Source organism: Solanum verrucosum, unplaced genomic scaffold (genome assembly GCF_900185275.1).
Source record: "Solanum verrucosum unplaced genomic scaffold, falcon-dt-bn FXZP01000085.1, whole genome shotgun sequence".
Taxonomy (NCBI): Eukaryota; Viridiplantae; Streptophyta; class Magnoliopsida; order Solanales; family Solanaceae; genus Solanum; species Solanum verrucosum.
The window spans coordinates 3,306,348-3,436,552 of record NW_026019839.1 but is presented as its reverse complement, the minus strand read 5'-3'; the positions used below and the strand labels follow the sequence as shown (position 1 = coordinate 3,436,552).

Sequence of the window (130,205 nt, the reverse complement as noted above, 5' to 3'; positions counted from 1 at the left end):
TCAAGTTCAAACAAGCCCAGAGCAGGTAAAACCAGATTTTACCAATTTTCATGTGCTATACTCTATGGATTTTTGGTGATTCGGGATTTCAGATTGTTTTTTACCGAAATTGTTTATGGACGTCCGGTAAGACCTTACCAATAGAGCTAGTTGGTCTCGAAGGGAATATCGGTCCATTTTCAAGTTCAAACGAGCCTAGAGCAGGTAAAACCAAATTTTACCGATTTTCATGTGCTATAATGCATGGATTTTTGGTGATCCGGGATTAAGGATTTTTTTGGATGAAATTTTTCATGGATGTCTTTTAAAATCTTAGCAATGGAGCTAGTGGTCCCGAGTGGCAAACCGGCCCATTTTCAAGTTTAAACAAGCCTCAGTGCAAGTAAAACCATATTTTATCAATTTTCATGTACAATAATCCATGGAGTTTTGGTGATCCGGGATTTTAGATTGTTTTTGCCAAAAAAATTCATGGACGTTCTTTAAGACGTTAGAAATGGAGCCAGTTGGTCCCGAAGGGTAAACCGGCCCATTTTCAAGTTCAAACGAACCTCATAGCAAGTAAAACCACATTTTACCTATTTTTCGTGTTCTATAGTATACAAATTTTTTGTGATACGAAATTTTGGATTTTTTTGACTGAAATTTTTCATGGACGTTCGTTAAGACCTTAGAAAATGATCCAGTTGGTCCTGAGGGGAAAATTGGCCCATTTTAAAGTTTAAATTAGCCATAGAGCACGTAAAGCTAGATTTTACCAACTTTCATGTACAATAATCCATGGAATTTTGGCGATCCATAATTCAAGAGTTTTTATTTTGTTGAAGTTTTTCATGGACGTCTGTCAAGACCTTAGCAATGGAGCCAGTTGGTCCCGAGGGGAAAACCGACCAATTTTCAAGTTCAAACGAGCCGCAGAGCAGGTTAAATTAGATTTTACCAAGTTTTTTGTGCTATAGTCCATGGATTTTTGGAGATCTGGGATTTCAGATCTTTTTGGCTGAAATTTTTAATGGACGTCTATTAAGACTTTAGCAATGGAGTCAGTTGGTCTCGATGGGCAAACCGCTCCATTTTAAAGTTCAAACGAGCCCTAGAGCAGGTTAAACCAAATTTTACCAATTTTTGTGTGATATAGACCATGGAGTTTTGGTGATCCGAAATTTCAGATTTTTTTTGGCTGAAATTTTTCATAGACGTCATGGAACCAGTAGGTCTCGAGGGGTAAATTGACCCATTTTCAAGTTTAAACGAGCCTCAGAGCACGTAAAACAAGATTTTCTAATTTTCATGTATAATAATCCATGAATTTTTGGCGATTCGAGATTCTAGATTTTTTTAGCTGAACTTTTTCATGGACGTCAGTTAAGACCTTAGCAATGGAGCAAGTTGGTCCCGAGGAAACCAACCCATTTTCAAGTATAAACGAGCCCCACAACAGGTAAAACCAGATTTTATCGATTTTCATGTGCTATAGTTTATGAATTTTTGGTTATCCAGAATTCCAGATTTTTTTGGCCAAAATTTTTCATGGACGTCCGTTAATACCCTAACAATGGAGCCAGTTGGTCAAGAATGGTAAATCGGCTTAGTTTCAAGTTCAAACGAGCCCATAGAAGGTTAAACCATATTTTACCGATTTTCATGTGCTATAGTAAATGAATTTTTGGTGATTCGGGATTCCAGATTTTTTTTTGCCGAAATTTTCATGGACGTCTGTTAAGACATTAGCAATGGAGAAAATTGGTCCCGCGAGGCAAACCAGCCTATTTTCAAGTTCAAATGAGCCCAGAGCAGGTAAAACCAAATTTTCCTGATTTTTGTGTGCTATACTCTATGGATTTTTGGTTATCCGAGATTTCGGATTTTTTTAATGAAATTTTCATAGACATTCGTTAAGACCTTAGCAATGGAGCAAGTTAGTCCTTATGGGCAAAACCAGCCCATTTTTTAGTTTAATCAATAGATTTTTGGCGATCCGAGATTCTAGATTTTTTTTAGCTGAAATTTTTCATGGACGTCCGTTAAGACCTTAACTATGGAGCAAGTTGATCCCAAGGAAACCAACCCATTTTCAAGTATAAACGAGCCCTAGAGCAGGTAAAATCAGATTTTACCAATTTTCGTGTGCTATACTCAGTGGATTTTTGGTGATCTGGGATTTTAGATTTTTTTTTTACCCAAATTTTTCATAGACGTCTGTTAAAATCTTAGCAATGGAGCCAGTTGGTCTCGAGGGGCAAATAGGTCCATTTTCAAGTCAAATGAGCCAGAGCAGGTAAAACCAGATTTTATCGATTTTCGTGTACTCTAGTCCATGGATTTTTGGAGATTCAGGATTTCAGATTTTGTATGGCTAAAATTTTCATGGACGTCCGTTAAGACTTTAGCAATAGAGCCAGTTGGTCCCGAGGGGCAAATCGGCCCATTTTCAAGTTCAAACGAGCTTAGAGTAGGTAAAACCAGATTTTATCAATTTTCGTGTGCTATAGTCTATAGATTTTTGGCGATCCGAGATTCCATTTTTTTATCTGACATATTTTATGGACATCTGTTAAGACCTTTGCAATGGAGCAAGTTGGTTCCGAGGAAACCAACCCATTTTAATGTACAAACGAGTCCAGGAGCAAGTAAAACCAGATTTTATCGATATTTGTGTGCAAAAGTCTATGAATTTTTGGTGATTCGAGATTCCAAATTTTTTTGGCTGAAATTTTTCATGAACGTCCGTTAAAATCTTAGATTGGAGCCAGTTGGTTCGGAAGGGGAAACCAACCCATTTTCAAGTTCAAACGAGCCTATAGCAGGTAAAATCAGATTTTATCAATTTTCGTGTGCTATAGTCAATGAATTTTTGGTGATCCGAGATTCCAGATTTTTTTGTCCAAAATTTTTTATGGACGTCCGTTAAGACCTTAACAATGGAGCTAGTTGGTCCCGTGGAGAAATCCAGCCGATTTTACTAATTTTTGTGTGCTATCTCTATGGATTTTTGGTGATCCGAGATTTCAATTTCTTTTATTTAAATTATTCATGGACGTCCGTCAAGTCCTTAGCAATGGAGTAAGTTGGTCCCTAGGGGCAAACCAGCCCATTTTTAAGTTTAAACGAGCCTTAGAGCATGTAAAACCAAATTTTACCGATTTTCGTGTACAATAATCCATGAATTTTGGCGATCCGAGATTCCAGATTTTTTTTAGTAGAAAATTTTCAAGGACGTCCGTTCAGACCTTAACAATGGAGCAAGTTTGTCCCGAGGAAACCAACCCATTTTCAAGTATAAACGAGCCCCAAAATAAATAAAACCAGATTTTACAAATTTTTGTGTAGTAATACTTAATGGATTTTTGGTGATTCGGGATTTGAGATTTTTTTTTACCGATATTTTTCATGGACGTCTATTAAGACCTTAGCAATGGAGCCAACTGGTCTCGAATGGTAAACCGGTCCATTTTTAAAGTCAACGAACCCAGAGCAAGTAAAACCAGATTTTACCAAATTTCGTGTACTATAGTCCATGGTTTTTTGGAGATCCGGGATTTCAGAATTTTTTGGCTGAAATTTTCATGGACGACGTTAAGACCTTAACAATGGAGCCAGTTGGTCCCGAGAGGTAAACCGGCCTATTTTCAAATTTAAACGAGCCTCGCAGCAGGTAAAACAATACTTTACTAATTTTCATGTACAATAATCCATGGATTTTGGCGATCCGGGATTCCAAATTTTTTTTTAGCCAAAATAATTCATGGACGTCCGTTAAGACCTTAGCAATGGAGCAAGTTGGTTACGAGGAAACCAACCCATTTTCATGTATAAACGAACCCAAGAGCAAGTAAAACCCAATTTTCTTGTGCTTTTAGTCTATGAATTTTTGGTGATCTGGGATTCCAGATTTTTTTAGCCAAAATTTTTCATGGACGTCCGTTAAGACCTTAGCAATGGAGCCAGTTGGTCCAGATGAAAAAAACCGGCCCATTTTCAAGTTCAAACGAGCCAACTACCCCATTCCCCAACTACTCCACCCCCCACTGATCTTCTCACCCCCCTCTTATCCCATCCATTCCAATCCCCTATCTCTATCCCCCACCTTATCACCCACTGATCCCCTCCCCCTACCTAACACCCCCCTCATACCCCCATCCCCCACCCATCCAATCCAATCCCTTATACCCTCCACCTATCCAATCCCCCCTTCCACCTATCCACCCCCCTTATCCACCCACCCACCCACCCCACTATCCTCCACTATTCCCCACACATCCAGTCCAATCCCCTATCTCTATCCCCCCCACCCCATCACCCACCAATCCCCTGCCCCCTACCTATCACCATTTCGCCTACCCCATCCATTTCAATCCCCTATCCCCTACCGATCCTCCCTACCCCTTTCCACCTATCTAACCCCTTACCCCACCCACGCCCCATTTCACTTATCCACTCCCTTTCACCCACCCACCCCTTATCCCCCTTACCCCCTACCACAATCAACCCACACCGCCTATCCCCTCAACCCCTACCCCTCATACCACCCCCACCCCATCCCTTTCAAACCCCACAACCCATACCTATCCTCCCTTTACCCCCTACCACTATCCCACCCCACCGCCTATCCACTCGACCCCTACCCCTCCTACTACCTCTACCCTCTCCTATAACACCATACCCCTACCTCTACCTATCCTCCCTTACCTCCTACCACTATCCACCCCAATTGCCTATTCCATCTACTTCTACCCCTCCTACCACCCCACGGCCCTATCCCCCTTAACCGCCTCCCCTTCTTCCCCTTTACCACCCCTCCAACATCATTAACCCCACAACTATCACCTCCTCACCGCCTATCCCCCCACCCCCTATCTATCCCACCTCACCGCTTCACCCCTTATCCCCCCCACCACTATCACCCTCTCACCGCCTATCCTCCCACCTCCTATCTATCCCACCTCATCCCCTATCCCCCCTTACCCCCTACCACTATCCACCCCCACCGCCTACCCTTCATACCATCACCCACACATTACCCCTCCTACCACCCCCACCCGCCTCCCACCTACCCCCTTACAGGCCCCTCTCTTAACCCCACCACTATCCCCCCTCACCGCCTATCGCCCACCCCCTATTACTTACTACCCCCATCTTACCTACCCACCCCTACTACTATCTTACGTCCCACCCCCCATTCCTCCCCACTCCCTACTACCCTTCTCTTACCCCCCCCCCCTTACTACTAACCCCCTTTTACCCACCTACCCCTACTACTACCTACCTCCCACCCCAATTCCTCCTCACCCCCTACAACTACCCTACCCCCAACCCCATTCCTCGCACCCCCTACTACTACCCTACCCCCCTAACCCCATTCCTCCCACCCCCTACTACCCACTCTTACCCACCCACCCCATACTACTACCCCTCTCTCACCCATCCACCCCCATTCCTCCCTACCCCATACTACTAAGCCCCTCTTATCCACTCATTCCACATTCCTCACCATCCCCTACTACTACCCCATTCCTCTTACCCACCCCTACTACTAACCCCATCTACCTCCTCCTACCTTACCTCATAACCCTCTCCTACTCACTACCCCTCTCACCCACCCACCCCCATTCCTCCCTACCCCTTACTACTACCCCCTCTTTCCCACCCATTCCACATTCCTCACCATCCCCTACTACTACCCCCACCTACCTTCTCCTACCTTACCTCATAACCCTCTCCTACTCACTACCCCTCTCTTGCCCACCCACCCTCATTCCTCCCAACCCTATACTACTACCCCCTCTTACCCACCCTACTACTACCCCCACCCACCCCCCTCCTACCTTACCTCATAACCCCCTCCTACTCACTACCCCTCTCTGGCCCACCCACACCCTACTATCCTTACTACTTACTACCCATCTCTTGCCCACCCACCCCCTCTACTACCCCACTACTACTTACTACCCCCCTTCTTACCCACCCACCTCTTCTATTACCTCCTACTACTCATTACCCTCTTCTTACCCACCCACACCTACTACTTATTATCCCCTAATACACACTACTCCTTTCTTACCCACCGACCTCTTAATACTTACTAACCCCCCCACCTCTTACACACCCACCCCTCTACTACCCTCCCCCCACCTCTTACACACCCACCCCTCTTACCCACCGGTCTCTACTACATACTACCCCCTCTTACCCACCCACCCCATACTACTCACTACTCCCCTATTACCCACCCACCCACCCTCTACTACTTCCTACCCATTCCTACCCAACCCCCTACTACCCTCAACTACTTACTACCCCCTCTTGCCCACCCACACCTTCTACTACCCTAATTACTACCCCCATCCTACCCACCCAACACACTTTACTACCCACATATTGCCCATCCACACCCTACTACCCCCTTACTACTTACTACCCCCTTCTTGCCCACCCACCCCCTACTACTTACTACCCCCTTCCTACCCACCCAACACCCTCTACTACCCCCCTTTCTACTTACTACCCCAACCCCCTACTACTACCCCCATCTACCCTACCAACTACCAACCCTTCCCCCCTCATCCCCTACTACCTACTACCCTACTCTAGCCCACCCACCCCTTACTGCCCCACTACTACTTACTACTCCCCTCCTACCCACCCAACACCCTCTACTACCCCCTTCCTACTCACTACCCCCCTGATGCCCACCCAGCCCCTACTACCCCCTTCAACTTACTACCCCAATCGCCTACCTCTAATCCTTCGCATCAGGGCACCGTTCCCCGAGTCCCCTACCCCTAATCCCCCGCATCAGGGCACCGTGCCCCGAGGCCCTACCCCTAAGCCCCCAAGGGCACCGTACCCCGAGGCCCTACCCCTAAGCCCAAGGCACCATACCCCGTGGCCCTACCTTTAACCCGACCTACTCGTCACCTCAGGGTACCGTACCACTATCTCCACTGCCTTAAGTACAGTTCCCCGAGTTCCTACCCCCACCACTCTCTCTCTCTAGCCCCCTCCCCTTCTACTCTCCCCACCTCAGAGCATCATTCCCGAGGCCCTACCACCACCACTCTCTCAATCCCCCCTTTTCTACTCCCCCCACCTCAGGGCATCGTTCCCCGAACCCCTACCCCCACGCCTCCATCTCTGCCTCCATCTCTACCGCACTTCCCCCAATATCCTCCGCCCCCACCTCATGGAACCATTTTCCGAGGCCCTACCCCACCATTCCCTCTCTATCCCCCCCTCCCTTCTACTCCCCCACCTCAGGGCATCGTTCCCCGAGGCCCTACCCCCACCACTCCCTCTACCCTTCCCCCTCTCCCCGAGCCCCTACCCCCATGCCTCCATCTCTACCCCAATATCCTTCACCCCCACTTCTACTCCCCCCACCTCAGGGCATTGTTCCCCGAGGCCTTACCCTCACCACTCCATCTACCCTCCCCCCTTACTCCCACGCCTCCATCTCTACCCCCTTCCCCCCAATATCCTCCACCCCACACCTCAGGGAACCGTTCCCCGAGGCCCTACCCTACCACTCTCTCTCTATCCTCCTCTCTACCTCCCCACTATCCCCCCCGCCTTAGAGTACAACTCCCCGAAGCCCTACACCCACCACTCACTCTCTATCCCCCTCCCCCCTACTCTTACGCCTCCATCTCTGCCTCTATCTCTACCCCATCCCCCCAATATACTCCACCCCCAACTCAGGGAACCGTTTCCCGAGGCCCTACCCCACCACTTTCTCTCTATCCCCCTCTCTACCTCCCCATTATCCCTCATGTCTTAAGGTACAACTCCCCAAGGCCCAACACCCACCACACTCTCTCTACCCCCCCTCCCCCCCACTATACCCCCCACCTCCGGGTATCGTTCTCCTCTCTACCCCAACCACTCCATTTATATCCCCCCACTTCTACTCCCCCCACGTCATGGCATCGTTCCCCGTGGCCCTACCCCCACAACTCTCTCTACCCTCTCCCGTTCCCCGATCCTTTACCATTTTTTGCCTCCATATCTGCCTCCATCTCTGCCTTCCCCTCCCCCAATATCCTACACTCCCCTACTTATGGGACCGTTCCATGAGGCCCTTTCCCATCACTCTCTCTTTATGCCCTTCTCTACCCCCTCCCCACTATCTCCCCCCTTCCACTGCCTCAGGACATCGATCCCCTCCTCCTTACCCCACCACTCCCTCTACCCTCCCCCGCCCCGTTCCTCGAGCCCCTACCATCTCTGCCTCCCCCTCATCCCAATATCCTTCACCCCCCACCTCAGGGAACCGTTCCCCGAGGCCCTACCCCACCACTCCTTCTCTATCCCCCTTCCCATTATCCCTCCCGCCTTAGGGTACAGTTCCCCGAGGCCCTACCATCAACACTCCCTCTCTATCCCCCTCTGTACCCTACCACTGCCTCTACCCTCCCCCACCATCTCAGGGCATCATTCCCAGAGGCCCTACCCCCACCACTCTCTCTACCCTTCTCCCCGTCCGTTCCCCGATCCCCTACCATCTCTGCCTCCCCTCCCCCCAATATCCTCCACCCCCCACCTCAGGGAACCGTTCCCCGAGACTCTACCCCACCACTCCTTCTCTATCCCCCTCTCTACTCCACTTCCCACTATCCCTCCCGCCTTAGGGTACAGTTCCCCGAGGCCCTACCCCAAATACTCCCTCTCTATCCCCCTCTGTACTCCCACCACTGCCTCTACCCTCTCCCACCGCCTAAGGGCATTGTTTCCCGAGGCCTTACCCCCACCACTCCTTCTACCATCCCCCCTCGTTCCCCGAGCCCCTACCATCTCTGCCTCCCCTCCCCCCAATATCCTCCACCCCCCACCTCAGGGAACCGTTCCCCAAGGCCCTACCCCACCACTCTCTCTTTACCCATTTTCCACTATCCCTCCCGCCTTAGGGTACAGTTCCCCGAAGCCCTACCCCCAACACTCCCTCTCTATCCCCCTCTCTACCCCCACCACTGCCTCTACCCTCCCCCTCCCCCCGATTTCCCGAGCCCCTACCATCTCTGCCTCCATCTCTACCTCCCCCTCCCCCCAATATCCTCCACCCCTCCACCTCAGGAAATCGTTCCCCGAGGCCCTACCCCACCACTCCCTCTCTATCCCCCTCTCTACCCCCTTCCCACTATCCCCCTCACCTTAGGGTACAGTTCCCCGAGGCCCTACCCCCAACACTCCTTCTCTATCCCCCTTTCTACCCCCCCCCCAACTATCTCCCCGCCTTGCCCTACCCCACCCCTTCGTCTCTACCCCCCTTACTATCCTCCCCACCTCAAGGCATAGTTCCCCAAGGCCCTACGCCCACCTCCCTATTCCCCCCACCTCAGGGAACCGTTACCTACCCTCTCTCTACCCCTTCCCCACTATCCCCACACCTCAAGGCATTGTTACCGAGGCCCTACCCCACCACTCCCTCTCTATCCCCCTCTCTACCCCCTTCCCACTATCCCCCTCACCTTAGGGTACAGTTCCCCGAGGCCCTACCCCCAACACTCCCTCTCTATCCCCCTCTCTATCCCTTCCCCCCAACTATCTCCCCGCCGTGCCCTACCCCACCCCTTCCTCTCTACCCCCTTTACTATCCCCCCCACCTCAAGGCATAGTTCCCCAAGGCCCTACGCCCACCTCTCTATCCCCCCCACCTCAGGGAATCGTTACCTACCCTCTCTCTACCCCTTCCCCACTATCCCCCCACCTCAGGGCATTGTTACCCGTGGCCCTACCCCAACCATTCCATCTCTATCCCCCCTCCCCCTTCTACTTCCCCCACTTTAGGGCATAGTTCCCCGAGACCCTACCCCTACCACTCCCTCTACCCTCTCCCCGGTTCCTCGAGCCCCTACCATCTCTGCCTCCACTACCTCCATCTCTGCCTCCCCCTCCCCCCAATATCCTTCACCCCACCACTCCCTCTCTATCCCCCTCTCTACCCCCTTCCCACAATCCCTCTCGCCTTAGGGTACAGTTCCCTGAGGCCCTACCCCCAACACTCTCTCTCTATCCCCCTCTCTACCTCCACCATTGCCTCTACCCTCCCCCCCGGTTCCCCAAGCCCCTACCATATTTGCCTCCACCTCTGCCTCCCCCTTCCCCCAATATCCTCCACCCCCCCACCTCAGGGAACTGTTCCCCAAGGCCCTTACCCCCAACACTCTCTCTCTATCCCTCTCTCTACCCTCCCAAACTATCCCCCCGCCTTGCACTACCCCACCCCTTCCTCTCTTCCCCCCTTACTATCCCCCCCATCTCAGGGCATCGTTCCCCAAGGCCCTACCCCCACTTCTCTATCCCCCCCACCTCAGGGAACCGTTACCTACCCCCTCTCTACCCTTCCCCACTATCCCCCCACCTCAGGGCATCGTTCCCCGAGGCCCTACCCCAACCATTCCCTCTCTATCCCCCCCCCCAAGGCCCTACCCCCAACACTCCCTCTCTATCCCTCTTTCTACCTTCCCAAGCTATCCCCCTGTCTTGCCCTACCCCACCCCTTCCTCTCTACCCCCCTTACTATCCCCCCCATCTCAGGGCATCGTTCCCCAAGGCCCTACCCCCACCTCTCTATCCCCCCCACCTCAGGGAACCGTTACCTACCCCCTCTCTACCCTTCCCCACTATCCCCCCCACCTCAGGGCATCGTTCCCCGAGGCCCTACCCCAACCATTCCCTCTCTATCCCCCCCCCCCATTTCTACTCCCCCACCTCAGGGCATCGTTCCCCGAGGCCCTACCTCAACCATTCCCTCTTTATCCCCCCCCCATTTCTACTCTCCCCACCTCAAGGCATCGTTCCCCGAGGCCCTACTCCCACCACTCCCTCTCTATTCCCCCACCTTCGCCCCCATCTCAAGGAACCGTTCCCCGAATCCCTACCCCCACCCCTATCTCCCCCCCACCCGTCTTAGGGTAACCGTTCCCCCAGGCCCTACCCCCACGCCTCTATCCCCCCTTCTACTCCCCCCTCCCCCAATATCCTCCACCGCCCCCCCTTCTCCACCCACTTCTATTCTCTTAAAAATAAATTTATATAAAAATACTTGTAATATACTACACTAGAGTAATAAGAAGCACTGCAAAACATGCAAGAACCATAACTCCAACAACGCAATAAATATCGAAAGCTAAAAAGTACATTAGTAAGGTTTTAATACTACAAGCATTTGACTTGCCTCCATATCCTCGGTGAGCAAAAGATGTGTCATATCCAAGACATGGGCAGAAATGTCAATCTTTAGCCATAGACAACGACATCTTCGTGCAAAGTCGCACCTTGGTTTGAGAACACTACTTGGAAACCATGTTGAGAAGAGCCTACCAACTGTCCCATACATTATTTTTTGGAAACTGAGAGGATGTCTCCCAAAATAAATTTGGTAATGGCAACTCACTGTAAAGTCTTCTTTTTTAGCGTTTTGATATGATTTCAGATATCATCAATGAATTTGAGACACAAGAGATTAAAGAAAAATAGAAGTTCTATGTTCACATATTATTGTGAGAGATTTGAGAGACATCATACATGGTGTCATACTATGAATACTCAAGTCTGTATGACAACTAGACACGATTGAGTGCACTGTACTATACCACATCAAATATCTCTTGTGATGAAAGAATTCATAATGTTAATGAGCTGCGAATCAATGGAGAATGAAATAAGGAGAAATTGACATAGCTCCTACCTGAGGATATATAGTACACAACATCCTTTTTCTCTTTCTCATACATATAAAGAGAGGATTCCCCAAACAACAGGAAATAACAACTAAAACAATTCCCACTACATTTGTTCCATCCATATGAATAAAGAATAAAAATTCTACACTAAAGACTAGAGTCATACTATGAATACTCAAGTCTGTATGACAACTGGACACGATTGAGTGCACTGTACTATGCCACATCAAATATCTCTTGTGATGAAAGAATTCAGAATGTTAATGAGTTGCAGATCAATGGAGAATGGAATAAGGAGAAATTGACATAGCTCCTACCTGAGGATATAGTGGAGCACATCACTGAAACCATACAACCACCAAACACTAAAAAGGACCATAGTGGCTACTGGAAGACTCAAAGGCAGAAGACGGAGACCTATTAGAACATGTGGACTAAAGGACTTCCTGTAAAAATCTTCTTTATGTGAAGATTTTGGAAGTACAAACTACCACCAAATGATGCACTAAAGAGGATGAGATATAACATGGTATCTACATACTGGTGTTGCTCAAATCATAAGGAGGAGACATTCCAACATCTAGTCAACAAATACCACATGATAGGAATGAACTGACCTGCTTGATGGAAAGGTGCAAACCTAAGCTGAAAGTGACTAAATTAGTTTGACTAAAACAATTCCAACTACATTTGTTCCATCCATATGAAAAAAGAACAAAAATTCTACACTAACACCTAACTACTCACTAGGCTTGTATAACTTCTCAACCATCTTCCTGTATTCTGCACAAAGAAAGAAGAAAAAGGCAAAAAGACTCGTTAAGAACAGTCGCACTAAGTCGATATACTCATAATTTCAATTTACAAGAAAGCTTAAGGATTTACCTTCTTGATTGCACCAAAGAGCAGCAACTTGAGTGTTCAGAGGTGAGCTTATGTTTGGCTCTGGTACAACATTACAAGAACAAGATTAGAAAATGGTTAAGATTAAATCGGCAAATGTTGACAAATTGCTTATAGTATTTACCTCCAAGCAAACTCTGAATTGAAATGAGTATAGTCCTCACACATCATAAGCATAAGCAGATGACCACTTATCCTATAATGACATGGTATTCCACAGATAGATCAGATCAGATGTTAAAAAGATGTTAAACCAAACCAACTACAATACGAGACCATTAACACATTCAAGCAGATAGAGAGACTGATCCCAATAGACCCTCAACTTTTTTAGGGATATCCAAGTAGTTTGAACAAGACTCGGACATGATAGTTACCTGAAGAATGTCTAAACATTGGGATGAAAGCAACCGGTCTCAAATTTGACCTTTGGTGGTTTAAAAGGGAAATCAGCAGGAAATGAAAGAGAGAGCTTGTATTATGTTCCTTCAAAAAATGTATCTTTGCTACCAGCTATTGTCCCTTTCCAGCAGAAAATGTTGTCTTCTTCGGGAAATACAGATATTCCTGAGTCACCACTCATCTAAAACATGATGAAAACAACTTTAAAGTTGAAGAAAATTTCTCACAGAAATAGATATGAAAAGTATAGAGATTTCTATGTTTCCTTAATCAGATTTGTGAATAGTATTAAAATCTAAACATTCCCAAAACCTAATAATCCATAAGCATAAAGATATCACATAAAAATATATCCAGATAACTATATAACACCTAAAAACTTAGACATAGCCAACAAATGTGTAGATATAATTTGAAACTCAAATAGAAATGATCTTGCATAAGCACTAAAATCAATTTGAGCACATACACATGAGAAAACACCTAAAATTTCATCATTTTGAGAAATCATCAGAACAATCTTGAAAATCAAATCGAAGATCTACAACCCTAATAAAACCATCTCAAAACCCCAGATCAAGAAACCCAAAATCCAATCCATAAACAGATCAAGAAACCCAAAGCCCATGTTCTCAATAAAAGACTTGAATGATCCAATCCACAAACAGATCAAAAACCCGAGGTTGAACAATCCGAGTTTTATTAGTTCGATTTGGTTTATAAATTTAAAAACCCGACACAAATGATTTGATTTGATATTTGAAAAATACGAACCAACCCGATCATGTACACCCTAATGTAGGTTCATGAATTTATTTATTTATTTAAAGAACTCAGATTGGAAATCAACTACTAAAGTCTGAAGTATTATTAGAACCATCGGTTACAAACTTATCAATTAAGCATGGAATGTGTTAGTTGTAGCATAATAACAACGTGCTAAATGTTAGATTACCATACATAGTTAGTGTTTGGCCATATTTTTAAAAATTTAGATTTGAAAGTGCAACTAAGATAATTAGCTTCAGAGTTTCATACAATAGACTACAACACAAACCAAATAAAAATAAGAGTTAGCTTAATCTTTTTGTAAGTTGTTAAACTTGGCTCTTTCTAGTAAACGAATATTACGAAAATTGGGGTTCAGTAAATAAGACATTATCGTTGAAGTTTTTTTATCGGATATATCATGTTTTTTCAAGAAAAAATAAAATTGGGCAGGTTATAACTGCCTTGAAGTTATATCAATTTCAAGAGTGCATTTAATGAGGAGAAAAAGTAAATAGAATTAGTTGGAGTCATAACGGATGTCCATGAAAAATTTCGGCCATTTTTTTGTCGGAATTCTGGATCACAAAAATTCATAGACTATACACGAAAGTCGGACTAGGGCACCGTGCCCCAAGGCTCTACCCCTTCCCCCCCCCCCCCCCCCCGCCTCAAGGCACCGTGCCCCGAGGCTTTCAAATATATATACACAATAAAGTAATTAGTTTACAACAAAAATAGTCATAAATTTTTATATAAAAAAATAGTCAAAAGTTATAAAAAGTATATATATGTTACACATTCGTTAAATATTTAATTTATATTTATTGATACCTTTTATTTTATACTTGTTTGACAACATTTTACCACACATTAAACTATGTCACACTTTCATTTTAATTTATATTTACTAATACTTTAATTTTATACTTGGTTGACAATATTTTTCTGACGAAGTGTTGGTACTTCAACTAATGCACATCCACATCTAGTGGTGCCCCGTTATTTTCGAATTCTGAATTTGCTTCTAGTGATTAACATTCCAAATCACGAATGTCCTCAATCGAACCCTTGATATTGCATGATTCTAATGAAGTAATGACATTTTATGAACTCTGATGAGTGTTTCAGCTAATTGAAACATGTACTTAATATAAATCTAAATAAAATGACCGAGAGATCCATGAAACTGAATAAAAGTCTCTATTGTCTGAAAATAAAGAAATAAGTTGGTGGCAATCCTAAAACAAACAACATACTTGACGATAAATTTACTACTATCTAATCCATGAAGTTTCCGAACGAGAAGGATCATCAACTGGAAGTTGCAATCTGTTTAACCACGAGTTTAAGAATGAACGCTTGATTCTACATTATGAAATAATATAGTGTAGAGAAAGTATGTTCTTGATAATCTCTGCTTGCATTCTAAGTTTATGTTAAAGATATCCATAGAATCTATCACATGACTGTATTGAGCTAACTGCTCCACTCAACTGTTAAACTTCTAACATTAAGTACCCAACAAGTTACACACAACTGAAGAAAAACACTTCAGGTTATTGAACACCTTGCTGATATCATTCATCAACAAGAAAATAGTCATGGCTCATAACCCTAACATAAATACATAACCGGAACAACTATTACACACCAAAGGTTTCACTGTTGCTTGTGACATATTATGAGAATGTACACCTCAATGGTCTCAAAGGTACCATTATCAAAATCACATACAATGAAAATGGAACATGCAAACTTTGAACTAATAACAATCTCCAAAAGCAAAACCCCAGCTATTCCTGAAAGAAACCACTTCTATATAGTGGCTCGAATTGCCAGCCAACATGACAGAGCTGATTTTCCATACGTCAGGCAGTTGTAGAGGGCCGCTTTTTAGAGTTATTCTTAGGGCGAACCTTCACAAAGGCCTTGTCCAAATCCTTAGCATAAAAAATATTTGAACTTTTATTATGTGACAAATCAGGTTATTCAGCCGAAAGTAATTAACGACAAGGAACTAAAAAATGATATACCTGACCCTGACCAACACCATGGTCCTGGTTTGATGCATATGTGCTCCAAAGCTTCTCTAAGTTGTAGTATGCTCTCACTTTCTCATCAAGGGCATGAATTACTACTTTGCCTATCGCCATTAACAAAAATCAGTAACTGAAAATAGAATACTAAGGAATTCAGCAGAATTTGAGAACTAGCAAGTTTACTTAATTGATGGCTAGTAAAACTACGTCCTGCACTTACACAATCACATGGATCAATGCAAAAGATAGCTGTCTCAATAAACAAAAACTACAAATTGCTGCAAACTTTTACATGTACTGCAGACTACACACACACAAAAGTTGATATCCACTTGATATAACATATAATGGACATCATAAATAAATACAGAGCACTTTACTGCTGAATAACAGCATCAGAGATGTAGAAGTTGATTGTAGGTCACAGTTGATCGTCCATTTAGCAACAAAATTAATACTATGGATAACTCTTACAAACTAGATCTACAAAGAATGAAATCTGTCGATTTATTTACTTATTAAACATCATGATTGTCATAACAGAAGAGTTTAGAAGCTAATTAGTATCATAACACATGAAAATTTGAATTTAATAGAAGTTTAAAACTCATATGATCAGACCAAGAAGCACATCATCCTTGATACACCACACCAATTGAAGCAACTTGGAAAAGTATCTTTTCCAAACAGATAACCCTTTAACAGTGCATCAGTAGCTTGTATGATACAAGTAACAGATTTATGTCTCAGAAATTTCTAGATATAGATTTCACCTGAATGACTCGTTGGAAATAAATAACAACATAATGCACAATGCTTTATCACATTTTGTGAAACCACATCCACAAAAATCTTAAAACCGCATAAATAAGAGTGTTAAAATAAAGCGCTTGTTACCAGAGTCAATTACAATCCAGTTGCCTGCTTCTTGCCCTTCCACGCTAGGTAACAACATTCTCTTTGATCCTTTTTGCTTCTGCTTAACCTGCTCATTGAACGAAAAGGTGAAGTGCAAATAAGCAAATTATTCAAGTAAAATCGTTAAGATATTTATTTCCAGTAGTTAAACACTGAATATGCAATGATATTCTTTTAACCGTTTATCTCCTACTAACTATTCTTCAACTCCAAAAGTTCTTCTAAGTTGTGAACCAAAAAAATGCACCAAACAAATTTCTAGATTCATTTCTCTTGAAATGAGATAACAAGTCAAAGCTGTATGAATGCTTGGCCAAATAGCATGTGCAACAACAAGTTTCAAGGTGTCAACCACAGGTAGATACTTCAAATGTATATTATTTCAACAGCCCGTAGTTGACAAGTTGAAGTTATCATATGCTTCTCGATCATGTACTTTCACAAAGATCCTACCTCTTTCTTGGGTGATTGCCAGCTCATACTTAAGATGACTGTTATAATGATTTTTGAAACTGAAGATGACTGTTAATCCTCCCTCATCTGTCTTGGACACCCATAAACTACAGTGAGATGATTCCTTGTTACAACAAGGGGAATTGTAGGCTCTCCATCTGGAAGTTATAAGGATAACATCCCTCTTTTGGAGAGTTGATAAAGCCATCAAGAAAGTCTCGAGGATGTTCCACCAGTCATTTTTTTGGTTATCTGGAATGAAAGGAATCAGATGCTTTGATGGAATTTCAACTCCTACTCCCTCTCTCAAGACTAAATGTTTAGTTAATTTGTTCAGTTGGAATTTTCTTACACATGTTAATAGAATTGACACGTTTCTAATTGACTTTTTCTGGACTTTGTAAGCTCCATAGTTCAAGCGTAGACTACCGTACTAGTGCTGAAATGTTTTTTTTTCCTTCTGTACTGGAGCTAACTGGTTACACCTTTTTGTATTTTGGCATCTTCCTGATGCCCATGCAATGATAATCTCTTACTTTACCCAAAAAAAAACAATCTCTTTTTTTGCTGGGATGTTGAACGACATTTTCTTAATCCTACAATCTGGCATAAACTTAAATATTATTTATTTATTTTATAAGAGAAATAAACTTCGATATTTCCCCATTTACAGACAAACCCCTCACTAAAAATATGCAGTAAATTGCTAAAAAATGTAAAACCATGTGAAGCTTTATGTCCTTTAAGATTGAAGTAAAGGAAATAATGTGCTGACTGACGTCCTTTCTTTTCCCTTCTCCCTGATGCACAGGCATGTTCTAGCCTTCAGCCTTGCATTGCTGGCACTTAAATGAGACAAGCAAAGCAGCAGAATCGCAAAACAGGGTTATGCCATGGCCCTCAGCTTTGTTGGTCTTTTCCTTTTCAGAGAACATAACTCCTACCCCAGCCTCAGGTGAGCACACCTCATCCAAGCTTTAATTGTAAGATTAATCAAGAAGTCTGTTTTCAGATAGTTCAATGGATATTTTCAGTTCTTCATTTCCTTCTGGCAGATGACAGTAACTTTTTAAAAGTTAGATAAAACAAGGTATTGTAATAAAGATTCCACATATCTCCTCAAAAATACCTATAGAAAATTAGGAACTGAGAATTGTCTATTGCTTGGAACTACATCTGGGACATTTTGTGTAAATAACAACGGTTCCGTTCCCCCCTCCCTCAAGTGCCTGGGTATGCTACTTTTGTAAGCTGCAAGTGTTTCCATTCATTCAATTGCAACACAGTATACTATAATATATGATCCCTCAGTTGCTACTGATGTAGGTTCTTCCATATGATATACACACACCTTGTACCCAAAGGTACTCTATGAAGCTGGAATGAATCATTGGTAGAGCAAGGTCCAAATCTCAGCAAAGGCTGAAAACAAACCTAAGTGATTTCCAGATACTGGATAACAGGAACCTATTGACTAATCCAGGTGCCTATCAAGCTTTCGGTAACATAAGCATACATATTTGTCCTAAAAATGTAAGTATTTGAAGAAATGAGAAACAAAAGTGAAACTGATCGACACATTTCAAGTAGCAACGAGAATAACCGAACCTGCCTTGTAAATTAGGGCTTGAGAAATATTACGGACGTGCCAAGCGGATCGACCAGTAGCAACGACCATGAAATCTGCAAAATCACAGTGTTTAGGAATGGGAAAAACTTTGACGTTATCAGCTTTGACATCTCTGAGGATTGTCTCCACTTCCTCCAGTTTCAGTAACTCTCCGCTGCGGATTCCTTCATCGGCGCCGTCATTGGTGGCGGAGGAAGAAAAAGATAGAGAGCGATTGAGCATTGATAACCCTAGCTTCCATTGTTGAGTTGCAGGAGAAGAAGAGAAGCTTCGAGATTTTAGAACCGACCACATGGGAATTCCTGCCGCAACGCTAAACCTCCAAAACCCTTTAAACAAAACAAAGATCTTTCTTATATAGAAATGACTACAAAATGCAAATGAATATTTTTATTGTTATCTAACCATAAATTTAAATAATACGATATAATACAATTCAAATAATAATTAAAATAAGTATTGTATTTAAATTAATAATATAATACAATATAATATGCAACAACCGTCTAAACAAAGGTGTTATTGTATGAAATTTATTGATACAATATATGATAAATATGTGAATTTTATTTATTAGTTCACATAAAATTTTAATTAAATATCATATCATTGTACCCGTAAAGGAATTAATGTAGTCTTGTAAAATTAAAGCATATTTAAAACCACAAATGTGGTATTTTGAAAAGACGCCTAACATGATGGGTATGTTAAAGTGTCAACAATGAAGAAGGAAAAAGGACCTGTTTTAACCAAAAAATATGGTCGTTAAAAAATAGGCATAAATTGTAGTATTAAATTTTCAACTTTTATCCTTTTTAAATAATAATAATAATTAATTAGTCGGATTCATATTTCTTAATTGACCTTATAAGCGTCAAAAGTTTCAATCCTGAAATACAGCAAACAGGAAAGGAAAATAGCAAGCAAACAACAGTATTTGTATTTGAATTTATGCGAAGGTTACAATCTTTATAAAATCTTTAAGAAAAGATATGTAATCCCCTGATTCTTCTCTTCAATGATGTTCCACCACTGAAGAGCAAGGATTCTCTATGTATTTCTATGTGTCTTCTTCTTTTCTTCCTCCTTTCTTCTGGTCTTATGAAGACCTCTTTATATAGGCTTGAGCTAGGGTTTTAGGGGTATTTTTGTCCAAACATTTTGGTCCTTGGGCTTGAAGAACATGTTGGGCTCGTCTTGTCAACTTAATGGACTGAGCCAAATGTGATTTGGACTTTATTTAAGTCATATATTTTGACTTAAATATTAATTCGACTTTATTAACCAGTAATTTGACTTGGCCAATATATCATGAATTTATGGATTAATCCAAAATTTAATATGGATTTATCAATAAAATTTCACTGTCTACAAATGTCCCCTGCTTCGAGGCTTGTTGCGGTGTCCAACCTTTAAAGACAAGGCTTGATGCATTCGTGAAATATATTATTTTATGGAGTCTTTCAAAACTTTCCATACTTGATTCCAATGGAAATTTTCCACAACTTGAATCCAATGGAATTTTCCATAACTTGATTCCTATAGAAACTTACCATAATTTGGTTCTTAGGAAAATTTACCATAATTTTGTTTTAAATATGGTTTTTCCATAATTTGTAGAAACACAATTTATGTACTTTTGATTTCTATAAATACACATGCTCTTACAATGATTGATTGTCAACTTAAGGCATACCAAACTCAATTTTCGTCACCTTTTTTTTCAGCACAGCACATCTCTAATAAAAAGTTCATAACTTGTTGTAGAAACATCGAAATCATGATCCGTTTGATGTTCCAGAAACTAGACTCAGAGGGCTACAACATATCCGAAATTCAAAATCAAAAAACCTTCTGAATTGGCGGAAATTGATTTTTGAAGTTTGCTATCAAATCTGTCTTCTTTTTTTTATAGCTCTATGCAGTCCTACCAAAACGTCTCTATCTTGCTATAGCAGATTCCGCATGACGAGCGACTTGTTTATATGAAAACTAGACATCAAAGTCTACAACATATCCAAAAATCAAGGTAAAACTCTTCATGAATTGATGAGAATTAATTTTTGAAGTTGGTCTTCAATTCTGTCATTATTGTTTTGCAGATTGTGGAGTCTCACCAAAACGTTTGCATCTTGGTGTAGGAGAGCTCGAATGGGACTTGATTCGATAGAAAATCGACTCTTCAGTCTACAACCTATCCAAAAATCAAAGTCAAAGTTCTTATGAATTCAACAAAATTGATATTTTTAAAGTTAGCGATCCAATTGACTTTGGACAACATCCATGAGTTCACTTCTCTGCATCTTCGCCGAAGAGCCGCATATTGATTGAGAATTTTGTCATCATCTACATGGAGAAAGAACAAGAATCTCTAAAGTCAATACAACCATATTCATCATGACGAGCACGAGAGCATATGCCACATTTTTTTTTCATGCTGATTAGAAGTTTCGTGCAATTGGCACCGTGAGACACATCACTTTTTTTACAGGTTTACGATGGACCGCAAACATTCTCAATACCATACAAAAAAAGAGGGGTAATCCATAATTGACGAGGACTCACTTGATGCATCTTCATTTGTAGTTGTGATTTTTGACGATGAATCATACATGGTGCAATATTTTAGCGATTGTGGCATTGATGATGACAAATCACACTTCGTGATCTTTTTTTGCAATTGCAGCTTTGACTATGAACTACACTTGATGCATTTAATTTTGCAGTTGTTGCTTTAGTAATGAACCTTACTTAGTGCATCTTCTTCTACAGTCGCACATTTGATGATTAACGACGCATGATGCATCTTCCTTTTCAATTGCAACTTTGACGACGAACCACATTTATTGCATCTTCTTTTGCAGTTGTGACTATGATGATGAATCACATATCATGCATCTTCTTTTGTAGTTGTGAATTTGATGATGAACCATACTTAGTGCATCTTCTTTTGCAATTTCAGCTTTAGCGACGAACGACATTAGTACATCTTCTTCTACAGTTGCGACTTTGATGACAGACCACACGTGGTGCATTTTCTTTTAGAGTTGCGGCTTTGATGACAAACCACACATGAAATATATTTTTTTGCAGTTGCGGCTTTAGTGACGAACCACATTTAATTCATCTTCTTCTACAATTGCAACTTTGGAGAGAATAACACTTAGTGTATATCTTCCTCTAAATTGAAGCTTAGCGATGAATCACACTTTGTACCTCTTCCTCGGTAGTTTTGACTTTGGCGAGAAAGAGATTTTGCCGCAGTTTGTCCTAATTCTGGAGAGAAACTACTTGTCACATTATCAACTCATTTAATCAAAACTTCAAAATATGCCCACATGTCAAATATAGAGGATCGCTTATGGCTGCATCGATCCATAAAAATATTTGAAGCAATGATGATTGATGAAGAGGTGATGCGAACTTGATGAAGACATCCAAGACAAGTTGACAAATCACTTCGTGATGTTTAATTTTTTTTTTCTATTTAGACCTTTTGTATGGGATGATATGTCCATTTTTTTCCATCCCTTCCTTATGATGTGTAAAAACTCTTGCAATTTTGAAGCAATAAAATGTATTTACTTTACACTTCAATGCAAAACATGTGAGTTTTTTTTTTCTTCTAATTTTTCTAGGCCACTTATTTCAAGGTTTTCAACCTATTGAATTTTTGGACCATATAGATTTTAACTCATGAGGGTCAAAAGTAACAATTTGAAGATTTAACTCATTTTCATGGAGCTTTTCTGACTTGAAGACTTGACTCGCATTTGAGAAGTATCATGATTTGAAAACTTAGCTCAAATGTGAAGAGCTTCGAAACTTGAGATGTAGCACAAACTTTATGAGCTTCATGACATTTCTTTTTTGACTTGAGATTTTGCTCGAATTTGATGAGCTTTGAAACTTGAAGATTCAACAGAATTTGATGAACTTTATGACTTGCATTTTAGGCTCGTGCATCGAGGAGCATTTTGATTTGAAGATTTTTTTTTGCTCGAATTTGATGTGCTTCATGACATATATATACATATATATATATTTTATTTTATTTTATTTTTTATTTTTTTTTATTATTTTTTTATTATTATTATTTTATTTTTTTTTACTTGTGCATCAATGAGCATTTTGATTTGAATATTTTACTCGAATTTGATGAGCTTTGAAACTTGAAGATTTTGCTCAAATTTGAGAAGCCTCGTGATTTGAATACTTAGCTTGAACTCAACGAGCTTCACGACATGGAGATTAGCTCAAATTTGATAAGTTTTATGCCATGAAGACTTAGCTCAAATTTGATGAGCTAGGAGTATTTTGATTTGAAGACTTAACTCGAATTTGAGGATCTTTAAAGCTTGAAAATTTAGCTTGAATTTGATGAGTTTCATGACATGCATTTTAGGCTCGTGCGTCGATGAGCATTATGATTTGCGGTTTAGGCTCATACATCAAGGAGCATGTTAACTTACATAGACTCTTCAATTTCGATTTCAGATGAAAACTTGTCATCATCCTCAATGTCGATTATATTTTCTTTGTAAGTTTTGAAGTTGGACAACTCCTGATCTCCATTTGAAGTCATACTCAGTTTCATATCATGAGCATGTGTTGCTAGTTCTTCAAACGTTTTAGGCTTTATGCCTTGCAATATGTAACGAAGATCCCAATGCATACCTTGGATGCATATTTCAATCCCAGAAGTTTCACCAAGGCAATCTTTGTAGTTAAGGCTCAAGCTCTTCTAGCGATTTATGAAGTCAATGACTTGTTCATCATTTCTTTGACGGGCGTTTGCAATCTTTATCATGCTCACAACACACCTTGTGCTATAGAAGCGATTGAGGAATTCTTTCTCCATTTGTTTCCAACTATCAATGGAACCAGACTCAAGGTCCGTGTACCAATTGAAAGCATTGCCCTTAAGGGAGCGGATAAATTGTTTGACGAGGTAATCACCGTATGTTCCAGCATTGTTGCAGGTTTCAATGAAGTGTGCTATGTGTTGTTTTGGATTTCCATTGTCGTCGAATTGCTGCAACTTAGGAGGTTAATAGGCAACATGTATTTTTCTGTCATCAATTCTTTGGGAATACAACTTTACATATGTAAGAGAAGACTTGGACGTGGACTCAGATTTATCTTTGATAGCCTCTTTGATGAAATCCTTCAATTTGTCAACATGAATCAGACCTTCGGCAAACACTTGAAACTCCTCGATGATTGTTTCTTGTTTTGTAAAGGACTCTCTTTTCTCCTAAGTTTCATGAAGATTTTCACATAATTGAATGGAATCTCTTTTCTCTATATTCTCCATTATGTTTGTCAACTTGGTAATTTGGACGTCTTGACCTTTGATGTGCTTTGATAGGCCTTCAACTGCTTTCGTCAAATATGCAAGTTGTTCTTCTATGGTAGAAGTTTCGACCACCATCGTGTGCATTATCATTGTAGGTGATGGAGAATAACATTGATTTTCCCAAACATGAGATGCAAACATGTTGTGTGGGGTAGATCCTGTGCTTAAGACATCATTGTCGACTAAAGCGAAGGACTTTTTGGATATAGATAGGTTCAATCGGGCAAGAACCCTCTCGACCATTTCAGCGATGGATTCTTTTGCAACTTTTGCAGGAGACTTCACATGTTTTGGAGACAAACCAAAGACAGTAGCAGATTCGGACGGCACTCGTGAGGCTTGTTATCCCAGCAATTTGGCTTGGTTCCTTGTGATAAGTCCCATGTTTCCCGCAGTAACATCGATGCAAAACTTGGATCCATTAGTTTTTGCAGATGTAGATGCGAATCTAGATGCAAATACAAATGCAGATGCGGATTTCGATGCCGATGCAAATGGAGATTTTGATCCAGATGCGGATACAGATGTAGATCCAGATTTGGATGTAGATGCGGATACGAATGTAGATCCAGATTTGGATGCAAATGTGGATTTCGAGTTGATCTTCTTGAAAGTCATTTCGGTGTTTTTGAACTTTGGTTGTCTTGAAGAGATGAGATGAGAGGTAAAGATTGTCCCACTGGGCGTGCCAATTTGTAAGCGTCTAAAGTTTCAATCCTGAAATACAGCAAGCAGGAAAGGAAAATAGCAAGTAAACAACAGTATTTGTATTTGAATTTATGCGAAGGTTACAATCTTTATAAAATCTTTAAGAAAAGATATGTAATCCCCTGATTCTTCTCTTCAATGATGTTCTTGATTTGATGGAATACTTGCGGCTCAACTTTTGGAGCGAAGACTTCTTTGTACTTGCGGCTCAACACTTGGAGTGAAGACTTCTTTGTATGCGGAAGACTTGCAGATCACCACTGAAGAGCAAGGATTCTCTATGTATTTCTATGTGTCTTCTTCTTTTCTTCCTTCTTTCTTCTGGTCTTATGAAGACCTCTTTATATAGGCTTGAGCTAGGGTTTTAGGGGTATTTTTGTCCAAACATTTTGGTCCTTGGGCTTGAAGAACATGAGTTGGGCTCGTCTTGTCAACTTAATGGACTGACCCAAATGTAATTTGGACTTTATTTAAGTCATATATTTTGACTTAAATATTAATCCGACTTTATTAACCAATAATTTGACTTGGCCAATATATCATAAATTTATGGATTAATCCAAAATTTAATATGAATTTATCAATTAAATTTCACTGTCTACATCTGTATTTAAGTTTTAATAAATATTTTTTTAAAATACCGATAAAGTAAAAATAACAAATACAAGATAAAAAATAAAACTAGAAAATTGAAATGATGAAACTTGATTCAAGAAATCTGTTACTAGATTTCAATATGTTTTGTTGCTTCTTTGGAATATAATTTAATATTTATAGTAAATTTAATGGACTAAAAATTATAGTAATTGTTATATAAATGGGGCCCTCAACATTGGGGACTTAAAGCATTGGCTTTATTTGCTTCGTATTGAAGCCGATCCCCATATCTCAGGTAAGTATAATTTACAAGTTATTGTATAGCACTGAGTTTACTTAATGCGCATCTAAATAGTTTTTGCTTTAATTTTTTGGTAGAGTTCCAAAAAATTTAAAAAATATGCATAATACATTAACAAACATTTTAAACTTGACCTAAGTTAGCAAGTAAATACTAATTTTGAGGAGTTAATATCTCAAAAGGTTACTCAACTTTGAAAATTTATCTAGTAAAGTCATTAAACTTTATTTTGTATAAATAAAATCACTCACCTAAATTTATCACTAAAGTAAATTGACATAACAAAATAAATTATTTTTATGTCATGTTCATGCTTAAAATTACAAATAAATAGCTCAAAATTACTATTTTATTAGAAAATAAAATAATAAAGACGAATGACAATTTTGAAATATTAAATTACAAATTTAACTTTCATATACTTGTTTTCAATTTAACTTTAAATACATTTTTTTTTAAAAAAAATAATTCTCTCCAACTGCCTACTAATATTTCTCTGTAGGAATAAGAAATACTCGAACAAAAAATACTGTATCACAGTTATTTTAAAATTTTCTCTCATTTAGTCCATCAAACGTCTCAAACTTTTGTGCGTATACTAATGGGAATGTGAATCCAAGAAAAAAGAATTAAAATAGTTGTTTTCATCTTATAATGGGTAATTGCCAATTGATTTGGGGTTCTCTCTTAATCCCGATTTCAGAATCCACGATGATAACGAAGAAAAAATAAAAAATTATGAAAGAAAATATTGTTATTTATCTTTATTATTTTATTCTATCATGATATAATAATTTATTTTATCATGTCAATTTTACTTTTTTAATGATAAATTTAGTTCAGTGATTTTATTGATACAAAACAAAGTTTAATGACTTTGTTAGATAAATTCACAAAGTTGAGTGACCTTTTGAGATATTAACTCTAATTTTGAGAGTGAATATATAGACACCTTAACTTGATCTCAATTGACAATTAAACACTCCAACTCGTCATTGTGGACACCTGACACTGGCGTGAGTCATAACACATAAATTTTGGAGGTGTCTAGATGATCATTTAAGTAAATTGGAGTGTTCAATCTACACACACACAAAAAAAATAAAATGAATTGATATGTCGAAATGTGCACTCTCAAAATTGAATTATTTACTCATCAATTGAGGCCAAATTCAAATAATTCATTTGTATTATACCTAAGAAATATGTCACATTTCATATATTTTGTCATGTTTTTTTTTTGTTTCCCACCCGATGACCGGAGCCCACATTGGAGCCCCTACTAAATTCGAATCGCGCATTGCAACGTCCATTTGGGAGTGGGGCCCTCATTGGAGCCCCGACTAAATTCAGATCACGCACTGCAGGGCTCATTCAGGGGTGACGCTCCCAACATGATTTCTTCTTTACCAGGGCTTGAACCTGAAATCTCTGATTAAGGATGAAGCAGTCCCACACTACACCACACCCATGTTGATATATATTTTGTCATGTCATATTTTAATTACAATCACACTTCTATTTGGCTAATTAATTAACATGGGCATTGGATGGAGAAAGATTACTAAACTTATTAGTCTATTATCTAGTACTAGTATGATTTATGATAAGATAGACAAGCACTCCTCATGACCTTACCTACCAATTACAATGACATTGAATTTTAATATGTTGATCATCTTATTAGTTGTTACAATAGCTATTCCACAAGGAGTAAACAATAAAAGGATTATAACTAAACAATTCAATGTCTCTTTCCATCTACTCCAAATTAGCCATATGATAATCATACTTAATATTCACAGAAAACCATATTGACATGGTAGTTTATAATTGCTGATTTATTCCTTAAACATGAAGAACATTAAATGGAATTTATTTCAACTTAAATGAAAACAAAATCAGTACTATATGAATTATGAATATTATCTCATACGTTCTTCCAATAAATTTGTCTTATAATGAGTGATTACATTAATTGATAATTTATTTATTTTTGGTGATATTAAAAACAAAGGGTGAATACTGCACAAACTTGTTCTAGAGGTAATCTCAGACTTGGCTAGTACATTCAGCCGGTTATTTTAAAAAAATTATACCATCCTAATTTTTCGGATATTTTATAACGTATGAGCAATTTTTTTAAAAAAAAAATCATCTCAATCATATCGATTTCTCTTCAATATTAGTATGATTCGGTTAATTTTTTATTTCTTTTTACTTTAAGGTATCACCTCAAAGCAAGTGTGTTCTTGAAGAGCACTTCTTCACCAAGAAGTCAAGAATGTAAAACATTATTGTTGTATTGTTTGATCTTAAACTTAGAAGAGTGTTTAATTTGCATAGATTTTTCCGTACTTTACTATAGTATCTTTTAATTTTAAACCTAATTAATTTAAGACTAACTAAAAAGCAAATGTCCAAAGCCGTCCAATCACCAAAGGCCTATGACCTTGTTTACATTTATATTTGAAAAATACTACAAAATATATTTATATATTAAATTTAACATATTGTTAATGTATACAATATATTTGCATATATGTAAGGTTATTCAGTTTGGTTCGGAATTTTTTTAATTTTTTTTTAAATTAAAAAGACCTTCCCAATTGTTTAGGACAATTATACACTTAAATAAAAGTCTATAATTTTATTTAAAAATGATATAAATCAATATAATACAGTTAAATTCGATCGATTTTTCATATTCTTTTAACACCCCTTGATTAACACATATTATACGTACGCTAAAAAAATTACTATCTTTATATGTGTTGACATTATGTTTATCATAAAGTATAAAGAGATTATCTTATTTTTGGTAAGGTAGACAAGAATTTGTCCTTTCTTGTTATTTGTCAAGTACTATTTCTTTCCTAAATTGGTTAATAATGGTTATCATATTATCATTATTATTCCAAAATAACCGTATAAAGTTAGAGATATAATGATAACTTTCAATAAATATATACATTAGCCTTCATCATTCAATATATTAAGCAACTTTACGTTGGACAACTTCTTCATTGCTATGAATAATTAGGAGAAGTAAAAGAAATATATTGAGAAATTAAATTAAAAATACTAAAACATGGTTAGGAGCAGCGGCGGAGCCAAAATTTTCAATAAAGAGGTTCAAAATCTAAAAAAATAGACATATGAAATAGCCGAAGGGGGTTCCACATCTAATATATACCTAACAAATTATTTTAACCATATATAAATAAAATAAAATATTCCGCTAAAGAGGTACCCCTAACTATAAGGTGGCTCCGCCACTGGTTAGGATTAATAACCATGTTTAGGATTTGTGATATAATCATATTGTACAATTGATACTCTTTATTTTTCTAAAATATATATAGGAGTAATAATCTAATTACAAATTGTATCTATATAACTAAGTTTAGTTATTCAATTATGCAGATGAGACAATACCTCATCATTTAGCATATAACAATCAAGTTAGTTGACAAAATAGATTCATCGCTACTTTAAAAACTCGAGTTTATAATTTAAAATTATTTTTTATTTATGAAAGTAATATTTATTTTTGTCTCTTAAATATAACTTCAAACATCTTTAATCCCTTAAAAAATGAAGCATTTTTGGTTCAACTAATAGAATGAACTTAAAATTAATGATTACTACCAAAAAAAATATACTAATAGAATGAACTTAAAATTAATGATTACTACCAAAAAAAATATACTAAACACGATCGAAAAAATAAATCAAACTTTCAAATCGATTGACTCGGACGGTTTGATCTCAATTTTTATAGATAATTTGAGTCAAAAATCAAAAAATATATATAAAAAAATGATTGAGCTTAATCGTTTATTCGATTAGCTTATTTGAAAAGTTAAGCTGAATGTTTAACCAAAAATCAATCGAGTTTGGTCGATTTCTCAAAATTTTAGATATAAAATTGAACAATCCCAATTGATATTATTAAAAATATCTTGTAGAATGTTCAAACGATGAAGCTCAGTCAAATTTTTCCTTCTTGAATTTTTGGTGCAAAAAAGCCGATCGATTTTATCAAAAAATAATTGGAAAATTGAGGTCAAACTATTAAAGTCTTATCGTATTTTTAGTAATATAATATTTTTGAAATTCATTTAGACCAAATCCATTCCACTTTAACAAATTTAAGGAACTAAAAGTACTCATAATTATACTTAAAGGGACATCTCCCATAGATAAGGGACAAATTTAATTTGGCTAAAGACTCATCCCATAGTCAATAAGGTATTTCATTTCATTCTTGTTGCATGTAATGTTATATTGTTAGAAATATTTTTTTAACCAAAATTATTCTATTTCTGAAGCAAGACAATACAAAAAATTCCACAAATATTTTTTATCATGTACACATACATAATTTCACCAACTCTTCAAGGTAGAAAAAAAGAAGCAAGATAGCTAGACAAATAATTATTGGAGTTGGAAATAACATTTTCATTTATTCCCTAAATATTACTCCACTAGTAGCATAATTTTATAAAGACTGCCATCTTTCTTTTAAGTTCCTTTTTTGCTTATAACAAGAAAAATGATAGCGATATTTTAGTAACCAAAATCAAATGCAGGCATTGGTCATAATTATAAGTTTATATTATAATATTATATATTGACAAGACATGTCAAAGAAGAAAAAGATAATGAAAGACAGTATAACAGGTAACAAGGAGATAGTAAAGTCTACCAAGAGAGAGGAAAAATAACAACAAAACAGTGTAATAGTAATAATAATAAAGAACAATAAACAACATATTATGACAATTATTTGAAAATAACACTAAATAATGATAAATACCAAAAACAAGAGCCACAATATTATAACTGGTACAATGTCAAACACCAACTACTCTAAGCAAGTTAAGCCAACTACACTATCTTCTACGCTAATATGTATGTCCTAGGTCATCTGCAATTATGTCATATATCGCCTCATCACTTTTCCCCAATACTTCTTCGGCCCTATCTTTTTATTCTTTACATTTTATAAGAGAATAGTTTAAAAATAATTAAAAGGATAATATGAAAAGTAACATTTATTTTTTGTCCTTATATATTTTAATTAAGAGTTGTGTTGTACCACAATAATAATTCACTTAATATGAGTAGTGCATTAAATTAAGACTTATTGAATGAAAAACATAAGTTTCCTTCCTCAATTAGAAATTTCAATTTTAAACCCTAAACATGAAAAAATTCACAGTAAAAAACGTTTATGGACATCGAATGTAAAAAATTTTTAAAAAGGAAAGAAAAGCATTAATTCTTTACATTTTTAGGAGAATAGTTAGAAATAACCAAAGGGATAATCTGAAAAGTAACATTTAATTTTTATCCTTAAATATTTTAATTAAGAGGTGTGCTCCACCCCAGTAATAATTCACTTTATATGAATTAGATAGAGTATTAAATTAAGAGCCCGTTTGGACTGGCTTAAAAAAGTACTTTTTAAGTAAAAAATAAAAAGTCAAATTAAAATGACTTTTAAATAAAAAATAAAAAGTAGGGGAATACTTACTTTTGATTTCTGACTTATTTTAAGTTATTTTTGACGTTGTCAAACACTTCTTAACTTGTTTTAAGTTATTTTTGACTTATTTTAAGTTATTTTTTTTATATTTGCCAAATACTTTCAGAAGTAAAAAATTGACTTAAAAGTAGATTTGACCAACTTTTAAGCCAATTCAAACACCCTCTAAAACTTGCAAATGATAAACATAAGTTTTACCATAATGAACGAGACTGCTCCTTCCTCAATCAGAGATTTCATCTTCAAACCCTAAATGTAAAAAATTTCTCAATATGAAACGCTTCTGAACATCGAGTGTAAAACTAAAAAAAGGAAAGAAAAGCATTAAGTTTTACTAGTAGGATGTAAGGAATAGTGATCTAGGACCTAGGGAATTGTACTTGGAATAGTAATTATAATTATAATAAAAACACATCCACAAACTCACGTGTGAATTGTGATGTTAGGTTTTTGATACCTTTTTTCTATGAACATCAAACTCTCCACCAAAACCTCAAAACTTCACAATAAAATAAAAGAATAAATCTATGTTTAGCTGCTAATAGTATGGAATATTATCTAACTGTAATTATCCAAAATTAACAAAAAAAAAAATGAAAAAGGAAAAAGAAGGAAAGGGAACTATCAGATAGCAGAAAGAAAGAGAAAGGAAAAAAGGAAAGCTTGCTGTTGCTGAGAAGGAAAGAAGTAAATTACTATTCAACCCTAAAACCAAAAACCCTCTTCCACTGCTCATTCATCATCACCAACATCAATTCCTTCTGCAAAATTCAGTCTTGTTAACTTTTTTTTATTTGGGAAAAAATGGTTTCTTAGGGTTTACTTTTGTTTTGATCCACAACAACTCATCTGCATTCTTGAAAAAGTAAAAAAAAAATGCTTTTTTGGGTTCACTTGTGTATTATTTCACAACCCATTTTTGCATTTTGCTGATCTGTACAAATTCTTGCAGATCCAGCTTTGGGTTTCCACTCTTTCTTGATCTTTTTCTTGTTTCAAGTTCAGATTTTTCTTCAAATTTCAAGCTTTGTGGTGTTATTGGAGTAGTGGGGTTTGAGTGTTTTGTTCTAATTTTAGTTTTGATGAGTTTGTAAGCTCAAGTGGAGCTGTTAATTGACTTGCTTTTGTTTAATTTGTGATTGGGTTAGGGTTCTTGATATACCTCCTTGTGGAATTTTGCATATTTGTTTGTGTGTGGGGACTTCCTGCTTGATTTGCTTATAGTGATTGGGTATTTGAAGTTGAACTGTTCTTTTGTTGCCAAGATTCTGTATAGAGTTGACTGAGTGGCTAAAAGTTTAGATTTTGGAATTGAAATCATTTTCAGACACAGTGCAAGGTGGCAAGGACTATTTTTTTGCCTTTATGTTCCAGGTGTATGTAAAGGAGGTAGTTTGAAGTAAATTGAATTGCCACTTTGAGATTTTTGTGTTAACTTGAGTTAGTTGAGAGGGTCTAGGTGAAGTGGTTAGAATCTTGCTTAATTGTTCATGGGGGACACAATATGCTGTTTTAGTTTGGGGTTCCTGGGGGAGTTTGACTGATTAGTATTAGGGTGACCTGACGCTGACACCGTTATGCCTCCTTCACCGGCCATGAGATGCTCTCCTGGAAGGGAGCTCAGGGCAGAAAATCACAAGAGAGGGCGCAGTCTTGAAAGTGGGATTCATTTGAGGGACAAGGATGATGATCTTGCCCTGTTTAATGAGGTGCAAACCAGGGAAAGAGATAGTTTCTTGCTTCAATCAAATGATGAAATCGAAGACTTATTTTGTAAGATAATGCATTAATTTATGTGTTACATTTTAGAGCTTTAATTTATTTTGTTGCCAAGCACAGAAACATGCTCTTGCTTTTATTTTCCTGACTATATTGCTTTTGTTGCTCATTGTTGTTGGCAGCTACTAAATTGAGGTATTTTTCGGATTATAAGTTGGGAATATCAATTCCAGCTCGAGGAGAGAGTAGTGACCTTCTTAATGCGGAAGGCGATAAGAATGACTATGACTGGTTGGTTATGTTTATCTTTCAAGCATTTTACTCTTTACTCCCCTATTTTGTCATTTTGTACATATATGTTGAAAATGAACTCAAATGCATAGTTTGCTTAATGGCTACGTGCTTATCCAATCTTTCTATCCATGTTTCTGATTTAGTTAAAAAAACTCCCCTTTGTTTACGATTCTAAAGCTGTGGAGCCAGAAAGAATAGGCTTGTTCGTTGCAAGTCTGCAGTAAGTTTTTAGAAAGAAGAAATGCATTTTATTTTCGTCATAGACATATATTTATTTATTAGCACACATGTTAGGTGGTGTAAGTTCTTCAATATGCCCCTCATGCCTAATATGCTGAGTTATTGATGAAATGTTATCTAATATGCTGAGTTATTGATGAAAGGTTATTGACCCCTCCGGACACTCCTCTTTTTCCTTCTTTGGATGACGAGAGTCATGAGACACGCCCGACAAATCATGAGCAGAGGGGCCGGCCTAGAAGCCAACCCATTTCAATCTCTAGATCATCAACGGTGAGCATTTTAGTCATTCAACTGTTTTCCTTTCCCTTTTTTGGGAACTGTATTGATGATTATAGTTAAATAACGTACCAAATGCAACCTAACCATATCTATGCATGGTGCTTCTGTTTTAATTAATACAATCAATTTATTAAATTTCATATGGATTGAATGGCAGATGGACAAGAGTCACAGAAGTAGTAGAGGTAGTGCCAGTCCGAATCGCCTTAGCCCATCTCCTAGGTCTAGCTATACTGCCGATCAATCAAGAGGAAGACCATCTTCAACACCTCATTCAAGTCCACCGCCTAATTTGCGGCATTCTACTCCGACAAGGAAACCGTCTCCCTCACCTAAGAAATTCTCAACACCTCCTCCAAGGTCGTCTACACCAACTCCTCGGAGGTTGAGCACAGGCTCCAGTGGTACTGCTGCTCCATCGCAAGTGAGGGGCACCTCTCCTGTCAAGACTAATAGAGGGAACTCTGCATCACCAAAGATAAGGGCGTGGCAGTCAAATATTCCAGGATTTTCCTTGGAGGCACCTCCCAATCTTCGTACTTCACTGGGTGATCGCCCTGCTTCCTATGTGAGGGGGTCTTCTCCTGCATCGAGAAGTGGATCAAGGTCTGGAAGACAATCGATGTCTCCGACTGCTTCTCGAAGTGTTAGTTCATCACATAGTCATGATCGCGACCCTTTTAGTTCTCACAGTAAAGGTTCAGTTGCATCGTCTGGTGATGACGACATAGATTCTCTACAATCCATTCCTGTGAGCCGTTCAGATCGTTCAGGTTCAAGAAGTATCAGTGGATTCCAAAATAAGCAAGCTCTTGGCCATCCAAAGAAGCCAGCAAGAGTAGTGTCCTCTAGTTCTGCTCCAAAGAGATCCTTTGACATGGCAATCCGGCAAATGGTATATTACCTTCCTTTACTCTTGCATAGTTACCATAATTTGTGGAACACTAATATAAACCTGGCATTAGTTTTCTATATCGTTTTCTCATATAGATGTCGCTAGGATGGACAGTTGATTGGAAATGGGACCATCATGTTCAAATTGTGCTAAAATGGGGTCTGGGTAAAAACAAGGGGGGCACAGCTGTCATGTATACTTTAGGTTGCATCTTTCAAATGCTTGGGACTGGTTGTCAAAAATCCAAACAGAAAGTTTAAAGAAATACTGATATTTTAGGAAGTATGAACTGTTGTTGGAAGTTACAAGTTTTGGTTTATTGATGCCTAATACTTCTTTGAATATCATTAACATTTTCATTATACTTGAAACATCGATAAGGATCTTCCTTCATATGCCACATTTTACCAAGGAGCTATCCTGGAAACATTCTGAAATTATATAATTTAGAAGACACATGCACACTATTATTTTTCAAATTTGTGATTTTTAATCGGTATTTTCCATATTCATATTCTTCCCCATAGTATTTCATATTTTCTAAATTTACTGAGAGGAGTAATTTACTATTATCAACGAATCACTGATAGCACAGTAGCACTGTGTCTTGGACTATTATTCAACATCCAGGATCTGGGATTACAGGATGTTAGTCTTTTGTGACCTAGTCAATGAAGTGGGTTGAGAAGGAGCAGATTTACGTTAGGCCAAGGGGTGTCACATGTCACTGCTTTGTCCCAAAACTTTATTAAATATATATGCATAATTGGAATCATAATAAAGGGTAAATTAAATAAAGTGACACTGCTTAACGCAAAGAGCAACACAGCTCTTTTGGTCAGGCGTCTCAGTTTTCGGTTAGATGTTGTGACTTCGAAACTCAACACCTTCAAAAGGGATTGTCCAGGGTCGAACACTGTACCTCTTATAAGTCAAGAAAACCGTGAACCAATAAGTCCAAAAAATCATATCATAATTCTTTCGACAAGTTAATGTTAGATTTCTTAAGTAAGGATGTTGTTGCAATCCTAGTTAATTTTTAATTTTTTTTTGCGAATTCATATTGCTAGACAATGTGTGTAACTGCTTTTTATTAATAATAAAAATAAAAATTGCCCAACATGGATAAGTACAAGTAAGGAGGGCTAAGCCTTACCTTTACCAATCTAAATGAGATAACGAACATCTACTAACACGCACTCTTGCTTCTCTAGTTAGCTGTGTTATATTTTCTTCTTCATCTTCTTTCTCGTCAATAAAATTGATTAAGATCGATTTGCGAAATCAAATGAATGATGACTTTTTTTAGTGATCCTTTGATGCCTTGTATAGAAAAAAAGTGTTCAGAAATGAAAATTCATCGAGGAGAGCTATAGTAATACATGTGAATTGTGCTTTATTTATATTATGTTCTTTTTTTAATATAATGTTATACAGTAGTGTTTTATTATAAAATGCGACGCTGCTTATGAAAAATTCTGCCACTGCATGAGGTCTCAGATTCAAATCCCATCAGAGACAATTTTTTTTAGGTAATTTCTTAAGACAGAGAATACCTGTTTTGGTGGTAAGTGTTAGGTATCCGAAGAATTAGACAACCCGGATACCATGGTTATAAAGAAAACATCTTAGACTTTTGTCTGTTCAGATAATTGGTTATTCTTCCATGGAAACTTGGAACGTCCCTTAAACCCTATTACCTGAAATATTTTCCCAATTTTCATTTTGGTATGTTATGATTAGTCCGCAAAGCATAAAAAAATTGATGGCAATACACTGTCCTTTGGATTACAAGTAGGGAAAATTATGTTTTTTCCTTATTTCAAATACTAAGGATCTTTTGATACATGCAATTGCATATTTTTTTTTGGGAAGTACATGCAGTAAGTGAATTTCCTTGAGAATATATTTCTTTTGAATTCCAATAAGTGAATTTCCTTGAGAAGAAAGTTGTCAGGAAACAAACTTATTTTTATTCTTTTAATATGTTGATAGGATGTTGAGAAACAAATTTATTTTATCGTACTCTCGTTTTATTCCCTTTTAGATTAAAATTCTGAAAACCTCATTGTTTAAAGTGAGTTATAAGTTGAAAACGTAGTTAATTGTTTGAAAAATCAGAACAGCTACATACTGAAAACAGGCTAATTTATTAAATTTATTGTATTTGTTCAGTTTAATTATTGTTTATAAATATTAGAACAATTAACTAGTCCGACTAACACTAGTTCCTTAAAGTTACTTATCAATAAACTCTTTTCCCCTTAAAATTCTGCTAAAGATGAAGAACTACTGGTGTGTTACATTTATTATTGGTAAGAAAGATCGATGCGTTGCATTATTTATTTTCTAGGTTCAAATTCAGGTCTAGCATCTTTAGTGTCGGAGAATCATGCATCATCATAAATAAAGGTTATTGCTGTAGTTTATTTGAAGGACTAGTTATATGTCATAGAATAGAAGAGTAACAGTTCAAATAACCGTAATCTTGTTATACAGATCTTGCATGAGCATGTGAGGCATAGACTGTGTTTGGACTAATGTTTCGGCGTCTCTGCATCATTTGGTTGTTCCTTGACGCTTCACTTGTAGTTAAAGGCACGTCTCTTTACATCGAGGCAGTAAATAAGTCACCCCAAACTAAAAATTGAGTTAGGTGGTCTCTGCTATTGGAGTGTTACCCGACCAAACAAAAGCTAGCACACCTCCTAAGAAAGTGAGCAGAATATTAGCCGTTTGCACTTACTTTGTTCTTCCCTGTTGTCATGTTTCCTTCATTAGCATTTTTGCTTCTTTTCGGGAAGTGACCAGGTGAGTGTGGCATGGCTAGCCAGTAACAATCTTCAAACATGCAAACTTAAGATGTTAATCCATTGTATCACCCCGAGTGCAAGTAAAACTCCTTGCATACTAATTAAAGATATCCTATACCAACACTGTTTCCCTAACACCAAAGTGTTGGATTTAATAGAACAAATTATAGCTGGGAACTTGGCGCTTAATTTTTCTGATTAAGGAAATACAAGCGCTCAATTGCAGCTATATAATCACTGCATGGGAATGTGTGGTTTTCTTGTTCAATCTGTTGAGAAAATATGTTTCTGAAGTCAACAATCCTATTGTAGGATCACAGGAAATCTCCCCAGAATATGTTCAGGCCTCTCTTATCAAGTGTCCCTAGTTCAACCTTCTACGCTGGAAAAACAAGCACCACTCATCATTCTATAATTTCCAGAAACTCCTCCATCACAAGTAGCAGTAATGCTAGCTCTGATCAAGCTACAACGGGACTACATGACAATGAAGGAAGTGAACAAAACCAGGAGGATATAGGTAATGATCAAGTAAAGACAACATATGCTGATTTGCAGGATGAAGTTTTTGTCCTTGACAAGGCTGATTCTACAAGTGAAGATCTTGGGAAACAAATCTATGATAGGGCCTCTTGCAGTCAACTTGGTGATCCTGATGGTGACCTGAGGGTTGATTCTCTACTTGTTGGCTCTAAAATTTGCAGTCCACATGATAAAGCTTTGGAAATGGTAGCAGATGTGGAAGTCTTGAACTCGAATGCAAGCATGTCCCACGTGAATGCTCTAGAAGATGCTGTACTGTGTTCTAGATGTGGTCAATGGTACTATTACACTGAATCATTTGATGGGGATCTGAAGCTTTGTCCAGATTGTGTTCATTCAGAAGTACAATTGTGTGCTACTCCCCCGTTAAGTTCGGTAGTTGGTGAGAATTCTCCTGAAACTTTGACTGCAATCCTAGACAGATCAGTTGATGGTTTTGAATCAGCTGGGAATTCACATGATTCCTCAGATGCAACTGGCAATAACAGATTAGGGGAATATCATCATAGATTGAGTCCAGATGAGGGTGAGAAGGCATCTATGAAGTCAAATGTAAATGAAGGTGTGCAAAGCCACCAAGCAATGGCTCAGTCACCTAATGCTGATATCAGCTCCAAGCTTGTTCAGAATGCTGAAAAAAGAGAGGGTGCAGGTATTTCAGTGCTGCTGAATAGATCAAGTAGTGGGAAGGGGAACATTGTTCAGAACAGGACACTTTCTGCCACTAATATAAATTATGATGATTTATCATATGTACGAGATGCAGTGAACAACAGCTTGAGAAGCTCCACTGGATATGGTAGTGCATCTGCTTCATCATCCATTGATTTGGGCTCCACTGGTCATACAGAAACTCGCTTCCAGCGGCAATTAAGTGGAAGGAAACTTGACTTGGAAAATTATCGGAATCAGAATGATAGAAAGCTCCAAAGCTCCAACTCATCCTTGTCTGGAACTTCAAGTCATGCAGTACAAACTTTAAGCATTGTGACAAGTTCCCTTGAAGAGTCCTTCGAAACGTCTGCTTCTGCCGACTTGCAAAAGAATATTGAGGTAGCATATGTTGATCGAGAAAAAGAACTGCTGCATGGAGAAAATACAAAAGTGGACAACTTGCGCGCTGAGGTTGAGAGTGATGATAATTGTAGAATTGCCTCCAAGTCAGTGGATCACACAGGATCTGTGCCATCAGTTGCAAATTTTGAGGAGTCCAGTTCATATATGAATTGTGAAAATTTGGCAAACTCGGACAATTCTATGAATGTGGATCCTTGTGATTTGATTTCTGAAACCCATCCTATTGAGGAAGATGTGTCAAATTCTTCGGTTGATAAAGTAGAGATTGTGGCTTCTTTGAATCAGAGCTCACTACATGCAATATCTGAGATGGAAATTGAGAATGGACATGTCGGTTCTCTTGATTTACAATCTGATGTTTGCTCCTTGCTCTCAGAGAGCAGCATAGATGAATTAAATGAGCAGTTCTTGCATGCAGCGTCTGGTGATGGCAATGAAATATTAGCATCTGTTGACAGAGCTGATTCCATTGATCACAAGGACATCGTTCGTGGTATGTATATTTCTTGTGTTGTAATTATGCATTTTCTTGTAAAGGTTTTCCCTTTTGGAATGTGTATCAACTGGTGAACCAAATGACATAGGAAATCAAGTCTACAATCCCTTTAAAAGTTTAAGGTGTGTCCATCCACTAGTTTGCTCTTTTGTATCTGAAGTTTCATCTCTTGTGACAGAAGAATCAACTGTTACACTGGAGGGGCAAGGAGGTAACAAGCCAAGAAGCTTGACACTAGAAGAAGCTACTGATACAATACTGTTTTGTAGCTCCATTGTACATGACCTTGCATATCGAGCTGCAAACATAGCTATTGAAAAAGAGAATTCAGTTCTGTTGAAAGATTCACGGCCCACAGTGACTTTAGTGGGCAAAGCGAATTCTGACAGAAGGGATCCGCATGGTAGAATCTCAGGTAGACGTAATTCTAAGTCCTCTCAAAAGGCTAGGCAGAAGATGGAGGTGGACACAAAGCCTCCTCAAAGCAACACCAACACGGAAAGTGATGAGAAAACGGACAAATCCACAACTCGCATTGTTGGAGCTCCTATTAAAGGTGACAGCTTGAATCCTCCAAAGCTGGAATCCAAATGCAACTGCACCATAATGTGATTACTCCCAAAGTTGCTCCTGATTAATGCTTGGTCCAATTCTATTTTGGTGATCAGCAGTTCCTTTTTTTGTTTGTTTTGCATTATTTGTAAGAAGAAATATATATGTTTCTAATAACATAATCATTGTAAAGCTTAATTGATTGTTAGGGAGATAATAGCAAAAGGCATTGGAGGTTTGTTCCAATGACCATATTCTTGTTAGTCCATTTGTATGTGATTCTAGTTTTTTTCACTGGAGAGCAAGTGTGAATTCTTTTTCCTTTCTGGTGCTAGAGAAAATTCTAAGTTCACAACCCTTCCATTTTGGGTTCATTATTTTTTTTGCTGCAGATAAAATGGTTATTTAGCTTTAAATTTCATTTATTTATTATTTACTTTTATTATTAGCGATAATTCCAGAGACCTGCCTTTAGGTTTTGCCGAATTACACTGACCTCCCCTCCCTGTGGTTATCCAATGTCGCATTTTTCCCGCCAAAACTCTGGAGAGTCCAGAAGGAATCCATATTATTGTGTATTTCTAAGTTATTATTATCCGTTTATTTAGGATATAAAAGGTAATTCTAACCCCTATAGGTTTTCAAGATATATTTATTTACTTTGTAATTGATTAAACTGTTTCCTTTTTCTTGTATAAGTGGGAGTTCTAATTTGGGTTTAACTTGGAACTGGATTTGTCTATTTAACAAACAATTTTGTGAAAAATATGTTTGTAAGAAATCTTTTTCCTTGCATATACTAAGATTGTTAGTCCCATTAATAATTTCAAGATGTTAGTGATCACGATGGAGATATTAAAGTTCATCCCCATTCGTATTGGCTGCTGTTTGTGAACGTGCTTCTGAAATTCACGAAAAAAAAGCAGAAATAGTCACGAAAGTTGAGGAAAAAAGAAGAAAATTGTATTGTTACAAAAAAGAGGAAATTCAAAATCATTCCAATGCCCCAAATTGTAAATGATCGAATCAATGAGTTGGAAAAAAAAAATGTAAAAGAGGTGAAATTTGTTATCGAAAAAAAAATATACTACACGGATGCTAGTGAAACTCACAATCGTCTCTCCATACCAACAACACAAATCGTTTGAGAAATTTCTAACAGATGAAGAAGAAGAGTATCTATGTATGTGTAGTACTGGCAGCAAAAAGAACTTCCAGAAATTGAGAAGATGGGAGATGAAGAAAAATCTAAGATGAGTGTGTTATGTATTGCATGGGAAGTGGACTAAAATGCGTATCCATAATAAAATCAGAAAGGGCAATAGGATTCAAATCTGGGCTGTTCGAATGGATGACGATGGGTTGATTATTGTTCTTGTGAAGCTCAAGTAACAATAAAAGAAGAAGAAGTTAGCTTCGAAAAAAAGATATATTTTAGTTTTATTTTAGTTTTGCCACTGCGAATTGATTAGCTTTGGATGGAAATCAAATTTTCTTTTCAATCCATTATTGTTGTATTGATTAGCTTGCCACAACTTTAGATGTTTAGGTTATGTGTGATGAATTCAAGTTATATATATATATATATATATATATATATATATGTGTGTGTGTGTGATTATGTTATTTCAAACTTAAATATGTTTGAACATGAATTGTGGTTGGATAGAATATTGGCGAAAGTTGAAGATTTGTAAGTTAAAAATACACTTCCTGCTCAATTTAAATGGGATGACAGGGAACATCCTTCATGTTTATCGCACTCATTGATCTCACAACCTTTTTTAAAACCATTTCATCATCAAACAAATTCAACCTTAATTCTTCACCTCTCCTCGACACGTGAAAGCTAAAATCTGTCTAGTAGATAAGCCCAAAAAAGCAGTGCCACATACAGATGAAGTTGCTTTTTTTTTTTCTCCTTTTTACATTTAGAGAAGTCAATCCTCTCCCGAGGGGTGCTTCTACTTAAGCTTTAGAGAATTCAGTTCTAGAAGAAGACTAAGTAAGGTACGGTATTCTGGTAGGCGAAATCTCAAAGTTTCACTTCTGTTCTTTATGTTAAACAACTCCATCTTGCTTTCAATCTCATAAATGCTTCTTCAGCAACTATTTAAACATCATTAACTTTCTCATTAAAAGCATGTTCTAAGACTTGATCATCTGTCATTGAACCAGGCCATCCCATACAAACATCCGTTGAAAATCCCTTTAGGATCAACAACCCCTTCTACTCTAACTGAGTAACAAGTCTTTTCATTCCTCTCATTATGTCTTCTGTTGGAATAAGCCGCCACACTTTCCTTTGATGAAATAATTGGTATATGCATCGTATACATTGCTCCACTCACATTTTGGATCCCAGAAAGGATTTCAAATTCGAGTTTAATTTTTTCCTCTATCTTCATGCCATCAAACCACTGTACAAATTCCCTTTTATAGCTGTGCATGCCTCGAGCACTCCCCTGCAGCCAATCTCCAAATGTATGCAGCTACACGCTGGCAAACAGGTATCGCTAGACATAGCATTGTATGTTCTTTAGTCACTACTGATTCCAATTCACAACATATAAAATCAGATGTAGCTTTGCTCATACAAAAAGCTTTCTTGATTCCTCTTCTGCGTAATCAAAACTGATGTATTATTGTTCCCACCATGCATTTGATCTGTTCTTTACCCATAATCTCCTATACTGTAAAGGCTGCTGAGAAGAAATTGGAATTGAACTTGATACAGTTTATAGACTTAACATGGCAACTGAAAAGAATGCATCGTCCCAGCAACAACAAGCGAGAGACCAAATGCTGGAAAGTCGTCCTCTCCAAATTACAACTTCTACAATCTCTGGTGAACTAACGATGTTGTCCGTCCACTGTCAACATAGGAAACACCTGCTCTGCACCCAAAACAGGTTGGTGAATCAAGTCTAGAATTTGTTACCCTCTAAATACTGTGCACAACTATTTTGTACACATAACTATTTGTCTCTGTACCTGACTTTTTTACTTGAAACTAAATGTTTCCAATATTTTGTGTAATTTTTACTCTATATATATCCAGTCGGCGAGTTTACAGTGCTTCCTGTATTTTCTACTTCTACCAAGGGAAATCCTCCTTCCATTTATGAGAAAGGTGAGTTACTGAACCTTTGATGTAATCTACAGGACTAATCAATATTCATACATACTCTACTCCTACGTTAGGTTCAACATCAGGTGGTTCTAACGATAAACAAAGTACAGCTAAGACAGTCGATGCTCAACATATGTGTTAGTCTCATGCTCAGTTACTATCTTTCTGTGTTCTTATTCTTGCATTCCTTACCCCTTTTAATATATCCAGCTCACAAAACAACTGTGAATTCTGTTTTGCGAAAAAAATTCAGTATGAAAAATCTCCTTGATTTTGTTGTGGCACTGGTACAGTTAAGATCATTTCACACAGGCTGCCAACTAAGTTATGTGATCTTTATTTAAGAGATGATGAAAAATCTCGACACTTTGGAACATACATTAGAATATACAATAACCTATTTGCATTTACATCACGTGGTGTAAATTGTGATGCAGACTTAGCCCGAAAAAATCGTGGTACCTACACATTCAGAGTTCAGGGTCGAATGTACCATTGGCTAGATAATTTATATCCCAATGGCAAGAAGGCAAAAAACTTGCAGCTGTCAACATAGGACAAATATATAAAGGTTGAAAGCCAAAGATTGGATTTTGCTTCATTTAACCAGAATCTGTTTAGAATGGATGTATTACAACGACTGCTCGATATTCAAAGACTTGGAGAATGAGATACATCTATTTATATCCAAAGCTCTTTTTGTGCATGAAATAAAAATAGAAAAAGTTGGCTTTTTGGCCCGAAAAATTGAATTGCGCAGTAGCTCACGAACACTAACAAGTATAAATATGAGTAAATTTCAAGAGAAAACTTGAAAATATTGAATTTGGGCAAGAGCTCAAAGAAAATGCAAAGGAATTAGGGGTTAAAATCTTCATTTTTGCATCTTCGAGGAAATAAAAACGATGATTCTAATGAATCAGAGATGCACATACCTGAAATTCTTCTGGAATCTGATAATTTTCCTAATGATCGGAGAATTACAGCATCTATAACTTGTTTTCTGATTCGTATAAGTACAAGAAGATCGAGTAATACGTATCTTGATTCAGTTCCTTATCTTTTTGGTGCTTAAAATTCGAAATTTTGTATTACCGCTCCTCTGTTCTGAACTGATCAGTACCATCGCCACAATTGAAGCTTAAATTACAGAACAGAGGAGCGGCAATACAAAATTTCGAATTCTAAGCCCCAAAAAGATCAAGGAACTGAATCAAGATACGTATTACTCGATCTTCTTGTACGTATACAAATCAGAAAACAAGTTATACACAGAAGAATTTCAGGTATCTGCGTCTCCGATTCATTAGAATCATCGTTTTTATTTCCTGGAAGGCGCAAAAATGAAGATTTCAAACCCTAATTCCTTTGCGTATTCTTTGAGCTCTTGCCCAAATCCAATCTTTTCAAGTTTTCTCCTGAAATTTACTCAGATTCAGACTTCTTTGTGTTCTTGAGCTACTGCACCATTCAATTTTCAGGCCAAAAAAGTTTAACCAAAAACCCAAAATTTTCTATTTTTTTCAGGCCATAAAAGTAACAAAAAAAAGAAGCTATTGCAAGTTTAAATATCCGAAGAAATTTTCTGATTAGACATCAAACTACAGTGATTCTTATCCTATTTATAAAAGACGAAATACAGGAGAAGTAGTGGAAGTATGGGGGCAATATTTAGATGAAGTGACTATTTATAAAAAGAAAATGCTTGAAGTTTTTAACACACTCTTAAAAGTTCTTATGAATACAAACATGGTATTTGGTGCAAAAGTAGTCGTCTTTGGAGGAGATTTTAAAACAAACACTTCCCGTTGTTCATAATGGAAAAAAAGAAGATTAACTTTTCCAGTTTTTAACATGCTTATTGCAAAGTTTCCAGAGAAAGCAACTACATTTGTTGGTATTGACGAAACTATTGAGCCTAACGATCAAACTAACTATGAAGATCTATTACACAATTTAAATCCTGATGGTTTGCCTTCTTATAAATTAACTTTAACAAAGAATTGTGTCATCATATTACTACAAAATTTGAATCCATAGGAAGGTTTATGTATACGATACAAGATTAACATGTTGTGATAGTAAAACACATATTATCAGTGCTAAAATAGCAGCAGGTGATTTTAAATAGTAAAACACATATTATCGGTGCTAAAATAGCTGCAGGTGATTTTAAATACACACGTGTATTTATTTCAAGAATACCATTAATATCGTTAGCTCATAAAAGATCACCAGTTTCATTTAAACGAACACAATTTCCAATAAAACTATGTTATGCTATGATTATAAATAAGGCACAAGGTCAAACACTTTATTTTGTTGGAATTTACTTATGAGAAGCTGTTTTTTCAAAGGGCGAACTTTATGTTGCCTTATCAAGAGCTAAATGTTCAAGTTCCGTTAAAGTGCTCATTCGTCCGGCCACACCAGCTAACCATGACGATCGTTGTACACATAATATTGTTTATGACGAAATCATCCAATGATCATTCTTGCAAGTCTTCAGCCATCTCAAAATAAAATATGACGAGGTCGACAATGAAATATTACTTACCTCAAGCTATGGAAAAAATTGGTAATACAAACTTCAATCCCCGTTTGTATCGAAGCTACAATATTGGCTCCAACTCGATCATGTATTCCATGCTACCATGCACATTATCTGATAGCTAACTTCATGGTGAGCAAATTCCAACTTTTTTTTGTCTTCCTTTCTCTACGTATCAGTCCCCTGTTTACAAGACAGGGCAATTGGTTGAAAATTACACCAACATCGTATTTCTACGTTACTGTCTCAGTTTGGGGTTAGTTCACGTAGCCCGTAGAAATTAAGTTTTCCTGAATTTTCTCAAAAATAAAATGACAATCAACCTGAATATGTTTCGTTCTTATATGATATACCAGATTTGAAGCAATATGAAGCGCAACCTATTATCACACCAAAGTTTTGATGAAGGAGAACTTCAATCCAATTTCAGTTAAAAAATGGTGTATCCACATGATTTCACATGTAGAATGTGTCACTGCTCTCTACTTGAATTCTGCATTGGACCGAGATACAACCTTTTGTTTCTTACTTCTCCATGATACCAAGTTTCCACTAACTTGATTCGTTCCAAGGTCCTGCAGAAGTGGAAGAGAACTTGAGTGTGGAAAAGAAGTGAAAATACTAGAATAAATTTTTTTTTATTTTTTTTTTATATATATCTATTGTATGTCATATCAACTAAAAAATGTCATGTGTACGCGCGTAAATAACATGCATGTGTACATGGCATGGGAGGGGTGTTTTTAAGATTAGTTTGTATTATTTAGCGGTATTTTTAAGGCCGTCAGTAGCTTGGAGATGGAACTAATAATTCACGTTTATTAAAAGATTCAAAGCATCGAAATGATTTCATATCTAAAATTTGAGACTATTTATAGGTGATTTTGAGTTGATCGAGATTGAATAGTATAACACTCCGTAACTTCTAAGTAAAAATCTAAACTATTCCGTATGCATATAGGCTCGAACCCGATGATTTCTAATTGTATATATATGTGTTCAGATCAGTTTTTAAGTGTGAGAAGTGTATTCGATGTGAATTAAGGTCATAAGAGACTCTTATAATATGAAAAATTTTGTGGCCTAATAAATGAAAGGTCTTGAAGTTTTCTTTCCAAAACCTTTTATCATTCGTCAATTCATGTTATGTGCTAAAAAATATTCTCATTTTACATGACCCCCTGCGCGAAGAGGACGCCAACTAGGTGACTGTGCGGTAGGACCAGTGCTATTGCCAAGGCTGCGCGAACAACCGCGCGACCTAGGCTCCAGGTGTGCGACCTAGGCTCCAGGTGCGCGATCGCGCATGTTCACTGAAATTCTTTTAGTTTTCTCTTCTTTTCACGTTCTAGAAGGGGTAATTTCGTCCTTTCCTCATCCCATAATGTCAACCCTCGTCTATTAACCTCTCTCTAAAGTAATATTCAATTTGTTTTATAAGTTACGATAATTTTTTCTCCTATTTTTACCCATCACTTCAAAGAACAAGATCTACAAGAATTCTAGAGATTTAAATCATGATTCTTTCTTAAACTTCAAAATTAAGGTATGTAGGACTTCAATGAGGAATTTCTTTCATTCTCATGTCCAAAACTTCTCAATTTTCATGAAGTTAATTCCGTAGTTAGGGTTATCAAACCCACTTTCAAATTCACCATATCTATGATCTGAATTACATTATTTCTTGAACTATTTATTCATGATTATGGAGTCTTGACTATTGTACCTTTTTTTTTGTGCTTAGCAAAGATTTTTCATTGTCATCTTTATTAGTTCTTGACATGATCTTTTGTTCATGATTCTTGAACTTTATATTTCAAAGCATAATTTTAGAGCCTTCATATTATTATGGGGGCTATTTTTGAGAATCTTCAAGCTAAGCATGTTTTAGAAATTTCTAAGAACATGATTTGAAAGATATGCTCTAGAGAGAGATTTCATTATATAATTTTAGGAAGAAAGATTTGAGCTTTATCTTACAGCTTTAAGCTTAGTCTCACACTTTATTCAGGCAGACAAACAATTTATCTATTTTATGAGAATATAAATATACAGAGACTATTTTGAGAGGATTATTTATTATTGAAAGAATGCAAATTTAGAAAATCTAAGTCCCATAACTACGTGAGACTGTGGAATTTGAGTATGACACCTTGTTGGTCAACTCCTTTAGCAGTTAATGGATCCACATTAGATAGATAGGTACTATACCCTGGTAAAGTATAGACCAACCCTCCCAACTGGATTAGATGTTGGACTCCATGTTGCTCACATGATTTATGTCGATTTTGAGAAACTCCACAGTAAAGTCATTATAAATTTTTATGTATTTGTATCATCATCGTGATTGCGTAGACATGACATATTAGCTTTATTTTTAATTCAGGACTACAAAACTAGATTTACCTTCATATTTTGAAAGCGGCTTCACATGTGATATTTATACACTGATTTCAAGATGACTTTCATTATTTGTTTTACTTTATGATTATGCTTAGAGCCCGTTTGGATTGGCTTAGAAAAGTAGCTTTTAAGTCAAATAAAAAGTCAAACTTAAATGACTTCTAAGTAAAAAAAATAAAAAGTAGGGGGAGACCTACTTTTGGGTTTTAACTTATTTTAAGTCATTTTAAACGTATTTTAAATTATTTTTAACCTTGCCAAGCACTTTCTAACTTATCTTAAGTCATTTTTTTTTACTTATTTTAAGTTATTTTTATATTTGTCAAACACTTCCAGAAGTAAAAAATTGACTTAAAAGTAGAGTTGACAAACTTTTAAACCAATCCAAACACTTCCAGAATCCATCAGTTTCGCCGATGCAAAGTGAAAAACTAAGTGAGTGTCAGATGGGGAACTATAAGCTTAAGCTAGATGAACAAATTGGACTCATTTGTTTAGTTTGTTCATATGTCCATTTGGAGATGAAATACATCTTCCCTGATTTTGTAAGTATACGAGTTTTGTTCTGTCAAGCACTTATCTTTTCAAATATTTTTGTAAATACATCTTCCATCCAATTTATTTATGATTCACTCTTAAATTATTGAACTTATGTGTCATCTGCAGGCTCAGAGAACTCACAAGAGTATGAAAGAAATCAACCTTTTTTGAGGAAGTGTCTGATAATGATGATTCATCGTCGGAGGAGACTGATCCTGATGTTGTCATTGAGAAGGCGGAGGAGGAGGAAGAGGAGGAGGAGGAGGAGGAGGAGGAGGAAGAGGAGGAGGAGGAGGAGGAGGAAGAGGAGGAGGAGGAGGAGAGTGATTCTAATGTTGTTATCATTGCGGAGGAGAAGAAGGAGGTGGAGATTGAACCTGATGTTGTTAGCGTTGCGGAGGAGGAGGAGGAGGTGGTTGAGACTAAACCTGATGTTGTTAACGTTGTGGAGGAGGAGACTGTTTTTGATGTTGTTATTGTTGAGGAGGAGAGTGATCTTGATGCTGTTATCGTTACAGAGGAGTAGGATGACGTGGAGAGTGATCCTGATGTTGTTAATGTTGATGATGAGGAGGATGAGGTGGAGACTGAACCTGATGTTGTTAACGTTGCGGAGGATGAGGAGGATGAGGAGAAGGAGAGTGATCTTGATATTGTTATCGTTACAGAGGAGGAGGAGGATGTGGAGAGTGATCCTGATGTTGTTAACGTTGCGGAGGAGGAGGAAGAGGTGGAGAGTGATCCTGATGTTGTTATCATTGCGGAGGAGGAGGAGGTGGTGGAGAGTGATCCCGATGTTGTTAACGTTGCTGAGGAGGAAGAGGAGACTGAACCTGATGTTGTTAACGTTGCAGAGGAGAAGGAGGAAGAGGAGGATGAGGATGAGGAGGAAAAGAGTGATCATGATGTTGTAATCATTGAGGATAAGGCATCTCATATGTTGAATGTGTTGACACCCAATTTTGGCTCTCCACATTTAACTATAATAACTATAATAATAATAACTATAATAATAATAATAATAATAATAATAATAATAATAATAATAATAATAATAATAATAATAATAATAATAATAATAATAATAATAATAATAATATATATGTTATGAATTTTTTATAGGAATACAAAAAGATTTTTAATTATTTATTTGACTTGATAAATTTATTTCATAAATGTTATTTCTTATAAAGATTAAATATATTATATATATCTTACTACTTACTTTCTCATTTTAAAAAAATAAATAAAAATAAATGTTGTTCTTAAGAATTGAATCTATTTTTTGTTCAAATATAATTCCTTTGTCGCAATAGATATTTTTCGTACATTGTTCAAAATTAGAAAGCTTAATTAATTAATGAGTTACTAATTTATCTTAATTTAATTTTAAGAGTGACTAATTTTTATCAAATATGACTATTTAATAAAGAAGTAGTTAAAATTTAAATGATTTTTATTTGAGCAATTTTGGCAATCCAAGTCTCCTTAAACTGGCCAATCCGTGTATGCCATGTAGGCGAGCACATGGATTGTGCTTCTTTAGCTAAAATCTTGACCCTACGATTAAATCTAATGGTCCTAGTTAATTAAGATTTTATCATTATTTAATATATATATATATATATATATATATATATATATATATATATAGAGAGAGAGAGAGAGAGAGAGAGAGAGAGAGAGAGAGATATATATATATATATATATATATATATATATATATAATTATTATTACTATTATTTTAAAAACTCCTTAATTTTTATTAACCGTCCGATCAAACGATCGGACGGCCCAAATTAAATCCCAAATTATTTTCATCTTTTCCCAAAATAAGTACAATTCCCATCAGCCGCATACTTTTCCCAGAACTTTCTCCTTCCCCATACATTTTCTCTTCCCAAAAATCGCCCCTTTCCCATCAAACTCTTTTCCTCTCCTCTCCTATCGATCTCTCACTCCTCTGTCAACGTTTTCGCCTACAGACCACCGAAAAATGACAATTTCCGGTGGTCATCAATATATCTCCCCACGCCGTCCATCAATCATATTCTTCTCATGTCAACTTTACATCTCTTCCATCATCTTTTCTGAATCATGGTAGACCTCAAAAGCCCCTCCACCGCCATTACTCCACCTGAAAAGTGAAGGACACAAAGGACCATTAGATTTTGATTTATCTCACCCTTAATCTTATGGGTATGAGAATGGAAGCCTCTCCAAAATTGCCTATAAAGGACCCCTTGGGTTCTCGAACAACGATGGAGAAAAAACGGATCCAAGAGCAATCCAACAATCATCCAGGAGATTCAAAGAACTATCCAAAAGAGCAAATATTGCAACACACTTCAAGTTTTTTTTAGAGTTCAAAAATTCTCTTCTTTTTCTAGTCCTTCTATTTTTCCTTTTTTTGAATTAGAGTTTGAGAAAGTTCGAAGTTTAAATCTCTTGGCTTTGAAGTTCTAGTTTGCTGCTCTACACAAGGTCAGTATTCGTCGTTATTTTATTTATTTATTTTTCGGTTTCTGAAAATATGTGATCATTTAAATCTTCCTCTTGGTATCTGTCAAGTTAGTTTCTATGTTTACTCGTTGAGTTGCTGGTATGAAGTTTCGTTAGAGTTTGAATTCATTAGTTCTTTTAGGAATCTACTCTCCATAAACTGAGTGTGTGAGAATTAAACTGCCTGATTTTCTTCAAAGTTACTTGATTATAACAGCCTGAGTATTTTCTGTTCCTAAACCTTGATGATTGGCTTCGCTCCGAAGAAGTTGTTGACACAAATAAAAAAAAAGAGATTTTCCCAAGCTGATCTTATTATTGTTTTCCTTAAAAGGGGCTACGGGTAAGGGAAAATCTGATCTTAATATTTTTCCTTAATATAATGTTTGCATATTAAGCTGAATCATTGTACGTCTTCGTCTCTTTTGAATGCGTTATAGCTTGAAAGTCGTATCTCTAGAGTAATCCTTTGGTTAAACTTAATTTCAAGAAAGCATTGATGGAAATGGTTGAACATTGCATTGTTAAATTTTCAGTCATGTTAATTCTTCACTTTCAAACTTAATAAGTACTCCAAACAGAGTCTGAATTAATGGACAAATATGTTTAAGAGTGTATATGCCTGCACTTTTTCTTGAATTATGCACCATCTCTCCATGATAAATCTACTTACGCCATTGTGAGATATTTACTCCAAGAAACCTTAGAAATATTATGTCAATAACAGTGGGCCTTCATGTTTCAGCTTATTCATAACTTATATTTCATCTTATAATTTAATCGAATTGAGTTTATCTTAATTAAGCTCTATCTATTTACTATTTGAAAGGATCAATTTTTTTTTTTTTTACCTACATTCCTCACATGACAAACAAATATTTCTTAAATAAGAAGAAAGGCGGACCTTTTTGTACCAACACATGTTGATTGCTTTCTCGCATGATTTAAGAGGGAAATACATACTTCATTTGAGTATAATATCACATCTTTGTTTGCTGCTCTTTTATGACATATTGTTTATTTTTTTTTATTTTTTTGGAATATAACTTGTATTCATAGGTATCACGTCAAGTTCACATACTTGTTTGATCGATTCTTTGTCTCAATATTAAGTTCCTAATCTCTTTTTTTTTCCCCTTATGTTTCATGTACAATTGGAGGGCTGGAGTTTCTACTTTGAAACTCGTTATTGGCCTAAAATATTAGGCCAACAACAAATTAGGATCATCGCAACGCTTGGAGCCTCGCAAATTAGGAGTCCAATATTTCTTAGTCTTCCTCTTTTCGAGTCTTAATTATATTGTTTGGATATATTGGCCAACCTTTACTTACAAGCTTTGATATATTGTTTGTCTTTTATTTTGAAGCTTGTTTTACGTGAACTAATATTATTTGTTTATGAAATTAGTTGAGACACCTTTAGAACAAATGATACAAAGATATTTTCTTAAAAAATGGGTTAGCATTTTAACTAATTACATTCTTTTAGGCTTCTTAAGTTGAAAAGAAGGGCTTATAGTTTTAAAAGATGTCCAAATGAAGTTCAAAAGCGTGAAATAATATTCATTTAGGTGTTTAAGTAGGAAAAAATAAAACTCATAAGTTGGGATTTCCAAATGAATTTGAAAATTAGTTTTTTTTTAAAAATAATCACCTTTAACGATATATAAGGCTAAAATAATCACCCTTTCAAAATATATATTCTTTTAGGAAAGTTGGCCTATTTTTTTTTTATCACCCCTTTATAAAATATAATGTCTATTCTTACTTTTGAATGAAATATTTCTAAACTCTAATCTCTTAACATGCTATTTCAAATTTTAAATATGCCAACAGGTTGCAAATACAAGGTACATACATATATATATATCATACACATAAAGGTATAAATTTTATATTTTAGATTTATTATTCTCTACACATGACCTATTATTTTGTTATACTCTACTACCACTTTTACCAATGTTACTTATATATTTTTATAGAATTTATAAATCCCTACACTTGAATACACATATCATTTTACTACATCTCACTTTTACAAATGTCAACTTATCTCTACATGTAAATAAAATAATAAACATTCACATATATATATATATTTTTTTAAAACAACTTACATTATATACTATACTTTATATTAAACAAATTTTATATCACAAACTCTATTTACACTCAACTACTATCTTAGATCACAAAATTTTAGTATAATTATTATTTATTTATTTTAATTTTTAGGAAATTCTATTTTATGAATTTTCATACAAATTACACATATTTACACTCAACTACTATCTTATTTTTATTTTGCGTCTTAATAAGATGACAGTTTTTCGCAAATTCAACATCTACATATTTTTAAGATAAGTTTATTATGATACAAATATATTTTTTACATATGAATTTATCATACATTTTAAGTATACTTATTTATTTATTTTACAATATGATTAACATACTACTCTTTTATAAGACATACATATGTCGTACCTTGTAGTGTACTCTTTTCTTAAACTAACTAATTAACTTATCATTTAATTTTTGAAGCAAATAAATAAACAAGTTTTTCTAATCATATTTTTCCTAAATTGAGTTCAAGGACTATCTCCGGATAGGCTCTGAGGGGTGCTTAACACCTTCCCCTCGAGTAACCAAAACCCTTACTCAGAATCTCACTGGTTTCACAAATCAAACAGAGTTTACATTTATTTAAAAAATGGTTTTCCTAATATTTTCCTTTAAATTTAGGTGGTGACTCTAAGACAAAACAAAATGATTCTTTCCAAAAAAACAGAGTGGCAGCCGTATTATGTTGTGAACTGTTTCGGCTTGTTCGAAATAGGGTGAGACAGAATGCAGCAGACGAGGTTGCTTCTTCTAACTCAAACATGTGTAGGACGAGGGACAAATCCAAAGAGTTTACTGATACAACCTTATATTCTAAGTCGGAATTCAAATCTTCAACTAATGCTCTTTGAAAGAATCCGAAGAAGATTCTTGAAGAGTCTGAGTTTATGAAGTTTATTGTTGATTCAATAAAAAATGTCGATGATCGTAATAACGTCACCCCTCCAGAAGAGAAGGAACATGTTTCTGTCAAAGAAACACTTCCTTTAGTATTCCGATTTGAAGACGAGGAACCTCTTCCCCCAGAGAAAGAAGAATGAGAAAAGGAAATTGAAGATCATTTTTCTGAAATGAACATGTGATTTAATTCCATATATACATAACTATATTGAGGTGTATTTATATATGTGTATATTTAAGTCATATATTCATATACATATATAATTTATAATACAAATAGTTCTATATTTTATAGATATATTTGTATATTTATACATATGCATATACTCTTATTTAGTAATTAATTTGTATAAATATTGATGTCAGTATCGTAGTAGAACTCATTTTGGATACAATATTTTATTAAAAAACGATTAGCATGAATCATGGTATTCTGAAAGTTTTATGTTATCATATTTAGTATCCATATATCCATTTATTAATTTTTTTTTTGTATAAATTAAAAATAAAAAAGGAGATATACAAATCTAAGGCTCCATAACAAACTAAACTATAGCCATGGAGCGTAATTAGATAAACTATAATTACGGAGCATTATTTGCTTAAATCTATTTGCCATATATGAAATTTACTCATAGTGTTTAGGTTCTCCACATGACGACACTTATCAATTTAAGAAGGCTCATAATGTGGAAATATATCGAGAAAGCAAAAATTTAGGCAAAATAGAAAGACATGAAAATAACATTATGGTTAATCAAGAACATATCTTGAAAACCTCACGTAGACAGGTTAATTGGCTTCACAATAACAAGCCCATTACGAAAAGGTCCACTAAATTAGGTGATAATTAGGGTCCGCGTCAAGAGTGAATAATATGGGTTCTTTGACTATAAATAAGAGAAAGCCAGAGATAGAGACAAAATAAATAATCTAGAGTTAGCGCGTGAGTTTTTGAACTTTGAAGGAGATATGGACCAAGAAAACAAGAATCAACCCTACTAATTGAGGTATGTTGTTTGTGACAATGTGATGTAATTGCAATTCATTTATGTTAGCTCTAATCATAGAGTGTCTATCTTCATTTATACTATTTTTTCCTATTATACTTTAATTTTTTTTCTTGATTTGAGGGTCTATCGAAAATAACATTCTACCTCTGTACATTCGAGAGTTTATCGGAAATAATAGTCCAAATTCAATGTAATCCCACTAAGTAGGATCTGGAGAGAGAGAGAGAGTAAAGTGTATGCATATTCCTTACCATTGCCTTAGAGGTAGAATGTTTTTTTTAATAGACCATTGGTTTAACATAAACCATCCAAAGTAAAATATGGAGAAATAATGTAAATGAAGACATACATTTTAGGATTAGAGCGATAGCATAAATGAATTGATATTACATCAGATTGTCACAAACAACATACCTCAATTAGTAGGGTTGATTCTTGCCTTCTTGTTCCAACTCTCCTTCAAAGTTCAAAATCCCATGCGCTAACTCCAAATTATTCTTTCATTTCTATCTCTGACTCTATCTTATTTATAGTCAGAGAACCCTTATTATTCGTTTTTGACGTGAGTCCTAGGTTCACCTTTTGTAATGTGCTTGTCATTGCAAGACTCATTAATCTGCCTAAGTGAGCTTTTTCATGATATTTTTAAAATTCCATGTATTATTTTGGGAAATTCGATTTGAAGTCATATTCAATTACCAATATAAAAGTGATTATCTGCATGTTATTCCAAATTCACATTTAAGGTATGTTAAGGCAAAAATGTTTCTTTTATATCGCACGATTTTTGAACAATATAAATTATCGAATAAATCATTTTTATACTATTCCATTTCTAGGAAGACCCTCTTTGAAGGGAATTGGAATGTCAGCTGTTTATTTTTCTTAATTTTAACGTATCATTGTTGTACATGTACTATTGTGAATTACACGGTTGATGGCTAAAAGTTATGTTCCACAGTGTTCTTATTTCTTATGTCCATTAACAAGCTATTGTCCTAAGAGTGAGACTCAAATGATGGAGATTTATTATGTTATACCTCAGGGTATTGTTAAACCGTCCTTTCTCGTGCCAAGTTCTTACGAAAATGGTTTTGAAAATCATATTCATACTAAACCTTGTACTATATTCTTTTGATTGTATACTCATCAAGCATCATATTTCTAAAAAGAGTTACACTATTACCATATTGGAGTCGTTCATAAATCAAGTTAGGCATGTTAGTCCCCTTTCAGTTCCTAAATGATTAAATTGCTAAGTTGAAGTTGGGTTAAGTGTCCAAGTTTGTTCTAAAAGCCTGTGAGTTCTACGAGTCGTTTACATATTATACGGAAGGGATTACGAGATTATGAAAACAAGAGTATCAATGGGCCATGATTAGAAACATGACTATGGTAACATATATGCATTACGAATCCATGACATGACACATTATGCATTCTACTCCCGAGCTATAATCGGGAGGTATGGGGCCTATTGCCTATATTTATACGTATGAGACACAGATGGCCAAAAATTGGCGAATATGATGCCGGTTAGGTACCGGAAGGAACCACCATTTCTAGCATTTGGTTGGATATGTCATGCATTTGCATCTATATATATGTATTCACGACATATGATTACAAGAGCATACCATGCATATTTGATTACTATGAGATCAGATTTTGATCATGGAGGCTATTTGAGTTTCAATTTCAGGTTGAATCTCCACTACCCATTTTATCGCAGTTATATATGATTTCACTTTCTGCCTTACATACCAGTACATTTTCATTCATACTGACGCCCCATTGCCTGGGGATGCTGCATTTCATGCTGTAGGTTCAGATAGAGGTCCTGATTGGCCTTTGCAATAGGGGGTGTTGTCTCAGCTGAGGATTGGTAAGCTCCATTGCCTGAGGATGCTGCATTTCGTGCTGCAAGTTCAGATAGAGCTCTTAATTGGCCTTTGCAATAGGGGGTGTTGTCTCAGCTGAGGATTGGTAAGCTCCATTCTTCCGGGAGCTGTTGGTCATCTTTAGGTTTTGTATATATACTTGAGTTTGGTATATAGTTATTGGTACTTTCAGGACCTCGTCCCACCCATTTGAGTTGTAGTATTCATAGAGACTTGTGGACGTTCTATGTTGGGCCTTCTTAGCTTCCATTTATTGCCTTGTCGGATTATTGTATATATGATTTTAGTTGTGGCCTTGTCGGCTTGCTAGTTCATTATCAATTAAGTTGTCTTTCCGGCCCTTCTATTATGTCATTGATATTTTTGTGACCTCGTCGGTCCACTTATCTTGCTTCAGTATTTGATTGTGAAGGCCTTGTCGGCTCTTGCTATTTTCTTTCCATTATGTTTTAGTGTCTAGCTTGGTCGAATAAGGTACCACGTGCCCGTTGCGTCTCCCCTCATTTAGAAAGTGACAAACTTGGTATCCAACATCATATCAATAATTAAAAGATTCAAGTCTTCACAATTCACATCATCCTTGTTCCTCTGAAGCTAAAGAAGAATTCCGATGTCATAAAATGCACAAAATATTTACCCACTTTAGTCTATGAAGATTTTTGTTTTTGTTGTATGTGAAAGTGATATTAATACACAATTTTTTCGCTTTATATATGAAAGAAAAATCTTATATACATTTGTAGAAAAAAATTAACGTGCTATGTATTCTTTTTCACTTCTCGTTTCTCCTCCTTAGCAAAACCTAACACCACCCACCCCACTCTTTTGCCACGTTTCTTTTTCTTATTCTATATTAGTGTATGTATTTTCGACCAAGTCCTTGTTACTTTGTTTTTACCTATTTATAATAGGCTTTTTAGTATTTTTAGTCTCTTGGAAATATTCATAATTTTTCAAAAATATTAAATGTTTATCGTGTAATAGTTTACGTGTTATGTTAAACTTGTATTATTACTTCAATATTTGATGATAATATCTCTAGATGTAGTCCTAATTTGACATATTTCCTATAAAAAGGAACATTTTGATTAGTAGAAAATAAAAAATATACCGAGTTATATATTACAAGTATCAAAATCAAAATTTATTACTAACTCAAACACCAAACGTGCAATATTAGCCTTTGTAATTAATTTTGAATTATGACATTCTGGGTACAATAGAGTTTCACACTATTGGTCACCCACCTTCGCTATTCTTCAGGTGAGAACTATATAAACTTGTTTTTATGCAGTAACTTACAAATCACACAAGAGATATTAACTGTATTAGGCAAATCCGATGCAAGGAGTGACTGAGAAGATGTTGGCAAGTAAAATCGAACTATGGCCTACCACCCGCTATATTAATTCAGCCACCTTTGTAACGGGTTCTAAGAAAATTTGAACGCCCTTTGTCATCACTCAGTTGAGCTGCACATTTCTTTTTCAAAATTATTTTGTTGTTAATTTACATTCTCTAAGTTATAAGCAAACCTGAAACCTTTTAGATCAGTGGTCTATAATCATCTATCTCATCCTTTTTTTCCAAAACCTAATGTGGGGGTGGGGAGAGGGGGTATGATGATGTCCATAATTAAAGTATTTTTGTCACGACCCAAAAATGGACGTGATGGCACTCGTCTTAACCCACCAAGACAAGTCAGCCTAAAACTTAACCATTACAATAAAATGCGAAATTTTTTTAGTAACAAACTCAAATATACCCCCAAAATCTGGTTGTCACGTGTACAAGCCTCTAAAGTATTACAATTGAATCAAAAGAAAAATACAAATCTCATATGACATTGTTTCTAGAGTAGAACAAGATCATAAACAGGAGTAAGAAGGATCGCTGAGAAGACAAACAACTACCTCACAAATCTCCCAGAAGCCTTGGAAAAGAAGAGAATGACAAGTACTACAAAAATCCAGGCTCGTAACCTACAAAAATTTGTAGAAGCAAGGGGTGAGTACCAAACCACACGGTACTCAGCAAGTAAACCTCTAAACACAAGCTAAGGGGATAGAATACAAGTACTCCTTACACCCCAACCGAACCTTCACAACTACAATCTATATAAAACCAGCCCAATCTAACAGTTCACAATTTACAAGCACATAATTCAACAACAACATTCTAACAATCATATATTCTCAACAACAAGCTCAATATTTATCAATTACCACCTCCACAACTAACCTGCTTAGTACCAGCCCAACATAACAGTTCACAGTTCACAAATCACATAGCTCAACACAACACTCTAACAATTTCATATCCTCAACAACAACAATAGTTTCATATCCTCAACAACAACACTCTAACAATTGCATATCTTCAACAATAAGCCCAATATTCATCAGTCACAAGTTTCATAGAAAGGCACTCACAAGATCAGCAACACACAAGATCAAGTTCACCAATAATAAAGAAGTGCAATGCAATGAAATGCAATGTCAAGTATAGTGATGCATGTCTGACCTAATGATACACACCCGCTGTCTCTCAGTCCGGGACCCATGGGGGACATATCTGTCCATGCATCCATCGCGGCGCGCGATACGACCCTCGATAATAGTAACCATCGCGGCGCGCGATACGTCCCTCGAAATATAGTATCCGTCGCGGCGCGCGACACGTCCCTCGAAATATAGTATCCATCGCGGCGCGCGATACGTCCCTCGAAATGGTACATCCTCTTTATTTTCTTATTCTTTCTCAATGCACATAACACTTGTCACAACCATGTCTCAGAACAATGCAAATGACATGTTCACACAAATAATGAAGAGATGACCATTTTCATAACATTGCACAATTTACAACAACAGAATCAGGATACAACATCAACAATGATTCAACAAGCCTTTCAAACAATTCTCAACACATCACACAAACAATTGATCACATTGCCTTTTATTATCCCTTTCTCGTCATTAGAATTAATCAATGTGGACAAGTCAATCCATCACCAAGCCTCATTACCCTAAACACATATTACAAGGAAATACATGAATTCCATACACTTAACAAGGGTTTAGAAATCCACTTGCCTCAAATAATCGAACAATCACTCCGAAATTTGAGCCTTCCTTTTTTGTTGAGCTTCCAAATCAATGCAATCTATTCAAGTACATATTCACAATAAGATTCTGAAACTAACAACACCCATATTACTATAGGTTTAGCCTAGACCCAAAAGATCACCTAAATCTATAATCAAGTTCCTAAGTTTCAAGCTTAGGGTTAAGTTCCAATTCTTTTCCAATATCATAAATATAATAATATTAATTAAAAAGGAAGCCAACTGGTTATGAACCAGTGGCGGCAACCATGCCAATTCTCTTAATACCTGCACCCAAACTAATAACCTATCCATCCAAAGTATAAATTAAGCATTTTCCAATTTCAATTTATTATTCACTACGGAAAGAATGAATTGAAATTAATGCCAACCTCCAGATCTTGTTCCCCCCAGAACTTCCAACCAATATAATCCTTTCAATTTCTAATGATTAATTAATCATATATCAATTATTGTCATAATTATCCAATATGAGTATTAAAATCTTATGCCTTTACTGAAGGACTACAAAGAGCGAAAAAATATATATATGCCATTCGCAGATTTTGTCAAAATCTGACCCTTTTTCCCCTCAACTCCACGTTACCATAAATTAACAATAACCGACTATTTGTGTATCCATAAAATAATAAGAATTAAGGTTGTGATTATACCTTATATTTGCTTCATTTACGGAGATGCTACGGCTGATTTTGAGTTTGACTCAGAACATCCATCCTCAGTTAAGTTAATTTGTATGGGCCAAGTGGTATAGGGTTTTAACTTAAAATATATTATATATGGACTTGACTCATTAAACATCAACTAATAAAAATTAATTATTTAATAAATATCTGTTAACTAAATAATCGTAGTTAAATAAATAGTTCAAAATTCCCAACCAACTTCACAAACTGATCCAAAGTGACTCAAGGCAACTACCGAGATGGGTAAAATGGTAATTTTGTAAAAATTTCTAAAAATGACTTTCCGGGTCATTACAATTTTTCTTTATCCATCGTCAATTTCTTACTCAAAGTAATTATAAAATTTACACAAATAACAACGATATTCAAAAGTAATAAAGCTATATAACAAAAATATATGAATTAAAACTAAACGGTATAGCTAAACTGGATCCCACAATTTTGAAAAAGTTGTACACTAATTAAATAGAATAAACAAATATTTTCTTATTTTTTCCAAAAATACCCTTGCAGCAAATTTTGACAATTCATGTGACTCAGTTGGAAGAGTTAATGTTCACACTTTAAATCATCCTGATTCGTTGGAATATTCTAATCTATCACAAAATGCACGCACTTTACATAAGTTTTTTCTCTCACACATAAGAGGCTTGTCTAAGTCATGTTTTTCTTATGTTGTTACTCTCTCTCGCTCTCTCTCTTTCTCTCTCTCTCTCTCTCTCTCTATATATATATATATATATATATATTTATGTTTTTATGCATTCAGTTTATTCAAACTCATCACACTCTCGATTACTCCGTTTATACCGTTTCGAGAATTTAAAGCTATCCATTCTTGATTTTCCGGTAGAAAAAGGGCCTTTCCCCATCACTCTGTTTTTTACAGTTTGGAAGAATTCAAAGTTATCCATTCTTGATTTTCAGGCAGAAAAAAGGGCTTTTTTTAATTCAAGTTAGTATTTGTAAATGCAGTTCAGTCTTGTTGTTATTGTGAAGAATTTTTTCAGATACATATATGCTTATGAATTTTGATTTTTAACGAAAATTGTGTATTTTGTCTTAGGTGTGAAAGATGGATTCAGGGGATGGCTTTGTTGCAAAGAGGAGGACTAGACAACAATCTTTAAAATGTATGGTCGAGATAATTGAAAAGAGGACGAGTTGAGTCAAAGTGGAAATTCTACTAATGGAAGGAAAAGAAAAAAAATGGAGACTTCTGGAGGTGACGAAAGAAATGTGGAAAACAATAGGAGGAGGAAGTTCACTCGAGGAACTTCTGAGTCCTTCACAAATCAGACTTTCGTCTAGGAAGTATGTGCTGATAATGATTCGTCAGAGGAGGAGACTGATCCTGATACTGTTATTGTTGAGGAGGAGGAGGACAGTGATCCTGATATTGTTATCGTTGCGGATGAGGTGGAGACTGAACCTGATGTTGTGAACGTTACAGAGGAGGAGGATGTGGAGACTGAACCTGATGTTGTTAACGTTGCAGAGGAGGATGAGTAGTTGGAGGAGGATGAGGATGAGGAGGAGGAGACTGATCCTGATATTGTTATTATTGATGAGGAGGAGGAAGAAGAGGATGAGAGTGATCCTGATGCTGTTATGGAGGAGGAAGATGAGGAGGTGGAGAGTGATCCTGATGTTGTTGATGTTGCGGAGGAGGAGGTGGAGAGTGATCATGATGTTGTTAATGTTGCGGAGGAGGAGGAGGTGGAGACTGAACCTGATGTTGTTAACGTTGCGGAGGATGAGGATGATGAGGTAGATGAGAGTGATCTTGATGTTGTTATCGTTACGGAGGAGGATGAAGAGGAGGTGGAGAGTGATCCTGATGTCGTTAACGTTGCGGAGGAGGATGAGGATGAGAATAAGGAGGAGAGTGATCCTGATGTTGTTATCGTTACAGAAGAAGAGGATGAGGAGGTGGAGACTGAACCTGATGTTGTTAACGTTGCAGAAGATGAGGAGGAGAGTGTTCATGATGTTGTTATCATTGAGGAGAAGGCGGCTCCTATCTTGAATGCAACAGATGAGGTTGTTTCTTCTAAGTCAAACATGTGCAAGACAAGGGACAAATCCAAAGAGTTTACTGATACAACCTTATATTCTAAGTCGGAATTTGAATCTTTAACTAATGCTCTTCGAAAGAATCCGAAGAAGATTCTTGAAGAGGCTGAGTTTCTGAAGTTTATTGTTGATTCAATAAAAAATGTCCATGATCGTAATGAAGTCATTCCTCTAGAAGAGAAGGAACATGTTTTTGTCAAAGAAACATTTCCTTTAGTATTTCTATTTGAAGACGAGGAGCCTCTTCCTCTATAGAAACAAGAATGGGAAAAGGAAATTGAAGATCTTTTTTCTGAAATGAACATGTGTCTCTTGGAATCACATATTGGATTTACGAATCCATCAGTTTCGCCGATGCAGAGTGGACAACTAAGTGAGTGTCAGATGGGGAGCCATAAGCTTAAGCTAGATTAACAAATTGGACTCATCTGTTCAGTTTATTCATATGTCCATTTGGAGATGAAATACATCTTCCCTGATTTTGTAAGTATACGAGTTTGGTTCTGTCAGCACTTATCTTTAAAATATGAAATACATAGTTCATCTAGAAAAACTATAGAAAAAACTACTGAAGAGTATGTCTGTTAAATTGGCATGGCAAAGCTATAGAAAAAACTACCACAAATTTAGATTTAGTAGAATGTGTAGCAAATTTTTTTTAAAAAAGAAGTGCTTGACAAAACAAAACTCGTATACTTACAAAATCAGGGAAGATGTATGTCATCTCCAAATGGACATATGAACAAACTGAACAAATAAGTCCAATTTATTCATCTAGTTTAAGCTTATGGTTCCCCATCTGACACTCACTTACTTTTTCACTCTGCATTGGCGAAATAAGTGAATTTGTTAAGTCAATTAGTTCTTCCAACATACACATGCCATTGCAGAAAAAAGATTTTCAATTTCCTTTTCCCATTCTTCTTTCTCTGGGGAGGAGGTTCCTCGTCTTCAAACTGGAATATTAAAGGAAGTGTTTCTTTGACAGAAACATGTTCCTTCTATTCAGGAAGAGTGAGTTTATTATGATCATCGCAGTCCTCTTTATAAGAGGATTTATACTCCTCGTAATCAGATCCCTCCTAATCCAACTCCTCATCATCAGATTCCTCCTCATCAGACTTCTCATCATTCTTATTCTTAAACTTGTCCATAGAGCGTGGCCGAAGAAGATATGTTCGATCGTTGTTGTGGTTTTCACCCTCAACAACAATCTGAGGTACAATAACTACATCAGGATCACTCTCCTCCTCCGAACTATCAGATATTTCCTCACAAGTTCCTGGAATGAACTTCCTCCTCTTGTCACCTCTAGAAGGCTCCACCATTCTTCTTTTCCTTCCAACTTCTCCAATATTCTCAACAACTTCACAGTCCTCTTCAAACTTTTTGTCATCACTTCGAAGGATCAGACCTTTGTTGTTTTCACCCTCAACAGTAAGTGGAGGACTCCCCAATGGGATATCCACAACGAAAGGCCATTTCTCGTGAGTCCCATCGTCCACCCATGTTTCACACCCACATTCACAAGTTGTGTATCCCAATTTGGTAATGGGACGCTTACAATTTCGACCCAACCATCTTGAAATAAAGCCATCCCCTGAATCCATAAATATGCACCTGAGTCAAATTGCACAATCATTAGTACACTAAAAATTGATCAGAAAATAATTAAGTTCGTCTTAGACTTCCAAAATGACAAATATTTTGAGAAAGCGGAAGTCGTACTAAAAGAATAGTGTGAAACACTAATGTGACTAAAATGTCATAATTCAAAACTTAATTACAAAGGATAATAACATCCACTACATAAAAAATGATCTTTAGCGGCAATTTGTTAACGACAATAGCTCAATTGCCGCTAAATATGTAGTTTTAGCGGCAATTAACACTCTTTGTGTATGTTCATGAAGCCTTTAGCGACATTGGATCTAATGACACTTAACTAATGTTAGTAAAGACTTTAATATTCTTTATTAATTTGTCTATTTACTACCGCTAAAAGTTGTTTTTGTTGTAGTGATGCAGGAGTGACAAACGAGCGAGTTGAGTTGATCGAAAACGTGTTAAACAAAAATGAATAAAGTACTCGACTCGACTCATTTTTAAATGGGTAAAAATGAGTTATCCAATGGATAATATGGATACTCATATTGTGAACACCTAATTTTTGACGTGTTTATTTTACTCCTACAATATATAGTAAGGTCTTTTCTTATATTTTTGTTGTGTATTTTGGGTTGTTTGTCTTTGTTTATATTAATTTATTTTAATTGGCCTAAATGACCCAATTTTTTATTGAATTGGGTTGATTTAGACCAAATTCTGATGGCCCAATCAATTTTGACCCTGTCCAATAGAAATGGTCAAGATTAAATCTCAATCATCCATGATATTTTGATCCAAGGGCTCTTATGGACCCTACCAAAAAATACAAAACTCCAAAATCAAATTTTTTATTTGCATTTTTATTTTTCTTCTCCCCTTTGCTTCCACCTGCCGGCGGCGGCCACCACCCGTTGGCCGGAAAAATCTCCAAAATTTTACAATTTCTTTCTTTCACCCTCCTCTACACAAATTCGCAAACCATTCGTTCATATCCATTGCCAAACTCCGTAGATCTAAGAAAAAACCAAACATAAATCTTCTCCTTTTTCTTTAGATTTACAAAGTTTCGGTCATCCCCGTCCTATATCGTTTACATAAAGGTGTAGAGCTCTTCAAGGGCTATCCTTTGATGTAAAGTTTATGTCCAAAATTTGTCCACAAATTTTCCGGCGGAGTTTCCAGCGACCTCCATTCATCCGAAAATTTATGTCAATCATTTCCCCCTCTCATCCTCCATCCAAATCCGTAATTATCACATATTTAAAAATCATATAAGTCGTTTTGGTGCCGGATTTGTATTGTTTTGTGAGCGTTCTTCAAGTTTTATCATGTTGAAGTTGTTGTTTTTTTTTTTTTTAATTTCGTTTTTATTTTCATTTTTTTTCTGCCTTATTTGTTGTGTTTAATCTTCAAAATAGTTTAGATGTTTAGATTTTGTGTTGGTGGACTGATTTTCTTTTGATTTTGGGTCTTGATCAAATGGGTCTACATTTTGGACCTATTTTAAATTTTCAGATGACCCATTTAGCTATTATTCAATTAATGAATAAAAGAAATGGGTCATCTAAAAGGGTATTTTGGGCCTATTTTAATTTTCAGATGACCCATTAAGTTATTATTCAATTAATGAATAAAAGAAATGGGTTATCTAAAATGCTTTTTAATTAATTATTATCTTGGCAAAAGAAAAAGAAAAAAAAAGAAAAAGAGAAAATTCTATTGGCCATCTTGGGTGGCACCTTGGGAAGACAAGGAGTCTAATGCATGCATTGACTCTTAAGTTTTCAAGAAGAATGGGTGTTAATATTCACCACCTATTTAAACCCATTCTTCTTTCATTTCAAAGAGGAACAAAAAAAAAAAGAAAAAAACAGAAAATTAGAAGAGAGAAAATCATAAGAATAGAGGGAAAAAAAAAGTCATCTTCTAAAAATATATTTCATCATTTGTGGTCTTTGGGAGTTTAATTAAACTTTGCTTTCATCAATGTTTTGGCATCATCTCTTTAGGTATATTCCTTTTTTCTACATTTTACAATATAACTTCAAAAAATAATGAGACATGTTTATATTTTTGGTTAAATTATTATGTTTAGTTTATTTGAATTAGTTAAACATGTTATGATACTTAATATGATTATGCTTTGGTGTTATCATATATTTGTGTTCTATTATTAAACTAGGTGTTAATTCTATCTTTATCATTATGAAGTTGATACATAACTTTATTATAATTAGTTAAATTATGTTTTGTTGTTATTATATATTTGTGTTCTATTATTAAATTAGGTGTTAATTCTATATTTATCATTATGAAGTTGATACATAACCCATGCTTTTGCTAAAAAAAAAAAAACAATCTCAAAGTCTTTTTTTTTTTTTTAGTTTTCTGGTCATTTTAAGAAAAGAAAAAAAGAGAGGCTGTTTTTGCAAAAAAAAAATAAATGTAAATATGGTCACTTTTGCAAAAAATGTAAATTTGATCATTTCATAAATTCTATTTTTCTCTCTCTTAAATAAATATATGAAATGGTTATTGAAACAAAAATATAAAATCGGCTACTTTTGGTTAGTAATTTAACTATTAGATAAAATTGGCTATTTTTGTAATTTTCTTTCAAAAGAGAATATGACCATTTTGTGTAAAACTAAAATTTTTACTAAAGTGATCATTTTCTGAAATTATTTTAAAAAAATAAAAAATTATATCACTACTTGCTTTAAAAGGGGCTTAGTCATTATTTTTTATTTTTTAAAAAGTATATACTTTGTTTGCTTTTTGTTGTTATCATCAAATAGTGATACTTAATATTTATTTGATTTTTTTTAAAAAAAAAATCGTCAATTCCTTAATTAGCAATTTGCAAAAAAAATATATTTTTCATGTCTATATGTTGCAACAAGTTCATTTTTTTTCTCATTATTAAATAAATTTTGAGTCATTAATTATCAGTCTTTTAATATATATATATATATAAATACCACCATGTGTTCGGTTACGATCTTTGGTGTGTATTTTTTCTAAAAAAGTGGTCTTGTATGCGGTTACGCTCCTACGCCAATCATTTTTTTATTAAAAAAAATAAAATTTAGTAACTAACACAAATTTACTTTTTTTTATCCAAAAATTATTTTAGCCAAACATGAGTTAATAAAACGATCGTGCTAGAACCACAGGACTCGGGGGGTGCCTCACACCTTCCCTCCGGTCAATAGAATTCCTTACTCAATCTCTATTTTCCTAGACTAAAAATAAATTTTTTTCTCTTTTAAATTAGGAATTACCAGGTGACTTGACACACCTAAAAAACCCAATTTCAAGTGGCGACTAAAAAAAAATCATTTTTTTTTAAAAACCGTCATATCCTTAACAATTGTTAAAAAGGAAAGTGGTGTGACACATATTATAGTAGGTATCTTGTTAAAAACTTTGAAAACAAAATATTTTTAAAGTGGTTTTTATCACCCCTACCAGCCCCCTGCCCCCCATCCCACAAAAATGAAAAAAAAAATAGTTTTATTTTTTATAAAAAATATTAATTCTTTTTTAAAGTATTTTTTATCACACTACCATACCCCGTCCCCCTACAACCCCCCCTCCCCAACGCCCCCTATTCCTTTTTTTTTTTTAAAGTTTCCTTACCACCTCACCCCACCCCCATCCCCCTTCCAGCCCCTTCCTAAAAAAAAGTTAATTTTTTTTCAATAGATTTTTTCCTTACCCCACCCCACTCCCACACACTACCCCGACCACCTACCGCCAAAAAAATACATTAATAGTTTAACACAACAGTTTTTTTTTATGGATTAGTAAACATCTTTTACCCATTTTACTCATTTAACTACTACTTTTAAATGGGTAATATGAATATTATTCGATTTTTATCCATTTTATATGAGTTAGGTACCCAACCCATTTAAAATGGGTAAATATGAGTGAATACCCATATAAATTTTTCATTTTGTCACCCCTAATAGCATGTATGGATTGAATCTACTCATAAATTTTGATTTTGGTAGTTATGAAATATGTAACTAAGACAAATAAATTGAAATAATAATGTAATTTTAGTGATTTATATTCACATTAAAGTTTATTCAAGTAGTCAACTAGTTTTTTATAAATAATTTTTACTTTAAAATATAAAATATCCGATTATGTCATTACATTGGTAAAATAAAAAATGACACATGAATTACAACGTAGGAGTGGCAGGGCCACAACCGACTAAGGGTGGTCGCAGTGGCGGATCCAGGATTTAGAGTCCGTGGGTGAAAAATAGACTTATCGGTTAAATTAATTTTATATTTGATTAAATTATTCGTCTTTTCGATATATATCATAAATCAATCAATAAAATATAAATAATAAGATACTACAAATCCATACTCCACACTAAAAGCATGAAATTAACAAATTTAAAACTTTCAATAATATTACTAATATTATAAATATTCATCATTCATTTATAATTGTCCTCGACGAGTTTTCATATTCTGAAAACGATCGATAATGACATCATTACTAACATTTATAAATACATCACGTTCTATGTAACACACTAGGCAATCATTTAAATATTGATTACCAATACTATTCCACACTTCATTTTTTATGTGCTTCATTGACGAAAATGCTCTCTCCACAGTTGCCGTAGCAACAGGTAAAATCAAAGTAAACCTTACAAGTAAATAAGTCTCCGCAAGATTTGCTTCAACCAATGCCTTCGCCAAATCACGAATTCCTTGCAAGTTGGAGAACTTGGGATTACCACTTCGCATATGAATAATGAAAGTATCGAGTTGGTAACTCAAATCTCGAATTTTTCCATCATCAAACTCACTTGGATAACACTTTGCTAAAGCCATGATTTTACCTTTGTCAAAATTAGAGAAAGAAGTGACTGGATTCAAGCTACCCATCCCAAGAAGCAAATCACTACTCACTACATCAAAACGGTCATTAAGCTCCTGAAGTTGCACATCAATGACAACAAAAAAGACTTCAACACGTAAGTGGTGCGCATAACTAACACCTGAAGACTTACATTTTGACTTTTCGGGAAAATAAGACTCATCCAACTTGGGAATCAAGATATCATACACATCACAAAATGAGAAAACATCATCCAACAAGGATTCCCATCCATTTTCCCTCATATCTTGCAATCTTTTCTTTGTAATATTAAGAAACTTCACGGCATTAACAATATCTTGATTTTTTTTTTTGTAAAATCCTACTCAACTCATTTGACATTGCCAACACTTTCAACATCAAGTGAAGCACAAAAATAAATTTAAATGTTTTAATATTTGTCAAAAGATACTCCGCTTGATTTCTATCACTTGATGTGGACCCTTCAAGTTCAATCACTTCAAGAACATGAACAATTAATAGATGAGAAAATAACAATAAAGTTATCTAAAATTTTGAAATGTGATTCCCAACGAGTATCACCTGGTCTTTGAAGCCCACGTTCTTGATGTAATTCTTGGCATTTTTGAACTTCACCGGATTCAAATAATTGCTCTAACTTTTTGGCTTGGTGATCATGAAGTAACCCTCTACGCTTGAAAGATCCTCCAACAACATCCAACACATTACTAACATGATAAAAAAAGTCTTCAACATCCAAATGTTTTTTAGCAATAGCCACTAGTGTTAGTTGCAATTGATGAGCAAAACAATGAATGTAATATGCCGATGGACTATCTTTCATAATCAAAGTTTTGAGCCCATTTATCTCTCCTTTTATATTACTAGCCCCATCATAACCTTGTCCATGTATTTTGGATGGACTTAGTGAGTGAACGGAAAGCAAAGATAAATTGCTTTCTTCAATGAACATGCCGATGTATCACTAACTTGGACAAGACCGATAAATAGTTCAACTACTTCACCATTCTTATTAACAAAACACAAAACAAGAGCCATTTGTTCTTTGTGAGAGATGTCTTTTGACTCATCAATTAATATACCAAAGTAATCTCCATTCAAGTCCCCAATTATTGCTTTCAATGATTCTTTGCACAAGCATTGGCAGTATCTTTTTGAATCATAGGACAAGTCAAAGTATCATTTTGTTGGACATTTTCTAATATCACTTTTCCCACATCCGGATGTTTGTCCCCATGCCATCGCAAAAATCCTAGAAAGAAGCCTTGATTAATTGAAGATTCACTTTCATTGTGACCTCGAAAAGGTAATCCATATTGCAAAAGAAGTCTTGACACATCAATTGAGACTTCCAAACACATTCGATACTCATTTTTTAACTTTTGAGAATGCTTATGAATAACAACTTGAATTGATTGATGATGATTTGACAAATCTAGCATCTTGTTGAAATATTTGTCATGAATACTATCAATATCACCAACATATTTACGGAATCTTTCAAGTGCCCTATTCCCTAAAACCCATTTTTGTGTAAAACTCACTTGTACTTCCATGGAAAAAGTCATCTTTGAATAAATAACAACATAGACAATAGACATAAACTTTCTCCACGCTATACTCCAACCATTTAGAATATGGACATTCAAACCAAATTTTACAAAATTGATGCGTTCTTTTACCAATTTCAGTTGGAGGATATGAATCCATTTTAGGTTGACAAGGCCCTTTTTGAATATAATGTGTTCTCACTTCATCCTTTATTCGAGGGTTATATTGAGCAGTTGGTACTCTTCTTCCTGGATCGGCTTCAAGTGAATCTAAATTAAGGTCATTTATAAGACTAGAAGGATTGACATTCGTTCTAGAACTTGCTTGAGAATGATTAAATTTCGCAAGAAACTTCTCCATCTCAATTCACAAAACTAGAACACTTTCCTACAAAAATTAAAATTCAATTCAACTCACAATTAATTCAAATTTAATAGGGTAAGTCATAGTTAATTCGGATTAACATGGTTCATATCACACAATTTTTAACCAACAATGTCTTACAATGTTCATTAGAAATTTAGAATATCAAAGTAAAATCAAAACTCTTGTCTACTATGAAATCAATCATCACTCATTAAAACTAAAAGAACTCAAGAAATAGAAATAAAAAAATCTTACAAAAATAGAATTACAAACTTACAATCTATAAAAGGTTGTGGATGGATGGAGAAAAGTGAAAACAATAACACCCAAATGAGGCTTAGCCGCTGTACGGAATGCTAAGACGGGCAGCGGGCGGCAACGACAACAAGTGATTTGGGTTCGAAATGGGGCAATGAAAATTTTGGAGAAGTTGAAACTTGGAGGAAGATGGGTTTGTAAATAGTTGAAGAGAAAGAGAACACTTTTATTTGTATTTAATCAAATAAAAGAAAAGTCAAAGGATTAATAATGTAATTAATTTAATTTAAATCAATAACAATTATAAAAAAAATTAAAAAAATAATGTGCCAGCTGTTTTTCCTTAAAAGAAGGTTCTTGGAGCCTTTTTTTTCTTAAAAAATGTCTGCAACAAATTTCTCAAAAAAATAGGTACAAATGGGATTCAAACCCGCAACATCAGCCTTCTAAAGTTGCCCTCCTACCATGGCACCACAATCCAATTTTGTTCTCTGGGTGGCACTCTTTATATTTATATAAATATTGTATATATATATATATATATATATATATATATATATATACACACACCTATGTATATATAGAGTTTTCGTCGAAGTTCGGGGGTGGCGTGGCACCCCCACACCCCTTCATAGATCCTCCCCTGGGTGGTCGGCCTAACACCCTTCGTCGAAAAATTAAATCGTGTATATATGAATACAATATTATATATTATAGGGAAAATGCAGAAGTATCCCCCCCCCCCCCCCCCCCCCCCCGCCCGAACTTATTTTATAAATAATTTTCTACCTCTTTTCGGCCTATGTGACACTTATACTATACTAAGGGGTCGTTTGGTTTGAAAATGAGTTATGATGGGATAAGTTATGTTGGGATAAGTTATATTGAGATTAGTCATGATGGGATAAGTTGTGTTGGGATTATTTTTTATTGAGTGTTTGGTTTGTTGTATTCAAAATAATAAATTTTTAGAACAATTTATTTGTTTACAAAAATGCCCTTCATTAATGTAAAAAGTGATATAACAAAAGGGTTGAAAGAGACATTTTTGTCATTTACCTATTTTATCCCGGGATTACTATACCACCCAAGGAGAGGGATAACTTATCCCGGTACTTGCCAACCAAATAACAAAATAAGCGGTACTATAATTTAATCCCGGGACTATTTGGTATTATCCCTCACACCAAACGACCCCTAAGGTCCTAGTGGTTGAACATACAACTACTTGATTCGAATGGACACCCTTTACCACTGCACCAAAGGCTTAACTTTTGTCAAGGGTGTCCAACTTTAAATATATATCATTTAAAAGTAAAATTTGACATCTATATGTACAACATAATTTTCCAACGAAGGGTGTCCAATTGCTATAACTCAGGGTCGTCTTAACCACTATGACACTAAAGCCATCGGTTGGCCCCCCATATTTTTGGGGGCCCAATTCTTTTCAACAAAAGAGCAACTTACAAAAATGACTATAGTTTTAGGGTTATTAAATTGGAATAGTCATAAATGTGATATTTACATAAAGTGACTATACTTTCTAACTTAATCTAGTTGTATTCTATGTCTGCCTATTTTTTAAAATACATTATTACATTTATAATTATAAAGCACTAAATAGGGTAACATTATTTAGAATTGGCAGACCTTTAATTAAGCCCGTTAAAAAAGTTTGTTTTTTTGTATACTAGTATACAAATCAAAATTTGAGGACATTTAAAATGGGAGAATCCACTTTTATAAAACGACAATACCTTAAATCATGCCACTTTGATTTGATGATTATTGTTTTCAAAACTTGTATAAAATTTGTTAGAATTGATACATCAATACAATGGTGCCAAACAATTTCTGGACTGATATCTGTATGACACATTTCACATATGAAAAATACAAAAAGATACCGTGAATACAAATACAAAGAATACAAGTTGTATTACGGTATGAATACATGTATTTGTTGGTTCATTCAACCTAAGAATTCTTGAATATTGTCATGCCCAGAGGCTACCCCCTTAACGTAACACGGGACCTAGGATCACGAGTGACCCCAAGCTAACCCTGTGTCTAACATATATCAAGCATACTGAGAATAACTGAATAAGACATGTACTATGCAGAAGCTAAAATCGTTGATAACTGAAAAAAGGGGAAAAACCCAATTGGTCTGAATAATAATATATAAATAAAGAGTTTAGTGATAACTGAAACAACATTGAAGGGTTTTATCAGGAATAACACTCTAAATTCAGTGTAATCCCACTAAGTAAGGTCTGGAGAGGGTAAAATGTATGCATACCTTACTATTACCTTAGAGGTAGAATGTTATTTCTTATAGACCATCAGTTAAACATAAACCGTCCAAAGTAGAATAGGGAGAACTAATGTAAATGAAGACATACATTTTAGGATTAGAGATATAACATAAATGAATTGCTATCACATCATATTGTCACAAACAACATACCTTAATTAGTAGGGTTGATTCTTGCCTTCTTGGTCCAAATCTCTTTCAAAGTTCAAAATCTCATGCGCTAACTCCAAATTATTGTTTCGTTTCTATCTCTGGCGCTATCTTATTTTTAGTCAGAGAACCTTTATTATTCGCTTTTGACGCGAGCCATAATTATCGCTTGAATAGGTTGACCTTTTCGTAATGGGCTTGTCATTGCAAGACCCATTAATCTGCCTAAGTGAGCTTTTTCATGATATATCATATAAAAAGAAACATTTTGATTAATAAAAGATAAAATATACTGAGTCATATATTAAAAGCAGGGTGAATTTATGTATACATTTTGGGTCATCAGAACCCGTGGCTATCCGACTAAACTCGATATATTACTTCTATAATTATTAAAGATTATATTAAATTAAAACTTGTGGAACCCGTTCACAAGATGGCTGGATGGTTCATTGGTACGACTGCAAGATTTCAACACAAAGGTCGCAGGTTCGACCCCAGGCAACCCTAATTCGCTTCAATTTATTTTTATTAACTAAAAACACGTTTTTCATTTAAAAAAATGTGTTTTTCATTAAAAAAAGAAGAAGCTAAATTCTGAAAGTTCTAAAAGTCAAAGACTTCAAAAAATTTCCTTCCCACCCACTTTTCAAGTTCCAAGTTCCAACCATATTTTTCTTCTCCCTTCAAATTTGTTTTTTTTTTATTTTTCACACAAAGAAAAAGCTTCAAGTCTCCAACTTCAAGTCAAGAATCTAGAGAAATCATCATTGTCAAAGTTTAAGGTAATTTTAGTTTATGATTTCTCTTTTTAATAAACAAACTAACAAGATAATTAATATATATATATATATATATATATATATATCGCTTTAATTTTAGGGTTTTCATATAAAAAAATCTTGTCATTACTTATAATAGGAAATCATCAATAGCTAAAGAATTGATTATCTAAAGCTTACATATTTTGTGGATGTAACTTGTAAGGAATGTGTTTCATTTTATATTATCAATTTTGAAGGGTGTGATTTCCTTTTTCTTTAATGTGAAAGGAGTGTGATTCTCTTTTTTTTTTAATGTGAAAGGGGTGTGATTCCCTTATTTTTTTAAATGTGAAAGGGGTGTGATTCCTCTTCTTTCTATGAATATGTGATTTCGAATGCAAAAGAGGCATAAGTCCTCTTTTTATATTGAATGTGTGATTTTCTTATTGTTAAATGTGAAAGGGGTGTGATTCCTCTATTTAAGTTAGATTTGCAAGGATTGTGATTCCTCTATTTTATTTGAACTTGCAAGGGTGTGATTCCCTTATTTTTTATTGTGAAAGATATGCGATTCTCTTATTTTATTTTAAATTTGCTAGTTAAATTTGTGACTAAGTTGAATAGTTATTTGAATTTGTAGGAACATTTATCCTTGAATATCTAAATGGATAAATTTTTTATTAAGCAACCACGTTTTAGTAGCGGTCCATCTGTTAGTTCACATGTAGCTCTAGAAGCTCGAGGAGAGACAATTACACCTTCTTGTTCAAATGTTGATTGTATTCTTGGGGTTGAATTTCTCAAACGGGATCCCGGAGAAAGAAAACCCATCTTTGAGTATGATTCTAATATTCGAGATGTTGTGAAGAGACATTATATTTTGATGGGGCCTTATCAACCAAAACTTCGTGTATATCCTAAAACAACATTTGGAACTAGGAATCAACAATTTAATCATGAGTGGTTTAATGCTCCAAATTCTGCTTGGTTGGAATATAGCATAGGTGATGATGCTATATTTTGTTTGTGTTGTTATTTCTTCAAGAATGAATTTGAAAGTCATGGTAATGCAGGATCATTTACACAAGATGGCTTTAAGAATTGGAACCATGGTCCAGAAAGAATTCGATTGCATGTTGGTGAGGTGAATAGTATTCATAACAAATGTTTGAATATGATGCTTGATTTTGCGAGTCAACGTCAATCAATTCAATCTTCTCTTCACAAGCGAAGTGAAAAAACAAAAAGTGATTATTGAATTCATTTAAATGCCTCAATCGATGTGGTAAGATTTCTCCTAAGAAATGGATTGTCATTTCATGGTCATAATGAGAGTGAAGATTTCGATTACAAAGGTCTTTTTCTTGAACTTTTGAAATTTCATGGGGTTAATCGTCCGAATGTGGAAAAAGTGATATTACAACATGCTCCAAAAATGATATGATTATTTGTTCAACAATTCAAAAAGAGGTTGTGGATGCTTGTACTAAAGAAACAATTAAAGCTATCATCAAAGACTTGGATGGTGATTATTTTGGAATACTAGTTGATGAATCAAATGACATTTCACATAAAGAGCAAATGGCACTAGTTTTACGATATGTTAACAAAAATGGAGAGTTGATAGAAAGCCTTTTGGGTATTGTTCATGTGGGTGATACATCTGCAAGATCATTGCAAAAAGTAATTTTCTCGTTAGTTTTGGATCACTCGTTATGCCTATCAAGACTCCGTGGACAAGGTTATGATGGAGCTAGTAATATGCAAGGAGATAAAAATGGCCTTAAGTCTTTGATTTTGCAAGATGCTTCGTCCGCATATTATATTCATTGTTTTGCTCACCAATTGCAATTAACACTTGTGGCTCTTTCTAAAAAACATCTGGATGTGAAAATTTTCTTTTATGATGTCATTAATGTTTTGAATACTATTGGGACATCTTTTAAATGTAGGGACTTACTTCGACAACACCAAGTTGAGAAGTTGGAAGAATTACTTAAATCTGGAGAAATTCTTACCGGACAAGGATTAAATCAAGAACGTGGCCTCAAACGACCGGGTGATACTCGTTGGGGATCCCATTTCAAGACCTTGGAGAATTTCATGATTATATTTTCTTCAATTGCTAATGTGCTTAAAGATATGAAAGAAGATTCTCCACATGATCTTGATAAACATGCGGCATATAACCTTTTAGATAAAATTCAAGAATTTGAATTTATCTTTGTGTTGCATTTGATGTTCAAGATGTTGCTTCTTACAAATGAATTGAACAAAGCTTTACAAAAGAAAGATCAAGATATTGTCAATGCTATGGGATTGCTTAATATTTCAAAGAGAAGATTACAATCAATGAGAGAGTGGTTTGGAGTCTTTGATGGATGAGGTTTCTTCATTTTGTGGTAAACATGATATTTTGGTTCCCGAAATGACTGAAGACTATCCAAGATCGAAGCGTAAGAAGTCCGAAATTTCATATTTACATCACTTTCGTGTGGAAGTGTTTTATGTAGTTATTGATTTGCAACTTCAGGAGTTCAATAATCATTTTGATGTTGTGACTAGTGACTTACTCCTTGGTATGCCTAGTTTGAATCCGGTTTATTCATTTGTTAATTTTAGTAAGAGCAGAATAATGAAGTTGGCCGAATATTATAAAAGTGAGTTTGGTGATAATGAACTTCAAGATCTCAGTTATCAGCTTGATAGTTTCATTGTCTATGCTGGAGAGTGTGATAGCAAGTTCCTCAACTTGAAGGAGATTAAAGATCTTGCTACGATGATGGCGCAAACAAAATTGGATCAAACTTGGTCTCTTGTTTATTTACTTGTAAAGTTGGCTTTGATTTTTCCTGTTGCTACGACAAGTGTGGAAAGAGCATTCTCATCAACGATGCTCATAAAAAATGATCTACGTAATAGCATTGGTAAAGAATTTTTGAATGGTTGTTTAGTTTGTAAGATAGAGCAGAAGATATTTGAAAATGTAAGTAATGATGCTATTATAGTTCGTTTCCAAAATATGAAGTCTCGTCGAGTACAATTGTAAACTGATGATATTTTTTGTGGTAATGTAATTTTTATGTATTGCTCGCTTAGTTATTGTTATTATAATTTTTTTGATCTTATCTTTAAAGCAATGGTGCATCCGTTTTCTTGAAATCCTGGATTCGCCTCTGATTACAAGTATCAAAATAAAAAATTATTACTAACTCAAATACCAAACGTGCAATACTAGCCTTTGTAATTAATTTTGAATTATGACATTCTGGTCACAATAGAGTTTCACACTATTGGTCACCCACCCCTGCTATTCTTCATGTGCGAACTATATAAAGTCATTTTTATGTAGTAAATCACAAACCACACAAGAGATATTAATTGTGTTGACACCCAATTTTGAATTCCGCAATATAAATTAATCATCGAGTTTCTTAAATTTCAAACGATTTGAAATAATTGACTTTATAAAATTCAAAATATTTTTCAAGTCATTTTAAGTAATTTTGTCATTTTTATAAATTTTAAAATAATAAATATGATAATTTATATAATTATGTGCCTAATTATTATATTTTATAAATATTCGAACATCGTCTAAAAAAGATTTGGTTAATTATGCAATAGTCTATATTTTAGGTTAATTAGTTTATAATCAAGTTAATTATTTTATTTTATTAAGATTAAGAAGCTCATTAATTGATTTATATTAATTCGTCTTATTTAACTTTTAGTTGAATTCACCAATTAATTTAATTAGGCTAATGGCTATAATCACAATCCCTGTGGCCAAGTCTTAAATTCAATTCTAGCCATTTTTGACCAACTCTAAAACCTTTTTTAGTCAAGCTTTTGACTCAACTTTGAGATTGAAAACAGATCAATTAAGCCCCAACTTTTGCACAATACAACAACAATCTAATACCCATTAGAAGCTCACTATACTCAATTTCCAACCCACCAGCCCACAACATACAACAATCCAATACATCAGTAACGCGTACAGTACATAGGCCCCGCCCCACGTCGTTTCTTCTTCCTTGCGAAGAACCAGAAATCGAAGCCCAGAAACTCTGCAAACCAGCGATTCTAGACGCGAGCAGCCCAGAATCGCAAGCCCAGTCCAGCAAAATCGACCTTGCGCGTGCGTCTACCTCGTTCTCTCGTAGGGAATACAGGTGTCGAAATCTCCCATCCCTTTCGTCCTTGCTCTTCAAATCGGACGTCTCTCCTCAAGATTCCATTGAGAATTTTACAAGGATGGTACAAGAATGAAGCTAGCAGCCTTATCTTCTAAGAATTGGAATTTCGAATTCGAAAATGTCAAAAAAAATCTACCCGATTTCCCCCCTTTTCAGCCCTAATATCCTTCTATATAAACCTCTTTTTGTCTTCATTATTAGGGGTTGGACAAAAAAGGTTGAAAAAAGTTGGATTTTTCTACTGATAGAGATAGAGAGAAATAGATATAGAAGAATATAAATATATATGAGATATAATCAAAATAGCAAGGAAGACCTTTTTTCGATCCTTTTCGTTTTCACTCGCCTTTTTTGTTTATCGAAATCTTCGAGGTTTACGCTTGTGGTGGTGGAATCTTGGTATCTTTAGCTCGTGGTCCCTCGTTCGCTGCCCGGAAAGATGTAAACTTTTTCCTAGTTTTGTTTACCTCGTAGTTCTTTTATGTTTTTCTATTCAGGTGTTCTTAGCTTTCTTTTAGTGTTCATAAGCTAGACTCTAGTTGGATATTTTAGTAGCTGTTAATGTTTCTGTTGTTCATATTTCGTTATAAGTACTCCTAGGTTTCTTGATACCTCATTCGTGTTGCCCATCTAATATGTTCTAAAGAGTATTGGGTATCTCGGTTCTAGTCCTTACACTTGTTCCTATAAATGTTAAGCATCTGATTTCGTATTTGTGCATCTAAGAAGTGTCACCTGTTTGGTTCGGTCTCTCATCCAAGAGTTACTATTTTCAAATTATTTGTTTATTTTCTAACATTCTCTTCTTTAGCATGATAGTACACATTTGCTCGTGTTTTCGATGTGGTTAATAATTGTTCAAGTTTAATTTGATAGAAACCTGTTTTGGTTATATTTTTTAATCGATTTCAGTAGCTGCGACTTTAAAAAAGGATTTTATATTTTTTTATCCATGAATTCCCTAGTTTTGGTTTGAAAACATGCCTTTGTTTAGCTTAAAGTTAATGTTGTTCTTGGTTGATGCATATGCTCTTGTAATTTGGTATTTTCTTTGAGGTTGGTGGGATGTTCAAAGTTCTCTTTTCATATTCGTTTTGAGGTTCAGCCTCTTGTTATGTTCATGTTAGTTTAATTTTCTTCTCATCTAAATTGCGTTACTACTTTGCCGTAAGCATAGAGGAGCTTGTTTTAGTTTAAACATGATTCTATGAGCTTATTAGATTCTTATCATCTTTAATTCCTCGTTTCACAATCGTTGTTGTATTTCTTGTTGTCCCTAGAACTTGTTGCTCCACAAGGAGTATTACTTTGATCTTAAAAATGGGAATATTCGTCGGTTTGCCTCTTCATTGATTTTTAAGATGCTTTTCTAGTAGATTATTATTTTCATGCCTTTGCTTTCTCCATATTTCCCTCATGTGTTCCTTGATTGAGTTAGACTTTGTGGTTAGTTTCTCGCTATTCCGCTTGATGCATTACTTAGTTCATTTTTTTAGATGAGTGATTAACCTGTTTTGATGTGAAATTGTTATCTTTTGGTTCTTTTAGCATCGGTAGTTGCTTTATATGATAAAATTGAGAACATGTCATATTTGTTTGCCAAAAACCGATCTCTGTCCAAGCATGACGTAATTTACCATAAAAGCCTTTATTTAATCCCGCTCGAATAAATTATGCTTATAACGAATCCATACATGTTTCACTTGTCTAAAAAATTAAATAAATCACGAGTTGTTTCCTATTCCAATGAGCAAGTGTTGATTTTAGTAAGTGGTTGATTATAATGACTGCTTGTATCTTTCAATAATAAGTTTAACTTTTTATCACAAATGAATACTAATATTTACATTTGTTCTTTTCACATGTGACACCCGTTTGAGTCCATTTGGACTCCCATTCCCTTGCATTCTCTCCTTTTCCGCTGGGTCGTGAAAAGGAAGCTAGTCTTATTGGGTTAAAAACCCAAACCAGAAGTGCCGCAGATTGGAGAGTGGAAGAAATTGGGTAAAAAAGGGCCCACCTTTATTTTTCAAAGTTGTATATTGTTACTTTGGGCCTAAGCTGTTTTGTCTCACTTATTATTACTTGTTAGTTCTTAAGACAAGTGGAAGAATTGGGCCTAAGGCCCAAAAGAATAATATTTCTTTTATGTTAGACTAAGATAGGTACAACTGATTTAAATGGGCCAAATGCCCAAAACGAAATTAGGCCCAAATATTGGCTCAGGCGGACATAACCAGACTTGGGCCCAAAACTCTCTCTCTCTTTATTTTATCTGCTACTCAATTTTAAGGTTTTTCTAATTCGATTTCCCCAAAAGATAGTCATTTCGAGATTTCCTAAAGACAAAATAATTTTACTTATTTTATTACTTGCATTACTTTGAAATATTTTACTTAAGTAATTCCTTATATTATTTTCCTTCCCCTTAAAATAATTTTAAGCTTTAAGTTATGAATTTCCCAAACTTGTTTAAGCATGCCTCTTTTGAATAATTAGTCAAATAGTTAATTACCGGATAACCGCGTGTTAGCGGACATTTCGGGTGCTTTCAAACCCTTCCCGAGATGTTAATATGAACCTCGAACCCTTTAAATATTTTCATTAGATTTACTGTTTTGATCTATTGGAAAAAAATAGTTTTCTTAATTTTTCTTTAAAAATTAAGTGGCGACTCTAAAAATCAGTTTAATATTTTTTTTAACTAAAACAGAATGTCAACTCTGTTGGGGAATTGAATGGGTTCTAACCTTAAAATTAACTTATTTGGCTATTTGTTTAATTGCTTACTTGTTTCAATTCTTGTAAATTATAAATTGTTGCATTCATGACATTGATTCTGCCAAACGGCAAATAGTTTGCATTAGGAAAAAATGCGGTTAAGTGACTTTCCACAACTGTCCTTTAGAAAAAAATACCTTCGAATTCTTTTGAAGTGATAAACGAATAGTTGGTTTGTGGTCATCCAACATCGTTTATTAGACTTCACCCCGTAGTTTGTCTGACTCGGGTAACAAGGTCTTATCTAAACCAATTCTTAGTCAACTAGTGTAGAGCGAAACCAAATCCCTTTTAGAGCATTGAACTAAGATGACCCAACACCCAAGGCATGTTGGGCCAATTAGAAAGACCACTTTGAGTCCAAAACGGCTCATGGCCTAAACAGACGATCATACTTATATGTTTAAATTTGAAGGATGTATACGTTATTTGAAAAATCATTGCTCCTTGGGGGTTGGGAGTTTAGTCGAGGAAGGAGTTGTACAAGCTACTATTCCATCCAAAATGTAGACATCCGGAGACGACAAGAAATCAATGACAAAGGACCTTCCATGGAAGCACAGTTTAGGATTGTACCCCTGCGTGGGACTGATTATTTGTATCCCATATTCCCCATTCAGTTTATCGTAAACCTTGTATAAATTTGGTTTTTGGGGGTAATGGAATGTTTCAAATGACGTATACATCTCTCAAATTGTTAGGCCTACCCTTGACACAAAAGGGTCACATATTTGTTTAAAGTGCGCAATAACTGTTTATGTGTTATAACTGTTTGTGTGATTATGTTGCTTTATTTGGAGATGTTCTAGCCTAATATTTTGAAAATTTTCTAGAAACCCCTAAGCATAAATATCAAGTCACTATCAAAAGTGCGTCCAAATATTCTTCGAGTCTTTAGTTTCCCAATAAAATTCGAACTTTATTTTTCAAATGTTACTCTCTCAGAAAAATATCATTGTCTCAAATCGAAAGAGATCAAGCTAAGTCGAACTACGTAGGACCTGAATTCTCCTTCGTAAGATACGTAGGCAGCCTTTCAAGGTTTGGTCCCCATTTTTGAGAAATTATGTTTTCCTAACTCTTGCAAGGAGACTAGAGTTTCATATCAATCGAAAATCAGAAGCATCAAAAAGACCTTGGCTCCACAAAGTTGACTTCTTTGATTCACTAATCCCAAAGTCAAATAGACAAATTCCAGTCTATTTAGCTAGCTCTCTATGTCAGTGGGCCACGTTATCTCCGAATAAAACAACTCTTGTGTGTTTACAACTATGCGTGATATCTTGTACTATTTATTACCTTCATGCACTAACACGTTTACCTTTTGAGTTATTTTTCATTTGTCAGGTATTTTGAACTGATCTGTGTTGATAAGCTGACCGAACACCTTTACTTTACAAGATCTAAAGCTCTTAAGATTCCTTCCCTAACCGAAGTCTACTAAAAGGAAAAGCCACAATGGTTGACAACAGTGAAGAGATTGGCCTGACCGAAGTTGCTATAGTCCAGCCTTCTACCGCTGAACAAAATGAGTTGATCGCACAACTGACGCAACATGTTGCTGAGTTAAGGGCTGAGATCCACAAAAAACAAGATTTTCCAAATTTAGGTACCACCGTGAACATTCCAGGCAATGAAAGACCTCCACTCTACTTTCCTCCTCTGAATTCAAGTGCAGAACATTTCATTAACCCACCCTCCAACTCTATTCAGAATCCTTCTACCATCGACTTAACTACCCCCAATCCCCATCACACCACCACCTCGTATCAAGCACCACCACCTCTTCAAAATATCAACCCTCAAACCTTCTCTCTCCCTCAAAACCAAAATACGAACAATGCTCAGACTTTCCCCCATCTTCCAAACCAAAATACCAACCCTCAAGCATTCCTCCAGATATACCAAGCTCCTCAAAACACCCAAAATCCTTCTACCACTCTACCCTTGCCTCCAAAACCTACTTTCCAAATCCCAGTCCAAAATGAACCTTACACTAATTATTCTGAGCTTGATCATTATGAGGAGCATGAAAAAGAGTGGAGAACCAAGGAAGAAAAGTCCAAGCAGAATATAAAAGAGGAGATCATGAAAGCCATGAAGGAGTTGCATTATACTCCAGAAGTCATCGGGTTCAATTATGAAGATTTGTGTATCCATCCAAACTTGGACCTTCCAGAAGGGTTCAAAGTGCCGAAGTTCGACACTTTTGGAGGAATTGGAAATCTGTTGGCTCATATGAGAGTTTATTGTGACCAACTTGTAGGAGTTGGCAAGAATGAAGCCTTGTTAATGCGGCTCTTTAGCCGAAGTTTAAGTGGAGAAGAGTTGGAATGGTTTACCTACCATGAAGTAAAGCAGTGGTCTACCTTGAATGCACTAACTAAGGATTTTGTCGAACGGTTCTTCTACAATGTAGAGATCGTTCCTGATCGACATTCTTTAGAGAAGATCAAACAGAAATTCACTGAAAACTATCGTGAATATGCGTATAGATGGAGGAAAGATGCCGCCCGGGTTCGACCTCTCATGTCTGAGAAAGAGATCGTTGAAGTGTTCATACACATTTAAGAACCAGAGTATTATGATATGATAATGTTGCTTATTGAAGCAAAATTTGCGGAGATAGTTAAGATAGGTGAGACTATCAAGGATGGACTTAAAACTGGAAATATTTCTCCCGTTGCCGCCCTAACTAAATCTTCAGGATTGTTAAAAAAGAAAGAGATGACGTGTCTTCCATTTCCTACATATATGATGAAAAAAAACACTTCAGAAAATCCTCACTATACAAAGGTTATCCTCGAGCTCTACAAAATTCATATCCAGCTTGTTATACCCAATCAGGTTATCAAACTCCACCTTCGAGTTACCGAATTCCACATTCTTTTTACCAAACTCCACATTACCAAAATACTCGTCCATATTACCAACCTCCATTAGTTAATTGTTCAAATATCCAATCAAGTTACCAAACTCCACCCCCACACTACCAAAACACCTTTCCTAACTATCGAGCTCCGCAATACACAAATTTCCAAACGCTAGCACCAAATCATCGAAATCCTCCAAACTATCGTCAAGTGCCTCCACAGCCACAAAATAATTACAAACTCCTCGCCCAAATCTTGAGAAGAAACCTTCTAGAGTCTTTACTCCTTTTGAAGAATTGGGCCTATGGCCCAAAAGAAAATATTTCTTTTATGTTAGACTAAGACATGTACAAGTGCTTTAAATGGGCCAAATACCCAAAATGAAATTAGGCCCAAGTACTGGCTCAGGCGGACATATAACCAAACTTGGGCCCAAAACTCTCTCTCTCTCTCTCTCTTTATTTTATGTAAAAATTAGGCAAATGACATAGTATAAGAAAGAAATTACTTTCTTTCCCTACTCTTTCATTAATTACCAAAAATCCCTTTTTTTTAGTGTTTTTCGGATACATAATATAGCAGTGTGGATACTTAATATAGCAGCGCGGATACTTAATATAACAGCGCGGATACTTTAATTAATAACAGGCGGATACTTAAATTATTAAGTTGTTAGCAGCATGGATACTTAATTAACGGGCGGATGCATAATATACCAGCGCAGATACTTTAATTAACAACGGGCGGATACTTAAATTATTATGTTGTTAGCAGCACGGATACTTAATTAACGGGCGGGTGCATAATATAGCAGCGCGGATACTTTAATTAATAACGCGCGGATACTTAAACTAATAAAGTATCCGGTTAAGTTGAATTGGGGGAAAATAAGGGATTTTTGTATTTTAGTAAAAGAGTACGGAAATATTGAAAATAGGTAAAGAAGTGTTGTGTATTTAAGTAATTTTTCCTTATTTTATCTGCTACTCAATTTTAAGGTTTTCCTAATTTGATTTCCCCAAAATATAGTCATTTCGAGATTTTCTAAAGACAAAATAATTTTACTTATTTTATTACTTGAATTACTTTGAAATATTTTACTTAAGTAATTCCTTATATTATTTTCCTTCCCCTTAAAATAATTTTAAGCTTTAAGTTATGAATTCCCGAAACTTGTTTAAGCATGCCTCTTTTGAATAATTAGTCAAATAGTTAATTACCGGATAATTGCGTGTTAGCGGACATTTTGGGTGCTTTCAAACCCTTCCAGAGATGTTAATATGAACCTCGAACCCTTTAAATATTTCTATTAGATTTACTGTTTTGATCTATTGGAAAAAATAGTGCGACTCTAAAAATCAGTCTAATATTTTTTTTAATTAAAACAAATTGTATTAGGCAAATCCAATGCAAAGAACTTGACTAAGAAGATGTTGGCAAGTAAAGTCGATCTATGGCCTACTACCCGCTATATTAACACCCTTTGTCACTCAGTTGAGCAGCACATTTATTTTACAAAATGATTTCGTTGTTAATTTACTTTCTGTAGTCTGTAAACAAACCCGAAAACTTTCGAATCAATGGTCTATAATCATCGATTTCATTGAGGGTCTATAATCATCGCCTTTTCTAAAACCTAATGTGAGGGGGCCCATGAGGATGTCCATAAATGAAATACTTTTCTTTATCGATCGTCAATTTCTTACTCAAAGTAATTGCAAAATTTACACAAATAACGACATTCAAAAGTAATAAAGTTATAACTAAAGGATATGAATTGAAACTAAACGGTGTAGCTAAAGTGGATCCCACAAATTTGAAAAAGTTGTACACTAATTAAATTAAAATAGAATAAAAAATATTTTCTTATTTTATCAAAAAATACCCTTGCAACTAATTTTGACAATTCATGTGACGCAGTTGGAAGAGTTAATATTCACACTTTACATCATCCTGATTCGTTGGAATATTCTAATCTATCACAAAATGCACGCACATTACATAAGTTTTTTCTCTCACGCATAAGAGGCTAGTCTAATTCACGTTTTTCTTATGTTGTTACTCTATCTCGCTCTATATATATTTGTGTCTATGCATTCAATTTATTCTAACTCATCACTCTTGATTACTCCGTTTATACCGTTTCGAAAATTCAAAGTTGTCCATTCTTGATTTTCCAGTAGAAAAAGGGGTTTCTCTATTACTCTGTTTTTTTACCATTTGAAGAATTCAAAGCTATCCATTCTTGATTTTCCGGCAGAAAAAAGATGTCTTTATTCAGGTTAGTATTTGTAAATGCAGTTCAGTCTTGTTGTTATAGTGAAGAATTTCTTTAAGACACATATATGGTTGTGATTTTTGATTGATAACAAAAGGTGTATTTTGACTCAGGTGAGGAATATGGATTCAGAGGATGACTATGTTTCAAAGAGGAGGACTAGACAACAATCTTTAAAATATATGGTCGAGATAATTGAAAAGAGGAACGAGTTGATTCAAAGTGGAAATTCTACTAATGGAAGGAAAAGAAAAAAGATAGAGACTTCTAGAGGTGACGAAAGAAATGTGGAAAACAACGAGAGGAGGAAGTTCAGTCCAAGAACTTCTGAGTCCTGTAGAAATCAGCCTTTTGTTGAGGAAGTATCTGATGATTATGATTCGTCGTAGGAGGAGACTAATTCTGATGAGGATTAGGAGGAGGAGGAGGAAGAGAGTGATATTGATGTTGTTATCGTTTAGGAAGAAGAGCAGAGTAATCCTGATATCGTTATCATTGTGGAGAAGGAGGAGAGTGATCCTGATGTTGTTATCGTTGAGAAGGAAGAAGAGGAGGAGAGTAATCCTGATGATGTTATCATTGCGGAGGAGAAAGAGAGTGATCTTAATGTTATTATCGTAGGGGAGGAGGAGAGTGATCCTGATGTTGTTATCGTTGAGGAGAAGGAAGAGGAGGAGAGTAATCGTGATGTTGTTATCATTGCGGAGTAGGTGGAGACTGAACCTAACATTATTAACATTGCATAGGAAGAGGAGGATGAGGAGATGAAGAGTGATCCTGATGTTGTTAACGTTGTGGAGGATGAGGGAGTGGTGGTGGAGAGTGAACCTGATGTTGAGGAGGATGAAGAGGAGAAGAGTGATCCTGATGTTGTTATCGTTACAAAGGAGGAGGTGGAGAGTGATCATGATGTTGTTAACATTGCGGAGGAGGAGGAGGAAGTGGAGGTTGAACATGATATTGTTAACGTTGTGGAGGAGGACGAGAGTGGTCATGATGTTGTTATCATTGAGGAGAAGAAGTCTTTTATGTTGAATGCAACATATGAGGCTGTTTCTTCTAAGTTAAACAAGTGCAAGACAGGGGACAAATCCAAAAAGTTTACTGATACAACCTCATATTCTATGTTAGAATTCGAATCTTCAACTGATGCTCTTCGAAAGAATCCGAAGAAGATTCTTGAAGAGTCTGAGTTTCTGAAGTTTATTGTTGATTCAATAAAAAATGTCAATGATCATAATGAAGTCATTCCTCCAGAAGAGAGGGAACATGTTTATGTCAAAGAAACACTTCCTTTAGTATTCCAATTTGAAGACGAGGAACCTCTTTCATTGAGAAAGAAAAATGGGAAAAGGAAATTGAAGATCTTTTTTCTGAAATGAACGTGTATCTTGGAATCACATATTGGATTTATGAATCCATCAGTTTCGCCAATGCAAAGTGGATAACTAAGTGAGTGTCAAATGGGGAACCACCATCTTCTTCTAGATGAACAAATTGAACTCATATGTTCAGTTTGTTCATATGTGATGAGTCAAATTGGTTCATCTAGAACAAGACGGTGGTTCCTCATTTGACACTCACTTAGTTGTCCACTCTGCATCGACGAAACTGATGGATTCGTAAATCCAATATGTTATTCCAAGAGACACATGTTCATTTCAGAAAAAAGAGCTTTAATTTCCTTTTCCCATTCTTCTTTCCCTGGGGAAGAGCTTCCTCGTCATCAAACCTGAATATTAAAGGAAGTGTTTCTTTGACAGAAACATGTTCCTTCTCTACAGGAGGAGTGAGTTTATTATGATTATCACAGTCCTCTTTATATGAGGATTTACACTCCCCGTAATCAGACCCCTCCTCATCATCAGATTCATCCTCATCATTCTTACTCTTGGACTTGTTCAGAGAGCGTGGTCGAAGAAGATATGTTCGGCCTTTGTTGTGGTTTTCATCCTCAACAACAAGTTGAGGTACAATAACTACATCAGGATCACTCTCATCCCCTGAATTCATAAATATGCACCTGAGTCAAATCACACCATCATTAGCACACTAAAAATTGATGAGAAAATAATTAAGTTCGTTTTAGACTACCAAAATGACAAATATTTTGAGAAAGAGGAAGTCGTACTAAAAGAATAGTGTGAAACACTAATGTGACTAAATCGTTGTAATTCAAAAGGATAATAACATGTAGGAGTGACAAACAAGCTAGTTGAATCGATCGAAAATGAGTTAAACAAAAATGGATAAAGTACTCGACTCGACTCATTTTAAAGTGTTTTTTATCACTCCACCCCGACTAGCCCCCTTGCCCCCCTATCCCAAAAAAATGAAAAAAAAAATTATTTGTTTTTTTTATAAAAAATAATTAATTCTTTTTAAGGTTTTTTTTATCACCATACTAGCCCCCCCACACCACCCATGCCCCCTATCCCACTTTTTTTTTTGAAGATTTCTTACCCCTCCCCCTACCCTTACCATATTATCCCTTAGTTATTTCTTGTTATTTGAATCATAATATTTTTCATATGCTTTCTCGCCTCCTAGGGCAACCTCAAATTGCATTTCGAATCACATATACCTACTTCTTTTATTGAAAAACTATGTTCCTTTGCATGTTGTGTTGGTGCTTCAATTGTCCTTGTTGTATATTTCCAAAGTTGTTTCCAATTCTTAATAACTTAATTCCATGTTTCAGCATACACATGTAAACCCCATAAAGCATAATAATGTTATCCCTAATAGTCACTTTAAGAAGTATTGGCAAAACCATGTAAGGACTTTACGGAGCCATGCTCTTATGGACTTACTTGCCTCATTGATGCACTTCCATGTCCCGTGACTCCGATGATGCCTGCCATCTCCTCAATTGGCAGAAAGGCGGCCCCAAAACTGGCTCAAATGTCAAAAACTTCTCTCTTCTTGCCGCTAAGGTAAATTCGTCTTCATCATTGGAGTTCTCTGACGATGTAGGAATAGCAAAATAGCTATTCGGGGCACTAAATTCAAATTATTGTTCTTGTGGTTGCTTAATTGAAGAAATTGTTAAGAAATCCTCCAAATCAATTGAGTGATTGAGCGAGTGCGTAAGAGTATCACCACTTAGTTACAATTTTAGCTATTTCCACAATCCACAGTCTTGTCATGTCCTGTACACTTAATATTCTTCTCTGCTAACAATTGAATCCACATTGTCCGGCCCGCCTCTGTTATGTTAGTTATCCTTTTCTTAAATTGAAAATTTTTTTGTTCTTCTTTTCTTTGTACATTATTTCCTGTTCTGTATGGCAGTCCTTATTTTTAATGAAGAGAAATGGAGAATGGAAATGAGATGTATTTGCTTAAATCATTTAGTCAACTACACATCAGCGTAATCAAATTGAGATATAACATAAAAAGAACAATTAGAAGGAATATATGAAAACATCTATGTTTATTGACATACTCTCATAGTCGGACTACACTATAAAAATAATTAAGACCCATTAAGATCTTTGCTAGAAACTCGAGGAACTACGATTTGATGTTAGCTCCATCATTCATAAATATTCTTATTTTTGGAACTGAATTTGTCCAACAATCAGCACCTTAATAACTACATCATTATTTCCTTTCTCATGACTAGCTAAGTTAAATCTTTATTGTGTTCCTCTGAGATTGTTATGTTGATATTGTTTCTGGTAATTCTTCTTTTGTGCAGAAAACCCAGTATTGTAACATACATACGGATAATAACTTATATTGGAATACTGCTTGTGAATAGGTCCTACAACGCATACATGGAATGGCTTATGCTGGGCTAACAATTAAAGAACTAAATGACTTTTTTGATCACTTGGCCTCAAGTGAAAACAGGTGATGAAGGAAGCGTATTTGTGTATATATTTTTTTTAATTTAAGGGTTGGGCAATGTCCATATATAAAATAAATCAAAAGTGCATAGAAACATGACCTGGGCCAAAAGTGACCCAGGTCCAAAGAAAAGAAACAAACTTCGCAGATCGGCATTTACATTTAGGATTCGAGTTCGAATGCAATTTTCATGGGAACTCATCTGATATATTAATGTGCCGCGAAATCTTGGCACATTTGATGCTTGAAAACTAAGAATTAATACTAGAATCAAGTGTATTTATGTGGATATGATGTGTTTGGTAGTGTTTGTACAGGTAAACAAGTAGTCGTGAAAGAGAAAAGAAAAGAAGAAAATGCAAGCTGGAATTTGAGTTGCTGACAACCCAAGTGAAGATCACGGACGTCTCTACGGGCCATGACGATCAAGACGGATCGTGATAGCATCTGTGGTGCAATTTCCAGTATGCTAGCATTAAAGACCTAAGTTTGGGAAAGTTGAAGGGAAGATAACGGAGGGCTTCACGGACCGTGAAGCCCTTGACAAACCATGGTAGCTTCCGTGGTGCAATTTCCAGTAGGCAAGTATTGAAAACCCAAGGTGGGGGAATTCTAAGTGAAGACCACGGAGGGCTTCACGGACCGTAAAGCCCTTGACGGATCGTGGTAGCTTCCGCGGTGCAATTTCCAGTAGGCAAGTATTGAAGACCTAAGATAGGGGAATTCCAAGTGAAGAACGCAGACACCCAGATGGACAGTGGTCTCTTTAATGGTCCGTGTTGTTGTCTGTGAATGTAGATTAGGCGTTATCGCTGCTTGCTGCACTTATGTATCTTCTCCCTCTAATTCTGCGGTTTCGACGCGTTCTCGAAGGTTAAGTGCATCACTAGAGGCGTGGGATTGAGATAGTATAGGCTTGGAGCCTTTTCTGTAATTTCTTAGAGTGGACGGCGTTCCACGATAACTGTTGTTGGAGTGGATTCTATTGGAGATACCATCATCCTCGGGGTCATTCTTTCTAGTTGGGCTGGGAGCGTATCGCTGGCTGGGTAAACTCGATGATTTCGGCGATCTCCCCCGGGCCTCTCTTTCTAGCTAGGATGGGAGTGTGCTGCTAGCTGGGTGTCCCTGGGTCGCTCTTTCTAGATGGGTTGGGAGATGACTGCATAGTAGTTAGACAGGCGATATCTACCTCATCCACGAGTCCTTCTTTCTAGCTGGCTTGGGAGTGGATCTTTCAAATCATTCCCACAGGAGATCATTTCCCATTTTTTCCCGATCCTTCGAGAAAAAGATTCATTCTCTTCATAAAAAATAGGAGGTAGAATTGATATGAAAGTGAAAGCCGGCCCAAGCAGGATCCAAAGACGTTTAAGTCCAGTTACCCAATTTTTGGGAGTTCTAAGGGAAGACCATGAAGGGCTTCACCTACCGTGAAGCCCTTGACGGGTCGTGGAGGCAGTCGTGAAGTGTCCGACAGTTCAGTCTTACTCTTTTTAAAATACTTTATTTGAATTAATTAGGTCATTTTTTAGTTTTTTTTATCTTGTCTCACCTTGAACAACGAACGAGTTTTTAGATATTCTTATTTTTGGTTTTCGATTTTAACATTGAATCAAAGTTTGAAGGTTGGATTTCTGTTTCTTGAATTATCAAAGTGGCTTGTTGATTTGCTTATTTTCGTAAGTACTTTCTCAAAATGCTTTCATATTATATTTCTAAATGTTTACATGAAATCATGAGTGGCTAAATACCACAACAGGTATTGTGGGATCTATGACGTAAATCGAAGTGTAATTCCGTAAAACGAGTGATAGGCGATTTATATGTGCAAATTATAATTTAGCTTTCGTTATTCATGTATTCTAATGAGTGCACACATTGGAGTGAGCCTGTATCTGCCATTTGTTTGAGAGAAAAATGATAGTTAGGAAAAAGCTAAATTAATCGGAAGAAATAGAGTCAAAGTTCGAGTTCGAGAGAAAAGAACTTTAACACTATTGTAAACGAGGGTAAACCTAATAACACTCTGGGACCGAGAGGACTTGAGTGAAAATTACTTGATTAGACTGAGAATTATCAAATATATTTAACTCGTATGTATTTTGTAGAGATAAACTGCATGAAACTCAATTACGGAAGAACATTAGATGCTATGGAGAACGCAATCCTAGTTTCATTTAATCATCGAAACAACTTTAGAACTTAAAACTCTGTTAATTATTGATCTGGATTTTGATTACCAATTTTAGATTCTAGAACATCACAACTACACCCATTTTACTTTCTGTAACTATTTCTTTAGGAAATAATAACGACATTTGAGTAAACGCGACAGTGAAATCATTTTTGTAAAGAAATTCTCTGTGGGATCGACCTCAACTCACGTTGAGTTCTATAAATTGACTTCAACCGTTTATATCTGTTAATTAAGGTGTAAGTTTGGACGTATCATATATCTTGCTTGCCTTTTTTTTCACAGTGCTAACTTTGATTATCCTCTTATAGTTGAAAGTTTATGTTTTGAACCATCCTTGTTCGACTATTTGGTGTGTTGTTTCTATCTAATTGTAGATGATATTTGCCTGCTGTGGTAACTCCTGATTAAAATTAAACTGCATTTGATCTATTCCTGCAAAGCTGAAAACATAGTTAGTTAAAAAATCAGCAAGTTTATTCCCTTCTCTGCAGGTGTGCTCAATCATCGTTGTACCATTCTCCATAGCTCTTTTTATAACTCTAATCTCTACTGCAATCGACCAAGGTATCTCCCAGATACCATCTAGCACCTTCTTAATAATCAGAGAATCTGTCTCCCTTACAAGAGGCATAAGATTATGCTCTAAACAGTATAAAATGCCGCTACTGAATGCTTTGGTTTCAGCTTCCAAGGTTGTACAAAAGGATATACTCTTAGCTTCAGCATACATCAAACACCCTAGGTGATTTCTCACACAAAGAGCCCTAGCACTATCCCCCAAAACAGGTCTACTTGAGCCGTCAGTGTTACATTTAAAAGTACCTTCTTCAGGACATCTCCACCTTATAACTCTGCTAGTCAAGATAGGACTGTAAGCCTCTAAAAAACGTACAATTAGGGGCCATGACTTTTGTACCTCCACCAACCATGAATATCGTACTTTGGTCAGCAAATATACGTTTTTATTAATCTCCATTTCCATTGAATGCCTTGACATTTTGCCTCCATGTTTGAGGACATTTCGTCTCTTCCATACTTTCCAAACTATGAATGCAGGGACTGCCTTGCATAAAGGTTTCAACTTTGTCACACCATCAAACTCCCACCATGTCTTAATAACTTATGTTAGTTGAACAAAAGGCCCTGGGATATCTGCAGCTCCTGCAAATACTCTTCATAGATAGTTTGCGTCACGACAACCTACAAATAGATGGTTAAAAGATTTGTGTGTCCCTGCATTACAACAACAACATACCATAGAGTCACAAATTTTATATCTAACCAAAACCTGACCAATGGGGATTCTTTGGAACTAGATTCTCCACAGAAGAAAGGGAATTTCACCTTCTATTGGATTACTTCTTTGTCTAATCAATTCCCGAGCACTTCTAACTCTGAATTTCCCTGAACTGTTAGGCATCCACCAAGCTATATCACTCTCTCCAGAATTATGATCTGCTAACACCTTGAAAACATGCTAACAAAACTCTTTTGTAAACACATTAGACATTAAAGGCTTGTTCCACTCTCCATTACTCCACATGTTGATTCACCTCCTACATGGAGCTTGAGAGATTCTGATTAGTCTGCTCTAAGTGATGAATAGAGCTAATTTGGGACCAATTATCATACCAAGTACTCCCTCCGTTTCAAAAAGAATGACCTCATTTCCTTTTTAGTTTGTTTCAAAAAGAATGACCTCTTTCCTTTTTTGGTAACATTTTAATTTCAGCTTTCCACGTGGCATGTTTAAAGCCACAAGATTGAAGGGCAATTTAGTACATTTGATATAACTTTTACTTAAGACCACAAGATTCAAAAGTCTTCTTTTTTTATAAAACTTCGTGCCAAGTCAAACCAGGTCATTCTTTGTCAAACGGGGGAAATACTAGCTTGTCCACACCTAGGTTCCCACCAAATCTCCTGATCTATATTATCTCTAGCCCAGAGCATCATCTTTAGGGGTGGAGCTATGACATGGCAAGGGTGGTCAAATGAACAACCTTTGTCGGAAAATTTTACGAGTATATATACTAAATATCGAGTTTTTTGGATATATACTAACTGTTGAACAACCTTGACACAATAAAGGTTGACAGCCCAGTGGTTAAGGCTGTGCAAAGATGCCTTAGCGTTCCGGGTTCGAGCCCAAGTGTTGGCGTTTTCTTTAATTTTTTTCATTATTCCATTTGTTCTCTTACAAAAGGCAAAACTCAGCCTGGGTTCGATCCCAGGCTTGAACATTTCAGTTATTTAATATTTGTTCCATTTTTCTCTTAAGAAAAAATACAAAAGTTACCTTTTTTAAGTTAAGAAAAACAAAAGATCTACTCTTGACTTTTCTTAATTTAAAAAAAAATAGATTCTCTTTTCCCTTTAGTTTTTTGTCTTCTTCTTCTCCCAAAAACCCTTTACAACTTTATTTTTTACCTTTTTCTCTTCTCAACTTTCATACATATTTGCAAGTTTTAAGAAATTGGAAGCTTTAATCATTGTATATTTCTTCCTCAACAGCCATTGAAGTGTGAAAAGGTATTTCTTAATTCTTTTTTTCCTTTAGTTTAGTTTTTTTCTAATCATGTGTTGAAAGACTTGTATATCTTCATTTTTATGTTAAAAGCTACTTTATTTATTTGAGTATCGATCAACTATTTGGTGTATTGTGGATGATTTTAATAAGTTTGGTATACTTGACTACTATTTTAGTTTGGAGTTCAATGAGTTTGGAGAAATATTTTTTTAGAGTACCCAAAACAAGTTTGGCGCCTCAAAATCAAAATCAACTACGCCGAGATGAAAATGTCAACCAAATAGAAATATCATCTCACTCTTCCCAAAAATAAGAATTTGATGTAAATGATTTAAAGGTTGATCCGGCTGAAAGAACTCCAATTTTGAATTACCATCCAAACCTTTGTGATGAGATAAGGAGGGGATACATCATTAAAGGACATTGTCAACCTCAAACTCATCAGTTTCCTCAAACTGACATTTTTGGAACACCACATCATTTTGTTAATACGTGGTGTGATGAATATCGTGATTTGTTGGAATACAGTATTAGTGTGGATGCTGCTTATTGTTTACCTTGTTATTTGTTTCAAGGAGAAAACATTAATCAAGGTGGTGGTAATGTATTTTCAACTAAGGGATTTACAAATTAGCATAGAAAGGATAGCTTTGCACACATATTGATCCACCGAATAGCGTTCATAATCAATCCAAAAGAAAGTGTGAAGAGCTCATGTGAGAACAACAATCCATTCAAGCCGCATTTTACAAGTTGGATGATAAAAGTAAGCATGAATACCAGGTTTGGTTTAACGCTTCAATCAATGTGGTAAGCCTTCTCTTGAATCAAGGTTTTGCATTTCGTGGTCTTGACGAGAGTGAATCGTCATTGAACAAGGGTAATTTTCTTGAAGTTCTTTCTAGGTTAGTTGCTAGATATGATGCAGTTAAACCTTTTATGTTAGAAAAAGCTCCAAAAAATAATAAAATGACTTCTCATGACATCCAAAAAGATATTGTGACTGCGTGTAAGATTGAAACAGTTAAGGCTATAATAGAGGATATAAATAGTGACTACTTTGCTTTATTGGTTGACGAATCTAGAGACGTGTCACGCAAAGAGAAAATGGCTATTTTTCTAAGATATATTGACAAAATGAGGTTTGTGATGGAGGCATTTATTGGACTTGTTCATATTAAAGATACTAGTGCTTTATCTCTAAAGAAAGCAATTGTAGATTTACTTGCTCACCATTCTTTGACTTTATCTAATGTACGTGGACAATGTTACGATGGGGCAAGGAATATGCAAGGTGAGCTAGGTGGTCTTAAAACGTTGATTAGACAAGAAAGTAGATCTAGATCGGCTCATCTGTTCATTGTTTCACTCATCAACTTCAATTGACTCTTGTTGCCATTTCTAAAAAGTGTGTTCAAGTAGGTGAACTTGTATTATTAATTTCAAATATTTTGAATGTGTTGGGAGCTTCTTTTAAACGTGTGGATAATTTTCGAGAATCTCAATAAAAGCATCTCCAAATGACATTGGATATGGGTGAACTAGAAACGGGTAGAAGGTTGAATCAAGAATTTGGTCTTGTTAAAGCCGGTGATACTCGTTGGGGATCTCACTACAAGTCATTTGGAAACTTTATTAGTAGCTTTGACTATATTGTTGATGTACTTGATACTCTTGTTGAAAATGCAAGTACTTTGGAAGAAAGAGCAAGCGCATCGGGATTTCTCAGAAGTTGTCAAACGTATGAGACTATTTTCTTGTTGCATTCTCACAAATTATCTTAATGTTTTCATTACAGAAAAAGGAGCAAGACATTGCAAATGCCATGATTTTTGTAAAGGTAGCAAAGACAAGGTTGCAAGCTTTAAGAGATAATGAATGGTATCCTCTCTTTAAAAAAAATATTGGATGGGATTCACTTAAAGAAAAGGTAGAAGCATTTTTTATCAAGAATGACATTTCATTACCCAATTTTGATGATCCATATGCTAATTCTGGGAGATCACGACGTAAAGTAGTTATTTGTAACACTTTGCATCATTATCGTGTGGATGTGTTTTATAAAATCACTGATTGGCAACTACAAGAACTTAATGATCGTTTCAATGAGGTGACAAGTGATTTTCTTAATGGAGTATCCTGCTTGAATCCAATTGATTCATTTTCTAGTTTTGACATAAAGAAGATAATGAGAATGACTGAATTATATCCTGATGATTTTGATGGGTCCAACATGAGAGCTCTTGAGAATCAACTTGTTAATTACATTATTGATGTTCGTGATATTAATGAAAGGTTCTCCAATTTGGGTGGACTTGGAGAACTTTCAAGAAAGTTGGTTGAGACAAACAAGCATTTAACCTATTCTCTTGTATTTCTTTTAGTGAAGTTTGCTTTGCTTCTACCTGTTGCCACTGCTACAGTTCAAAAAGCTTTTTCGGTAATGAAGATTATCAAGAATGACTTGCGAAATTGAATGGATGATGAATTCTTAGATGGTTGCATAGTGTCTTATGTAGAGAAAAAAGTATTTAAAGATGTTTCTAATGAGTGTATTATGAAAACATTTCAAGAGATGAAGTGTCGTCGAGTGCAATTGTAGTTACCACTTTACATATTTTAGTGTGTATGAAACTATCCATCAATATATTTGTCCTACTTCATCTTCCTTAGTTTATCCATTGATATTTTCTAAGTTTCCATTTTAAGAATTTTCATTTTGGATAGTTGGTTAATTTGATATTGAACAGGTAAAGAGCATGAACAACTTGGAGCACTATGTAGAAATTAATAATTGAGGTATGACTATTTTGAAGCCAATATTTATAATATGCTAGCAAGGTTTATTTTTTTATTTTTCCTAAAGTATGAACACCATTGGCAAAATTATGTCTCCACCACTGATCATCTTCCAGATTAGAGATCCACCCCTCCACTCCACTACTTGAGGCCTATGCCTTTTGCAATATTTGTTTCGTAAAAAATTAGACCACATAGTGTTTTTAGTTCTAGATATCCACCATAGTTTAGCAAATAAAGCTTTGGATATGTCAAAAAGAGATCTAAATCCAAGACCTCCCTCTTCTTTAGGTAGACACATGTCATTCCAAGCAACCCAATGTTTAGCTCTTAGAAAAGATTCTATGAAGGTCATATAGAACACATTTAGAAGGAATAATGGCTGGTAACATTTGTGTATATATTATATTTATAATTTCCATTGTTTTTTTTTTATGAGTGTGTTTGGTACGAATAGGGTTTCCAAAAGTTTCATGTTCGATTAGTCAAATGTTTATTGAAAACATTTTCCTTAAAAATAAGAAAAATATTATTAGGACAAGGATTAGAACTAGGACTTGTAGGGGGGGTTGTTAGGGCACCGCTCTTCGAAGAGGGAGGTGGGGGGAAGGGACTCAGGGATCGGCACCCCGGGAGGGTAAGGGACCCGTGTCACAGCTCCCGGGGTACGACGCCCCGAGGTTGGGGGACTTCGAGAAACGAACCCCTGGGGTAGGGGGTTTAGGGCACGACTCCCTTGGGTTGGGGGTGGGGGCCTCGGGGCACGACACCCTAGGGTTGAAGTGGCAAGGGCCTCGAGGCACGGCTCCCCGGGAAGGGGGTAGGGGGATGGGGCCTCGGGGAACGGCCTCCCGGGAGGGGGGTGAGGGGGTAAGGCCTTGGGGCACAGCTCCCCAGCGTGAGGGATGGGGGGTTGGGGCCTCGGGGCACGGCCTCCTAGGGCAGGGGCACTGTGCCCTGGGGCGAGAGGGTTGCGGGGGGCCTCGAGGAACGACATCCTGGGGCGGAGGCATTATGTCTCTAGGCAGGGGTGGAGGGGTAGGGGGCCTCGTGGAAATTTGCCCCAGGGTGGGGGGTGGGGCCTCCGGGCATGGCGCCACGGGGCAGGGGTGCGGGAAGGGGGGGCTTTGTGGCATGGCGCCCATAGGCGGGGGTTTAGGGGGGGATCTCCTAGTTCTTGTCTTTGTCCTGGTTCCAGGTAAGACTAACAGCAAAACCAACAGCATTAGCAGTAGTAGTAGGACAGTAGCAGGAGCTGTAAAAGGTAGCAGGCTAGTCCTAGGACTAGCAGCAGTAGTAGGACGGTAGCAATAGCAGTAGGAGTAGGACAGTAGCTGTAGCAGCAACATCAATAGGAGTATGAGTAGGACAATAGTAGTAGCAGTAGGACAGTAGATGGAGTTGTAGTAGGTAGCGGGTATTAGACTAGGAGTAGCAATAGCAGTAGCACTAGCAGTAGGATAGTAGCGGTAGCAGTGGGACAGGAAAAGGAGTTGTGGAGGTAGCAGGTAGCAGTAGTTGTAGGAGGTAGCAGGTAGCAGTGATTAGCAATAACAGGAGTCGTAAGAGGTAGCAGGTAGCAGTAGCAGAGGATAGTAGCAGTAGCAGGAGTTGTAGGATGTAGCAGTAGCAGTAGCAGGAGTTGTAGGAGGTAGCAGGTAGCCATAGCAGAGGACAGTAGCAGGAGCTGTGGAGGTAGCAGATAGCAGTAGCAGTAATAGGAATTGAGGAGGTAGTTGGTAGCAGTAGCAGAGGACAGTAGCAGTAGCCGGAGTTGTTGGATGTAGCAGGGACAGTAGCAGTAGCACTAGTAGGGGACAATTGACATTAGAAGTTGGTGATCTTTGTATCTTTTACCTTAGTTCAATGTTTACAAATTAACATTTTTCAATCATGATTGATTTTGCAGGCGTGTTCCTTCAACTAGCTAGTGATGTAGATTGTTTATAGAAGCAAGGATATAACGAGAATTTAGACAAGACCCAATTTTAGTGCATAAAGTACTAGAACATTTATTTAAGATTATTTTTCACAAGTTGAAAAGCAATAACTGGATATTCATCCAAAATCTCTTAATTCTTCAATCTTCAAGGTATTCTAAAATCTAAACATAGTTATTCTTAGAAATAGAGTATTTATATTAGGTTTGATTATTACATTAAAAATACTTAGAAGTCCCTAACTATACCTAAAATAGGATAAGGGCCCAAAATGCAATTATGGGGAAAATAAACATACTTCTAATGTCTAATTAGGATCAACTAGTTTGTGGTGATGGCGTAGTAAAACCAAGGTAGTTTTTATTTTTGATAACCATTTATATCCCATGGGATGAGGTATTTATACCATTCATCCTAAAACTAATTAAGGAAAGCAACAATTACATTAAAAGGAAAATATTCTATTCTCTTAATATCTCCTAGAATTAAGCTAATTAATCAATACAGTCAACAATATCTGATCTTATAAAAAAGTTAATGGTGAATGACGAAATTAGATGGATATTTTCAAGTTCTTAAAAAATTATACTTGGAGTGTTAGAATGTCCACATTGATTAAAAGAGTGCCAAAGTTGAGAATTAGTGTAGTATTGTTGTCAATAAAGTGACAAATAATTGTGACATTAGTATCATTGTCAAACTACAACTAGAATACATCAACCAACCAACTATGTTTCAATCCTAAAATAATAGTAATATATAATTTTATGTTACCATCAACTTAATGCAACTATATTGAAGTTGAGATTGTGTATGCAAATTTTATGTAACCAGAGTTTGCATGTTGTGACAGTACACAAACATATTTAATATTAAGTAGCAGTATTGACAAAATCTATTTGTGAAAGGAACTTGTTCCACAACTCGTGGAATACTTACAACATATAGTATGATTCTTGATTTTGAGGTGGGATGTCAATGATATCATTTAAGTTCTCTCCTTTCTCTTGTTTTATATTCCTATATATCTCCACCAGGGTAATTGCAACTGTGTTGTTTTCCGCAGGACATTGAGTGCAAATTTGATGGGGACTGCATCCAGATTCATTGAAATAATTATGAGCTAAGCTTCTTCTCAAGATGACATTTTTATAGATTTCTATCTAATTCCCCTTTTTTGTTGCATTTTCTTGGGGTGATTTAATCCTTTCTTTATGGGTCACAGATATTTGCTCAATTTATGTGAATTAGTAAATACATTTTCCTCGTGTCCTAATGAATTTTTATTTAGGACCTGTTTGGAATTGGATTTGGTGCAATTACACTGTCTGACATGTTTGGTTGGCCATGTAATGTTTATTGACGTTCTCTCATAGTCGAACTACACTATAAAAAGAATGAAAAATTAAAAGGTTGAAGTAAGAGAATTGGGGAGGAATAGACAATAGAGAGATCAAATGAGGAAAAAGAGAGGGGTAAATTTACCTACTCATTCTTGATGATTTTATTAAATGTAGGCTTGCACTAATTCTAAAGTAACATATAAGAAGGCGTTATTCTTTGAGTACTCGAATGTGAAATGTGTTTGAAATTTGTGAAGGAGGAACATTCTCAAAAAATCAGTTAAATAATTTTGAAGACAAGTGGCGTAAATGATTCTTTTTTCTTTTGCTCAACTTGCTTGCATAAAATGGCTATAGAGGGTACATGTTTATAGAACTTGTCCCACTTTGTCTAGTACATATAACTTAATTTTATTGTTTACTTTTTGCTCTTCTCTAGTTCATGGACAAAACAATACATGTATCCTTAGATTAATTTCATAATACATGAATTAAGATAATTCTTGTATCACAAAAATCCTTTTTCTTCTTCCAATACAAAGCTCATTCTCCAACACTCCTTAATTGTGGTTGGAATTCACAAAAGGCATTTCATTTTTGAAGTTCAACTTCTTTCTCCTGGAGTTCCAATAACAATGTTGTCTCCTCTTCTTCTTCTTCTTCTTCTTTATCACCATCATCAACAACAACAAGGTTTATGCCAAGGATTTGGACAAGGACTTTGTGAAGGTTTGTCCTAAGAATAACTCCTAATCTTACCCATGTTATTAGATCAAAGCTTGCTTGCATGTTCCATTTTCATCGTGAGTATATGATTTTTGATAATGGTACCCGTGAGGTGTACATTCTCATAATATGTCACAGTCCACGATTGAAGAAAAAAATGACAATGAGGAGGATGTTACTTCATGTTGAAATCAAAAATGTTATTTTATTTTTGTAGATAAATAGGAAAATTTTCAAAACAACTAACATTTTAACTTTCAATAGGACCTCTTAGCTACACTTTCAATATTTATTAAAAATAATTATATTTTAGTTTGCTATTGACCTGATTTATGTATTTTTTATTTTCTTTAAGTTGGCAGAATACAACTAGGAAATAACTAATTGGAGAAAATTAAGGGAGAGAATATTTTCAGTTAAGGTAAATAGTGCTGGAAATTTTCAATACGTTATAGAGATCAATCGACCAAAAAATCGTTCTTCTCTCCCTTATTCCTCAAACTCTATTGTCATCTATAAATTCACTATTGATAATCATCATTCTTCGTAGAAGTCAAGTAGATTGATTATTATTTTTTGCTGGAGGAGCGGAGATCGATATCAGTGAAGGGAAACTTGAAAACAAAATTGGATCCAACGGAGATAATCGGTGAAATACATATTTGGCAGACAATTTCAATTTGATCTTCGAGCTATAATCGATCAGATATTCAAAAACTTGTTGAATCATTAATTTGTTTGTGAATAAGTATCGAATTGGATTTGTTTTTCAACAACAAAATAATTTCGAATTCAATGTGTTTCGATTATAGCAATTGAAAGTTTTATTATGAATACATTTTGATTTTGATACAACAATTGAATGATTGAATGTATTTGGAATATTGTTTGTTGGCTGTTTTGAATACAAAATAAGTTTGAATATAAATTCAGTTGATGTTTTGTAAATTAAACAAGTTCATATTTTTTATTACTGGAATACAAATATATAAGAAATATATTTTTTTTGTTTTGAAATTAAATACAATTTGGTGAAATACAAATTATGATTCTTAGTGTGAGTGAAAGTTTTTATGTTTTGATGAATGTGATAGAAAATAAATTTAAAATATAATATCTGATTGGGATACTGTCAGATAATAATTAAATATTAAAAATTCTCTGTATGTTGACTACTTGAAATATAAATTAATTTGGGATCAAATTTAGTTGATGTTCTAGAAAATAAACATTTAATATACTTTTTTTTTAATACAAAAGAGGACATAAATACATTTTTTTCAATCATGGAATACAATTTTTCTGAAATACAATTTCTGTTTGTTACTTTGATTGTAAATTTATATGTAATGATGACTGGGATACAAATATTGTTGAAATATAATGTAGTTATGGAGAGCATTAATTTCTGATCACATATTCTGAAAAATGGAACGAAGAAAATTGCTATATTGATTACACAATAGAGGCGATTATGATGAAAGAGTATGCAAACCTTTATTGGAGGATGTTGCTAATCAAATTGGTTTTAATTTGAGATACACCAGTATAAAGCTGAAGTACCTTGTAATATTGAGGATGACATAGTGCGGCCACCAAAATTCAAAAGACTTTCTGATAGGCCATCAAAGAAGCTTCGTGACAAATTATACAATGAACTATACAGGAAGAAGACTAAAAAAATTCATGTAGTACATGTGGGTATAAAGGTCACAACAGGCGGTCATGTAGAAATGGACCACATATTGCATAGTTATTGATGTTTCTGAATTTGTTGGATGATTATGAATTCCTTTAGTTTTTTTTATCCTTGTTTGGACATCTTCAATGATGAGTTTATAGAAAATGTATTGAGATGACAATTTGAGACCCTTCTTATATATGTGATGCTTATGATTCTACGTTTTATGTATCTTGTTTGTCGTTAAATTATAACGGAAAAGGCTCAAAAATACCTCTAAACTATCCGAAATAGCTCATATTTACCCTTAAATTATATTCCGGCTCAAAACTACCCTTCCTGTCATACTATTGGGTCAAAAGCACCCTTCTTATTAACTGAAGTTGTTAAATGCCACGTGGATGCCACATGGCATGCCACGTAAGCGCCACAATTTCATTCATTTCCACATAGACTAATATTCCTAATCCCTAATTTTCCCCCTCATTTCTCCATTTCCATTTAATATGTCCCGCCCCACACAACAACCTTTTTCCTTTTCAACTCGCCCCGCATAAATTTTATAATATTTTCTTTTTCTAGTTAAGTTTGACACTAAAAATAAAATTCATACAAATAAATTCATTTTTCTTTAAGTTTTATTAATTTAATAGGTTAGTGACTTAAAATTTTATTTTTAGAGGTCAATTGGGTAACATGTCAGAAATTGTATTATTTTTTATTGAACCATTTTCATTTACCATCTTTAATAATTTAGTAGCTTTAAATAAATTATCTTAATAAATAATGTTTGATCACTCTTATAACATGTAAAAAGTTAAAATTAAGCTTGAACTCACATAAAATCACATATACTTGCAACCTGCCCCCCCCCCCCCCAGCAGCCGACCCACATAGTCCTTTTCGGGTGCTCGAACACCCATTAACCTCGTATCAAATTATATACTTATATAGAAATTAAAAGGTAACATATAAAAATTAAAACCGAGCACCCATGTATCAAATGACTTGGTTGGCGCAGTCGTTACAAATGGGTGCTCAAGGTTGCTGGCTTGCTCTTATTATTCTTGAGTTCAATTCCCTCTTTACACATAAATTTTAGTTTCAAATCCAACTCTCCTCTTTCTACTTATTTATTTCAATTTGATTTTTTATTTTATTTTATTTTTCTCTCTACGTTGATTGTTCTTTTTTCCCTTTATGCCCTTTTGCTAACTTTTTCTAAATAAAATTTTAATAAAAAAAACTTTTCCTTCTTCCTTTTTTCTTTATGTGATATAATTTTTATTGTAGTTTTTTTTATTGATTTTTTTCGCTATCATATTTAAGTATGATTGTCTTTCTTAAGACAGTACTATTAAATTTGTGCACTTATACTTTGCAATTGATAGCTAAAGGAGCACCCACAATCTTAAAATCCTGAATCCGCATTAGTTTTAAAAAAACTCACTTCAACCTACCCCGCATAACCTTAAATTTGCTCAGCCCCGCATAGCCTTAAACCCACCTCACCCCACATCTACATCTGCCCCGCCCCATTACCATTGGGACTGTTTCAAACCTGAAATTCAGCCGAATCTAACCTATGTGTCTCAAAGGGAAATACTTAACATATAAACAAAAAAATGTTTGATAGGAATACCACGAATTATCACATAACACACTTACACTTGAGATGCATGCTTGACTAATGATGATGATATATATTCTTAATTCTTTAGTTCTACACATTAATTATATGAGTCAAATCAAATTAGGATTTGACATTTCAACGTATCAGAACGTGACAAATAAAATCTAGTCAGATTCAGCTCACCAACAATAATGGTGGTCATGACCTTAAGTCGTACCCAATAAGGCTTCTTCTATCCATTAATGAAGGTACGAAACAACTATACAAATCATCTAGTTTGGGAGCAATGAGATTGGAAATAAAGTTGATCAATAGTCGATCTAGATAAACTTCATCTATAAAAAAAAATTCCGGATAATTCAAGATTCTCTCAAGTAGTCATTCAACCACGCATTTGGTGAATTAAACGTATATATAATATGCTTATTATGAGAGGCTGAAAAATACACACAAGACATTACTTAGGGTACGTTAGACTATAAGTACACTCATTACCCTCACTTGTAATATAATTCATCTGATTCTCATCACAATAACTATATTAAGCTTTAACTAAAGCTCGAAAGCTCTCAATTTATCATTTTCTAGTAATATCGTCAGACGATCACAACCCGAAAATATTCAATAAGAATAATCTTCTTGTCTTATGTCATTACTTTACAATATATTGTTTTTACGATCACCTTGATCATTCACTTTAGCAATTTATACAACATCAAGAATAATATAGCATTTGTTCATAATAATTCACGTGCGATTCAATTCTTATTATAAACCACTGATCCAGGGGTACACACTAATGTGGCATGCACCGTGTGTTGAACATTTACGTAAATTTAGGGTGTATTTGGTACGAAGGAAAATGTTTTCTTGGAAAATAAGATGGTTTCTGACTTATTTTCTCATGTTAGGTTGGTGAGTGAAAAATATTGTTCGAAAAAGTACTTTCTTGTGTATGATTGGTAAATGAATTTTTTTTTTTTTAATTTTTGGCTAAAGAGTAGAAAAGACTTCTTAAGAAAATAGTTTCTGACCTAAAACCAACCCCGATAATCGATCCGACACCCAAACCCGATACCCAATCAGGGACCTGACCCCCCCCTACTCCTGACACGAGACCTAACATTCAAATTGAAACCGGACCCTGACCCAAATCGAAACACGATCCCAAGACCCAACTCAAGACCTAACCCCGACTCCCCACCCCAGACCCGACATTTGAACTGGAATATAACTCAACCTCGACCTGAGACCCGACTCCGACTGTCGGCCCCAAAAACTGACTGATCAAACTTTTGAATTGAAATCCGACCCGGAGACCCGACCCGACCCTGACCTCGACCCTAACACCCGACCAAGACTATATATGACCCGAGACCCGACCTTGACCCCGACACTTGAGACACGATACCCAACCCTAGGATTCAACTTTTGAATCAGGACCCGACCCTGACCTTGACACCCTACCCGAGATCCAAGACACAACGCCAACCTCGACCCGTGACCTCGAGCCTGACCCCGACCTAACTATGAACACTACCCGAGACCTGAGACCTAGACTTGAGACTCGACTCCTATCCTAATTAGAGACCCGACCCCGACCCAACTATAAAATCGACATTGACACCTGAGTCAAGACCCAACCCCGACCCCAACCTAAGACCCGAGACCCCGACTCGAAACTCAAGACTTGAGACCCAAAACCCCGACTCGAGACTCAAGACTTGAGACCCTGACTCGATACCCGATTCTGATCCAGACCTCGACACTCAACTTCTGATTTTTGAACCCTAATTCGACATTAACACCCAAATTGACACCATACACCAAAATCTAGACTCGATTTCGCATCAGGACCTGATTTCGAATCAGAACTTGACCCAGACTCAGGACCCAACCTTTGAACGGGAGTCGACTTTGACATCCCACCCCAACGATCGATTCGGGACCCAAATCTGACACTTGACATGAGGCTCGACCTCAACACCCAATCTAATACCCGACTCTAACACCCAACTCAAAACCTCATCCCAACATTTGATTCGGGACTCAACCCAAAATTCGACCTTTAGTCCTCACTGGAGATCTGACCTGACTCAATCCGGAACACGGGAGTTGGGTCTCGAATAGAGCTCGAGAGTCAAGTCTCAAATCAAGAATCAGTAGTAAGATATTCCTAGATTAGTATAAAAAATCAATACCCTAGACTAAGTTACATTGGAAAGTTGTGGTGTGAGGTTAAAAATGATTTTGGAAAATGTTTTCCTTACTTTTGTAAGGGAAGTCATTTTCCTTAAATTTGAAAAAAATAAGTTGATTTGGAAAACATTCCAGAACATTTAAGTCAACCAAACATGAGAAAATTAGAAAACATTTTCCTTCCTACCAAACACACCCTTAGAAATGGACGATAAAGGTAGACTTTCATTGACTGAAATTTCATGTGAAAAACACCAACTACAAACTACATAAATTAATAGCTATTCAAAAGTGACCAAACTTTAAGATCAACCAGGAAAAAAAACACTCTTGGAATAAATACATCCTTATTAATTATTATCATGAAGGAGAAACATAGTTTAATCAAAGCAATTGTTGTTCTAAGAACTCATAGGGCTATCTCGATTATTTAGAGAAGCTATAGCAGTTTCAATCCTCAACTTCAAAAGATTGCTCTCTTCCTCATCAGCCTGGAAAAGAGAAATTAAATCAAAGTGACAGTAGATATTAGGTATTATATTTAACTAATACTCCCTCTGTCCCAATTTATATGAGTCACTTTCCGTTTTAGTCCATCCAAAAAAGAATTGATACATTTTTATATTTAATAACAATTTAACTTTAAAATATTCATTTTATCTTTAATAAAATAATTTATAATCATATAAATATCTATCACTTATTTTAAACCACAAATTTTTAAAAAAAATTATTTCTCTCAAATTCCGTGCTAAGTCAAACTAGCTCAATAAAATGAGACAGGAGGGAGTATAAATTATTGAACTTTTCACATAGTAAGAAATTATCATTTTACAAGTAACACTTCAGAACTTTAGGAATCCATCTAATTTATAATTAACCAAAGAGCTTAATCTTTTCAGAATACATTATATATATATATATACCTTTGTTTTATTTTTCTCTATATAGTGTTTCTTCCTTTTATTTCATAACTCTCTAGTTCTAACTTTCCACATGATTTGTTTGATATTACAAGATAAAACGTCATTTTTCGTAGATTCTACTTACTTTAAATTAAGAATACAAAATTCAAAAGTTTTCTTTAATTTTTAAAAATTTGTGTCAAGTTAAAACCAAACAATCAAATTTAAACTGAGGAAGTATATGATTAGACTTCAACTATTTTTTAAGAAAATAAGTGAATTTCACATTTATTTAGTTTTGTTAGGTATGTAAGCAAAATATATTTATTTAAACAACTTATTATTAAATTAGAAAACAAAATTTGTTAGTGGAAAAAACAATGGAAGTAAAAAGAAACAAAAAAAGAGGGTGAGAAAAAGATTGTGTTACCTCAATGAAAGATGTGTGGAGAAGTGTCCCAGAGGAAGCAAAGATAGTTGCAGAAATTATTTTGATATTCAAAGATTCAAAAACATCACAAAGTTTTACCATTGTGTCTCTTCTTTTGATGCAAGTGAGGTTCACCACCACTGTCTTATCTCTCATTGAAGATACCCTCAACTACAATTTCAAAAGGAAAAAAAGAAGATAAGTAACTTTATCTTATGGAATATCTTTCATTATAATAAAAACCTAATACATAAAAATGTTCTTTAACTGACTTTTAGTTTTTGGTGTGTATAAGTTGACACTTAACATTATATAATTGAACAAGCAGACACTTACATCCTATGAGACATTCTACATGACAATTTGCAGTAGGACGTCCTATGAGACATTCTACATGACAATTTGCAGTCCTACTGCTGACGTCCTACCTATTTGTTCAACTGTATACAAGTTTAAGTGTCTACTTGTGCACACCCAAAGTTTGAAGACACAGATGTCAACTGAGGCTACCTTTAAAGTGCACATTTATATATTGTTAAATTACCTGAAGAACATCAATAGGGGAAGAATGATATCCATACTGCTGCTCATCAAGTGTTGTTGGTCTTTTAGGCTTTGAAAAATCAAAGGTTTCATGTTGAAGATGGGTACTATTCTTGTTTGAGGTTTCAGATTCAAGCTCTGATAGCTCTCCTTGAATTCTCCTATCTTGCTTTTGCAATTCTTCAATATAGCCAATTGCATCTTTCACTATTGAGGCTTTATCCATCTGGAAAAAAGAAAAAGAAAAAGAAAAATTAAAATGCTTCTTCATGATGTATATATATTTAATGTAATTATTGTTATGAAATACTAATCTGATGTCCATTAATCTTCATTATAAATGCACTAGTATTTGATGAATGTCCATGTTAATTAGTTCTAGTAAACTTGGCTTCCAAGTTACTCGAGACTTATAAACAGATACTCCTTCTGTCTCAGTTTATATGACTCACTTTTTTATAAGTCGGTCCAAAAAGAACGATACATTTGTATATATTAAGTAACAATTTATGTTTCACCTTGGTTATTTTTGGAACAAGAGCTCTAAGTGCAAATAACTTCTCTTTGAGTTTGTTCCTCCTAATCCTTTCTGATACAATGTTCTTCGATGATTGTGCCCCTTCTGGTGAGCTTGAATCATAGTATGACGACATAATTGGCTCATCCAAGTAGCTACGAAAAATTATCTTTATCAATTCCACAAGAAGAATACGAAAAATACTAAATGGGAAAGAGCATGAATTAAAATTTACCTATCTGGATGAAAGAACATGGTTGTTTCCAAATAATTATTATTCTCTTCAACCATGTTTTCCATCTTCTTTGAAAGGAGATGGACAAGTTGAGAGAGGAAGAAAGGGAAGTAGCTAGGTATATATAGAATCAGAAAACTACTCCCTCTGTCAAATAATAATTGTTCAGTGTTGACCTTAAACATGAATTAAGAACTTGTAAATAATAAGGGTAAGTTTACTAAATTACGTACCCTTTTAAATATAAGTATATAAACGTTGAGAAACAAATGTAGTATTTAATAGCAAAGATTAAAGAAAAAGAAAAAAAAGACACAACATGATAAATATTTATTTGTTTTATAAAATGGACAAATATTATTAGACATTTCGAAATAATATACTTAATAAACAAGTAATGATAAATAGAGAGAATATAATGTACGAGTAAAAATGAACAAGAGAATAATACCATGAAATGACAAATAATATTTGTCAAAAGGAATCCAAATTATTTTGACCTACCAAGTTGTGCCTCGTGGAATTTCATCTCTCTCCTAACTTATTTGATACTTCATTTAGTCCAGTTTCAATTGGCATGTTACGTTTTCGAAAGTCAATTTGACTAATTTAGAATTAAATTAGATTACATTAATTCAATGTTTAAATAAATAAAAAAATTGGATATTCAAAAACTATATGAAAAGTACTATAAACTGCATTTTTTTTGTATATTAATATAATGAAAAAAATACTTCATAAAATGTTAGTTAAAGTTCTTATAATTTGACACTAAAAAGGAAAATCATGACAATTAAAAATGGACGGGAGGAATAGTAACTATTTTTGCCCTACCCAAAAAATAAATATAGAAAATAACTTTTTATGAATATATATCGGGTCAAATTATTGTGGTCATTTAGCAGCTTTAAAAAAATATATTTATTTTATCCTAAGTTATGCGATACTAATATATTTGTCTTACTCCCTTTGTTTATATTTGAACCTGGGATATTAAAAAATAATTGACATGATTATTTTACAACACTATCTAATACATATTTTTTTAATCCTAAGTTTTGTGATATTAATATATTTGTCTTATGCTCTTTGTTTATATTTGAACCTAATATATCTTTCAATAAAATAATAATTAACATGATTTTTATCACACGATCTCTATTAATTAATATTTAATATTAAATTTAAAAAATAAATAATTAATATTAAAAAAAGCAAAAAAAAACAATTAATTTTGTTAATATATAAAAATAAAAATTTATTTTTAAAATAGTGAACCGAAAGAGTAGTCCTCCTTATTATAACAAAAATTGCGTGTGGGACTAAAAATCTAAAATAAAGTCAAACCCAATTTAATAATGTTTTGATTTTTTAACAAAGTTTCAGACTATAGCGTGTGTACACTTTAGCCGCATTTTGTCCCTCCGTCTCGTTTGCATGTTATTTTTTTATTAAAAAGAAAAAGTAGAATTTATAATTTAAAATAATTTGTATAGTTATAATCATTTTATTAAATATAAAGAAAAAATTTAAAGTTAGATTATTTTTACTTACGGTAAAGTAATTTAATTTTTGGAGGTAAACTAATAAAAAAAGACTGTCATATAAAATAGGACAGGGAGTATGTATTTTTTATATTGGCATACAAAACCTTTACTAAGTATTAAGTAAGATAATAGAAATATAGATTATCACGTCACATATGATTTAAGGGGTTCCCAACGTCATAAGGTGATGTAAAAATTGTGAGGCTACAATTAATTTAAGTTTGAATTTTGACAATGTCAAGTCTGTTTTCTAATTTGTCTACACGTGAAACACATTTATGAGTGTAACGCGGAGGAGATTATTATTAGGGTAAATTTTAGGAATCACATAATTTTAATATGAAATTACAATCTATTCTTCTTTAGTTTGTAATTACACTAATTCCTTAAAAAGTAACATAAATCGGATACATACTATGTAGCTCGGATACATTAAAGAGTATCTCGAATATATTATAACATAAATCGGATACATAATATGTAGCTTGGATACATTAAAAACTAGCTCGGATACATAATATGTAGCTCGGATATATTATAAAATAAATCGAATACATAATATGTAGCTCGGATACATTAAATACTGACTCGGATACATTAATATGTAGCTCGGACACATTAACGAAATAAGAGATTTTAGAGGTTTTTAGAAATAGAAGCGGATATTGAAAATAAGGAAAATATAAGACGTGTATTTCAGTAATTTTTCGTTATTATAATGGAATAGATCCTTACTTAAATACGCTAAAAATATTTATTATCTTCGTCCACTTTTTTTTTTGCAATAAAAGGTGAATATTACCATACAACCAAAATAACTTAGCAGTCTTTACAATCTAAGAGCATCTAGTGATCTGAATTCCCTTCTAAGAAAATTATTCAGCTTTGAACTAGACCTCCAGTGTACTTACTAAAAAAGTCAGCAAACAAAACCTATATTAATTACAAATTCTCTGTATCAAAACTTGGCACCTTCTTGCTTTTCGAGATCCTATGAACATACTCACCCTTTCTCTGATTTCCTTTTGAATTTGTGTCGTTATAAATTGTGTCTACGTTCAGACCCCTTCATCCACTTTAATTGTTATAGTTTCTTTTTTTAGAGTCAAACTATAATAACTTTGACTAACATTTTATGATGATTTTTTCATCATATAGATATGAAAAAATTGCAATTTATAGTACTTTTCATATAGTTTTTGAATATTTAAATTTTTTGTTTAAAATATCGAATCAATGTAATCTAATTTAACTTTGAAAATTAGTCAAATTTACTTATAAAAAACGCAACATGACAATTAAAAGGGAGTATAAATGAACTTAAACTTTTCCTTTTTACCAACAAAAAGCTTTCTACAAGTGAACATTTTGAGCAGATATTTTAAAAAGAACACGGTAAGAAACTTTTCTAGTCTCTCAACAATATTCTTCATAGCCAAATCAAAATGTCTTCCAATAATTTTGTTCTTTTTTATAATTTCAATACCTTTAATTATTTCATTACAATTTGAATTCATGAAACATAGAAAAATAAAATATGTCCAGGTAGAAATTTGCAAACACTTATAACAAATCAAACTTCTAATGAATACAATAAAAATAAAAATAAAAACACAATTAACTAAGTAAAAAAATTGAATCTAAGATTTTGCGTTTAATTCTAAAAAAAGAAATCCAAACATTTAAGTATATTATAATATGTTTTTATATTTGAAACTCTCTATGCCCTATCTATAGTTGAGTAATTGTGGGACGGTTGAGGATATTTAACTCCTTTTTTTATGTCAAAGGTATATATAATAAATTGTAATGATCCTCCAGGTAAGTTTTTCCGTGTTCCTAGTATTTTTGGCGTTTAGACTTTTCTGTAGCGGCTCAAAGTCATTTACGATTTGTTGGGACTGATAGTTCGGTCATCCAGGCCATTTATTTGATTTTTATGCAAGTTTTCCTATTTAGGAGTTTATGAAGTTCAGATATTTGACTTCAGTCAAAACTTCAGGCTAACGGCCTTGAAATGCACTTATCATGATTCTATTAGCTCTTGGACGTCAATTTTAGTCCAGAAGAACCTTTGGTTCGAGTCTCAAGACTTCCGGGCTCATTTCAAGCTTTCCTGTGGATTTTAGCTAAAATCAAACTTTGCCTAGTGGGTCAACTTTTCATAAAAATGATCTCCATTGGAAGTTTTGATGGTTTTGTTGAGTCTAGAATGTCGAATTTGATGGGCTAGCCTAGTTCGTTTGCACCCACGGGGTCTCCGATGAATCCTGAGCACCCAAACAAACATCAGAGCCTTGGCTGGTTTTTGGCTTTTGCTAGATAGTGTGAGGCAAAAGTTCCATCGCGATCATGATCCCTTGGGCTTGGCGATAGCGATGAGTAAATTTCAGGCCTTTATATATCATCCTCCATGATATTCACCTTATTCCCAAAGTCTTTTTCCTCCATTGAAGGTCTATTCTTGCTACACCTTTTAGTGATGTAGGTTTGTTTCAGATTGTAATTTGATGTGTGAGACGGCGGTTATTCAACATCAGCTTCTACCTTCTTTATTCTCAAGTGGAAGTTGTATCGTTCTTTAATGTATTTGTTGTATTTTCTGTCTATACTCTAGTAGAAGCTATTGTGCATGTCTAGACTAGGTCGTTGGAAGTTGAGAAAGTTTTGTACAGATGATTGAGTTCTTATGTTTTTGTTTTACTATCTAGTTAGATTAGACACTACAAGAAAAATGGGAATTACATGGGAATTTTCCTAGGGATTACATATGAAAATTAGCAAGAAACTAAGTTTCCTGTGGATTTTCCTGCCAAAAAAAATCCGATGGTAAAACCTTCCTAGGTAATTATTTCCTGCGAATTTTAAAATCCCCAAGTAATTTACCTAGGGATTTATATTTCGCAAGTAAATTACTTGGGAATTTTCTTGCAAAAAAATATACCATTTTTTTTTCGTAAAAATTAACAAAAAAGAATTTTTCTAGACAATATTAATTAATAATTAGTATCTCCTAATTAATAATTTTGTTCTTGAACCCCATAAACTTAGTACACCCCATACACATACTTAATTGCACTAACATAATCCTAGTCCACTCTACATAATTGCAGTAACTTAATCCTAGCCCACTACCCAATGCCCAACCTATATGTAATTACTTTATTCTACAAATGCTCTAACTAATAGCATTATAAATGCTAAAGATCATGTGTCTTCCACCGGTGTGGTAAAAAGTACCACTAGCATTACACTAAACTTTGTTGTTATTTTTCAATTTGATTAATTTTTAAAGCTAAATTTAATTAAAGTAATTGAGTATTAAAAATACAATTTAGATATTCATTACACAAAAAGTACTATAAAGTCATCTCATAATAATATGAGATAAAAATATATTTTAAAATGTTGAGAAAGTTCATGTGATTTAGCTTTTTAAAAATAAAGCATGACAACTATTTATTTATTAAAATAAATCACTACCACCCAACATATCATGAAAATTTTATGCTTATACCTTCTATGAGATAATATATATAACGAAGCATATTAAATATAGACAAAATTTACATTACGCATACAAAGTTCTTATAAATAAATAATTGAAAATATAAATATATTTATAAATTTAATGTGCAAGGAAGTTATAAATCAATAATTGATTGTATATCTTATTAGGAAATTTGGTATTTATAATTTTAATTTGTCTTTTAATAATTATATTTTAATATACTTAATTTTATATTTGGATATAATATCATTTAATAACTTACTATAGAGATTTTTTATTTTATTTTTAATGCTAGTAAAAATATAATATACAATTGAATATACAAGTAAAAATTATTTATTTTTCTTTTCATATAATTCTATCAACAAGGGGTAATTAAACTTTTATGATAGTTATTTTTCTGTTGGATAAATGACTATCCATATAATTTTAATTATTTCTATCTTTCAAATAAAAAAATAAAATAAAAAATGGTATCATTGGTTTTTAGCGAGATGAAATATTAATTATATATAAGTTAAAAATATTTATCCTAAAATTTATGGTAATGTTCCAACGCCGTATTAATTTGACAAATATTTATGATAGTTACTTTTCTATTGGATAAACAACTACCCATATAATTTTAAATCTTTGTATCTTTCAAATCAAAAACAAAATAAAAAATGGTATCATTGATTTTTAGCGAGATAAAATATTAATTATATAAAAATATTCATACTAAAATCGGAGAAGGGTCTAAAATACCCTTATAGTATCAGAATTGGTACAAAAATACCCCTCGTTTACCTTTTGGCCTCAAAATACCCTTGGGGTTAACCTTTAGGGACCTATTTTTCCTTTTTGACTAACGGACTACTTAGTAAATTTATTTAATTATTTCATTTATTACGTGGCATGTTATAATTGGTTGGAAATTTAATTAATTAAAGCCTAATTTGTTTGACCCAAACCACCCTATCCACCCGACCCATCTTCAAAATACCCAACCCATCCAAATAAAACACCCATTACCCATTTCTTTAAACAAAACCCTAAACATTTCCCCCCAACTTCATCAGTTAGTTCTTGGAGCTCTTTTGGAGATCATCTTTTTCATCAGATTTGTTAAATTTTGTGTTGTTTCAATGTTGACATCTTCTTAGTCTAGTACATGTAAGTGTGGATTGATAGAAAAATATTTTACTGCTATGACCCGTGAGAATGGTGGACGTCGATTTTTCAAAGGTAGTCTTTCTTGCTCATTATCTTGTGGTCATTGGATTGGATCGATAGTAAACTTCCAAGTCATGTGTGATTGAAGACTCACAATCAAAATATTGAATTAGATCCAATTTGGAAGGAAAGAAACCGATTGAAGAAGATCCTAAAGGAAATGGGTGGCATTGAAATTCATAAACCAAACATTGGTTCTAACTTGAATGATATGACTTTTTTTGAAAATTCAAATTTGGAGGATAAAGTTTCAAACTTGGAGTTGGAACATCATATTGAATGTTCTAATTTGAAGAACTTGGATGATAATAAACTAAAGTGGAAATTGAAAGGGCTTCAATTGATAAGCTTGCTTCTGATCTCTTGGGGTATTATTGTTGGTTTTGTAGCTATCGAGTTGATGTAGTGTACTGTAGTTATGTTTGAACTTCTTTTCTTGGATCGTTTGTAATGTGTAGTCGTGGTAGTTTGGTGTAACTTTGTTCTAGTAGTGTGTAGTCGTTAGTAATTTGGTGTAGCTCTGTTCTAGTAGTGTGTAGTCGTTAGTAGTTTGGTGTAGCTCTGTTCTAGTAGTGTGGTGTAGTCGTTAGTATTTTGATGTAATGTTAGCAATCTGCAGTTTACAACTGATGTCATGTCATTGTGTTTTGTTTGTTGAAAGTTGTTAGCAATCTTGTTGATCTCTTGATTGTAATGGAAAAGTTGTTAGCAATCTTGTTAATGTTAGCAATCTGCATTTTTACCATTTAGCAATCTGCATTTTTACAGCAATCTGCAAATTTTACAGCAGCTAAATTATGGATTGCTTTTCAATTTTACACAAATGCAAGTTAACAGTATAATATGCTCTCAGCCATTTCGTCGTCTGTACCACTTAGTAGACAACCAAAATTAAAGAAACACTCCCAACACTAGAAATTATCAACTCACTCTAGTTCAAAAGAAATATCACTGGGGATTCACAACTCACAAGATCTGTTAGGCCTACTATCAAGACATCTTCCCAGATAAAGCAACATACAGAATGCAACTGGAAAACAAAAAACAACAACTACATAGATAAGTAGCAATGGCATTGTCATATATTTTGAACCCACAAAAACTTATAGACACTTGTTCAAGACGGAGTAACATCAAAAAAGTCAAAATATTAAGTTTCATCATGCCATTACATAACACTGGAAAACAAAAAACAACTTCATAATGCAACTACTTCTTCCCACCCATGTTTGCCTTCACTTTGCCAATTCTTTTCTCCTTTCAACTGTCAACTGATCTGAAGTCGTAGCTTCTTTTCCTTTCGTTGCCTTTAATTTACCAATTTTTGTCTCCTTTTCAACTGTCAACTGATTTGAAGTCATAGCTTATTTTCCTTTCCATGCCAATTTTCTTGGTGAGTATGGCAGATTAGTAGGAATAGAAGCACCATTTTCATCACCCCTGAAACTAATCCTTCTTGAACCAATTAGTTGTTGTTGCAGCTTCTGCATTTGTAGTCTAATCTTTTCTTCAGATATCATCCTAGGTGCAAACATTGTATCCTCATCCTCAGATTTAATACCATCTTCAACTTCATCTTCATCAACAGTTGCAATTGAAGGTGCAACAACTATTTCTTTTCCATTGTTTTTAGAACTCTTTGGAATTGCATCAACTTTGTCCTTTGAAACATTTTTTCTCTTTGATTTTGAAGGACCAGGAACTTCATTGAATGCTTGACTTGATTGTTGGCTTGTTTGTCGACTAGAAGATGCAACAAATCCAAGAGTTGGCATAAAGACGGGTTCATTTTCTTCACTTGGTTAGAGTGCTGGGAGAACTTGTCTTCCTTTCTGAAGCTATACAATTTGTGAAAGCGTAGGATAAATAAATATACATTGTAAGTAATTATAAATTGATGAAACATAACTTACCAAAGGACATCTTCTTCGATTATCACCAGTAGCACAGTTTCCACATGTCATTTGCAATCCTTTTCGACCATAATCCCTCTTTTTTTCTTGCCTCATCCTTTTCCCTTACTCTCTTTAATTTTGGTCTACCAACCAATTTATGAATTTGTGGTGGTTGCATAGCTTGAGAAGGATCAATTTTCCAGAATTTCTCACCCATAACAGGTTGAATTTTAGGCTGGTACACAAACAAGTAAGCTTCTTTCGAGTACCACCAATGCATCTCATTCAGTGGTTCTAGTCTATCATGTTCTAATGCTTTAATAGCATGAGGACATGGTATTCCTGTCAAATCCCATGTCCTACAAGTACACTTCTTTGTAGCAAGATTCACAATATGTCTATCTATACCCTCATCCATCTCATATCCTAAGTCTCCATTAGCAACAACTTGACAACCTTGTGCAATCATTCTAAAATCATGATACAGATCTATGGAGTATGGACAATACTCTTCTGTCCACCTCTTACCCTCTTCTTCAAGTTGTTTCAACCTTTTCATAACCTATAAATAGCAGTGAAATATATAACATATACATGACATATATAATCTAAACGTAACACCTACATATTACTACCATATTAAACATAAATAGCTACTATCAGATAGTTATATAAAATAGTGGCAGTACCTTAATTCTAATGTCTTCCAGCATCTTGATTATTGGTTTTGCCCTTGCTTCCAAAATCCATTTGTTGAATGACTCGGTAAAATTATTTTCACATGAGTGATTTTTGCAGACAGTGTCAAAAAAAGCCCTGCACCAGTGTTGCGGTGGATACCATAAAAGATCTTTGGCTGCTTGTTTAGACACAGAACCCATAGACTTTAATTGGTCATTAAATTCCTCTTCATAGGTACTCCAAGCAGACCACCAAACATCTTCTTCATTTGTACACCACTCCAAGACCTGGACCAATTGGCTTCTATATGCCTTGCACACCATCTATGTTGTGCTTTTGGAAGCAAATCACCAACAGCGCCAATCAAGCCTTGTAACAACAAGAAAAAACAGAATAGAATAACTTAAAAAAATTCAAGTGTATACAATAACTATAATAAAAAACTATCAAACACTTGCAAAATTACCTTTTGCATATCAGACATAAGTGTATCCTTCACCATCTGCCAACCCCAATGAATTCCTCAGCAACTCAATGAACCATTTCCATGTTCTAATAGTTTCTCTATCCACCACTGCCCAAGCAAGTGGATAAAAATGTTTCATTGAATCTTGTCCAAGTGCAACCAATAAAATTCCCTTGAACTTCCCTTTTAAAAAGGTGTCATCTAACCCTATAAATGGCCTCAGACCAGCTCTCCAGCCACTTTTCAAAGCATGAATACAAATATACATTCTCAAAAACTTTTTTTGTCCATGTTCCAACAAAGCCTCTTTGGATATGTTTATAATTACATCAGTACCAGGGTTGTTGTCCCTTAACTCTTGAGCATAACCCTCCAATTTATTGAAATCATCAACATAACTACCATCTAATTTCTCTAGCACAAGTCTTTTGACCCACTTCATTTTTGAATAACTAATATTAAGCCTAAAGTTATCATCTACAATCTTTCTCATTTCATTCACTTTACACTTGGGATCATTTTGGACCTTCTTCTTGAAGTAGTGTGCTAGAGCTTGTTGAGTAGCTCTTCTATTCTTGAATGCTTCTGGACATGTATGTTTTGTTTACAAGGTCTTAATTTCAAATCTTTGCCCTTTCTTAACTTCAGAAATCAGATACAGAAAAGGACAACCAGCAATACACTTATATCTAACTCTAACAGAGTCACTCTTATCAACCCTAAGGGCAACCTTCCTAGCAATTGAGTAGTAGCTTACAACCCTTTTAGCTTCTTCAAGGTTCTTAAAGCTCATACCTTTTTCCAACTCTTTAAAGTTGTCAAGTTGATCATTAACTTCTCTTTTCTTTTCCAATCTAAAGGATTCCAATTCTTCACTATTGTAGTCACTGGGATAAGGTTCATTTTCATCATTTCTTCCTCACTTGATTCACCTTCAGTTGCAGCATCTAATGTGACTAGGTAAGGTTCATTTTCTTCCTCACTTATTTCACCTTCAGTAGCAACATCTATTGTGACTAGGTAAGGCTCATTATTGTGGCTGATGTCAATAGCTGGGACAACATCATCCCCTCATCTACAACAAACAGTTCAAGTACACCAGACCTAACAGACTGTTGTTTGTATTGTTCTTATGCCAGAATCCCCTTCAATCAAATAATACCTCCCAGAAGGTCCTTTGAGTAGAAGTTGTTGGACCTTACTAAAACCTAACTTTTCATGAAACTCTTCACATATGTCTATATATGACAATAAATCTGGATCATACTCCTTCCAAACATGAGTCAATTTTTTAATGTAAATAACAGTAGGTGTCAGTACCCACCTACCCCCATAATAGAATAATAGGTCCACCTTGTCGACCATTCTTCAACAAAAGGACATTATAGACAAAAAAGAAAGAGAAAAGGGCTATTAGACAACAACAAAATATTTTAAAAAAACAGAGGAATCTACCAAGAGTAAAGGAATAGGGACCACATTCGTCAAAGTAAAACTTTATATACACAAAAACATATAATACAATACCTGGAATCCAAAAAATGGACCATTCAATAAAGTATTTCATACCTAACAACAGTAAAGGCAAATCAAACTAACAAAAACACAAATCGAAAAGAATTATAAAATAAAGAGAGAGACAACGAATAAAGACAGAAAAGAACAAACTTGAGACAACAATATAAAAATCCTACTCGAAATCAATATAGTAACACAGTACGCTAACATAAATAGACAACACAAAACAAATTGATGTATCACCATAATAATTGTCAAAAAAGCATAGAAAACATGGAACATTAACATTAATAGAAATTGATTCTCAAAACAAGTAAAATCAATAAAAACCTAAACCCTAACTGAAATTCCGAAGTGCACAAGTTCTTACTTGAGTTGAAGTCGAGATTGTGAACGAAAATACCCTTGCAATCTGAGAACTTCACTGATGAGTGTAGTTATCAGGAAGCTACTAAACCCTTTGTAGATCGTGAAATAAATTGAAAGAAATTTGGGTTTTATGGTTCTTTTAATTAGATAGGTTTTTTTGTATTGGGTCAATCGGGGCGGGTTAAGTTAAAATAGGTGGGTTTAAAATTATATTAAATAATTAAATTACAACCAATGGTTGAGTGCCACGTAATTAAAAGTATTATTTAATTATTTTAAATTGTAATCTGTTAATGAAGGGGGTAAATTTGGACCCAAAGGTGGATGGGAAGGGTATTTGGGGGTCAATAGGTGGATGGGGGGTAATTGTGTACCATTTCCAATACTTCGAGGGTATTTTAGGCCCTTTTCTGTACTAAAATTTATGGTAATGTTCCAACACCATATAGATTGATAAATATTTATGATAATTATTTTTCTATTGAATAAATAACTAGCCATCTAATTTTAATTCTTTGTTTCTTTCAAATAAAAAATTAAAAAATAATAACATTGATGTTTAGTGAGATTAAATATTAATTATATATGAGTTAAAAATATTCATCCTAAAATTTATGATAATGTTCCAACACCTTATTAAATCGATATTATTGCATAATAATTTATTAAACCTAAAAATAGAATAATTATTTAACAATAAATTTCATTCTAATGATCATTTGTCCCTTTTATATTATTATATTTTTTTAATATTGGTAAATATATTTTTAAGAAAATATTCCCTTAGGACTCCTAATTTTAAAAAATCCTTAGATTTCAATAAAAAAAATTCCAATTAAATTATATAAAAATATTCAAGTTTGCATATTTCCAAGTAAATCCCTCAAAAAATCTCAAATCAAATTCACAATAATAGAATCCCCAAGTAATTCTTCAAGTAAGAAAATTCCTAAGTAAATCCCCAACAAAATTCACAGAACATGAATCCCAGGTAATACCACATATATTTCTAGATAAATTTCCAAGTAATTATTTGCAAATAAATTTATCTAGAAATTTTCTTGCTAGAAGATAAAAAAAAATCCTTTTTTTTATTACTTGTGAATTTACCTATGAAAATAATACTTACAAATTATTTACCGCAAATAATTCCCTAGGTAATAATTTTGTGAAAATGGCGTCAAATTTACCCACCAATTTTTCTGGAAAACTATTTTTCACAGGTAAAAAAGTCTATAATTTAGGAATTTCATATTTCCGCATGAAAATTCGTAGGAAGTTTCTGCAGAAATAATCCCCAAGTAAAATTCGCAGATAATTTACAGTTTTCTAGTAGTGAGAGTAGGTGTCCTCAAATAGTATTAAGTTGATGATAAATCATACAAGAAAATTTTCACCCACTTTCATTTCTAAAGTCTCAAGTCGCGTCATATTTATCATTTCGGTGACATGCTCATGTATGATATATAATCATTAATTAAACTTCATCGTAATTAAAGTACTCATTAGTATCTAACAAGAGACTTATCAATAGTTTTAGAGTATTTTTGCGCTCGTTTAAAAAGTTCTTTAGCATTTACAATGTTGATAAATTAGTTTTAATGTTGCTCACAATATTCATTCACATAAACATTAGGCTTAATCTGTTTTAACAATCGAAATACTTATACTAACCAGTAGCCACTTTCTTTAGCACTCTAGATTCAACAATAAAAGTTGACTTCTGAGTATATAGTTTGATATCAAAATCTAAAACTCCAAAGGTGAAATTTAATTTACTCGCACCTATCTAAAAGTTGAGTCTAGTAAAAATAATAACAAAAGCATAGTGCGATATAAAGAGCAAATATTGCACATAGATTGTGCTTATTAGAGTTCCACTCCCTACCATTTGACCATTCCACCCCCTCCCACCCTGATTTGCTAGATACATATACATGCTTTTGAGATAATATTTTTTTGCGTACTTATCCAACACTAAAAAATAAATCGCACCTTGCTCCAGAAAAGTGTGCAATGAAAGTGTTTGTAAACAACTATGGAGCCATAATTAACTCATCACAAGCAATGCCCAAAAGTCCCATATCTTTCTTGATCAGACCACTCAACCATGTCCATAGTTACCTGGTAGTAAATTTTGCCTGCACTCATAATTGTATATGAAGTTAATGTTATACCCGAAGCTGGTCAAAACGAGAAAATAGTACAGAGCAAGCAGACTCTTGTAGCATATTTAAAACCTACAGGAGAAATGAAAAAGATAACTTGGTAACAGTACTTGTGCTCATGTGAACAACCATATAAACCAAATGGCTATGAAATTGAGAAGAAAGTTGGCATCTACCACACGATATTGTTTAAGTACATACGGTTCGTAGATGTGCCTCGTAAATTCATCTTCAGAAACTGGTAAATTTGTCTGAGAATTACGGATGGTGTTTACTACTTGTGGAATGAACCAATGACCGTAGATGGTATCCGTAGAAAAAGTTCAGAGACTGTATTTGAGCATGTTTCTACAGATGGCCTCTACGGGTAATAGAGTGAACCACGGACCGTAGATTGGTCTCGTGGTTTGAACTTCAGAAACTCAGCAATTCTCTTTGATTTCTACCTACAGACCCCTATGGTCCGTAGCTGGAACCACGATCCATAGATTCTCTCGTAGAACCTGTCGCTGCTAGAGTTCTATAGGGTCGTTTTGGTCTTTTTCAACTCTTTTAATCACTATACTATGTTGTTTTGGACTATTCTAAGTGGAATTAAGAAGGACTATTTTAAGTTGAAATGTTGTGTTAATTTGCATGTTGGGTGTTTGAGTTGGGTGTTAGATGTTTCCACCCTTAGTTCTACTTTAGAGTGATCTCATTCGAGGACAAATGTTCCCTAGGGGAGATATTGTAACAACCCGCCTTAGAAAGAGCTAAATTTAGAAAGCACTAAATTGGAAAGAGCCAATTTGAAATTTTTGCAAGTTAAGCTTACGTTGTGAGTTTTGGGTCAACTTCAAACGACCATAACTTTTGATACAAGATGAGTTAGGTGGCCTATATGATCAAATGAAAGGTCTTGGAATTCTCTTTCCAATGCCAACACGTTTGCTAAGTTTTGAGTTCGGATGAGGGAGATATGCTCGTTTGAAGTTAGTCTGTCCAATTAAGGAAAGTTACCCGAATTAATGAGGGGTATTTTGGTCTTTTCCATACCCCATCAGCTTTAAACGATTTTAGAAATATTTTAGGGGTCTAAACTGATTTGGTTCAGTTTTCACAATCCTAAATTATGCTTAGGGTTTTGCGAGGAGTTCAAGAAGGGGAAAAGAGGAAGAACGATCAAGATTTATTGCGATTCGAGGATTTGTTCGCCAAATCGAGGTATATGAGTTCTCGTAGTGTTAGGTTTGTTCACCCACATGTCAATCATGTGATTTTATTGCAATTTCGTTCTCAAGATTGAGTATATTTGAGTTCTTGATGAATTCTTGATTAGTTCTTGAAGTTTCATTCGTTAATCTTGGTTATTGAGGTTTTGATGAGTTCTTGAGAGGAATTTTAGGAGCTTGAGGGTTGTTTTGAGTAGATGTTTGTTACTTTTGTTGGGTATTCGAATCTAAGGGTGTTTGGAAGAAATCATTTGATTCTAGGCGAATTAGGGTCAGAAAACGAGAAAGAAGATTCATCGGGGAGTTCTAGGTAGAGACTGGCGCGCCTCCCCATCAGTGCGCCAGGGTCACCTGCCCCCACCTCTTTTTTCCGTCGTTTGGCCCGCTTGAGTTCTTTCAAAAGGTACATTTACTCTCTATTGATTCTAATTACTCTAAACTACATCTAAAAATCGAGAGATCATTCATAACATGAATCATAACCTTGAATTCATAATTCAAATTCAAGGTAGAGTTAAGGGTTAAGTCTTGAGAGTTCTTCCGAGTCATTTTGAGAAGTCTTTTACAATCTTTTAAAACTTGTTTTAAGACTTGAGTATGATGATGAGTAGAGTTGAGCTTCATTTTTCAAAATGAAATATATGGGAACTAAGTATTCCCAAAGAGCAAATGTTTTTACATTTAAAATGAGGGGAAACATCGATTTCCAAATGAGTTCAAGAGGAGTTTTGAGTACGATCTCTTTTAAAAGAAATCTTTTGAGTAAAAATCTCAAAGCTGAGGATTAGAAAATGCTTTTAAACATATGAGCTAAGTTATATTTTGGGAGTAGTATTGAACACCGATACGGGGAAGAGTTCAGATAACTCAAAGTCCTCATAAACCATGTAGCCAGCGTGGGTAGAAAGGGTCATACTTTTTAGATGATTCCTTATTGATTTTTAAGCATAGCTTAGTTGATCCACTTGTTGAAGAGTTCTATACCCCAGCAAGGTATAAGACAGTTCTGGCAGCGTGGGTGAGACATTGTATCATCACATAACTCATAGTGATGGTTGTTGGTTAGAGAATCTTCCAAACATAGTTATTTTGTATTTTTACATACAAACTAAGTTATTATTGTATTTTTTTCAATACATTGAGTTGCTAGCTACTGTTTTAAAAGCTTTTCTTATATTGCATTATTGTCATTGCTTTTATATTGAATTGAGTTGAGGTTGAGTTGAGACGATGTAAGTTGTTTCTTCAATTCCAGTTCAAACTTATGTCATGCTTTAGATTTTCCCTTGCATGCTCGTACATTCCATGTACTGACATCATTTGGCCTGCATCTTTTATGATGCAGATACAGGAAATCATGATCATCAATCGACGCTCCGTTGATCCAGTCGTGTTTCATAGTTGTTTGGTGAGCCTCCTTCCTTCCGGGGGATTCCTTATTTATTTCTAGTATTTCAGTTTTGTTAGGATGATTGGGGGTCTTGTCCTGACATCCCTCATAGTATTAGAGATTTCATAGATAGACATTAGTAGTTCATGAGTCTTTTTCATTTCCATTTGTTGGAATACTGACCCCCAAATTTACCTAAAGAACAAGTATATTCTATATGTTCCTTTTCATATTACAACTGTTACATTATGTAAAGCAAATAAAGTAATGACATAATATTTGATCATTGAAAACCCCGGCTCAAGTAAAAAATCACGACCTACACCTCTGTAGGATTTAACTCCACTTCATTAAACACTAAGCCTTAATAAAAGATTACAAACCTTTATGTTGAGACTTGAGTTGCCTTTTTGGCCAGATGAATGTTTATTTCTAAATATTCTGAGTTTAAGTATTTGAGACTTTTGAGTTAAAACCTTCATTTGAGTTTATCTAATGTTAAGTAAGTCTTCCGCTGGGAGTTGAGTCAGGCCAAGGGTTCGCTTGGGGCCAGCAATGGTTCTCGAGGGCCGGCCACGTCCATGGTGTAGGCTCAGGGCATTACAATTTTAAAGACTTAAGTTGCCTATTTTTGGCTAGTTGAATATTCTATTATATTCTAAGTTATTTATTTGAGACAATTGAGTTAAAGTTTTATATTTGAGTTCATCTTATGTTGAGAAAATCCTCCGCTGAGAGTTGAGTCAGGCCAAGGGTTCGCTTGGGGCTAGCAATGGTTCTTGAGTGTCGGCCACATCCAGGGTGTAGGCTCGGGGTGTGACAGTCTTGATAGAATATGGGTCCCACACCCAACTCCGTTTTAAGCCAAAATTCACAAGGGGACTTGAAATTAGCTCGGAGGCCTCGGGATCTAAACGAAGGGTCATTCTAGACCAATCTCAACATTTCAAGCTAATCGTGTTGACGAAATCCTCATCCAAGCTCGTTTACCCAAAATGTTGACTAAAGTCAAACTTTGACTTCATTCTTATCCTCACTTGATTTCGAGTTACTAAAACTTAATATAATTATCCTTATTTGATTTATATCCTAAAAGATACGTTACTATCTCACAATTTTCTTGATCTGGCATACTTATCTTATGTCTGAAAAAGAAAATATATTACTCGCAAGAAAATCTAAAATAATTAGTTATAATTAACTTATGACTTATTTTAGGCCTATCATTTTTTTTTCTATTTATGTTTCTCAAAATTGCTATATATAGAGAGAGAATTCATGTTAACCTTTTTAGTATCAAACATCATAGTTCTTTAATTTCTTTGTATTTGCAAAAATGAACTCAAATTCAGTATGGACTTGGGAGGAACAGATGAAGTTTCTCAAAGCATTGGCTATTTGTGGCTTTGATGAAACACTAGATATGTGGCGTTATTTGGTTAATGTCACTGGGAAGAATGTGGAAGAAGTGAAATTTCACTTTGAAAAAATTATGGTAGAAATAAAAAAAATTGAGGCAAGTCTAATTCATTTGCTTAAAAATGAAGAGGTAAGTGGTGGTCATAACAACAATCGTGATGATGATGAACAAAGGTAAAACTAATATTGTTCTCCGATCTCAAATTAGTGTTACTTAATTAATAACCTGATAGAAGTCGTGATCTATTATCACGTTTATTACTTTGACACTTTATTTGTTAGTTGAGATTTATAATATTAATACAAAATTATCACATTATTTTTTCTTTCATTTGTTTGGATTAATGAACTCAGTTATTATATTAACAGTGTTGAAGGAGAAGATCTCAAGCTCAATTAGAAGAAAGAAAGGAGAGAGAGGATGAAAACTCAAATGCATTTGCTAAAATTGCCTTTATTTTCCATATAATTTATTTTCATTTAGTTTATCAATGGATATTTTTGTTATTAGTAAATATTTGTTCCAAGTATGTTGGTACGTTACTCAAAATATCTTTTTCTGTCCAAATTAATGAATTATTCTACCAATTCTTCTACATTATATTACTTATATACTGTATTTTGCACCCTCATTTTCATAAACCCCTTTGTTATTGATAATCAATTTAGGTGTGTTTTGACACCTGTCTCAAAAAAAAGGAGAAAGGAATTTTATACTTTCTCTATTCGTAATTACTTGTTCACTTTGAAATTGACACACTTATTAAGAAAACAATAATTGGCATAGTGAATTTACTATTTGACCCTTATTAATTATGAAGTAGATGAATTAAAAAATTAAGATTTTCAAAAAATTCTACTTTTTTCAAAATTAACTAATTGAGAATATAATATGTAAAAGAAACTGACCTTTCTTAGTTTGTCAAAATAGATAAATAAAAAAAGAAAAATTGAACAAATAATTAAGGACAGAAAGAAGCATGTTTAAGTGTTTTTTATTTCACAAGTAGTATCTAATGCCCAATTCCAACTAAATTTGAATAACGCACCAGAGGGTCCATTTGAGAGCGTGCTCCGAATAAAATTTTCTCTATAACCGAACTCACCCAAAACCTTCTAATTAAAAGATAAAACAGTTAGGGGTCGTTTGGTAGAGTGTATTAGAGAAAATAATGCTTGCATTAGCTTATTGTATTATTAGTACCTTGTTTGGTGCACTTTTCTAACATATGCATTAGTTTATTACTCTCCAAATATAGAGTTCTCTATTTTTTCAGACAACCAACTCCAATTCTATTCTCTATTTTACTCTCTAAAAAAAAATCTTTTTCTTTCTCTTCAATATTATATTATTATTTATATTTCATTTTTATTTTCTTATTTCATAATATAAATCCTTTATTTTTTCTCAATAATTACTTTATATAATTTTCATGTGATATAAAATTATATTTTTTAAATTTTTTTATTTAATATAAAATTATATTTTAGCCAATTAAGAAGTCTCAGATGTACTAGCACTGCATCTTTGATGCAGTCATCGATTCTCCCAAGAGATCACAATTGCCGTGAGCAAAGATATTAATGACGAGGAAGGCTTTTTTGTTATGCTACTATATTCTAAATTTTTAAATAACATAAATTGCAAGAAAGTATTATATAATATACAAATTAATGGACAAATTCAAATAAACGTGAAATATAATTACATAAATACTCAATTTTTGAAATTATTATGTTGCTCCCATTACCCATAAATGCTCTATTAATGCATTAAGGAGTTCAAAATGAGCATTTTTGTCCTTAATTTTTTTATGTCTAGCTAAAAATTGTTCAAATCGGAGATTTTCATCTACCACCATTTATGTCGTTGGAGTTGGAGCCTCTACGGCATCTTGAATTGATGCATTAGGATCACATTTATCCTCAATTATCATGTTGTGCGGTATAATACATGTAGTCATTATATCATGTAGCACTTCCTTTCTCCAAAAACGTGTCGGTCTTGCAATAATTACAAAACGTGATTGCAAAACTCTGAA

General features: G+C 35.0%; 9 protein-coding genes and 4 pseudogenes across 10 annotated transcripts; 6 read left to right on the top strand and 7 right to left on the bottom strand.

The window, feature by feature from the left end:
* Nucleotides 1–12,420: 12,420 nt before the first annotated feature.
* On the bottom strand, nucleotides 12,421–13,167 carry LOC125814654 (ubiquitin-conjugating enzyme E2 20-like; annotated as a pseudogene).
* A 2,079-nt stretch (nucleotides 13,168–15,246) lies between these two features.
* Nucleotides 15,247–23,771, bottom strand: LOC125814645 (protein Iojap-related, mitochondrial). The gene is made up of 6 exons (XM_049494119.1): nucleotides 23,621–23,771; nucleotides 23,270–23,474; nucleotides 18,780–19,164; nucleotides 16,694–16,781; nucleotides 15,791–15,900; nucleotides 15,247–15,697 (listed from the first exon to the last, which is right to left on the bottom strand). The coding sequence occupies exons 1-6, from the start codon at nucleotides 23,769–23,771 to the stop codon at nucleotides 15,626–15,628; spliced, it is 1,011 nt and encodes a 336-aa protein (XP_049350076.1). The 3' UTR covers nucleotides 15,247–15,625.
* A 9,004-nt stretch (nucleotides 23,772–32,775) lies between these two features.
* LOC125813958 (uncharacterized) lies at nucleotides 32,776–40,519 on the top strand. Of its 2 annotated transcripts, none has more exons than XM_049493449.1 (6): nucleotides 32,776–33,089; nucleotides 33,218–33,326; nucleotides 33,713–33,842; nucleotides 34,009–34,746; nucleotides 37,872–39,672; nucleotides 39,857–40,519. In XM_049493449.1, the coding sequence occupies exons 1-6, from the start codon at nucleotides 32,894–32,896 to the stop codon at nucleotides 40,285–40,287; spliced, it is 3,405 nt and encodes a 1,134-aa protein (XP_049349406.1). In that variant the 5' UTR covers nucleotides 32,776–32,893; the 3' UTR covers nucleotides 40,288–40,519. The 2 variants fall into 2 exon arrangements, with proteins under 2 accessions (XP_049349406.1, XP_049349399.1); XM_049493442.1 differs by having other exon boundaries at nucleotides 39,854–40,519.
* A 1,743-nt stretch (nucleotides 40,520–42,262) lies between these two features.
* Nucleotides 42,263–43,349, bottom strand: LOC125814636 (protein ALP1-like; annotated as a pseudogene).
* Nucleotides 43,350–48,760: 5,411 nt separating this feature from the next.
* On the top strand, nucleotides 48,761–63,442 carry LOC125814627 (protein Ycf2-like). The gene is made up of 5 exons (XM_049494099.1): nucleotides 48,761–48,859; nucleotides 49,207–49,365; nucleotides 49,429–49,782; nucleotides 62,423–62,575; nucleotides 62,624–63,442. Exons 1-5 carry the CDS (start codon nucleotides 48,761–48,763, stop codon nucleotides 63,440–63,442), a joined length of 1,584 nt encoding a protein of 527 aa, XP_049350056.1.
* Nucleotides 63,443–70,169: 6,727 nt separating this feature from the next.
* Nucleotides 70,170–71,259, bottom strand: LOC125814618 (uncharacterized; annotated as a pseudogene).
* A 4,505-nt stretch (nucleotides 71,260–75,764) lies between these two features.
* Nucleotides 75,765–76,358, top strand: LOC125814607 (uncharacterized). Its single transcript, XM_049494075.1, has one exon. It carries the CDS (start codon nucleotides 75,765–75,767, stop codon nucleotides 76,356–76,358), a length of 594 nt encoding a protein of 197 aa, XP_049350032.1.
* A 182-nt stretch (nucleotides 76,359–76,540) lies between these two features.
* Nucleotides 76,541–77,485, top strand: LOC125814598 (uncharacterized). Its single transcript, XM_049494065.1, has one exon. The coding sequence runs from the start codon at nucleotides 76,541–76,543 to the stop codon at nucleotides 77,483–77,485; it is 945 nt and encodes a 314-aa protein (XP_049350022.1).
* A 43-nt stretch (nucleotides 77,486–77,528) lies between these two features.
* LOC125814587 (uncharacterized) lies at nucleotides 77,529–78,149 on the top strand. Its single transcript, XM_049494054.1, has one exon. The coding sequence runs from the start codon at nucleotides 77,529–77,531 to the stop codon at nucleotides 78,147–78,149; it is 621 nt and encodes a 206-aa protein (XP_049350011.1).
* An 18,639-nt stretch (nucleotides 78,150–96,788) lies between these two features.
* Nucleotides 96,789–98,295, top strand: LOC125814567 (uncharacterized). Its single transcript, XM_049494034.1, has 3 exons — nucleotides 96,789–97,113; nucleotides 97,365–97,504; nucleotides 97,618–98,295. Exons 1-3 carry the CDS (start codon nucleotides 96,789–96,791, stop codon nucleotides 98,293–98,295), a joined length of 1,143 nt encoding a protein of 380 aa, XP_049349991.1.
* Nucleotides 98,296–108,541: 10,246 nt separating this feature from the next.
* Nucleotides 108,542–110,835, bottom strand: LOC125815364 (transcription factor bHLH35-like). The gene is made up of 5 exons (XM_049494823.1): nucleotides 110,771–110,835; nucleotides 110,537–110,690; nucleotides 110,020–110,244; nucleotides 109,476–109,646; nucleotides 108,542–108,631 (listed from the first exon to the last, which is right to left on the bottom strand). The coding sequence occupies exons 1-5, from the start codon at nucleotides 110,833–110,835 to the stop codon at nucleotides 108,542–108,544; spliced, it is 705 nt and encodes a 234-aa protein (XP_049350780.1).
* Nucleotides 110,836–118,978: 8,143 nt separating this feature from the next.
* Nucleotides 118,979–119,942, bottom strand: LOC125814557 (uncharacterized). The gene is made up of 2 exons (XM_049494023.1): nucleotides 119,628–119,942; nucleotides 118,979–119,500 (listed from the first exon to the last, which is right to left on the bottom strand). Exons 1-2 carry the CDS (start codon nucleotides 119,940–119,942, stop codon nucleotides 118,979–118,981), a joined length of 837 nt encoding a protein of 278 aa, XP_049349980.1.
* Nucleotides 119,943–120,282: 340 nt separating this feature from the next.
* Nucleotides 120,283–121,450, bottom strand: LOC125815194 (uncharacterized; annotated as a pseudogene).
* Nucleotides 121,451–130,205: the final 8,755 nt, after the last annotated feature.

Bases quoted from the DNA above. Each gene is read 5' to 3' on its own strand.
- LOC125814598 (XM_049494065.1), top strand. From the start codon at position 76,541: ATGATTATTTGTTCAACAATTCAAAAAGAGGTTGTGGATGCTTGTACT.
- LOC125814557 (XM_049494023.1), bottom strand. From the start codon at position 119,942: ATGGTGTGCAAGGCATATAGAAGCCAATTGGTCCAGGTCTTGGAGTGG. The intron at 119,501-119,627 runs GTACTGCCACTA...TGCTATTTATAG, and splicing joins TGGAAGACATTAGAATTAAG to GTTATGAAAAGGTTGAAACA.
- LOC125815364 (XM_049494823.1), bottom strand. From the start codon at position 110,835: ATGGAAAACATGGTTGAAGAGAATAATAATTATTTGGAAACAACCATG. The intron at 110,245-110,536 runs GTGAAACATAAA...TCTTTTTTCCAG, and splicing joins TTGTTCCAAAAATAACCAAG to ATGGATAAAGCCTCAATAGT. The intron at 109,647-110,019 runs GTAATTTAACAA...TTGAAATTGTAG, and splicing joins CCCCTATTGATGTTCTTCAG to TTGAGGGTATCTTCAATGAG.
- LOC125814645 (XM_049494119.1), bottom strand. From the start codon at position 23,771: ATGCTGGAACATACGGTGATTACCTCGTCAAACAATTTATCCGCTCCC. The intron at 15,901-16,693 runs GTAACAAGCGCT...TAATGGCGATAG, and splicing joins CTGGATTGTAATTGACTCTG to GCAAAGTAGTAATTCATGCC. The intron at 15,698-15,790 runs GTATATCATTTT...TTTTATGCTAAG, and splicing joins ATGGTGTTGGTCAGGGTCAG to GATTTGGACAAGGCCTTTGT.
- LOC125813958 (XM_049493442.1), top strand. From the start codon at position 32,894: ATGCCTCCTTCACCGGCCATGAGATGCTCTCCTGGAAGGGAGCTCAGG. The intron at 33,090-33,217 runs GTAAGATAATGC...TGTTGTTGGCAG, and splicing joins TGAAATCGAAGACTTATTTT to CTACTAAATTGAGGTATTTT. The intron at 34,747-37,871 runs GTATATTACCTT...ATCCTATTGTAG, and splicing joins ACATGGCAATCCGGCAAATG to GATCACAGGAAATCTCCCCA.
- LOC125814627 (XM_049494099.1), top strand. From the start codon at position 48,761: ATGGGGAACTATAAGCTTAAGCTAGATGAACAAATTGGACTCATTTGT. The intron at 49,783-62,422 runs GCATCTCATATG...ACTTTCGTCTAG, and splicing joins TTGTAATCATTGAGGATAAG to GAAGTATGTGCTGATAATGA. The intron at 62,576-62,623 runs GTGGAGACTGAA...GAGGATGAGTAG, and splicing joins ACGTTACAGAGGAGGAGGAT to TTGGAGGAGGATGAGGATGA.
- LOC125814587 (XM_049494054.1), top strand. From the start codon at position 77,529: ATGACTGAAGACTATCCAAGATCGAAGCGTAAGAAGTCCGAAATTTCA.
- LOC125814567 (XM_049494034.1), top strand. From the start codon at position 96,789: ATGACTTCTCATGACATCCAAAAAGATATTGTGACTGCGTGTAAGATT. The intron at 97,114-97,364 runs GTGAGCTAGGTG...TGGGTGAACTAG, and splicing joins TGGGGCAAGGAATATGCAAG to AAACGGGTAGAAGGTTGAAT. The intron at 97,505-97,617 runs GCAAGTACTTTG...TTTTCATTACAG, and splicing joins TTGATACTCTTGTTGAAAAT to AAAAAGGAGCAAGACATTGC.
- LOC125814607 (XM_049494075.1), top strand. From the start codon at position 75,765: ATGGATAAATTTTTTATTAAGCAACCACGTTTTAGTAGCGGTCCATCT.